Source organism: Bombus pascuorum, unplaced genomic scaffold (assembly GCF_905332965.1).
Source record: "Bombus pascuorum unplaced genomic scaffold, iyBomPasc1.1, whole genome shotgun sequence".
Classification (NCBI taxonomy): Eukaryota; Metazoa; Arthropoda; class Insecta; order Hymenoptera; family Apidae; genus Bombus; species Bombus pascuorum.
The window spans coordinates 615,158-744,235 of NW_026869747.1; the positions used below are offsets into that span (position 1 = coordinate 615,158).

Genomic DNA, 129,078 nt, shown 5'->3' on the forward strand with positions numbered 1-129,078 from the left:
TAGTATTATAATATTTATACGTATCTAATATTTGCGTATTATTTTTCTATATTATATTATATTATATTATATTAATAAATATTTTTACGTTATCCCTTTTATACGTATACACCTGCTAAATACTATAAAAAATACTACACTTTGAATGTTTCAAATATTTGTATATCGTCTTTTCAATTTTTACGTCTTTAAAATTGAACATTATTGATTATGACATTATTTCCTATTATATCCTATTATGGAAATTGTTAATTTTAGAGTCATCATTCTTATGGATCTGAATACATTTCTATGTGTACATTATTTTCGTTATAGTCTCCCTATTATCGTATTACAATAGACAGATCCATTGGTTATAAGTTAGACATATACGTACATTTTGCCTGTTTATTCTCTCCAATTTCAAATCTTAGTGCACAAATTGCAGATTTTTCGTATCTGTAGTCAATGATTGACCGGATTTGAAAGTAGTATATAAAAACTGACTGTTGCAGTTTTTCAGCAATGTCATATGATTCTTACAATATGACGACCAGATGCGTAAGTAGATGTGTAGAAAAAAAGATGAAAATAGTATAATAAATAGGAACAAGTTATATATAGATATATAGATAATATATACACTATATATATATATTGCTCTCAACTGTTACAAAGACTTCGCGATATCAATGCTAGTAATATTTACTTATATTTTTATAATTATCGATAAATGTACTACAGAAATTTCGAACCACGCGAATAAGTGAACGCAAAAAAAAAAGAAAAAAGAAGAAAAAAAGAAAAAAAGAAATTTTTTCAGGAAGTACCGAACCCTCTGATAATTCCTGTAAAATTCTACCGTAATTCAACCCTCACTGTGTTGCTTCCTACGAGCGAATAGAAGCTGGAGGATGCGCAAACGCGGTATGGTTGACGGAAGGGGGAAGTTATCGATCGTCCGCCGCAAACACGGTCGAGGAGGCACGCTTCAAAAGAAACGTCCAAGCTACTGATGTTTAGAATAGTTGCGAAAGAACGTTTATGCAATACCTTAAGGACTAGAGACGACATTCTTTCGCTTTACCGACCATAACAGAGCCGATCCTCGTTGTCGAAGATTATACATTCCGTGAATCGACGAGCTGGCCATCGTTGTAATTTTGTTCTGATTGCCCTAAAGCAGTATCCATCCATAAGCACGTATTGATTTCTAGGGCTTGCCCTTCGTGCGCATGTGATATTTCAGGCAAATACACGTGCTTATCTTCATGATCGCGTTATTAGTGAGGAGTCGTATTATAATTTACCAGCCACGCATTATACATATTCCTTAATTTTGAAAAAAGTTTAAAGACTTCAAGAAGTCTACACGTTTATATCTCGATCGCTACAGCAAATATTTTTCTGTTATCGGTTCATTATCATTTACGCTTTCTAAGAAAATATATTTTCTTAGAAATGTTGTTTAACTTGCGTCATGCGTCCTTCATTCGCACGATCCATTAGGAGCGTTTCAATAAGGATTATTCCTAAATTCCAAACATTCCCTCTTCCTCTAGAATGTGCGCTCTTTTTGCGTGGAACACGCTATCTCTCGTGTGTATCACGATATCATGCGCATCTTCCGCATTTGCCTGAGCGAACTCTCACAATTGATGGATCTGTTTTACGAATGTCAATCTGCCACACTGGGTGAAACTAAAACCTCATAATTCTAACAGGTCAGATTATTGTTAACCTTTCACCTTACCGGTCTTCGTAAATTTATTTTGCAACTTTACTCTCTCTGCTCTTATATTTTACTATTTTACTGAACAGCAAAAAACTCTGACTACGTAATAAAAAACTGAAAAAGGTAATACAAATACTAGGATTATAATATCAATATGAAATATATTTCTCTACTGCTTTTTAAAACATCAATCTGATCTATAATATATGCAGACCTCATAACGTAAACTTTCCTTAATATCGTATTATACCTAATGTACCTGTTGTGTCATTTCAAATTTCTACAGTAGCGATTTGTAATTTCACCTATTTATGTTTGAAAAACAATAACTTTACAAGTTGAGAGAACAATGTATCCGTAATTGTAACGAAGAGCGTTCAAAGTAATGTGCGAAATAATTTCATCATGAAATCAAAGGAAAGTTCTTTGTGCAGCTCAACTCTGTGTTATTTAATTAAATTAAAATAACATACATCGTGGAATAATATCTATAAAAGCTGTAGTATACTTGCTAATATCTTCAAAACAGCATTCAATCAGCTGTTCCTGTTTCGTTTCATATATTTAAGTAAATCTGTATTTCAATTAACACGATAAAAGAACCAAATACTAAAAAAAAAAAAAAAAAAAAAAAAGAAAATATTATACCTCGTATCTTTTATACTATTTTTGCATACGTTGCTAAAGGTGTATTCTTTACATTTTTGTATGTTTAGCTTTTTCATAAACACAAATGGAAACAGCGTTTATCCGTCGCATCTGTGCGAAGTGAAATATAAATTCGCCGAAAGCGACGTTTTCCGACGAATCGTCCGCTGTATCGATCCGCAGTGAGAGAGTGTAAATTTGACTTTACTTAGAACTCGCAACTACGAAGGAACAGTAAGTAATTCCAACATAGAAATTCTCCACGAATTCCAATCTAAAACCTTAAGATCCTTAATAAATGCACCTTTGTACGTAAACCCTCCAATTAGTCAACTACTCGAGTTGTTGGAACAGATCCGCAGGCTAAAAAGACATTATATCTTATATCTAAGCACTAGATTCAAATAGAATCAAATATATTATAAATACTTCTTAATCATGTTATAGTACCACGTCAGATAAATTTATTTAAAATTCTCTAACGAGAATTGATTGTAAAATAAACGCAAATTAAAAAAAAAAAACATATAACTTGACCAAACTACTGACCGCGTTTGACTGACCGCGTCTATACAAAGCATCTGTCGATAACTGCTGCTTAAAACAACTGCAAAACGATTGACAAAGGAAACTAATGTATAAGCATCTTTTGTGTGCTTTATTGATACCGTTCAACGTTCAATATTTTTCATCATATAATTGCAATCCTCTAAAGTTACCTCGAGAATATCGGCATTAAATAACTATTTAATTATTTGGTTATAAGTAAAAGTTCCTAACATAATTACAATGTTTCATCTACTTTGTTACAAATGCGTAGCTGATAAAGTTACCTTATTGCAATTACGACGCAATAACTGCAAAATAAAGACTGTACGTATACTTATATTATAAAAATCGTGCAAATAGAATAACAACGGATTGGTGTCCATTTTTTTCTTTTTCTTTTTTTTTTTTTTTTTTCTTTTTGGATTACCGATAACTGATAAATTAACGTATTACGAACGTTTTACAGATTAAAACCACTAACAAGCTTTAGGATTTTTATCTGATTTTAGTAAGCACGGTTACCTTCGAATAACAGTAATCCTGTTTTCAACTGTGCATTTTTACACCCGGATGAATATATACTGGAGCAATCGCTTGATGTAAGTTTACCGTTTGACAAGGCACATCCTTGATAAGATCCTACTTACTACCAGTATTATATTCCACTAATTATGGATTAACGAGGCAACCATTCTACATGGCAGTATAAGCAGGAAATGTAGAGTAGGATTCGTTTATACGATACTAGGTTAAAATTGACTTGAACTTCCCTTGAAAGCTTAAAATGGAGTTAAAATCTTTGCCAAATATGTCTTGAACTTGTATGATTCTGAATTATTTATTAATTCGGTTTGGTTTCTAAAGTGGGAGTGAACGATCGATAAAAGGTTCTACATCCTGAAATAAGTCAAGAATTTATAGAATGTGTTTTCACACGGCGCTTAAGTGAATACAGGCAAAAATGAATCAATAAGAGAAGTTATTCTGCATTTCAAACTAAATCGAAAATGTAGAATAAAATTTCATAGTACCGTTTCTGGGAAAATAAGATTTGAAAATTTATCGAGTAGACGTGCAGCAAGTCGATTCTTAATTCAACGCATTAAACTCTATTTTCTTAAAGACGAAGCTTTACATAGAAGAAACTTGTTTTACATCTTTATTTTCGCAAGCATTAGCCAAATTCACATACATTAAACGAATTCGATTCTCTTGAAAAATCAGATAAATGGAAGAATGTTATTCTTTACTGCATACTTTTTACTTATTTTTGGAGATGGAATACCTCGTATTCCACATCTATCCTTCAAATTTTATTTTCCGTATAATATCTCGTATAATTTCTCGTACTAAGATGCAAGCAAGATGCTAGCAAGCCGCCCTTGAGAGAAGGTTGCTAGCGGGAAGCGTCGTTCCGAGAAAAGTACATTTCCCGTACCTCCTCTTAGATGGATGGTAGATTTAAGGACTTATTAAAAATAAAGACTATTTGTCCGTTTGAAGGATTTTAATTAACGATATTCTAAGAATTATAGCAGGTGTTCGGTCTAGCTGAACATGTCTCGTGGAAATGCATCGCCATCTGGTAATTATCTTGCCCGAAGAATAGCGTCTGTGTGTGGCGAGCCTCGGGGTAGATATCCATTACAACGTTCACTGTCAAGTATCGCTACGACTATTTCTTTTTAAAGGGAGCTATACAATTATTCTGTACCTTTGTTAAGTAAAACGTTTATTCCGTGGTCGTGGCTGCATCTGACAACCAGTTATCGCCTCGAATCCAAACTCGTTATCGCAAATCTCAGACAATTATAATCGATTTAATTCACAAAGGTTTATAATAATCGGTTTAATTTATAAAGACAGTATTGGGATATTTTTCAACGAATTCCAAGGGGGGAGGCCCGGTGTCCTTTCATCTCCGACATATATATATATATATATATATATATATATATATATATATATATATTCTATACAATATTCTATAGAGTAACATTAGAAAGCGTTTTGCAATAATATCTTCAATCGTAGTAGTGTACATATTCTTCCACTTAATTTCAATTTCGATTATGCTTTGCGAAAAGGCAATAGTTCCTACGTTCGATAAGAACATAAAATTACAAATTTCACGTTTTCAACATTAACTGATAATTTAACGGGTAAAAACAATTTTAACGAGCGTTCGATCTAATCTTCAAATCACGTGTTTTTCTATAAATGCATCGAACCACTTCGAAACAATGATGGAAAGATTTTACGATAAAATACAAATATACATAAATATCTTAATAATTACCGTTAATAATTACCTAAATCGTCTAACAATATAATCACGCGCTATCCATTGCAACACGAACCAAATACGCTTAACTTTCAGATTGTAGAAGTTTGATAAAACGTTTTTTCATATATATATATATATATATATATATATATATATATATATATATATATATATTTCGTTGCATAATTTCGATACGAGATTAAATATTTCTTGTTTGAAGTAAAAATAGCAAATAAAAAGATTAATTACTCCAAGTAACTTTATTTGAAAATAACGCTTGAAAACGAATTATTATTGCTAGAATTGCATTTAATATCGTGCAAATATACATACAATTTTGCCATTACTAGCTTTATTACACATTCTGCAGTAGGTATTCTCAGAAGTAGGTATTTAAACTAAATACTGCGAGATAGAATGCTTGTCTTGTGAACAATTTAAGTTTCCAAGTCTGTGCAAATTATTGCGAAGCTTATAAAATGAGGTATGTGAGATATTCATAAGCTTATTCCACGGAATTTAATACACGGTTATACTGTAAATTTAATGCTTGAAAAGAGGAAGGTTTTTCTTCGAGTCGGGTTGTATACTACCGCATAAAAATTTAATCCTTTACACCACGTTAACGTTTAGATACATTATTTCATTATATATTTCGTCATATACTTTGCAATATATATCGCAAGATATATTTTATTCGCAACATTATTGCAATGATTTTATTCTTTATAACCAATATTGCAATATTCTATTTAGAAGTATTAGGACATTCGTGTGAAATTTGACGATTAACATGCAAAATATAAAAGTCAGAGTATCAACAGAAATCCACTTATATTTTCTCACGTGATCTGTAATTAGAGGTAACTTCAAAATCGTAATTTTATTTTTATACTTCCATGTATAATTCGTTAATTATTATAATAATCTTATAATATAGAATCACTTATTAATCAATCAATAACCGCTGTATACATATCTTGTAGTTTTATCTTTGTATCATCATTTCGTAATATGTTGGATGTAATTTACGATAATGTTATTGTATCTTTATGTTAAATAATGTATTCTACTTATTAACTTGCAGTATGATGTGATTATGTATTATAATTTAGTCGCTGGAACCGTGTCATTTGCTATTGCCAATAATTAAATTCTGGACGTTTGTGCATATTAAATTTACAGAAAACGTATGATATATATACGCATATAAAATATGCGCAGTACGTCAGCAGTACGTCAGTACATCATACAAGCTAATATGTCGAACATTATTATACATATAATATTTAACGATCAATATTTAACAGCACTTCTATAATTATTCTGATATGCGCAGTTTGCGCGATAAATTATCAGGTTTTTGCCCAAATTTGTAAATGTTAACTGATGAAGTTTATGCAGAACAAGGACGTAAAGTTGGATATTCACTATTATACGCGTATAAGATGACAGTTGGATACTGTTAAAAATATTGATGATAGAAAAAAATGTTAAGAAAATCAAAAATATTGCACGGGGAAGAAAATTTAGTGTAATTGAATTTTTTGCACGAGGGCATTTCAAGTTCGCTAAACATAATGATGAATTCAACGACTATACTCATTCAAGGTCATTCAAAATCAATCTAAGTCACAGAAAATTTGGTGGTGTTCGTGGTCGATTTTACGAAGCCCACAAGGATTCTCTGTTGCTCGGTACATATTTCCTTGTTCCTTTGATTTTGTTGGTTATGGTACACGGTCGCTATCCACGAGGTTCCGCGAAAGGAAATCTACGTGGGCCATTCGTTTACCTTCTCGGTACATTATGTCAAAAGTAAAATTTTGTAAATAAGCCCACCACCTGTAAACCCCGTCATTCACTTTATTACTGGTTTCCTTCAACGAATTACAATCAATAACAACAAGAAATTCCCGTCCATGTAGATAGTGACGAAAATGTTTAACGGCGTTTACAACTGCCAACGTCTCTAGTTCATACGAATGATACGTAGAATCCACGGGACTAGTTTTCTTACTATACTATACTATTCTATTAGCCGGTTTTTACCGTCGACCTTATTGGTCAAAATAGCCCCGTATCCACGCGATCTAACGTTAGGATGTAATTCTATCGGATAATTAATTAGGGTCGAACATCATTTACGCCAGTTCATCAGTCAGGACGGAAATTACCTTTTGGCTTATATTTTCATGTTTATCTGTCCAATTTAAGGTAAGCAACAAGATACGAGTAGGCGAGGTCGCCCAAGACCTAGGGAACAGCCAAACGACGTCGTTACGTACTCGTATTGCCCGTTGGGGGTGAAAACTGCTGTATATTCTGTAGAATTAGGATGAATGGGAATTTCATGGAACCCGCTGGCCATGTTCGGGCTAATAAGAGGTAGAAGATATCGATCCGTGACAGTATTTTTATTTAGTTCCCGAAAATCTACGCACAATCTGTCCGAGCCGTCCTTTTTCTTTACGAGTTTTCTTTACATAACCGTGAATTACTAGGGCTTATAATTTTTACTCTAATTAATTCGCTTATTCTATCACGCATTATTCTTCGCTCTTTCTCGCTCAATCTATAAGGGCTTCTTCCTTGCGCGGCAACGTTTGGATCAATAAACCGTATTTCTAGCTGGCTCGTATTTACACGAGTGCGTGGGAAACCCGTAACGAATGAACTTTTGAACTTTTCGAGAACAAAGATCAAACGACTTTAACCATGATCAAGTACCTCGGTATCAACTTCATAAACATCGATCTTCTTCTCAGCGGTTTTGTCACAGACATTAACAACTTTTGTTTTACAAAGAGCAAGACATTTTCTGTAATATTCACGTTAAAAGCTTGTCTTAAAATTTCACGATCAATCATGATATCATATTCCAAGTAAGTAACTATCAGCAAGGACATGAAAAATGATCTCCCATGTAAAACCATTAATACATACTGTGAACAAAATTTGTGATGTACATTTAATACAAGTGTTTTCTATCTATCCCTCGCAGTATTACTAAATCACTCATTCTTTTGCCGGAAAATTTTGGGGCTACGAATTCTTCAATTAGTGAGCATTCAGCTCCCGAAACGAAGTTAAATTGGAATGATGATTTAATGTACCAATTGGATCTTCCTCCACGCGGGAGTCTACTCGACGTTCGTTATTACAATCGTAGTTTTTCCTCCACAATAACGGACAATTAGGCGCGACATATCCCTTCTAGCGGCACTTGAAGCAAGATGCCGTCGATGATGTGGCTGATCGGTTTTCATCAGAGTTTCGTATATTCTTCACCTGCTCCAATTTTATCCTCTTGCGACAACCCGACATTCGATGTCCGTAGTGGCCACAGTGATGGCACTTTATCCGGGGCTTTCTGACGAAGCCGTCGACTTCTCCTCGTCGCAGAGAAATCACATTTCACTCTGAAATTGATCTTCCGTCTCTATGTCATTCGTGAGTGCTAGTCGTTCGGAGAGTCGATCTTGTAGACCGAGGCAAAGAGCGGCGGCATTAATTATTTCGGCCGTCAATAAATTTTGCCATCTTGTCTTCAGAAGGGAACGGAGACGATTACCGTAAGCTCCTGAGGATTCGCTCTTCGACAGTCCTTCCTTGTATATCTCCATTAGCGCCGAGGTCGCCGTCTCTTGGCCACCAAAACGCGTGATGAAAAGTTCATTAATTACCGGCTAGGTAATTTCTTCATCGTTCAGTACTTGCGTAATCCAATGCGCTGCAGAACCCTCTAAAGCACGATTCAAGGCAGAAAATAACTCGCTGCCTCGTAAAGGATTTTCTTTCATCATTAGGTTAACGATTATGCACCATGCAGCCGGGTCGGCGCTCACGATACCGGGGTTAAAACGTGGTAGCGTTAAATTTCCAAGTTCGCCGCTCGATCTTTGCTCTCGCGGCTGAGTCAACTCGTGCACAATAGGTCACGAGCTGTTGCATCGTTATAATCGGCACTGATCCCACTTCTGTGATGTCGGGTTATCATTAAGATTAAAGTTGTCACACAATCGAGGTAACGTTTATTAACACAAGTATGGATGTGACAATAACTATATAATAAGTATGGATGTTCGATAACGAATCCGCGGTCAACGGGATAACAGATGTACTTTGCTTAGTTTTTTTCATTTTCAATAACTATCATCGACGATGGAAATTCTTTTTGACTAAGAATAATCACTAGCGTTATCGGCGATAAAAACATTTTTGGATTATTTCTGACCAAATGGTTGGCAAAGCCGATATACATCTAAGAACAATTTATTTGTTATATATATGCAAAATGGAGAGGATAGTCGTAGTACAATCGGAAACAGGCTGATTCTACATGAAAAAATAAGTCGAAACTGTACAATAAAATTTGTTCATATGACGCTTCGTTTCTGAGAAAATCAAATTTGAAAATTTGTCAAGCATACTTTAATTTTCCTATGTTTTTCCTATATTTTTTTACTTATTTTCAAATGAAATTTAAATCCCTGTCGATTATTTACTCTTATCCGGAATTAAGCAAATTTAGGTATATTTGTCAAATCTTCAAAGTCGATTTTCTTGAAAGCGAAGCCGCAGACGAACGAATACCATACGAAATTGCTTTCATATTTTCCACGTGGAATCACCCCTGCCCGGTCGTACTGCGACTACCGCTCCATCTCGTGTAATAAAATTTTTCGATATGAAATAGCATTTATATTAACTTTTATTCTTACAGTAGATTTCAATTTAATATCTATAATTCGAGAGGGTAACATTTTTGTCCAAATATTGGCTTCGTAAAGACGTCAAAATCCGTAAACGTCAAGCTTTGACAAATAATTTGAAACTTGGTAAACTAGATTGAAGATCTTTCAATTCGTTACGTTTCTACGTTCTCGTGATCCCACGAAAAACAGTTTACAAGCTTCAACGTTCCCTCTCTCATGCTACAACCCCTGGTTAACTCCCCAATCTAATTTTTCTGCGCTGATTTGATTCGCTTGCCGAGCGGATTTCAAATTGTATCTACCGATCGATTTGTTGACCAGACACGTTTCACTTTCGCGACACGACGACTGCGTTTATTCGCAGCAAACGTATTACGTTACATGGAATGTAAAAGCTCCAACACGATACGAGAACGAAGAGGGGCTCTAGTCCCGTTGAAAATGTTTCCGCGGTCGAGTCATACGAGCCGACTCTCCACCTCGCTCGCTTTTTCCCTGCCTCGTCCATGATAAAACCAATAGATCGCCTTGGTCGAACAGGAAAAAATTTGATCTCATCTTGTTAATATGAACGTTCCTCCTCCTTAAGCACCAAATGCCGAAGATTTTATGGAAATGGCACGGCTGTTATATTCCTTCGAGGGGGAGCAATGATCGCATAGGCACTATCGGTTTCCATTATACGTTTCGATTCCATATTGTCGATCGCCTATTTGAGGGGGTTGAACGATAGGCGGAAGTATCAGAGGTCGACGGTTGAAGCTTAGGGAAACGGAGATTGTAACTACAGGTCGGTTAGAGGTATTGCATCGTAATGTTCCGTTGCAGTGTACCGTTGCTCGTAAGTATAGTTCATAAACGTTGGTAATCTGTGACGATATCATTGATAGCTGATAATGTATCTAGGCAATTGAAACGATTTGCGACAACATTATTTAGATTTATTTGAAGTGTAGAAATTAATGGTAAATATGATTATAATTAGAAATCTAGTATAGTAATTAAAAAAACTATTGGCACATACTGTTATTCTCCAATGAAGCAGTCTTCCGTCAGATTTTGTTCGTCAAATTTTTGTAACCATATCAAAGTACTACTGATATGAAAATGATATTGATAATGAAATATAGTATATTTTGACCTAATTAATTAGCATGTAAATGCTGTAATAAATAGAATGGTATGCCGATAGTTTCTGTAGCCACGTGTGCCTTTTTATGCAATCACCAAACTATAATAATAAATTATCTATTAAAAAACAGCAACATTATATTTTCCTATCTAGCGTGTACAATTTGCTATTTAAATATCGCTGATTTTAATATCGGAAGTCAAATTACAACTTACAAAGAGATCTGGAAGATTTCTCTTTATCTAATTTATAATCAAAAAATTAAAAAGTTAAAAAATTTGTAGCTGAAGACTTCGTCAATAGTTTTGTAATATTTTACGATTACAAACACCAGTTTTATTGTTGCGTATTAGCTTCGAAAAATTAATTCAATCCGACCATAATATATTATTATATGAAACTAAAGTAATTACGAATGTAGTTATAATAATTTATTCTTAATTTTGTAAAATATACATAAAAAATAAACAAGTGTCTTAATACTTTTTAAGAGTAATGCACACTTTGGTCGATTTGTATGAACAAGACACAAATGCTACTAAAACACATGGTAGAACAAATAAACATCCAGGACCACTTTATTCTCTGTTACAGTCATCCCTGAATATCATAACAGCCTGTTATGCCCGGAGCTATCAAATATTATGGAAGAGTCATGTTACCGAAAGAATCCATTGTTTTTAGCTCACTCGGTGATAAAGCTATATATACAGTAGATATGATGGAAACGGATTGAATAAATTGATAGATAGAATATTGCGATTAACCGAGGCAATAATATTTAATGTTATTTAACACCTAGATCAATCACGTATTCAATTCAATCAGTACGACACTGATATAGTTTTAAATGAATAATTATTCCACAACAGGATTATGAAAGATGATTAATTCATACGTTTTAGTAACATTCGTGCATTGTCAAAACAAATCAATTAACATATCCAAATACATAGGAGCGAAATCCTACGTAAACATTACAATTTGGTTTAGACACATGTTTAATTTCAGAATATTATAATTTTAATTGATGTTCTACACTTTATACGACGTATGTTATTAATAATAACATGCACAGATTTTGTTATATAGTATACTTTAATGTCACGATCGTTTATCATATATATGTGAATTTTTAACAAATTAAAAACGCATAAAATGTAGAATATAGATAAATAAATATGACAGATGTAAGTGCAATGAAACAAATCAGCCTATTTCTACAACAAACTGAAATTTAACTTTCAGAAAGACTTTTAACAAACTAGGATTTAACCTAGCCGTTTAGAATGTTGTTCATCCTTATAAAAAGTAACCAATTTTTGTTCTCTTTCCATCAATGACGTACGTATTACGCGCAAATTCTGTCAAACATTTTTAAATACAAAGTGTAAGAATTGTCGATATTTCCAGGGAAATTCAAATTACTTTTCACTGAAATTTCATTGAAGCTTTGGAACGAAATATTTAATTTTATGTTTCGACATAAATTGATTTATTTTTAGACATTTACAATTTCTATTTATTTGACAATCATCAAATAACGTGTCACACAAACTGCTGTCGTTTAATATTTTGCGACAGTGCTTAAAGAATTCATAGCTAGAAGATAAAGTACGCATTATAGGACTGTGTAAAATAGTACGTAGCAATTGAAATGCTGCACAAAGGAAATTATTTGATCGTTGACCCAATAGAAGTGAAATAGAAATAATTATGTCGTGTCTTATTATCGAGAAGTAACCCTTTATCCTTGTTGAAAAATGTATAATAAAATTGGCCAAAATGTACGCCATGCTGTTGTGAGAAATTTATACGTTTCTAACGGATATTCTCGTTTTAAAATTTCATTAGTTACCGCTAAGGACATTTCATTAAATCTTCCGACGAGAAGAGTAAACAGATAAACAAATTTAAAACCAGAATAATTATTTGCAGAAAGAGAGGAATGTGTTTTTCGATCAAATATGGGAGCATACACATCAGAAAATTTAGTCCAACGTAAAACCAGAGAAAATTAATACCGCTGCAAAACCAATACACGTAATCCTCTCAGATATTAAACCGCCAATGTAATTTATTTTTGCTCCTCGCTATTTTTAATTTAGTTTTTATCTTTCCGCTAAATTTCATAAGATTTTTCATAAATTTTCATAAATTTTCACAAGTCTAATTTCCATATGTGCATAGTATTATAATATTTATACGTATCTAATATTTGCGTATTATTTTTCTATATTATATTATATTATATTAATAAATATTTTTACGTTATCCCTTTTATACGTATACACCTGCTAAATACTATAAAAAATACTACACTTTGAATGTTTCAAATATTTGTATATCGTCTTTTCAATTTTTACGTCTTTAAAATTGAACATTATTGATTATGACATTATTTCCTATTATATCCTATTATGGAAATTGTTAATTTTAGAGTCATCATTCTTATGGATCTGAATACATTTCTATGTGTACATTATTTTCGTTATAGTCTCCCTATTATCGTATTACAATAGACAGATCCATTGGTTATAAGTTAGACATATACGTACATTTTGCCTGTTTATTCTCTCCAATTTCAAATCTTAGTGCACAAATTGCAGATTTTTCGTATCTGTAGTCAATGATTGACCGGATTTGAAAGTAGTATATAAAAACTGACTGTTGCAGTTTTTCAGCAATGTCATATGATTCTTACAATATGACGACCAGATGCGTAAGTAGATGTGTAGAAAAAAAGATGAAAATAGTATAATAAATAGGAACAAGTTATATACATAAATAGATAATATATACACTATATATATATATATATATATATATATATATATATATATATATATATATATATATTGCTCTCAACTGTTACAAAGACTTCGCGATATCAATGCTAGTAATATTTACTTATATTTTTATAATTATCGATAAATGTACTACAGAAATTGCGAACCACGCGAATAAGTGATCGCAAAAAAAAAAAGAAAAAAAGAAATTTTTTCAGGAAGTACCGAACCCTCTGATAATTCCTGTAAAATTCTACCGTAATTCAACACTCACTTGTAAAATTCTACCGTAATTCAACCCTCACTGTGTTGCTTCCTACGCGCGAATAGAAGCTGGAGGATGCGCCAACGCGGTATGGATGACGGAAGGGGGAAGTTATCGATCGTCCGCCGCAAACACGGTCGAGGAGGCACGCTTCAAAAGAAACGTCCAAGCTACTGATGTTTAGAATAGTTGCGAAAGAACGTTTATGCAATACCTTAAGGACTAGAGACGATATTCTTTCGCTTTACCGACCATAACAGAGCCGATCCTCGCTGTCGAAGATTATACATTCCGTGAATCGACGAGCTGGCCATCGTTGACGTAATTTAACACCGTATCAAAGACCTTAAAAGTATTATAGTTCATGTCAAACGAGCATCTAGTATCGAGATAACGAACCATTATTTTCCTATAGTACGTCATCATACGCCGTTTTATAATAGGTTCGATGGCGCGATGTAACACGAGTTTGGTACCGTTTATCGTCTCACATGCGAAATGAATTTTACTTTTACTATGCATGACTTTCTGTATCAAGACTCTGATGAATTTTAACCTATTAACTAGGGTCATCCTTTGATCAAAAACTTCTATAACCGATCAAAGTCAACGACAAAACCAGCACAGCATAGACGCAATAACTTATATTATATTATTATATTATAATAATATAATAATTTTTGTAACCTCTATATAGATTTTCAGACTCGTTACAAATTTGAGCAGCGTAGTCACGATATTTGTGTTTTATTACAATATTGGCGAAACTTCAAAATGTTACGTATAGCAAATAGAATATATGTGAGTCGCAACATGTGGACCATTTTGTCGATTTACATCAACAATTCACGAATGTTACTAAAATATATAGATAAATGACAAATTAATAATCAAAGCCATATTTATTATCTTCTTGTGGAATCATTAGATTTTTTAAATTACGCATAACGGTTGTTACGTCGAATGACACCCTCATCGACCGGATCGTCTACCGCGGGCAGACTGGCAACCAGATGTTCGCACATTGTCACGGCTCCCCTTCAATGTCGTGTTTCTAACCGTCGCTAGCGGTCCGCCGGCGTCGTATATCAATACAATGTATCGACGAGTGTATGGTTGCCACCTGGCCGCGAGTTCCAGAGACTTTTATCTCTTGTGACGCTCATATTAGTGTATGACTAATCGTTGAATATAGACGATATTTTAACCTATTAACACAGTGATAAATTCATTAAACCGCTCCGGTTATCCTAATCGAAACACGAGGAACCACTACTTCGCGGTGTCGATTACACGAATCGTAGCGAGAATTTACCCCTCTCGCTGACGCGTTTTCCCCGCGACCGCGTCTCTCCGCGGCCGCGTCTCTCCGCAAACGGTCGTAACAACGTTCGACGAGATAAATACGTCACATAAATACGTGATAGATACGTTTGCATATGGCCTTATACATAAATATGCAAAACATGCATCATACAAAGAACGTGAAATAAAACAATACATTTTTATAGTCTGCTAATCATTCTAACAAACTTCTATCTTTATATATTTCATTTTATTTATTATTTATTTATTAATTTCGTTCTCCTATTTGCATTCTATAAAAAAGCACATTTGCATAAACGTCAGCAGTGTCATTACATGTACAACGTACATATCTATAAAAATGTTCTATGGTAAATGTCGGAAAACTTTCATGAGCCACTGTGTGTAAGTAGTACTTGACGTAACTGACAAGCAAAACATACATGGTGAACAAAGGAAAGAGAGAAAAAGAAAAAGAAAAGGAAAAAAAGAAAGAAAGAAAAGGAAAGAAAAAGAAAGAAAAAGAAAGAAAGAAAGAAAGAAATATTATAATGCAAACTGTAACAGCAGGTAGAACCGCAGAAAAATTCGACTCGATAATCGCAGGAATATCAATGAGCCGGTCGCATTCTTCGATTACAAATAGTTGTTATTGTGACACACGGCAAGCAGAACGTAATTTGCGTTGCTCGTTCGCGATGTGACTGTTAAAACAAACGAGTAACCGGCCCGTGGCTGTTCACTTCGAGAACATCAGAGCTCGTAATGGATGACAGCTATTAGTGTCTGGTGCACGCCCGAAAATTGCTGGCGTTAACTTTATCATCGTGGTCAGTGAAACTGTTGATTATTGTCGGTTACGGTTTAAACGGTATTGGACCATGCTGCAACAAATCATTGGAACGCATCGATTGCCCGGCTAAGCTTCACGCGATTGCTTTTTTCACGCACCGAGTGTGCCGATGGATACGATTAAAAATCAAATTTCGAATAATTTCATACTGGCCAAGGCAGATAGAAAATTGTTAACCTGTTGATAACTAGGTCATTTCTTAACCAGAAACGTCTACAATTAATGAATTAAAAATTTACAAAAAGAATCAACCTCGGTTAAATTAATTATAGTATTTGCAAATATACGTATATAAGTATTGTATACGTATGTACATATGTATGTACGTATGTACATCATTCGACAAGTAACGTCGAATTTTTAAAATGTAAAAATTTAGTTACATTCATTGACGAGTATATACCATTTGTTTCGTTCCTGGAACATGTACTGCCACTGAGGTAATTTTTAAATCCCTCTTTTATAAATATAAATAATGGAAAATATTCCTCTTAACTGGAAATTTTTCCGTAAGTGAAACCTGTTAACGTAGCGCTTGAAAATAATAGCATTTATTCTTTTAATTACCAATTCTCGGTTTCTGCAGTTACCATTTCATTTTTATATTGAATTTCTATATTGAAAACATTGATACGTATATTAAATCCCAAATTGAAAACGATATTGATACAATATTTAGCTATTAACCGGTGTATACGGCAGTACACAATGTAGAATATACTAAATTTCATTTTTGGAAGAAATAAAAATTATTCTATAACTTTGAATAAAATTTATATTTAATGCACTAAAATATTGTTTTAAACGAAATAGTTTACTTTCGTAATTTTAAATATACACAAATTCATGTTGTTTCGTATAAAGGAAAAATCAAGCTTTGACTAACAAAACTATAATTATTTATGTTTCGGATCAGGAATCGTAAACGAGCAAGTGAGATTTTTATCGGCAAAGCAAAACTTATAATTTGATAGCAAAGGAAGACTATTTTTTAAAGCTGTATAAACCTGCAATATCTTAGTGATTCGATATATGTATCAATATCTTGAATATAAAAATTGTTTTATTTAGGTATAAGATAAAAGTTTGAATATCTAAGCTTAAATGAAAAAAAAAAAAAAAAAAAAAAAAATTTAGTATATCAACTGAGGTTTTATTCCACGTTTTCATCTAATCGGTGACTCTACTTAATGTTTTCATCGAAGGTTGGAAATTTTAACCACTGTCCGATTTTATGATAATATTTTCACCTAATATTAATATTCGGATATTAATCCATCGTAACCAAGTCGTCCATAGTTCATTTACGCGACTAAAGCGCAAATGTCGTCACTATATTCAAAATGCCGCTGATTGGAAAATTAACGGTGTACACGGCAACCGATCAATATGCGTCTTGTACAAACCACTTTCAGATGGATGCAAACGAAATCAGAGTTAAAACTATATTGAAACGGTTCGGTGCAATCAAAACGCATAAACGCTTGTAATTTTAGTAGCTCATCGAAGTGATATAATTTACGGGAGACGTCATTTCGACGTATTTCGAATTTCATGCGGAAAATTACACGAGCCATTTACATTTCTCTGCCATTAACTTTTATCCATTTAGCAATATAAATGTATATCGAAATTCATTTTTTGCAAAGCTTTCCAAAGTTTCCAAGCTTTCTGTGTAGTATACCTATATCTATACGCGTCTATTTGACGCATTCGAAATGTGCGTAAACCTAGTGTTAAAGTTGTTATATTTTAAAATCAAACAAACGATCATCTCCAATCAATTTCCTTAATCCAACAGTTCTCGGGGAAATAAAGAATATCTAAGTTTTTCAAGTTGGAACTAGATGAACAATCGGAGACAGATACGGCAATCCAATTTACACGTTTTGCATCGTTTTGATAAATAGTTACACGAGATATCTCCTCCACAGTGTCACCCGAGGAATATTATCTCGACCATTTATTAAATATTTCAGCCATAGAAACGAAAGAGTTAAGTAAATACCTGAGCTGCTGTAATTAAAAACTGTAACTGAAAAAGAAAATCGTACAATCTGTGTAACCTAACCCCTCCCTATCTCATAGGTACTATATCTTAAAGGAAAAGCTTCTTATCGCTAAAATTTACTCGAAGATGTAATTTAATTTAACAGGAATAAAAAAGTGAAACACAGCGCACAGATTAGTTGATGACACTTTTGTCACGACATTACGACTGTTCAAAATTCTACAGATATTATCAATATATACATAAACAAGTATACACATATACGTAAATATTTCTGTTTTTTATAAAGATAAGGCTCATAACCGCCAGAAATAAAATTTGAATCAAAAATGTTATCCAAATAACATTTTCTAAAGTAAATATCTACAACAAATATTGCAAGAATTATCCGGTTCTAAAATTGTTTGTTCGCTGATATTTCAAGTAGCGCACGCTTTAAATTCTTCCTCCATTTCAGCAGATCTCGAATTTAATTTATTACGAATACAGAGCTTTATCGAAGTGTTGCTTCCTGACCTAAATAATATAATCAACCATAAGGAAACCTTAAAGGAATTTAATAAAACAAAGTCGTAAGAAAAATTAAACAAGTTACCTACCTATTATTGGCATATACATGATACTTGATACTTAAAACAATTCATGGTAATTATTTAGAAAGCTGCCGCCGTCTTGAATTTTTATGCTTTTTTAATATATTGTCGGGCTCATGATTCTAAACAACTTTTTCCAGCACGTATAACCGCTGCTCGGTCTTAATATCCGAAAATTTCATGTTAAATAGAAAGAATATAGTATTACGAACATTAATACGAACGTGACTTCTTCGACGCTTTTAGAATTTCGAGATCACACATCAGACTATATTGGCATTTCTATGCATTGTATGATTTTGTTGGGAAAATCAGAAACATACAACATTTTTCTGTATATTCTGTAAATCTAAGAGACTCTTTTTGTTAAAATGTTCTTCCATTGAAAAAGATTCTTATTTTATAGAATTTAGAAAAGTTTATGTAATTTCAGAAAACGAATAAAAATAAGTTTACATAAATCAATAATTTGAATATTGTTTACTTCCTCTTTTTACATAGAATTAATAGTAAAACTATTGTTAATATTCTCCTGTGTGAATTTTTTTCAATTTAAATTATCCTTTAAATAGAATATTTTTTTGCATTTATGCAACAGTTAAAAAAGATTATGAACTTAAAGACACCTTGTAAAAACTTCAAATTAATTTTCAAACTAAAGGTTTAATATATCTCCATTTACGATTTGAAATTTAAGATAATACCACAACTATCTTTGTTAAAAGCACCACATGAAGCCTTTTATAGAAAGAAACTGAAACTAACAGTTCAACATAAGATCATAATTTATCAACTATTTCCTCTGATTTCATTTGCTTAATTTTCGACATTGAAATAGATGCTTTTCTTTTACTGTTATATAAGTTCTTAAAATATGCAAACGAAAAGTCTTGTAAATATTTCAAAATTTCACGTAATGCAATATACTTTCATTCGAAAATTTCGTTTTCTTAACTTAGAAGTTAAAAACTGTATTTTGTGTCTTATGTCGTAGTTCTAAGTACTTAAGCTCGAGCCCTAGTTTATCGTACTTTAAAATGGCAGATCCCAAGAGCATAGCACAATGAAAAATAGTCTTAAAGTTATATGCTCCTGAGAATCATGTAATTTCAACACGTTCCTTATATTGAATAATAGCTATTAATGGTAATAACTATTGCTAATTGTAATTAGTCCGTTTGTAGCATGTAACCAATTGCATATATATGTAGAAGATGAAAGGACACCGGGCCTTCCCCATGGAATTCTTTGGAAAATTTCCCAACACTATCTTTATAAATTAAACCGATCATCATAAATCTGTAGTCATCAGAAATCTTAATAAATTAAACTGATCTTTATAAATCTTTAGTCCTTATAAATCTTTGTGAATTAAACCGATTATAATCGTCCGAGATTTGCGATAATGAGCTTGGGCTCGAGGCGACCACTAGTCGCCGAACGTAGCCGCGGTCACGGGATGAACATTTTACCTAACAAAGGTATAGAATTGCATAGATCTCCTTAAACAGAAACAGTTGTACCGACATCCAACAGTAAACATTCCAACCGTCTTTGACCTGTGGCTCGCCACACACAGACCCAATTATTCCCGCAACATGATTGCCAGATGTCGATGCATCATTCACAGTATATGTTTAGCTAGCCTGAGGACCCGCTATAAATTTTAGGATTTAATTGACTAAGGTCCTTCAAATTGACAAACAGTCTTTATCCTAACAGTCCGGAAGATACGGCAGATCTGCTTTCCTCACGAACGACGTTTCCCGCTAGCAACTTTCTTTCAATGGCGGCTAGCATCTTTCTCTAACCACCAACATAGAAATTTCTGTTTTAATTAACAGATTATTTGCGACCAACTCTTATATAAAATTTTAAGTAAATACATAGAAATTAACCAATTAACGGCAACGTCCATTTCCCTCACTTTCTGAACGAGGGTTGTCCTCGACGAATCCGATCATCTCGTGCCCTGAGACACACTCCATCATAGTTTTTCTCTGTAGCATCACTGTGATGGAGAGGAACATTCTCGTGCGATCTCATCAGCGAGTAAAACAACGTCCTTACGATTAGTGGATATTTCACGTTTTTAGCAAACAGTCCGACTTAGACTTTGGAAGAAAGTATATTCGTTATCCCGTTAACCGCGGATTCGTTATTGAACCTAAGAACATTGTTGATAGTATCTTGAATATCTAACTATCACGGTTACTTGTTAAATTCTGTGATCTTGTTTTTTATGTTACAAATATTTCAATTTATATTTTGTAGACTTACCATCTTTTCCAGTTGTCAACCAAATCCCTTGATTTATAATGAACGATGGATTTTAAGCCGGTATTATTGCCGAGAACTAGTATTGGTTCGTGTTGACTTCCGTTTGCTGTAAATAAGGAAACAACTGTGCCCAAAATAGATCTTCTACTTCTTGGAATGTCTTAGATCCGAAAAATTCGTGAGTCCAACCTGGACCAAAAAGTGCAACAGAAAGTCCTTCGTGTCGTATTTTTTGTAAAGCCTGTAGATTATAATGGTTTAATGAAATATTAAACGATATTATATTATATGCTACAATAAAATAAGTAATATTGTAATTACATATGATGAATTAAATCCACCACCGCCAGGACAACCTCTACCTCAAACATCAACTCCTACATATATATCATGAATATCTCGACTGTGAGTTTTTGCTAGTGCCAAACTGTTTTTCAATTTTGATTTCATCCAGTTATAATTCAAGTAAATGGCATCGCAGTTTAAAAAGAAATCTCTGAAATATTGTACTTAGAACATTCAATAAAATTTACAAACAGAAACAATTGTAAAAGTATAAGAGTGTAATAAGCTTACATGTTTTTACTGTTAAGCTCATTTTGCCAATTTAATTTTCCTTCATTGGTTACGCTATCGTACCATATAATTTCAGAATTTCTAATTGCTTCATGAATATTTTCTGTTAGATATTTTACAAAATAAATTAAATTATTAACTTGCTCACTTTTAATGGTATTTTCAATATTTAATAACCAGCCATCAAACTTATAAAATTTTGCAACAAGTATTAGTGCATCTGCAAATCTTCTTACTTCTTCATGAGATTCAAGTATAACATCCCAGATACCTTCTCTTTCCGTAATTACAGTACCAAGAACTTTTACACCATGATTATGTGCTGCATTAATCCATCCAAAAGGGGGCACAGTTATGAAATGATGACTAAAATACACAAAAGTGTCAATAACACTCCAGTGATAAAATAGGTAAGAATCATAAGATTCTGATCCATATATAAATCTGAAAAATCACGGGTATATTATGTATAATATATGAATTAATAAATATAGTGATTTCTATTACCTGTCTTCTAGGTAGCCACCTTTCATATCATGACAGAGCAACGTTTTCGGATGTACTTCTCTATCCAATTTTTCTAACCGCGTTCTTCCTGCGCTTATTTCTAAACCACTGTACACATAATCAGTTGAATCTCGTAGTTCTCCAATTTCTGGCCATGGTTTCAAGTTACCCACGTTATCGAATAATTCTTTTAAGTTTTTGAAATGTTGTGACTCTGTAACTTCCGTCCTCATCTCTCTGAATTATACTGTTCCACAGATCACTTTCAAATAGTTTTTAATTCATTAACTCAAACAAAGGTTTCTCTTCTTATTTTGGTTCACCGGAAACTTGTATATACATGCGAAGCAGATAGTGTTCCCATCTAACAGAACTGGCATATCAAATTACGTCTCATGATATAATACCATTATCTACCAACTGCTAATGGGCAAAAAGATGTTCATTTCTCTATCAAACAAAGTATACAAAATAAAATTATGAATTTATAATGCTCCTACATCAATGTTTATATGATTGTTTCGACTTTGAAAGTAATATTCTTATTTACGCAAGTATATATTCTTTAATATTTTGCAAAAATTATACCGAAACAAACAATTTGGAATAAACATAACTAAGTAAATACTTTAACTTTTTTTTATATTTAATTAAATATTTTATTTGATTTGAGTAGAATTTAACACCTAACCTTTACGTTTAAAATATTACTCTTTCTCATTCTCTCTTTCAATGTTATTTCTTCTGCTTCCGTTTTATGATATTTATGACATTTCTTAGTTCAGATATAAGTAACTTTTTCGTAATTTATAAAAAATGACACTCTTTTTAATTATCCTACACTATTAATCCATTACATGTAATTTAACTTTGTAATTTAACTTTTAGCAACTTAAGATATGTGCATGTACAGAGTAATTTTCTTCCTAAGAATAATCATTCGATATTACGATAATTCCAAAAACTTAAATTAATTTGCAAATAACGTAATGCACAGCCATACACAAGCCATACAAGTTATACTTATGTCCTTTAAGTCACCAGAAATAAATTTTAAAATTTATATTATATATTAATATATATTATAGGGAGAAGCACTATACAAAATAATAATGTTAAAGACATACATGCAATTTATTAGTATAGATACTTACTATATGCAAAGCGTTCTCTTCAAAGATAATATGTCGGCTACCAAACGATCGACGGCAACCGAACGCATTTCTGGTATTGATAATAATAGTATAGTTACAAGACAGTTGTGTATCTATGTCCAACTATAAAATATGAAATTCGGTGCTTGGTCTCGCGGCATGTCGCATGTCTCATGAGACATAAAATGTATCGTCTACGGTCTACTATGTGAATATATTAATAAACTTAACAAATTTGTTATTATTTTCTCTAGGTAATTTTTCTCCCTCAAGATTCCGAGGAAAGTACTGAACTGTTGACTCGTTACCAGTGTTGACAACATTTCATCATTTGTCACCTTTCCCACTTCATAGTCAGGTTTTTCAAACTAAGAGCGGCATATGGTACATTTGTATTGTACGTGCGAGAGGGAGGTAACGTATAGCACAACCACACACAAGTATGTATCCCATTCGTAGTATGTATGCGAGCGTTGTACGATGGCCTAGGACTCCGTTGAGAGAAAAGAGAGAAGCGCAGTGTGAAAATCTTATGCCCTAGATCTCTGACGAGTATCACACGTGTAGAGCAATTACGTGAATATTAGAATAAAGTTCCTTATAATACCTCTCCAAGTCCTCTCCATATTTTAATAGCCGTAAATTGGCGCAGCAGCGCCAAAATTTGAAAGAATAAGGAAACACATATGTACGTATCTTTCTTTTGTGAGACAGAAGAGCTTTATTTTTCGGGTCTTCCAACGTTGCCGTCTGAAGCGTGCTTTCCATTTGCGACTAGCCACGCGATTATAAAATCCATTGCCGAATATGGCACAATTTTTATTCGTACTACCGCGATTAAGGATCGCGCGCGACTCTAAAATTGCGACTTACCTCGACAAGTCAGTCGCCTGCAACTACAAAGTATACGGAACATGTACGTGCTATTATATCCATCGTCAGAAGAATCGCGCGGGACCGAACGTCATTTTGCTGCTAGAAGTGTGGGCACTCCTCACTAAGGACGTCTTAATATATAACACTATTAACTTAAAGCACTATATAATATTATGTAGTTGTAAATTATAATATTATATACTATTATAGTATATACTATTATAATTTATAATACCGTCAATATAAATAATTAATATTATAGTGATAAAAATGACAAAAACCTAAAATTCAATTATTTTATTTATATTATTCAGCTTTTCCAAAGGTTTTTCGTTCAGTACTAATGGTTTCTCGACATAAAAGTTTACTATCCTTTTATGAGAAATGCGGATTGATTAACAGATTGATTAACGTGTTAAGAAATGGATGGTTCTATTAAAAAGAATATAGCTGATCTTCATTCGGTGTCGCGCGTGATACTAGCCAGAAATGAAAAGAAGCTGAAAGACGTCCTTATTCCTTATCATTGTACATGCGTCGTGCAGCATCATCAAGTCGAGTTATCGTCACACGTGCATGTTTCCTAAGAATCAATAAGAAGAATATCGGGATCCTTATCGTGAACCGAAACTAAAACATACAGCCAAATTTACACCTTTTCACTTTGGATAATCTGTAAGTAATATACGTTTTACAACGGTTTGTAATATTTCTCAATTATACAATTTGAATTGCATTTGCTCCTAAGATGCTCAGCTGGTCTCTGACTCGATACAAAACGAGAGGAACGACCCTCCTACGAATATTCTGTTTGAAATAAACTGGTATGTATTCTGATTTTATAATATAATCGAATATAATCTGATTGTATTAGAAACAAATTCCTAATAGAAACGTTTTTGTATCATATGACTCGGAACGATTCAGATTAGATCATATTACTATATAATCTGTATAATCTAATCTATAAGACAAGCAACTTTATAACTTTATAGACGTCATATCGATTAAATAAAAAAAACGGGATTTTTTCTTACATTTCCTCTGTATCTTAAAAATTATTTGTCATACGTGAAAAAGTGTCAATAGAAGATTGTTGTTAATTCGTGCATTCGCGGGGATACGTGTCTCGGTTAGGCGCGTCAACGGGAGTCGTAAATTCCCGTTAGGATATAGGAATCGACACAGCGAGCAGGGCGATCCCCTGATTTCTGTTAGGATAATAGGAGTGGTTGTGGTAAAATAACTGTCGTCTACAGTCATCTAATATAAAGAATTTATTGCCCTTTACAACACGTGGAACGTATACAGATAAGATTGGATTTCGTCGGACCTTACACTGTTTAACTCGAGAGTTGATGTTGTTAGCGCGTTGACTGTCGGTACCGTGTTAGAATAGTAGACTTGACTACCCGATGAGTGTTGTAGCACTGACTTGATTCTCCGATGTGTAGAATAAACGTAATTTGACTCTACGTTGCGTCGTAGAGCAATGTTTGACCGAATGAGCGTAATGACTTGACTCTTCCGCGTTGTTGAAGAGTAGTGTACTTGACTGTCTGCGGTGTATAAGAACAGAGACTGACCCATCTCGTACTATTTAGGAGGAAAGCTCGGTGTGGGTGTACCCTTGCTGAACTAAGGACGCGGATTCGTTGTTCACACTTTTCGGTAGAATAATGAGGGTAACGATCCGCGATGCCCATTGGTTATAGCCGAAGTTAATAAACAAATCCGCGGAGAGAGGCTCCTGCAGATATGACTCATGGGTGTCCTTGGTCTTGGGAAAAATCAGCTGTTTAGCAGGGCACACCTGCTTTCCCCGTAATTAGCAAGAGTGTGAAATAAACCTAATGACTGTTCAAATGACCATCCATAAACTGAAAATATTTGTATGAATCGAAGTTAAGCTGAAAAGATTCGGTTTATGCTGGTTCCTTGGGTTTCTTGCAGGTCAGTGTAACGAGGGGTAGGCCTTGGCGGCCAGACCGAAAGGGACGTCGCACGGATCGTCTCGCGCGACGTAACAATTGTAGATAATAAAATTATCTATAAAATGAGACTCGTTACGTAACGGTAAGCTCAATTTTTATGCTATACATTAGTAAATGGTGCAAAGACTTTTTTCTTAAATCGTTTATGACGTTAGTTAAAATTGTCATACAATATTGAGGTTTTATGGTATCAGTCATATCAAAATAGGATACCAAATTTCAAATCGATTCGTTTGTTAGTTTTTGTAAAATTAATTAATTAATTTACGAAACGGGAAATTTTTAATTTGTAAGAAAATTATGTGAGTTTACCTTAGTTTATGCTCCGATCTTCTACGCTATGTAGAAGACTTACTCTTCTATTACTAACATTCAACAGATATAAGTATAGTTCAGTGATTCTTTCAGTCTATTAATGAATGTAACTATAATGAATGTAATCATAACATTGCGTACAAATTTTTCTGGAAACAGAATAAAATTAGTATTAACGTCGAATGTGTTATAAGATACTAAGAGGAATTTATACGACAAACAATTAATTTAATATATTTTTACAAATAATTAATTTATTTATATAGGTTATGTTGTTTTCAAACGTGCAACAAAAAGTGAATCAACTTCAAAACAATAGTTAAAATATACTTTATACTGAAATAAGACACATTTGTATTAACGATATGCTGATGTTACATTTGTCACATAAAAAACATATTATTTATATTTTATAAATGTTAAAAAGTTGATTAATTTGAATATATATAATTTTGAAATTAAATGGAACCGCCTTTATTACAAACCGAAATAGTTCAGTTGGGAGAGCGTTAGACTGAAGATCTAGATGTCCCCGGTTCGACCCCGGGTTTCGGCAGTTTTCCTTTTCTTTCATCTATTTTTTTTGTAAATATTTACGTCTTATGTTCAAGTACATGCTATTCAACTAAGAGATATATTTTGTATGTCTTTGGACGAATCATTTTCACATATTTCCGACGATTAACAAAAATTGTTAATATTATTGATAAAAATTATTTAATTTTCGGTCTGATACACGTTTGAGTATTAAAAATATCCAAAAAATTATTTTTTAAATAAAAAGTCAAGGCGACCTTGAGTTTTTAAATGGCATTTTGGACTCCACAGAGTAGCAGCTAACGTCAAGACGAATTCAACGTCCTACAATACTATGACTTTTAGATGACCTTCAGATTTACAAATCCGATTTACAAATACGATATGGAAAATTATCCCATTTCTATTAAAACATATATTAGATATAAGACTAATACTGCCAAATGAATAAGTTTTTAAATTTATCCAACGATTATAATAATATTGTCTTGTACTACATCATTACACGTTAGAATGAACTAATACTGTTAACTTAAACTTGTTAAACTTAAATTTCTGAGTTCAAGATCATCTCAAAATGATCTCAGAATCATAATCAATCATGACGATCTCAACTTTTTATCGGAAAAAAATTTGTAATTTACAAACATGTAGTTGATCGAAAATTATCTAACTTTTGTGCAAAACATTCCTTCCAGAAATTGTAGGAAATGCCGCTCAGAAATACTTGAGTATCAGAAATATTTGAAAATTGGCGGTTAAACTTACAGGATATACCCTGTATACATTATTTGAAACATACGTTTGAGATTGAAATAATACTGCAGTAAGTAATACTAAATGAATATACATATATAAATAATAATAAAATTATTGAAAGAACTAAAAACATTTATTATATATATTTTATTATGTATTTACATATATATTAAGATCTATGTATTTTTGAATGAAATAAGTATGTATAGTAATAATTACATTAGAGATCCTGTTTACCATTTAATAAATAAGATTTCAATAACTTTCTAGCTATTTTAGGTAGTATAACAATTTTTCAGAAGATTATATGCATTCATCTATTACAGATTATCTATGCTAGCATGAACATGAAAACTTATAGCTTTTTGCAAAATATTTAATATTTGATTACATATTTTTTTTGTTTTTTTTTTGTTTTTATGTGATTAGTTTTTTATTTTATTTTGGTTATTTTACAATTTGTCCTTGTGGACATTTGGTAAAGTGTTATATCTCGTTGGTGAAGAAAAAAAAATAAAATAAAATAAAAAATAAATATAGCATGTAGGTTGCTACCCCCAGCGGGGTGCCAGCTTCGTTTTTTCTAAGTTATATCTTTTATGTTTTGATTACATATGTAGATAAAAATATAAGCAACAATTTTTCAATAGTAACGGTAACAGGAAAAAAATGAAACTATAAACTTAGTATCGTAAAAACATCGTATCTATAATAATATTAATTAATATATATTAATTAATATAATTAAATTAATCATTGGTAGAAATTGGTATCAACAAAAATCTATTATATTTACATTTATTGTTTCTAGCCAATATACTAACAATATAACTTTTATATAATATAACTATAATAATTTATTATAATATAACTTTTGGAATATTTAGAATTGGATTTTATTCCAGTTGTTAGTGAGTAATATCCATTTTCCATGTCGTTATTTCGTATAATGTTCTTTTTTAAGTATTTATGACAGTGAAAAGATTTTTCTATGATAGTATTTACGTTAATACGTGATCATGTTTATGGTTGAAATAATAACGTTCTTTGAAACCGATGGGCTACATATCTGGCTAATGCGTCTGACAGCGACGAATACTCTCATGCGAGTAAACACTAAACGACCCGGTTTTCGGACGAAGAACAATACAGATTGGAATTACTTTGCGTACATAATACACGAAAAAACTGAATCATGGTTGAACGAGAATTTTCAGATAATATATTATCGTTTTCGAATCGGTAAAAAAATTGATGGAAAGCCAATTTGTCTTTTAAACTTATATCGGTATATACACTTACATATGTGGAACGCATAATAATAATATTTTTTAGTGAGTGTTACTGGTGTGCACTTTTCACTCACGAATGAATCCGGCTCGAAGAACCAAATGTTACAACCGTTCGTGGAGAGACGCCGTCGCGAGGAAAACGCGTCCGACGGGAGGCGTAAATTCTCGCTACGATTCGGTTAATCGATGCCGCGAAATAGTCGTTCCCCTTGTTTCGGTTAACGTAACAGGGGTGGTTTAATGAATGAAACCTGTTAACACTGTGTTAACAGGTTGATATATCGTCTATATTCAACAATCACTTATACAATAATATAAGCGTCACAAAGTATTTGGCGATACGTACAATTAATGTGTTACAGAGAAATTCTACCCGACTTTACGATGTCTCTCGATGAATTCGTTGGATTAAGCGACTTTATTCGTCAGTATGCAGCTCTCGATGTATGCGGTTATACCTTAGAAACTGATTGATTTACGGGTAGAGTGGTTGTTCCACTTATTGATTGCTTGGACAATCAGAACGAACTAATAATAATATTGTGGCATTTTTTAAAGATATGTTTATGATTTTTAAAGCTACTTTCTATTAAATTCTAACGTAATGATAGAATAATGAAGTTAATATTGGTAATTGTTTTCATTCCTTTTTTCCTTTATTATTTTGATACCCTTTCTTGTATAGAATTTTGATATTAAATAACTTCTCATAACTTTGTTGAAATATCGTACATATAACATTTTGTATTAATATCTGTATTTTGTATTATAATTGTTTCAATATTGGCTGTATTAAAGATTGATATGACAATTACAATGTTTTGAAATAAATTGGTATATGTATCATCCTTTTTTAACAAAACAAGGATAACGATATCGACATGTGCTGAAACAACATGTCAAAAGTTACCAGTGTCCATATAAAAGATCTAATTTTCCAACGTTAAATAGTTGTAGCGCATAGATCATGGTTTCAGTGTTAGGAACCCTTAATTAAATCCATTACGGAATACAGTTTCTGAAAAATAAATGAAATTTATGTTGCAATGTATATAACGAGGAGAGATTGGAAACCTAATCGCATCAAGCGTATACTTTGTTTAAGTATAATGAATGAAGATTGAACAATTAAACTTTATATTTAAATTTTATTTTTGATATACATATTTTTTATGAAATAAAATAAACATAAGAAAAAATAATGAAATTATGAATAATTCCATCAAGAATAATATTAATATTATTATTAAATTTTATTATTGTTAATATAATGTATAATATATATAATATAAATATTATTATTAAAATTGATATTATTTTAATTTTATTTAATTAGGTAGCAATTGAATTTATTTTATAATTTTCGAAGAAAAAAGCTACATTGTTACATGTTTTTAAATTTAAAAAATTTTTGTTATGTACATTTCATAGTTACATTATTTAATATAGTTTTTCATATTACAAACCTTTTAATTTTTACTCAGTTTTTTTTTTTTTTTTATTAAATGTAAGTTTAGTCATTTACGAGTTTTTAACTTCTTCTTTAAATTAAATAATTATGGAATTAATTATTAAGTTACAATCCACTTTTATAAGAACATATTTTACCTGAAAGAAGGATCGCAATTTCAATTCATAAACTGAAAGACTGAAAAATTTCCCAAACAATTTCTCATATTCTTTCATTAGAACTTTTAATACAAAAATTCTCCAAATAATTTTAAAGCATTTAGTTGTTACTTGAATTTGATCAAAAGAGAATGTTTCATTTCAGTCCTTTAAATTTCTTTTTTTTCAATGTTCATCTTTTCAGAAAAATATTCGTAGATGACTTCTTCCATTTCGAATTTGGGACAGATTTTGCATGCGCATTAAATGATTATAAAACCAACGATTTTTGTACAATCTATATCAATACAATCTTAATTTTGGGTCAGCTTATCAAATTATGTAAAGCATATAAAAGCCTATGGTTCATACCACTTTGTTTTTAATATACATATGTATGATTAATGCATGGAAATATGTCTTCCATTAAGTGAATTATCTTCTTGAACTGAAAAATTAAAATTTTGTATTGAAATTAAAACAAAGTTCGCTGTTATAAAAATTTATTTCCATTTTTAGTAATGTAGAGATTTAATGTTATTATCTATTGTTAACAAACTTTACATTCGAACAGAATGATCTTATGTATTTATTTCGAATAGCAATGAATTGTTATTTATCTGATCTTTAATATATTGGCAAAGCATATTTACCTATATCTGTAGATTTCAATCTATCGTGAACAATTCGAAAATTTAATTAACAATTAATTTTTTTGAAGAAAGGTCAAATTACAGTTATTCAGATTCTTCTCGCCTCTACTTTTTATTCGTGTTTAAAAAATTTCGCTTACATTGTTCTTAAGGTATATCCTTACAAAGTCGGGTAGAATTTCTCTGTAACACATTAATTGTACGTATCGCCAAATACTTTGTGACGTTTATATTATTGTATAAGTGATTGTTGAATATAGACGATATATCAACCTGTTAACACAGTGTTAACAGGTTTCATTCATCAAACCACCCCTGTTATGTTAACCGAAACAAGGGGAACGACTATTTCGCGGCGTCGATTAACCGAATCGTAGAGAGAATTTACGCGTCCCGCCGACGCGTTTTCCTCGCGACGGTGTCTCTCCGCGAATGGTCGTAACACATATTATCATATTATTCTCGTAAGTTACTTACACAACTTATTATATACCTGTGTTTGAGAGTTTCGTATACTAAAAACAATAAACATTTTTTGTTTCTAGAAGTTACAACGATTGTCGCATTCCTACCTTAACCTTTACTCTATTAACGAGCAATCGTCTTTCGAAACACGTCGCAGCTCATAAATATGTAAATGCATAATGTCTATAATCATCATAAATGAGAAAATTACGTTTTTCTATAAATGTGTTTTTCAATCTATAAACTCAGATTTGATGTTCTCGCGTGCCTGTTGCTCTGCAGCGCATATGTATGTGCTCACTCGTTAAAGCATATATACGCACACAAGCACACCCATATGCGCGCACATACTCCCACGTTCGAAGTGGAAATCGCGTATTACACGGGGGTAGACTAGAAAAGGAAAACCACGTCGAATGTCAGATTTGCCTGACAACAGGAGCTTGCAAAGTATGTTTCCATGGTATCCACGGTATCCATGGAACTCATATACGCACACAGGCAAAGGCACTTTTTAAATCTGAGAAAAAATTAGGCGAGGGTTGCGTGGGGTTAATAATGGCCATTCGCGCGATCCTGATTGGTCAATACTCGCTCGTGCGCGTTGCTGCTTTTTCGCAAACGGTGCAAGCAGGCTCCGTGCGCTGTGCTCTGTGTTCAGTCGAGTTCAATCGTCTGCCGGAGAAGGTAGCCAGCTGGCGAATACTCCCTGAGGAAACGTCAAAAGCGAGCTTCTCTTCGTCATAAGTCGTCATAATGGCCACCATTGTAAGTAATGTTTTTTGTCAGTTTGCTAATTTTTTTATTTTCAGCGGTATATATTTCAGAAATCAGTCGATACTTTTTGTGGTAAAGTGTACATAATTTTGTATTTCCTGATTGGGGGTCACTTTATATGTTTGATTTACTCATCCACAGTGAATAACGCGGTCAAATCAAAATAAGTGGAACATTTGAGACATTGAGAGAAGGTAGAAAATTGTTTGAAATTGTATAGATATTTAGTTTCATACACATAATTTATACGTGTATATGTCGCATTGAAATGAAAGAAAAATACATCAAACATCTCTTATAAAAATGAAATAAAATAATTGACTATGATCTTTTTCTTAATATCAATAGTAAATTTTTTTTTTATAAATTTTTATAATTATATACTATAATTTCTGCTTTTACTCCCTTACTTATAACATTCTGTAAATCCACTGGCTGCCTAGATTTACAAATTCTACACGTGTCTCGATACCTCTGAATCTGCCAATTTAAATTGATATTTCATTTTAACGAATGCGTAACTTAAATTACAAACTTTGCTAAATGCAAATTTCCAAATTCTCCTATTAATATTTGTCTAACGCTAAGTAATTTCAATTCCAACATACACATCTGCATTTTCTATAAAAATTCTCAACAGTCCAATCATCATTCATCCTATGGTTCGTTCTGTAAACAATATACTTCCGTTGTTTCTGTCAAAATTTCCTGATTTAGGCTCGCGCAGGTTTAGTTCGTCGCGAATTGAAATTCTTCGTAGGCAGAAGGGTTGTATTACGCCGTTCGAATGGTCGATGACGGTTTATGGGAAACTAAAATCGCGCGTCTGCACGCTCCTGCAAGTTGTAACAGCTAACGAGTAGGATGGAACCGTCCCATCCTCTGAAGTTTCCTCTCTGGCGGTCTTTAAGAAGCGCGTCGCCTCCTAGAACGCTGCACTCGTCCTCGGAAACGTTTGTTTCCATGCTCTCTAGCGGCGAGAGGGCAGGGAAAAGAGCCGAGTAATTTCCAGGGAAATTTTTGAAGTTGAAGTAATGCCGGCACAATTTCAACGATAACCTTTTTTCTCTACTCTCTTTCTCTCTCTCTCTGTTCTTTTTTCTTCAACCTTTCTTCCTTTTTTATATTTCCTTCTTTTTTTCCTATTTTCTCTGTTCGAGTTGGAGATTTTCAATTGTTAAGAGTAACAGGTTTCGAAAAAACGAAGAACATTTCATCGAAATCGGAATTGTGAAAATTTAACGTGTTAAAAGTTAGCTCGTTAATTTGAAAAAGGATTGCATCGTTAATTTGAGAAAAAACATCGACTTTGTATAAAAAGGCACAAATATTCGTCCAAGAACCTAAAGCATTCGGATCTTCCTTGGATCACTAGTATATGCGTTAAAATTAAAATTTCTTGTGCGACAACTTCGTCAAAGGAATTCTTCAAAGACCCGTCTAACGATCCTTCGTTAACAAAGCGTGTTCGAAAATCTATTATTAATCCATGAAACCCGTAACTCTATACTCTATGTATACTCTTTGCTAGTGAACAGCAGTGAACAGTACTCGTAAAAAATACGACCACTTGACCCTTTTATAATTAGCGCTCGTTGCTCTTTCCTTCTCCTCTCATTTTCTCTTCGGTATCATCGACCCGTTTCATAATATCGAAATTTACCTATCAAAAATTTATTGTTAGTAAAAAGTTTCAATGTGTGCCGTAGAAATCGGCTAAAAAGAATATCTCTGTCACTCTCGATCCTGGTGAAAATAGCTATAGAAATGTCCCAGAAGAGCCTAAGATATTTCTAATTCTTGAGAAAATTATTATTAGTTATTAGTGATAAGAAAAATTGTGTTATTACACGACTGTAAAAACTTCCGATTTCGGAAGAATTTAACGCGATAGACGAAGAGATTAATGGAAAATTGCCTTCTTTGAAAAGTAGATTAGAAGAATATGTAGGTGATAGAAATAACAGCGGATGATCATTGAAAGAAATTATAGATACACATAATATAATTATAATATAATGCACATAATCAAGAAATCAAAATGGATAAGCATTCGAGTATTTTATTTTAGATATTGTATATATGTATTTACACAGTCTACCTATGATCTTCCCTAACACGTAAATTAACAGCATTGCATGCGCTTTTATGCGGCAAACGAGCCGCTTATTTCCTAGATTGGTTAACCCCGCGAAGCAAGTTATATATAAGAAATATAGCAAGTTCGCGTCTCGATTTATAAAAAGTCTATGAAATTTACTATTTCCTCATCTTTCGTTGTCTCTTGAGCGTAATCGATTCGTTTCATCTTACGGAATTGCATATATGAAAAACTTATTAGCAAAAATTTCGAGTATATTCCTTAGGAACCGGTTACAAGGAATAGCTCTTCGTTATCTAGGCGAAAATGACCGCGGAAAGTCCCAAAGGAGTCTCAGATAGGATAAAGCGTATCGCAATAGAAAGACAGAGGAATTTCTCTGTCGAGTTTGGCCTAATCGACGGGGTAAATTTTAATATTCCGAAATATATCGTCGTGCAAGCGTGAGTAACTCGTAGCTATTGCACACTGCGTCAGAAGATTCTTGCCAGCCACAAGTCTTGATTAAATTTCTTCATTATCTCGTGATTCGTCGGCTATGCGAATGGATGGCGGTTTCAAAGTCGAGCTTTCGTGGCCTTGAAAGTCTGTCCGGCAAATACATAGCTGGTTACGAACTGCAGTTTTCCTTTTTTCTTCTTTTCTTCTTCCTTCTTTTGTTGTGTTGCCTATGGTGATTGTAGCGTCTTTGACGAAGTCCAAAATGTTTAAAAGATCAGAGAAATTCTTGGTTATAAACTCCGATGAATTTACGAATGTCAGAAAACCTACAAAGATGGTCTTATCACGTTTTTGTGATCTTTATGCGAAGTAGTTGAAGTAAGCGATTCGAAGATATAAAGCCTTTTGAGAGTTGATAAATGTTTTGTGGGAAACGAATAAGATTGGTTTAGTTATCTATATTAATTTGTCTTTGTTAATATTATTAGTTTGCATATAGTTAATGTTAGTAATACTTTTTAAATGTTCAAGAAATCAATAGAAACGTGCATTTAATTCTGATATGAAATGGAAAGGTAGTTTTAATGTAAAGTCGATTGACAAATTATTATTGAATTTTGAAATTACTCTTCCATAAAAAATGTCACTTAATGTTTCAGAACTCATTTGAAACGTGGAGGTAGATATTGTTGATTTAATATTATTTTAAACCACAGATGATGGAAGCACGTAATAAAGGAAGGGTGAAAAGGTTATAATCTTACAAAATGTGATTGAAAAGTAGGAAAACACGATAAAGGAAATTTTCATAATTCTTTTAGCAAAGAGGAAAAATTCTATGAAGCGATTTTGCGTGACGGAAGAGTTGCAATGCAAAGTATAACTTTATTATTAAGTCATTTTGTATGGAAGAAAGTTTTTTCTGTTTCGAACTTTCAAAATAATACACAGTTTTATTGGATATTATGAAATGCTAGTAACGAAGAATAAACGCATATATAGTTACTTATTTTTAATTCGTATTACCATTTATCATTTTCATTTTTAAATTTATATTATTGCTTACTATCTTCATTTTGTATGAAAAAATGTTTATTTCTTTTTAAATAATTCGCAGTTTTACTAAATATTCTAAGATAACAGTTGAGAAATACAAGCGCACGGTTGCTCATTATTGTCTTTTATCTTCAGTTTTAAATTCGGATACTTATATTTCTTGTATCTTGATTAAAACGTTTACATTTGCAAGTTCGTTGATGCTTCATTTAGAAAAACGAAGGCATTTTGTGCAAACATCTGCAGCTTAGCTTCCGTTTCTTTTCCAAAGTACATATTTTACTTGAGTCGCCTCTTTGTAATTAGCAAATTAATTAACACATTAAGACTTTATTTTTTACATTCTCTATACATTTTTGTGTAAATAAAGGAAGCTGTTGATGCAATGAATTTTTGCGAAAAGTATCATAAGATGTAGTAAGAATGTTACTGAAAAATTAACTTAACTAAAGCTCATCGGATTTAACAATACGTTTATTGATCCACCTCGGTATTTTACATATTATCATTTAATTATGTATATATAATATATATATATGTAGTATATAGTATATAGTATATAGTACATATAGTATATATATAGTATATGTATATATATATATATTTTTTTTTCCCGCGAATCTTGAGCTTCATTCGCAATAGCATAACCAGTGTGAAGTTATTTTATTTGATACGAAACGTTCTTTGAAGTTTCAAATGAAGTTGAGGTTCTTTCAATTGTACCTTCAAACTTTATTTTTTATTAACCTTACTCAAATCTTCCTTTTTTGAGAGCCTTACGCAGCTATATAAAATTAACTGAATATGGTATTAGATTACAAAGTTCGTACAAGTACATTCGTTTAAACTTGGATATTACGTTGTCTGGAAACTCGAAACAAATGTTAGACGATTATAAATTACGTATAGCGGGAATTGAAAACAAACTCATAAAAATGGGCATTTTCTACTTTTTCTTGCGTGAAGGAAATTTCAGTATTAGCAATATTTCAGCAAATATGATCTTCGTTATTCATTACTTGAGGTCAGTTTATTCGAACTGAAGTAATTTAACTGCTATGAGCGCAAGCTTCTAAATCGTAACTAGTAGTGGCTGTTTGTTTGATTTTATCCTGCGATCTTCGTATAATTTATATAATCAAATTATGTTATAAAAATTTAACACATATGACTATATTGCGAAGCGAATTTAAATTACCAAGAGTACCATTACATTTAGAGAAAAGTATGTGTCATTCCAGTATTTATTAAATCATTTTATTTTTCAGAAAAGTATAATAAACGTATTCCTATTTTTTCCCACTTCTGCAATTCTTATCTCTTGTGAAAGATGAAATCTGTTTTTAATTTCATTTTTATACGCGACTGTTTAATTTAAACATTTTCTAATCAATGTTGTTCACGATCAACATAAAGGCGTGGAAACTTTTTGGCCAGCTCTAACTTTTCGCACTATTTGATTGACAAATTGACAATATTCTTTTCAACCACACAGCGATATTTACGTTTATTTCAATCTACGATAGTTCCAGTCAGCAATAAAACTAACGTTTAGTATCATTGAGTAGCAACATCGACAGCAACGTATACGATCGACTATCGGTGAACTGTAAAGGCCACGATACAACGATGACATTAACTAGTTAACGCCCTGAATAATCTACGTTACCGCATTACACCACGAATGAAGTACCAATACTACCAACTTTCATTTCTGTTGTATCCTGACGGATTAAATTACGCTATAAGTTTAATCGTAATTTCGTCACATTACAATAAAGTACTTGTCAGTAATTAACTTTCCAACAAAGAGACTTGCGTTTTTACACGAGTTTCAAAGAATTTATGGAATCTGTATTATATGTGTAACCTGTATTTTACTTGTGATACGTGTAATGCGTAGATTATAATGAAGTATAACTAGCTCGTGTTTGCCATAAAATTTATTGGGCTAGCTATTAAATACATAAAATTCCGGAACGATCTTGTAAGAGTTGCACATTGGCTCGTAAAAGTATTTAAACGGTTACCATTTTTTTTTTTTTTTTTTTTTTTCGTGGTGGAAATCCGCACGGACATCCGCCGCCTCTAGGGGAAAGAGCGGCGTGGTAGTGTCGGACTCCAACCGAGTAAAACCTCCACAATGACCGTCCCTATTGCGACCGAGGGGTTCCCGGGAACCGCTGTGGCGACACACCGAGCCCTCCGCCCCCCCTCCCCCCACGACTTAAACGGTTACCATAGAAAATTTTTATGTTCATATTGTAGGCTTTATGCGAACAGTTCTGAAATTTCGTTTAAACAATAACGGGAGACGATTGCTATGACTGATATGATCAATGTGAAAAAATATACAGACGTTGCAAGATATTTATTGTCGGAAAAGGTATGATTATATAGTAAGATCATAGTTTTTATAAACGTTTGAATGTGCTTAACAAACTCTGCAAATATTTTCTTTGGGTATCCTTTCTTGAAATTGAAAAAATCTGTCTCTTTCAAATTTATGTTGGAATTAATGCCTGCGTCGTTCTGACCATTTGCCTTTTATCAAGTTTGACAATATTTATTAACAATTTTTTAAGGAGGTCAAAAACATATGTAGGTCATAGATATACTGATATTGATAGGTTATGGAAACGAATGGAGTTGTCAGATAAGTGAAATGTCAATCGGAAATAGCAATGAAAATTATATTGAAAACTAATTAATCTAGAGTAATAAAGATTAATAAATACGTAGCTTTGCAGAAACTTCTTACTCAAGCTAGCTTTGAAACTTGTAAGATACATACATAAGATACATCTTGTAAGATACATAAAGTTTGCTAATTTCCACGCGTGTAGATAAAAATACTCCATTACGCATAAGTGATAGCTCGTCTAATTGAGAACGATGTTTCCTCGGTAGATAATAAACTTGTTACATCGTGTGGCACAGCAGAGACGAAACCTATTTGCAATATTTTCACGTAAGGCTGTCTAATAATTTTCATCGTGTAAGCGCACGGGACATTCCTATATCCAACGCCATTAACTTTTTCACGCTAAGCTTTAGGATTTTTAGATAGAAAGCGGCCGAAATTGCGCGTTCGCGTGCAGCATGTTGCTAATATTTATGTGTATACGGAGCTCATGCCATGGATCGTAATATCCCTTGGACAAACAGTTTAGCTCCAGGTTCGAAAATGCGCTCTACCGTGCAACACGTTTCCGAATTTTAAAAAATATACGCGATCAACAGGTACGAAAATCTTACGATCAAAGTCAATTGTCGCATTGTAAAAATAAAGTAATAACGTTTGAATGGTGTAACAGGTTCGATGAAAAGGTAGCTTTTTGTACGGAAAAGAAGAAAGAAAAAAGTTTGTGCATACATCACTGTTGACCAGAAAACGTAGCCACCAGCTGATACCTCCAATTTGCTTGATGCAACATATACAAATGCATGTATTTTTGCTATTTTAGAGACATTTACTCGAGTTTTTGCATTAGAATGATTGCAATTTTCATGCAGATCATTTGATTGAAAGCAGCCTGTGCTTTTTGATCACCCTTTAATTCTTTTCAGGTTACATTGCGTAAATATAGCTTACAAGTAGAAATCAAGAACTGCGATACCTCGAACGAGTTGGGTGTACATGTTTTTGGTGGTAAATTATTAGTTATTGACGGTAAAACGGCTAGAAAATGAATTGGGCGTATTTGGTTCTTTGTTTTCGAGAAATTATATTTTTGCTTCAGCAATCTCTTAGGTTTCAAATGTTTTTATTAGAATTTCTTCCCGCAAAATTGTAAAATATGCAGAATTACGACAATAAATAAAAATAATAAAAGATTTATCAAAATAGATTGCAACAATTTAATATTGAAACGAAACGTTATATTAATATCAAAAGAATTTACAAAGTAAGTCCACTTTAATCTCAACGTCATAGCAAATAACTCTAATAGCAAATAACGTGTAAAAAGTGATGATAATATAAGAGACGTTTTAACTTGAAAAACTAATCGAGTGCCGGTAACTCCAAAAATTCACAATTAAAAATCAAAACGCAGTAGCGGCAAGTATTATTGAATCAATGTTTCTGGAAAATGAATACATACTTGAAAAACGGGGGGTGGGGACGAACTTGAATAATTGAAAAGTACTTGAACTGCTTTGGAGATACTTGAAAAACACAAAATTACTCGAACGATTGAAATTATTCGGATTACAAGCAAAATAAATGGACCTATTCCATGATTAAATCACATTCTGTTAACTAATTGCCAGAGTTTTAAAAAAGCTGGTGCTAAAATCGAATGTAAAAAAAAACAGGAAATAAACCGAGCGAATCGAATACCGATGCCAACCAGTGATTATATATATACTTATTGTTATTATTAAATGTACAATAATACACATCACTTTCATTAATTTTAAAAACTTTTGACCCTCCAAGAATTGTATCAAACAAAATTATATTTTAATAATCCAAAATATATGAAGCGCTGATGGTTTATTTTGTTTAAATATGTCAACGTTTCTTTTATAAATGTAAAAATATTACAACATTGCAATGTTAAACTCGAGAATGTTCTTTTTTTATATAGATCAGATCGCTTCAAAATTATTTTTTTCTATATATTGTGAAACATTGATTATGGAATTCGTTAAGATTTTAAGAACTGGATCAATTTGATCGATCAATGATTAACAGAAGAGTGTGCTTTAATCATGTATGTTAGATAACAATCCATTAGAAAGTTTTAGCAAGTGAAAGAAGATATATCTTGAGAATATTTTGCAAAATTCTGAATATTATGGCTATAAATTCATTTATAACCTATCAATAAATTACGCTATAAAGATAATACAATTTTTTATTTTAACTCTGTAAGTTACTTGTTTTTATCAAAATTTTCTTATTTAAAAGCATTTGATGAAATTCAAACAAATAATGACAAAATATTGTAACATTTTAACTTAATTGTTTACATTAAATATATAATTCAATACGATACTCTTATAACATGATCACGTTTAAATTTTAATTTTTGCATTCATCTAACTTGCTTTAATTTTTTAGGGTCTTCAAAGTCTCTGGATCTCCAAAACCTTGTGCATGGATTTCGTGTTATTCAAATAAACCTATTCTCCTGTAAGGTAAATCATTATAAATCTTCTCTTATGTTGGTATGGTGAGTCTCTTTTTATTATCTTTATTACGAAATGTAATCTTCTGAAAATTCAACTGTCACGCGTATGATTACTTCCTTTATTTGTTCGTTTGTTCCGATATTTGTAGTTAGGAAAAATGAATTTAAATATTATTATCGGCGTCGTAGAAAGACAATCAACAGAGGAAATTGGTTATTTCTTATCGTAAAAGATCAACTGAGTTTGTATCGAATTCTCATGTCTCAACTAAGAAGAGATGAAATAAGAGTTTTTAATTATTTCCGGATGTCAATATTTTGATAATCTGTTAAAAAGAGTGGAAAAAGATTTAACAGAAGAGAACACAACTATGAGAACAAGCATCGGTTCCGAAGAGAGATTGATGATATGTTTGAGGTAAGTAAGTTTTATTAAATTTTATACTTAGTTTTATAATTAACTATAATGGCGATGTATTGATGATTTAATCAATGCAGACTGTTATCTTTATAAGGTTTTTATTCATAAAATTCATTTGGTGTTCTGGAAGCCAATCAGCCAATTTCGACTTGTTGGCAACGTCGTTCTAATCGAATCTCCCGAACGAAATTGATTGAACATAAAATATAGTCAAAATTGAACTGACTAAACTTTACTACGTGGCGAAGTTTACTCAACTGAGCAAACTCGGTGATGCGCTTTAACTTCTAATCTCACTAGTGATTTCCATGAAAGGCTCTTACAAACAATCAAAAAACACTTCCTGGAACAAATCCACCGCTCACTCAAATCATACCTAAGCAACTTTACAGTAAAAATAAAAGATGTATATTCTGAATTAAAAAAACATCAAGGCATCAAACACATTGTTACGACCTTTCCCGGCGAGAGCCGGTCGTGGGGGAACGCGTCAGCGAGAGGGGTAACTACGATTCTACTAATCGATGCTGCGAAATGGTCGCTCCCCGTGCGGTTCCGGTAGAACCGGGGTGGCTCAATGAATGCAGCTGTGTTCTACATTCACATGCTTCTACACATATTCTACTCTCAACTGTAGAATACAGTTGCATTCATATATATATATATAACTTATAAGTATATATAAGTATATATGTATATATATAAGTGTTAATCTCATATAAATATAAATATATATATATATATTTTTATATCAGATTAATACTTACAGCTTATACAGAAAGTATTGGTTTTAATCGTATCGGAAGTTACCGATAGAATGTTCGAGTGAGACCTTGTAAAATGTTACTTTTCGGAATGACAGTTCGCTTTAGACTGACTATCTTAGACCGATTCTTTGTTTTTCGGGAAGACAATACCCACCACCCTAGGATTACGACACCGCACGCGCCAATGATCACGTAGGCCGATTTCTTTATAAAAACGAACAAATCGCAATCGATCTTTCTGGAAGTCGCGGCCAAGTGGCAACCAGACGCTCGTCGATACATTGTATGTTCATTGTATACCCGCCGGGAATGTAATACAGGAGACCCCGGGCGATGGTTAAAAATATGATTCGTAATGAATTCGCGGCGCAAAAACATCCTACGTGGCAAAACGACCGTTTCTGCAGTAACCATAAATGTGGGTCGTAGAGATTATTGAAGGTGCAGACACGTGGATGCCCGCTTGGCCCGGGCGCATGGCGCGTGGCGAGGCAAAATCCCACTCGACGTTACGCCCACCACAGAAAATAAATTAAAAGTCTACAATACAATGGTAAAATCAATTTGGACGTACTGAATACCACTATGGGGGACAGCAGCAATAAGCCACATGGATAAACCAGAATTTCTACAATCCCAGATACTGAGAACAATAGTCAACGCCCCATGGTATGTCAGAAACGAGGATATACGCAGAATTAAAAATACCAACGGTGAAGGAGAACATTTTGGCAGGTATGCAGAAAAATACAAAAGACGAACGACAACACCTCGAAACCAGCGGGCTGCTGAAGCGAGCAAAATTCTCACAGAAAGAAGACTAAAAAGAACTGACCTCGCTGAAGAAATAAAATAATCAAACTCGAATATGGTATTCCGCTGGAGGTAGCCACCCACATGTTATTTAGCAGTTAAATTAAGAAAATTTACCAAATGTCCAGCTCGACAAATTGTAAAATACAAATTAAATAATAAAAAGAAGAAACTAATGATTGACTTCCGACCTTAACTCGAAAAAGCTAAAACTGTTCTTCTGCTCTAACCCGAGATCACGTCAACGAAATAATACACACGATGGAAAATAAACAATACTGTACAGCCGTATTCCTGGACATAGAGAAAGCATTCGACAAAATAAACCACGAAAGCCAACTACAAACACTCAAAGAATAATTCCCGGAACAAGTATACCAAATAATAAAATCATACATAAGCTTACAGAACCTTTACAATAGAAGTAAAGAACGCACATTCCGATGTCAGACATCAAAGCAGGGGTTCCGCAATGAAGCGTCCTAGGGATCGTACACGCTACATACACGGCCAACATACCAACAACTACCAATAGCAAAATATTGAGATTCGCGGACGGCACAGCCGTACTAATCAGGCATATTAACCCTGTAACAGCAGCCAAATTGCTACAAAAACAGAAAATTAGATACAAGACAAACGAATTAAAGCTAACCCTAACGAACGCAATCACGTCACATTCATATCAAGCTGAGAAAATAGATAACAGCTTCCCGAACGGCACGCAAATAACGCGAACAAGACAAGTCAGCATATCAAATCAATAGTAGACGAAATGCAGGCAGCAAGAAGACAAATGGGCAAATGTTAACAAGCCGAAAATCCAAATTGAGCACAGAAAACAAACTAAAAATATACAAAATAATCATAAAACCAATCTGGACAAAATCTAAACAAAATCGAAACAATTCAAGCCAAAATCCTTAGAACAATAGTAAACGCCCCGTGGTACGTTAGAAACGAGGACATACGGAAAGACCTTGGAAATACCAACGGTCAAGGAGGAGATTTCAGGTGGCAGCTGAAACGTGCAACACAACGAACATCGCAAGAAGACTAAAAAGGAAACACCCAATAGACCTCATAAAAGATATAACTTATTTATTTTTATTTTATTTTTTTATTACCAATGAGATATAACACTTTACCAAATGTCCTTCAGGACAAATTGTAAAAAGCAAAATAAACTATTAGAAAAAAAAAAAAAAAAAAAAAAAAAGAAAAAAAAAGACCGTGAGGAAGACCGGGAGTGCTCGATATCACTAATTGGCTTGCTCGCCTAAAAAACGAGGATGAATCAGGAATCCCTCCTTTCTGGAACGCGAGCGAAGTGATTCGAGGAGTGGTCGAACGTGGCGGCCTCTCCGGTTACTGTGAAATGATTCCTCCGAGTCTCGATAATTGCCCCTGGTACTTGACACCAGTCGAGATCCCTCGGAATTCTTAATTTATGGCGCGAATACGTGTGGCAAGAAAGAAATCGACCTTTCTATGCGTGAAGTGTCAGCTTATATAATCGCCGAGAGACTTTAACACCGGATTAAACAGCACAGCGAACAGATCGCTAACAAAATTAATTTAGTAATGCAACATGTAATTCATCTTTTAAATATTTTTTGATTACCTGTACGAAACACGTACTTGCATTAAATATTTTGTAGCTTTTACGTAAATTATTGGTTTTCTCTTATATTCATTATTGCATGATAATCCCCATAAAATTCAAAGCATTACGTATTCTATACTTGATATATTGTTAACATCAAGATCTGTATTGATTGTATGTGAAGTTTGACCTACATACCTTGATGGCTGAATATCGTGCATTCTACTTATTAAATAAATAATTATTGAAAGAGTACGTACGTACTCGTATAATCTATACAGAATGCATCACAGCTTGTTTAAAATTATATTCTCGAATAATTAACAAAACAGTGGATGTTAATTGAAGTAAAGAAAGAAAGTGCGGAAGGGATTATCTACTTTCTAGGTAAGCATAATAAGTTAACAATTAACAAACAATTCAGGATGCAGGAAATCCTATTATAATAAAATACATGTCTATTCAGTGAAAACATTATAAATATTTATTATTATATGTTTAAGATGACTATTCATGCTGTATATTAATTATTTTTTAAATATACAGAGTGTCTAGAAATTTCTGTCATTTGAAATAACTACCAAACGCGAGAGTAAATAACACGAAGAGGTGTTTTTTAAGCTTTTTTTTACGTGGATTATAATAAATATAAAAATTCCAGTTAAAAATTTTCACGTCGCGTTTTTTAAATGGAACATCGTATTTTTGTTCTCGTACGATGAAAGGGCCGAGGACGAATTCGATGCCCTGTTTTCAAGTGGTCTTGAATTAACGCAACGTCGCAACAGAGGAAATGTCGAAACACACAAGGGCTGAGTTTTTTGTTTCTCTATTTTTTCACTTTACATTGCACGTTCGAAATTCGCATATCGGTTAAAACGCTGCAGCACTCTGTTTGAAAATGGAGAACAACCATTTGTTTCGATACACCTACGCGTGTGACACCATACGCGAAAAGCATTGTCTACGAAACAGGACCAACAGCTCTTGAAAATAGGAAGAATCGAATTACTGATACACATGCAAGTGTAGTAGAACAAATGGTTGAAAAATTTGTCCGTTTCAACGATACTTTTTCTATAGAGACGTTGCATCAATTCAAAATTATTTGTCAGTAGCGTTTTGAATTTTTCTTTTTTTTTTTACTCTGTTATGACATGCGAATTAAAATGTGATATCCCATCTAAAAGATGCAAAACGACCTTCGACTGGCTTTGAAAATTTTTAACTTTAATATTTTACATTTTTACACTTCTTATTACTATTTTATTTTATTTAATTTTATTTTTAATATTTTTTTTTCCACTTATTACATTTCTCCGTATCATCTATCGTTTGGCAGTTATTTCCAATTGCAGATATTTGTACAGACGCTACATATTTGGTGTAAACATTTGGCAATCTCTGTGTACATTTTCACATTCGTCTCGATCAATATAATCACGATAATTGTGTCTCATTGGAGTATTAATGACATTTCAGTGTTTTATATAGGATACAGAATGTATGCGAAAATGGATTGATAAATAACGCTCACGCGTCACGTAGCTCGAGGACAAAAATAGATGCAATGGTACCGGTAAGCCGGGAGCTTGTAGCTTCATTCCTCCCCTATACCATACCAAAAATCAATAACTGTACATGACGCAATTACAGATACCGTTTATGGGGAAGTTGAATATTGACACGATGTCAACGAGACTCAAGCAACGTGCAATAATCGATTTAATAACGAGAAACGTTATAACCGTTATATTATAATATTATTACCGAATCGATAATGAATAGCCGAGAGCAACAGTTCTGTATCTACGCCTTACCTTCAGCTGCCGAACATATGAATTAATGGATTCAATATAGTTTGTAATAGCAATTACCATAAAAGCTTATTCACACTATGGTGGATCATTCATTCACCGCACAAATTATTTGTTTTGCGTAGTACCGCATGACACACACATTTCATATGCGGGCGCACAGTAAAGTTAAATTATTAAATGAATTTACACAAGCCAAGTTCAATTACAATTGTATGTAGCACCTTTTCCGAGGAATCAATTGCCAGTATCCTTCCTTAACAGAGTTGCCAACATGTTCAAAGCAAATTGGAAATCTCAAATTGCGTTCTGCCATGGTATTAGTTTAGAATATTGCCGTTATTATTTGAACTTAGTTAGTTAATTGGGAAGCGAGAAACTACAGGCAACTATAATCGAACTTCACTTAAGTGAATTCGTTTAATTATCGCGTTGTATTTGGCGCCCCTTTCTCAAGATCGATTGGCGAATGTTTAAGGCATCTAATACCAACGGACAGAATGTGAATTTAATTCTAACAAAAGGGGAAGAATTAAGATTTATTATTATGCTTAAACATATTATAATATAAGGCATTCAATAATATTCAAATTGCGACTTCTAAACGGATTACAGATTTTTCCTGACAAAGTTCCACCGTTCCCTCGAAAGCCCGTCATAATTCCTTCGGGAACATCTCTTAAGCGTTTCAATGAAATTGTCGAGCACAGCACTCTTCTGGTCCCCAACAAACTCAATTTCAATAGAACTACATATATAGTATATATATATATATATATATACATATATATACTAAATAAATACTGCTGCTAGAAACGTTCTTTAATTTATACAAGCAATTTTTTGATGCACAATTTATTAAACAGCTAAAATAATTTCATTCGAAGAATTTGTTAATTCTCATAAATCTGGAATAACGAAACTAGTTATATGTATATGTCGGGTTGACGGTAGGGGCGTATAATGAATCTTCACCAGTGTGGTTCATGGTTGTCGCACAGATATTTATTACACAAGTATGGCTGATACAAGATTGACAATCGGACGCGGTAGCTGGACGCTAATGACAATGGCCCTAGGTTCGATATAGCGAATCCACGGTCAACGGGATAACGAATATACTTTGCTTCAAAGTCTAAGTCGGACTCAACTTACTACTCGTGATACTAGGAACGCTTGATTGACTCTTAGCTAATCAGGTTACCAGAAAAGAATGACTTTCCGTCGCGACGACGCTGCAGAGGAAAACTATGATGGGGTGTGCCTAAGGGCACGAGATCATCGGATTCGTCAAAGAAAGCCTCCACTCGGAGGGTGAGGGAAATAGACGCTGCTGTTAATTGGTCAATTTCTATGTTGGCGGTTAGAAAAGGATGCTAGCCGCCCTAGAGAGAGTTCCTAGCAGGCAACGTCGTACGTGACCAAATCAGGCTTTCCCATAACTTCCCGCAATAGGCGACAGATTTACAGGCTGATAGAATAAAGACTGTTTGTCAATCTGAAGGACTTTAGTTAACTAAGTCCTAAGATTTGTAACGGTTCCTCAGGTTATCTGAACATAAACTGTAAACGATGCATCGGCATCTGGCGATCATCTGGCCCAAAGAATGGGGTCTGTGTGTGGCGAGCTGCGGGGCTGTTGGAATGTCTTATTGTCAAGTGTCTGTACTGCCAATTCTTTAAAGGAAAGCTATGTTACTTTATATCTCTGTTAGGTGGAATGTTCATCCCGTGACCGTGGCTACGCTCGGCGACCGGTTGTCGCCTCGAGCCTAAACTCATTGTCTCAAGTTTCGAATGACTGTGTCTGGGTTATTTCGTAGATGCTACAGTATTGAGGCTTTTCCAAATAATTCCAACGGGGGGGGGGGCGGTGTCCTTTCATCTCCGACATATATATATGTATATGTATGTGTACACACACACACGAAACGAACACGTGTTTGGGCGTTTTTCGAAATTGAACCCCTAGAAACTGTTTAAAAAGAGTTTAAAAAAATAAATATAAATTCAAATACTGTTATATTATAAAGTAAATTTAATAAGATCCAAACTCATGTTCGTGAATCACTGTACATGTCAACTATTGTCAAAGCTAACCCTAACAAATGCAACCACATCACATTCACATTGAGAAAACAGATAACACCAAACATCTTCCTGAACGGCACGCAAATAACACAAACAAGGCAAGTCAAACACCTTGGACTTCACATAGATACACACTTCACATGGGGAGCACGAGGCGGGTATGGGTTCTCAGTGCGTAGCATCATGCCCTGAGAAACCCCGATGTATCTGATGTTCACCTATAGTCGGGTGGCGGCTGGTCGGCGCTGTGGTGCCCGTCAGATCGCTGATCCGGTGCGGAGAACTTCGGAGAAGTTGGTGGGCCCATATCTGTCAAGACCACTCACCTCACCTTCACGTGGGGCTTCCCGTCACCCTGCATCGGTCCCGACCGGGGTAGAGTGCGAAAGAGTGAGTGGCACCAAGACGAGAAGGCACCAACACACGATAAAACAAACCCTTGACGATGAAGATAATTATGATATGTCGGAAAATATAAATAATGAAGTTTACGGTGCAGGGGAGGGATACCCCAGTACCGGCGCAGACGTGGGTGGACAAGTGGGACCCGCTGTGTCGTTAGCTTGTGACGGTAAAATTTATCAAAATAGATTGCAACAATTTAATATTGAAACGAAACGTTATATTAATATCAAAAGAATTTACAAAGTAAGTCCACTTTAATCTCAACGTCATAGCAAATAACTCTAATAGCAAATAACGTGTAAAAAGTGATGATAATATAAGAGACGTTTTAACTTGAAAAACTAATCGAGTGCCGGTAACTCCAAAAATTCACAATTAAAAATCAAAACGCAGTAGCGGCAAGTATTATTGAATCAATGTTTCTGGAAAATGAATACATACTTGAAAAACGGGGGGAGGGGACGAACTTGAATAATTGAAAAGTACTTGAACTGCTTTGGAGATACTTGAAAAACACAAAACTACTCGAACGATTGAAATTATTCGGATTACAAGCAAAATAAATGGACCTATTCCATGATTAAATCACATTCTGTTAACTAATTGCCAGAGTTTTAAAAAAGCTGGTGCTAAAATCGAATGTAAAAAAAAACAGGAAATAAACCGAGCGAATCGAATAACGATGCCAACCAGTGATTATATATATATATATATATATATATACTTATTGTTATTATTAAATGTACAATAATACACATCACTTTCATTAATTTTAAAAACTTTTGACCCTCCAAGAATTGTATCAAACAAAATTATATTTTAATAATCCAAAATATATGAAGCGCTGATGGTTTATTTTGTTTAAATATGTCAACGTTTCTTTTATAAATGTAAAAATATTACAACATTGCAATGTTAAACTCGAGAATGTTCTTTTTTTATATAGATCAGATCGCTTCAAAATTATTTTTTTCTATATATTGTGAAACATTGATTATGGAATTCGTTAAGATTTTAAGAACTGGATCAATTTGATCGATCAATGATTAACAGAAGAGTGTGCTTTAATCATGTATGTTAGATAACAATCCATTAGAAAGTTTTAGCAAGTGAAAGAAGATATATCTTGAGAATATTTTGCAAAATTCTGAATATTATGGCTATAAATTCATTTATAACCTATCAATAAATTACGCTATAAAGATAATACAATTTTTTATTTTAACTCTGTAAGTTACTTGTTTTTATCAAAATTTTCTTATTTAAAAGCATTTGATGAAATTCAAACAAATAATGACAAAATATTGTAACATTTTAACTTAATTGTTTACATTAAATATATAATTCAATACGATACTCTTATAACATGATCACGTTTAAATTTTAATTTTTGCATTCATCTAACTTGCTTTAATTTTTTAGGGTCTTCAAAGTCTCTGGATCTCCAAAACCTTGTGCATGGATTTCGTGTTATTCAAATAAACCTATTCTCCTGTAAGGTAAATCATTATAAATCTTCTCTTATGTTGGTATGGTGAGTCTCTTTTTATTATCTTTATTACGAAATGTATGTAATCATGCGTTCTCCTTTTTATTATGACGGATTTAAATGATGTACTGCATGCCTTTACCAACGAATGCTTACAAATGGCCATGATGCTGCTCTCAATGCGATAAGCTCTGTATTAAAAATATAATTAAAAACATCAGACCAGCAGAGTGAGATCTCTATTTGTAACGTGCCGCCTGCGTATAGAAAGGAGTAAAAATCACCGTGGACTCGTCGCGGTTAGCGGTTGAACTCCAATTTGAAATTGTTTATGTCATGCTGTTAGCGCCAATCTGTTAACGCCCAACTATTAACGCCAATCGTCGCAACCTTGGGTTCGCAGGTTGATTGCGCCATTTCCTTTAGCAGATGTTTTCCTATTTTTCTTCGGGTAACTAATCAGTTACCCGATTTTATTTATTTCTTTTTTGGAATTCTTTGGTATATAGTTTACATAAAAATAACGTAGTTCTAAAAAACGTTCTCTTTGTCCAACAAACTCCCGATTCCTATACAATCTCCCCTGGTTATCTGGTGCACGCGTAACATTCACGTACTGTTGCATGCGTTGCCATTCCTATTCGTATCCTTCTTTTTATACTTGAATACTTTATTTGAATATAGAATTATAGAAAACGTTTAAGAATACATAAATACAGAAATATAAAAGATATAAAGATATAAAAATAAAAAATACTGATAGTAAAATTATGATAGTTTGTTTTTGTTCGTTATCGTAGTCTACCGGCGGATCTTGTCCAAATACCAATTTAATTTGAGGGAATCTAGTCGTTAGAAACCTTAACATGAGTTGAATGTTCATTTTTTCTAGTGTGCTAAAGCTATTGTCATTTATCCCTATATGCAAGTGTCCAGTCTGGTTAATAAAGTGTTTAGTTAATTGATGCAACCAGTGCTGTTGGTTGAAGTCTCCTAATTCGGTCTTTGTAATTTGTTTAAAGTGTGGTCTGTTAGTCTTTTGAGTTATTGGAGCTGGGGTGATGTTTGTTTTCCAGTCGACACATTCGTCGTAATAGTTCGGGTTTTCTAAATCGGATTGAACTTTGTCATTGGTGATAAGATACAGTCGGGACAGAGCATCTGCAGCTGTGTTTTCCCTTCCCTTTTTGTATTCTATTTCATAATCATACTCCTCGAGTCTCAAACGCCATCGCATGAGTCTCGATGAAGGATCCTTAACATTTTTTAGCCATTTCAAAGCTTGACGATCACTTTGAATCTTAAATTTTCTACCAAGTAAATATTGTCTCAGTCTTTTGATCGACCATACTAACACCAATAACTCTTTTTCGGTTGTGGAATAGTTTTTCTCAGGAGGGTTCAAGGTTCGGGATATGTAATAGCATGGATGTCCGTCTTGGGAGAGTATTGCTCCTAATCCTTCGTTACTTGCGTCTGTTATTAATGTGAATGTTTTTTCAAAATCCGGGTATTGCAGTACAGGAGCTTCACAGCTAAATTCAATTATCCTATCGAAAATACTTATAATAAGCGGAGACGATGATGGGAAATGTCTACAATATCTGAAATCTTCTATCGTTTCCAGTTTTTAATCACCCTCTATTCGCCTAATGGATTTCATAAAAATTGACCGTGCGAATCATAAACTACAAGTGATAATTGCTTCCATATGTCCTGCGAGTATTTCCAACAACAATAACTAAAGAGAAACTAAGGAAGAAAAGTATATTGGATCATGATGATGTGCGAGATACTATTCTTGTATATAGAGAATAGTTCATTTTAATCTATAAAGCCAATTATATTCTCGAATTATTTATTGATTCAAGAATATTTCAAACAGGATTTGTTTGGTTGAGAGTAATGTTGGATATTATTGAATAAATTTTCGGACAGTTTAAATAAGAAGCGGAAACGAATTATTTGTTGTTTGAACAAGTCAAAAGACAACGTGTATTAATGTAACGAGATTAATTGTTATTTACAAATACAATTTTATTTTTTGTTTATTACTTTTATTTGCTATTTATCGATCGTAGAGGGAATTTATTTTTACATAAATATAACGTTTCAATCAGAAAGATTTAAACGTTCCTGCTTAGTTACTTTTCAAAGATTCAATGTTTGTCCAGGCAAGCCACTGACGAAACGTTTTAATAAAAGCCCAATAATATGCATATAGTAAATGACAATTAATATTCGGCAATGTATTATGGCAGATATTATATTACTGTATCTACAGATACAATTTTGGTGGGTCAAATTGAGATTATATTACTGTATCTACAGATACTTGTCCTACCAAAGTTGTCCTCTTGGAACATCATTGTAATTCCGAATAATAAAGGAAATTATTACTTGCGGAAGTTGTAAGGTATAACGAATGAAGAATGTACCATTCGTTTTATATAACAAACGAAATTGTAACATATACTAGGCAGTACCGCTACTCACCGATGAATCAAGAGAAGATACATCATTAATTTGAAGCTCTGTTATTCCAAGAAATAATTAAAAAGCCAAACCAAGTCCATGGAAACTCCATGCGGTAGAAAATTTTCTTACTCCAGAGTCAGAATCCAACAATCCCCTCTACATAAGGATGGAACTGGCCATCGACAGGGGGGACACCAACAGCCCTCGAAGAGGAACGAACCACCCCGGCCCAACGCCACCCAGGTGGCGCCTGAAGGAGAGGAACAAACAGATGCTACAGGCGGCAGCCATCGTCTCGGCTTAGAGCTGGGACGCCCAATGCACGAGCGCAACCAGTAGTATCGACGAGGAAGCGGAAGACCTCCGTAAATACATGAACGCGGCGTGCAATGCCTCGATGCCGCGCTCCAACCCGAGCAGTGGACATTTGAACAAAGGAGTCTACTGGTGGACACCAGAGATCGCGGAGTTGCGAGAGAGCTGCAACAGAGCCCGCAGAAGATTCGCACAGGCACAGCGTCGCAGACAAACTCGCGACGAGGAAGAGATCTCCCACACATACGAGAAATACAGGGAGGCAAGACGTACCCTTCAACGGGAGATTAAGATGGCCAAAGCGCGGTCCTGGACGGAACTCGTGGACGCGGTCGAGTCTGACCCATGGGGGCGGCCGTATAAAGTAGTGACGCACAAACTGCGTACCTCGGCTCCCCCGATAACAACAAACATGGATCCGATGCTACTGGACAAGGTCGTTGGGACCTTGTTCCCCAGACAGGGCGACAGTGCAGGGCAACCAGAAACGTCCCTCCCCTCCACCACACCCAACGATAACGACGAAGTGGCAACGACGACAACGGAGTGGAGTGAGGAGCTGCATGTCACCGAGGAAGAGCTATTAGAAGCGACGAAGAGGACAGCAGCCCGCGACGTGGCACCAGGCCCGGACGGAATCCCAGGCCGAGTATGGGCAGAGACGGTAAATATAATGGCTCCCCGCCTGCGACACTATTTGATAGATGCCTGAAGGACGGCATGTACCCACGGGCATGGCGAACAGCGAGACTGGTCCTGCTACGAAAGGAGGGTCGTCCGCTAGATTCGCCGTCCGCATACAGGCCGATATGCCTGCTGGACGAGGTGGGCAAGCTCCTGGAAAGGATAATTGCAGCGCGTCTAGAGGCTCATATGGAGCGACGAGAGCCTGGGTGGCACGACAGCCAGTATGGGTTCCGCCGAGGACGCTCGACAGTGGACGCGGTGAGACGGGTATGCTCTAAGGTGGAGGATATGGTCTCCCAGGAAGGAGTGGCGATAGCGGTCTCACTAGACATAACTAACGCCTTCAACTCCATCCCATGGGCAAGAATCTTAGAAGCCCTGAACTACTACGAGATACCGGAGTACCTCGTAAGGGTTATTATGGCATACCTCTGCGACAGGTGGATCATATACAACACCAAGGATGGGGAAACGAGGAAAACGGTCGAGTGCGGTGTACCGCAGGGGTCAGTACTAGGCCCAATCCTCTGGAACACCGCTTACGACCGTGTACTTGAACCGTGAACGCTATCAGGAGACTCGGACTGAGCGTGTCACCAACCAAATCGGAAGCCCTGGGGTTCTTCGACCGGCGACGAAGAGAACCACCACCAACCGGACTGTCCATCAATATCAACGGAGAGGAAGTGCCGGTGGGACACCAGATGAGGTACCTGGGTCTCATCATCGACAGCCAGTGGACCTTCGAGCCGCACATTGAACAACTGGTCCCAAGGGCGACTGCCGCGGCCAACGCCCTATGCGGCCTACTGCCGAACGTGGGTGGAGCGGGAGTGGGCGTTCGCCGACTGTACGAGGGAGTCGTAAAATCCCGAGTACTCTACGGAGCCCCAGTGTGGGCCGAAGACATGATGGAGAGCCGGCGCAGCCGGCTACTACTAAGGAGGCTACAAAGGACGACCGCCATCCGCACAGCAAGAAGCTACAGGACGGTGTCATACGCGACGGCGACCGTGCTGGCCGCGTCCCCCCCTTCGAGCTGCAAGCCCTCGCACTTCGAAGGGTATACGACAAAAGGAAGATCTCACGCCTGGACGGGCGCGCAACGACGCCACCACCCGACAACAGACCACCGTCGAGTGCACGGGAAGAAGCCAAACGGGAGACATGGGAGCGATGGCGCTCTCAACTGGTCGAGGAAGACACTACACGGCAACACCGGGCTGTTCGCGCCGTGCTCCCCAACTGGGAAACACGGAGAGAACAAGGCGGGGTACCGCTGACATTCCGTATGACACAGATGCTCACAGGTCACGGAGTGTTCGGTGAGTACCTACTACGGATCCGGCGGGAGGTGACCTCCATATGTCACCAATGCGAGGAAGAGGAGGATACGGTACAACACACGTGGGAGCGATGCCCGGCATGGGCAGACCAGCACGTCTTGCAACTCGACATCGGCGAGAGCGTAGCCCGAGAAGCGATCGTGAAGGCCATGTTGAGAGGGCACCAGGAATACACCGCCGTCCGCTCCTTCTGTGAGCAAGTGATGCTAGCAAAAGAGCGGGCGGAGAGAGAAAGGAAAAGGAAACGCGACCCAGCAAGAGTGGAGCGACAAAGGATACCCAGGCGCAACAGGGGGGGGGGGTGGCACCGCCGCCGCCCCAGCTCGAGCGACAAGACTAGGAAAACGGAACACAAGGGATGTGGTCCCCTCCTAGCGGATCAACACAAATATGGACGCCTCCCTCCTGATAAAAAAGGGGAGAACACGATTACCATTGATTGAAACAAACTTTACACAATACGCCGGTATTAGTTTCTAGTGCGTTTTGATTAAATGTATTGCACCCATAAAAATAGACACAACAATACGACACAAATAATAGTAAATTTCAGATTAAATTTAGAAAGTAGTATTTGTAAGATCGTTACTATTTCGCACTTTTCCATGTATGGAATTGACCGATATGTCTTTTAGGGAATTCGTATCATTGTTTTATATTATTATTATGTACATAACGTGTTACCCTTTTACTATTAGTTTACTATTATCCTATTAGATTGCGTTAGAACAAGAGGACGGTAAGCAGAATCGTGGTAATTTGTCGAATAATCAATAAAGAACTAATTATAATATTATTTTTGAAAATAGATCTGAATTAATGTCAAGTCTCATGGATATTTTTCATCGAGACATGAATATTTGAAACACGTGCATTCTCGTTTCTCACACAGTCTGACAGGACGAAAGAAGGAAATTAGTGTATGAATGCGCGGTTCACTCACGATCGATGCAGGTAGAAAGTACTTACGAGGGAGAGTGTAAGGCGAGCGGAGAATGGTGGATAAGAATGGGAAACGGATCAGCCAAATGACTGGCAGTCAGAATAATAATAGTCCTGGTGTGTAATTGTAAGTGTGCCGCGTTTTCATGTCGTAAACAATGCACGTAGTAAAAGGGTAAATAGAGAAACGACCTTGTAAATGATTCTTTGTCGATTACACGTTTGTCACGTTTGTTTACCAGCTAGACTATAGTAAGTGCTATTTTAGTAGAATGCAAGAAAATTGTGGGTGTCACGTTTAACCGCAGTTTCATACAAAAATCTGAACTTTAGAGCGAGAACGTTGTTGTGGAAGTAATGAGAAGTAGAGTGCAGATGTTTGTATAAATTCATATTTTTATAAATTGAAAAAATGAAATCTGAGTAGACAATTGTTTTGCTATAAATGTTATAATGAGTACTATGCCGTGTATGTTTCATATTTCGTTCGATCTAATACTTCATATATAAAACCTATAGTACTCATTGCTACATATATATCTATTTAATTAATAGTTATTATTAATATTTGTAATAAAACAATTATCTATACAGGAAGCATAAAAGTTTCAGTAACGATATAGTACATGACATTAGCATTATGTTAGGCATTATTTTACATTAGTTTTGGATTCCCGTTTTCTCGCTTGCATGAAGGAAAAGGATTAGACTCTTGCTTCGTTGGAATTGAAACTTAAATAACTCAGTTTAATATTCCTTTGAAATTACTTAACTTGTGACTTAGAGAGTACACATAGATACCCCCCGACCATTACATTAAACAATTGTACGTCCCTGTTTATAAAATATGTACGTTGTCATTTACTATATAACATTTTGTTCAATCTTAATATCCAACTCAGCGATCTCACACCCACAATGATATACCTTTGCCACTCGAGATATACCGATTACTTGAACGTTATCAGTTTGCTACTAATATTCCCTGCTTTCTGTTCGTTAGCCATAAGCGCGCGTCAATTTGTTCACGCGCCTTGGTCTTTCCTGTAACTCCCGGCTATACGTCGCATTGATTCGTTTTCGCTTCTATTTCCTCAGCAGTCAGTGTAATTAACAACATTGGATTTGTCAAGATGGTTACGGTTATTGGCGATTTTAAAGTAAGATTTCCTCAAGTCCCCGATCAAGGGAACTTGGATGAAGGTGGTCTTATTTGCGCCTTTTGACGTTATATGAGATTTTCTTATTTCACAAGATCTTTACTAAGCAAATCCTTAAGACACGACCTTAAGATTAATCTTCAGTCGCAGTTATGAAATCAAAAGACATCTGAAGACTGTTCTTGAGACGATCTCAAGTATAAGACTGGGCTATGAATATCATCCATAGATTTATATGAAGCAGGTCATATGGGATGCAATTTTGAGCGTGAGAAACCTATCGTTGTATAGGACATAGTAGCAAAGTTCCTTTTGTCAAATATAATATGTGGAAGACAAAGATATTGTAAAAACAAAAGTACCTTTTCGTGTCTTTCGCGTAATTGTTATAGTTAAAGTATCTTCAACTAATTACTTTTTGACATAAATAGGTTAGTATCTTTTTGTAGGGGACGTTGGTACGAATCAATTACTTTATTTAAATCTATATGATTCAATAAAAAAAACGTATTTTGTCATCATATGATTTGCACATGGCCATATACAGAGAAAATTATTATACCAGATTATGTTTCCTTTGAAACTATTCATTTCTTGCCTTAAACATTTTTTCATACAGTGGGTAGTGTTTCAGTAATTTGCATATATTTCTTGAAATCAAACACCCTATATATATTTTAATGTTGGAAGTATAGCTAGAAAGAAAAATATCTGTTCCTTATACTTTTTATTTCGTATTTTCCATTTATTTCTTATTTTCTATCAAATATTATTATATATATGTCGGGTTCTTATTATGATTAGCGTTAGGGTCGTGTAACGAATCTTCGCCTGGGTTGTTCATCATTGTTGTACAATCGAGATAGCGTTTATTATCACAGACATAGATAGTACAAGATTGACAAGTGGCTGCGGTAACTAGACGCTAATGACAATGACCTTAGGTTCGATATGACGAATCCACGGTCCACGAGCTAACTCTTTGTTAAACTGAGAATATATTTTGAAGCACAAAGTAACATTCGCTGTGACGCTCGGTATATACTGCACGTAAAGACGATGTGTAATTCTCCAAGGGCATTCTCTAGGGCATAAGATTTTCACACTGCGCTTCTCTCTTTTCTCTCAACGGAGTCCTAGGCCATCGTACAACGCTCGCATACATACTATGAAGGGGATACATACTTGTGTGTGGTTGTGCTATACGTTCCTTCACTCTCGCACGTACAATACAAATGTACCATATGTGGCTCTTAGTTTGAAAAACCTGTCTACGAAGTAGGAAAGGTGATAAATGATGAAATTTTGTCAACACTGGTAACGAGTCAACAGTTCAGTACTTTCCTCGGAATCTTGAGGGAGAAAAATTACCTAGAGAAAATAATAACAAATTTGTTAAGTTTATTAATATATTCACATAGTAGACCGTAGACGATACATTTTATGTCTCATGAGACATGCGACATGCCGCGAGACCAAGCATAGATTTTCAAATTTTATAGTTGGACATAGATACACAACTGTCTTGTAACTATACTATTATTATCAGTACCAGAAATGCGTTCGGTTGCCGTCGATCGTTTGGTAGCCGACATATTATCTTTGAAGAGAACGCTTTGCATATAGTAAGTATCTATACTAATAAATTGCATGTATGTCTTTAACATTATTATTTTGTATAGTGCTTCTCCCTATAATATATATTAATATATAATATAAAATTTAAAATTTATTTCTGGTGACTTAAAGGACATAAGTATAACTTGTATGGCTTGTGTATGGCTGTGCATTACGTTATTTGCAAATTAATTTAAGTTTTTGGAATTATCGTAATATCAAATGATTATTCTTAGGAAGAAAATTACTCTGTACATGCACATATCTTAAGTTGCTAAAAGTTAAATTACAAAGTTAAATTACATATAATGGATTAATAGTGTAGGATAATTAAAAAGAGTGTCATTTTTTATAAATTACGAAAAAGTTACTTATATCTGAACTAAGAAATGTCATAAATATCATAAAACGGAAGCAGAAGAAATAACATTGAAAGAGAGAATGAGAAAGAGTAATATTTTAAACGTAAAGGTTAGGTGTTAAATTCTACTTAAATCAAATAAAATATTTAATTAAATATAAAAAAAAGTTAAAGTATTTACTTAGTTATGTTTATTCCAAATTGTTTGTTTCGGTATAATTTTTGCAAAATATTAAAGAATATATACTTGCGTAAATAAGAATATTACTTTCAAAGTCGAAACAATCATATAAACATTGATGTAGGAGCATTATAAATTCATAATTTTATTTTGTATACTTTGTTTGATAGAGAAATGAACATCTTTTTGCCCATTAGCAGTTGGTAGATAATGGTATTATATCATGAGACGTAATTTGATTTGCCAGTTCTGTTAGATGGGAACACTATCTGCTTCGCATGTATATACAAGTTTCCGGTGAACCAAAATAAGAAGAGAAACCTTTGTTTGAGTTAATGAATTAAAAACTATTTGAAAGTGATCTGTGGAACAGTATAATTCAGAGAGATGAGGACGGAAGTTACAGAGTCACAACATTTCAAAAACTTAAAAGAATTATTCGATAACGTGGGTAACTTGAAACCATGGCCAGAAATTGGAGAACTACGAGATTCAACTGATTATGTGTACAGTGGTTTAGAAATAAGCGCAGGAAGAACGCGGTTAGAAAAATTGGATAGAGAAGTACATCCGAAAACGTTGCTCTGTCATGATATGAAAGGTGGCTACCTAGAAGACAGGTAATAGAAATCACTATATTTATTAATTCATATATTATACATAATATACCCTTGATTTTTCAGATTTATATATGGATCAGAATCTTATGATTCTTACCTATTTTATCACTGGAGTGTTATTGACACTTTTGTGTATTTTAGTCATCATTTCATAACTGTGCCCCCTTTTGGATGGATTAATGCAGCACATAATCATGGTGTAAAAGTTCTTGGTACTGTAATTACGGAAAGAGAAGGTATCTGGGATGTTATACTTGAATCTCATGAAGAAGTAAGAAGATTTGCAGATGCACTAATACTTGTTGCAAAATTTTATAAGTTTGATGGCTGGTTATTAAATATTGAAAATACCATTAAAAGTGAGCAAGTTAATAATTTAATTTATTTTGTAAAATATCTAACAGAAAATATTCATGAAGCAATTAGAAATTCTGAAATTATATGGTACGATAGCGTAACCAATGAAGGAAAATTAAATTGGCAAAATGAGCTTAACAGTAAAAACATGTAAGCTTATTACACTCTTATACTTTTACAATTGTTTCTGTTTGTAAATTTTATTGAATGTTCTAAGTACAATATTTCAGAGATTTCTTTTTAAACTGCGATGCCATTTACTTGAATTATAACTGGACGAAATCAAAATTGAAAAACAGTTTGGCACTAGCAAAAACTCACAGTCGAGATATTCATGATATATATGTAGGAGTTGATGTTTGAGGTAGAGGTTGTTCTGGCGGTGGTGGATTTAATTCATCATATGTAATTACAATATTACTTATTTTATTGTAGCATATAATATAATATCGGTTAATATTTCATTAAACCATTATAATCTACAGGCTTTACAAAGAATACGACACGAAGGACTTTCTGTTGCACTTTTTGGTCCAGGTTGGACTCACGAATTTTTCGGATCTAAGACATTCCAAGAAGTAGAAGATCTATTTTGGGCACAGTTGTTTCCTTATTTATATGTTCATGTACCTATCTACGAAGAAGAAGTATTTAAAACATCATTTTGCCGTGGCAGTGGTAGCATGTATTATCGCTGTGGTCAGGTATGTCAAATTTTGACAAACACATTATTTTTAACAAACTGAATTTATCGTAAAAGATATAACTTAAAAAACACGAAATTGGCACCCTGCTGAGGGTAGCCACCCACATGCTATATTTATTTTTATTTTATTTTTTTTATTACCAATGAGATATAACACTTTACCAAATGTCCTTCATGACAAATTGTAAAAACCAAAATAAACCATATATAAAAAAAAAAAAAAAAAAAAAACTGAATTTATCACATGAATATATTATAACTGAGATGCACATAGTTTATGCAGGCACTATATGAAAGGGATGGAAAAAGATTTAAACACAAACCATTTTACAATTTATCCCTGCAAAATCCACAAATTTCAGTACCTATACCGCACATGAAATTTACATCATCGCCTCAACTTCCAGAACCGAAAAGTGAAAACGATCGAAGTGAGTGTTCAAAAGAACCGATACAATATGTTTATGAAACGAGGAAGAATGTTATTCGAGTATTAAAAAATGTTGTAAATATTGAAAATAAAATGCCAATGCATCGAACTGTCAGAATTTGATATCTTTGTCCACGGGGATAAGACCACTGAGACAACAGTAACAACATAGAGATCGTCCTCCAGACCATAAATAATAATAATCTTTAAAATTGCTACAAGACAAACACCGAATCTTCCGCACCTTAAATCGGCTGAAGAAGCTCTTCGGTACTCTATGTTACTCTATCCCATCGGTCATCGAACACGGCAAGGGATATAGAGCCATAAAAATGCTTATCAGTAAGGCCTCTGATAGATCCCGAGTTCTCTGCACTCAGAGAATTAAAGATTCCAAAACCACGTTTCCGCAAGTAAGACGAATGCTATACCTCTTGATCGGCGCCCTCAAATTTTCTTCGGACGATTCTCACCGTCTTCCATAGTTGAATAACCTCCTCGTATGACAGAACAGAAGATACATCGTTACTGGTACCAAGTCGACAAATAAGTCCACTTCGTGACGTCTCCGGTACCGCCGGCTTCCCAGAATTTACTAGTAACGCGATGACATGCCAAGAATAAGAATAAACGTCTACGCAACACGTGCTTCTGTTATTCACGATCTTGTGTCGTTTCTTCCTTTCAAGTTATAAACTGTTCTTTGTACAGGTCTTTAATTAGTATTGTGCTTGCGTGCTATTTCATCACTTCAAACTTGTTAAACTTTTATCACTCGTTCCAACAGCATTTGTTATTTGTATGTAGCGAAGCATTCTTTATCCGGTCTCCTTTCTACCGCGCGAAAAGTTTCGTGAATCCCACAAGACTACTGGGGACAAATTTTGGAAGTGTGCGCCGAAATGTGTATGATGATCTTCTCAGATTCCCAAATTTCATAATCTTGAAAATGCAGATTTTCGTTGAGCCGCTGGAACAGGGTCTGTACCTTCACCTGAGGAAACAGGGCTAGTAACCGCTCCGGCTCCGATGTCTCAGAGAATTATTTCACATCGGTAGATTCGTTAACGATTCAATTTAAGTTGCTGAATGGGATAGGTTATCAGGCTTCGATATCTTCAACGCAGTACCAATATAGCTATAGCTCCCGCAAAGATGCACATTCTTCTTCTCCTTGATGCTCAATGATCTCTGATACCAGCATACTTTTCTAAGATATGGAAGATGGGGAAAGTAGTTCCCTTGCTGGGGAAGAATAAGAACAAACCAACAAACCAAATCCAGCCAGGTACAGATCAACGAGTTAGCTGTTTGCAGAGTATCCATTAGTAAGGTCTTTGAGAGTGTGATACAGGTAGTCTCCTTGTATCTTTAACGGGTACCCTTACCTCGAGTAGAAACTCATACAGGGCCCGGGTCCCCGGACAGGACCAATCGGGGTCGGGATCACGCTCGACCGACGCACAAGGCACCCAGTGCACTTGCTTCCTTTATTAGCTAGGCCTGGCAGGGGCTTTCGCTCGTCTAAGGTAAAACGGGGCCACCTTCCCTTAGGCCCTACCGTCTCCCGGGACGGTTCCGAAGCAGTTGGTACGCTGCTCACCCGCCGGCGTAACCGTTTCCGGAGTACGAGCGGGGAGGCTCGCACCCGGGGGACCGGCCGCCTAACCAGCATTCGGCTATGAACCACGCCACCACGAGTCCATACCCAGTTTCGGACGAGCAGAGGGGTCGCTACTCCCTCCGGGCTAATACTCATCCTGCCCGTGGTACCAGTTTATGTCACTGGTGGGACCACCGTGTGGATGTACGGCCACGTCACTGCTAGCACCTGCGACCTGCTAACAGGGCTCTCAACAGATCAAGAAGGGACGCTCGCAAGCGGGGACCTGCGACACTTTTGTGCCCAGGGATATATCCCGGCGGTCCCCTCATTCGTGTCAGGATCGTGGGTGCGCTACTACCCATGACCGCGTAGAGAGAGCATGGCCGCACTTAAGCGCACGCATACTCCCGGCGATCATCCTTGTGGAGTACATAGGGACTCACGTAAGCGGAACGCTTGTTCCGACGGTCCCCCTGGCTGCGGGAACGTGGGTTTGCCAGCCCCCATAGGCTCACGCCCTCCCTGCGTGTAGAATGTGATACAGAGACTCATACCGTTTCATTGTAAAGAGGCTGCCATTCCTCCCGATCAGCAATTTGGCTTCCGGGTCAAATACAGTAAGGTCCACGCCATAATAAAATTCGTGACAGGCGTCTGCTGGTAGCAAAACTCTACTCATAGTCCTGGAAAGGGATTTTGACATGTTTCGATCGAGCGGTTTGCTATAAAAGCTGATACGATACGGTTTCTTTAAACATGCAGTTCAGGTGATTTGGTCCACAATCTTCGAAATGTGTCTCATTGGATGTCAAGCTCGAATATCGTCTTCGGAGTGAATAACGGTCTGCAACAGGGAACGTTCAACACCTCCATCCTGTTCAATTTGTATTTTAGTCGTGCTTCGAGCCTCTTCCATCTGAATAGCGACTTTAACCTATGCGCGTTAGTATTTGCCAATGGCCTCCTCATTTACGCGACGGGAATGTATTCATCCAAAATTAATTCCAAGCTACAGGAAATTTTCGATCGAATTATGGTTTGCTGTGGTAACTGAAAGTTCCGTACATTCTCGCTGATTTCTTATCACCGGCAATAGCCCCTATCCGTTCCGCATAAGAAAATGGTCAAATATCCCGGTATATATTTGTATTGCAAATTACAGATTACACAGCACGTTAAGACGCAAATGTAAAATAAATCAGAAAAGACTATTATAGCAAATAAAGGTTCGGTCCTCTCAAAGCATCTCTGCGTGAAATGTAGCAAATTGGGGCAAATCGGAATGAGATATGAGAAATGCACTGTTTACACAAATATTAAACGTTGCTATTTTATCGTTTGTTTGCAAAGGTGTATCTGAAATGACTGGCATTTCCTTGAGTCCAATTCGCGTTAGCTTTTCCTTCTGACATGCATCGCAATTTTTGATACAAGTCTCTACCCTTTCCATTAATCCTGGTATTTTCTATTTTTCTTCAATTCTTTGATAAGTTTTTTGTACTCCCAGGTGTCCTATAGTTTCGTTATGGTTTTCACATAGAATTGTATCTACTTCTTCTTCTGTCGACTCTTTTATTGGTTCCCATGCAAAACTTAATCTTTTGTATGTATCATTGAAATAAAGAATTATGAGTTTCAACTGAATTTTTACAATTTACCGACCAAGCCGTACAAATATACTGTGATATAGCTTGTGAAACTGTGTGACCATATGTTCCGAAATCTCTGCGATACAATGTATTTGATTCGTTACACGGGCTTTCCCATCCAGGGATACGCACCACGCAAAATTTGGTGACGACGCGTTTCGTTTGGCCGTCGATAAACAAGCATTGTCGAAACAGGGCACGGCAATGTATCCCCTGCCAGCGATGTAAGGTCACCAGGCACATATCCACGCCCGTTGTAACATTCAAAAAACATATTAACCAATCAACAATATACACAGAGACATTATCGTGATGCAATACCACGTTTTGGCGTACCCTCGAAAATAAGAACCGATCAAGGACGTCAATGTGAATCAAAACTATTCGACGAATTATGCAAGCTGTTCGGCATCAAATACCATTGTAATGGTTTTCTACTGCTTTCCTTTTCAATAATGAATATCATCTGTTCCTTTTGAAAAGGTTAAACTGTTAATATGACTTCAAACATGGTATACCTTGCTCCATATCACATTGATATATAGAAATATATAGCAATATAAAAAAATTGAGATTTTAGATAATTTTGTTCTTATAACACTTGGTATAGTATTAACATCATGCACAATACTGAACACAATAGAATCTAGTTAATTAATATAAATACTGAAGTATTTATATATAAAATTAAACAAGCATGAAATTTGTCTTTTGCATTTGAAATTTGTAAATAATAATTAGGAAAGGTAATGAATAAATGGAATTCATCACCTTTTTTAAATGGAATAGCGCATTCTACAATTAAGAGTGGATAAAAGAAACGGACTTACCGTGGCAGCATGGCGAAGAATTTATAAAGTCTTGACTTGCTCAGAAATCAATTTCAATCAGTAGACTCTTCAAATAATTTCCTAAAATATTATAGTCAATTAGAAGAATGAAGTAACTGTCGAAGTAAGAGCTTGAAGAAAACTAATATTAAAAGAAACAGAAATAAGGGAAGATTTGCATGCGAAAGGATGCGTAAGTGTTCATTGACAAAAATCAAATTAACTGATAATATAATTAAAAAGTGAGAAAAAAATATCGTCCCGTTCATGTCAGGGGCATAAATGCGGGATTTTTCATCTAATTGTTTCTGTATGAACTGAAGTATCCATTGAATGTCTCCCTTTCCTCTTAATTTTATGTGACGATGACATATATAAAGTCGATTACAAAGATGTTGGGTCACCAGCATAATTTTGTCTTTTAAGCTCTATATTTTGAGTAAGTGTGCAATTATATAGAAAAATGTATTGAAGTATGTTAGAGTATAATATAGAAAATCTATGAATACCAAAACGACTGATTTATTACATATGTTTCAAGAAACATCAGAAAAATGCAAAATTTTATATCACAAAAATTTGAGGCATTTTATTACTTTGTTACAAAGTAAAAGTTATGCCTCCGGTATAATTCTTTAGTATTTCGTTAGATATTCTTTATTTTTAATTATTTCTCTTAAACGATTGATATGTATAAGTTACTTTTGTGTGTGTGTGTGTGTGTGTGTGTGTGTGTGTGTGTGTGCGCGCGCGCGTGTAATTGTGTGTGTAGAAATATACTATAAACAAAAGATAAGAGTTAGATTTCATTTGAATCATTGTACCTGTCGCTATAAGGCTGCCGGCAACTAATTCCGACGCGTACGTTGTCACAGACGCACAATTATAGGCAGAATTCACTGAAGCGGTCTCGACAACTTTTTGCGCATATTGGGGAAACTATGGCCAAACGGCAATTATATATATAGACAAAAGTTATACAAAAAGTTAATTTCTATAACATATTCAGAAATCATCGAAATCAGTAAAGTGGAAATCTTTGAAGGTATTTTCCGAGATATTATTAAAAATACTTTCGATAGTGTACATTGAACTTTGCCAATATAAACGTTACTAATATAACCGTCTTAAAGCAATATTACGATACGTTAAACACTGTATGTAATTAAATAAACAAAACAGTGTACCGCCTAAATCTTTCTCACGTTAAACTAAACTTTAGTAACTACTAACTAGTAACTAAACTTTATGCAAGTTATGTCAGACTTCAAAAATACACAACCAATGCATGCTTTTGAACCAATGGATTCCTAAACATAAAATCGTTATATTTCGTCTTTATCCATCGAGTACTACCAAAAAACATAAAAAATGTTTGCAAGAAGGCGATGATCTGAAAGCGATATTGCACTGCACGCTACCAAGTGTAAATCTGTATAATACGGAAGTAGAATCTAAAACATTCCTTAAGTGAGCAAAGTTTCAATAACCGCTTTTACGTAGGATATCCTGTAGTAACGAAACCAATATCGCTATTGTGTTATATTCGTCGTTAAGTATAAATAGTACGAATATAACCCCTTTCTGTTTCTGGTTCTTTTTAATATGTGGACTTTTCAAAATGGCTTTTAACACTGTTAAGCTCGAATTATAGTTTTACTCAACGAATACTTAAATCTTTAATGGAAAATACGAAGAGGATAATCTTGCAACTCTTGAATACAGTTCTACAGAAGAAGAGATACTTTTAAGCTATTAACCAAGTATAGTGGTATAACATTCTAGCAGTGTATAACAATATACTGCCAGAGGATCAAGCATGATTCGAAACTAACAAATTCTGCGACTACAATATTTCTAGTGCTGGAGATTAAGATAACAGGAATAATGGTGAAACGAAAGCACACTATTATTGGACTCAATACTTTATAGATGTGTATTTTGCAGACAATGTAATGAGAAGGTCAGGAAACTTAATACATTTACATGGTAAAGGCGGCATATTTTAAAGTTATTGTATGCAAAACCTCCTTGAAAAGATAGATAAGCTAAAAATATTAATATAGAGCAAAAAGGAAGAAAATAGAGAAATAAGAATGAAATAAATGAAATTCAATGAAGGAGGTAGCGCCTATTAGCAGACCACCACTGGGATCTCGGTTGTTGTTGTTCCATCGAACTATTATGTTCACAACAGGTGTCCACAAGTTTCGAATGCTTTCTGCACAAAGGATTGGGATTATATATAATATATGTGTGGCAGTTTTTTTTTTTTTTTTTTTTTTTTTTTAATATAACATTAGATTGATATAAATTATTTCATAACGCTGATTAGTATTTTTGCATTAAATTTCAAAATTTCAAAATTTCAAAATTTCAAAGTCGTTACGTCATTTTATTGTTTTTCTTAAATTAAGTAACTTTAAATTGTAACTTTTTTCATTGATTCTTTACAGTCGCATCTACCACTATAACAACTTATTAGCCACTTAGTTGAGATCATGGAGTTTTATCATTTTTGGGAAAGATTGATCCGTTGTAAAAATTTCAGCAATTACGTTTGATTAAAAGTTTGCAAGCGTTAGAATATTTTTTGTATTAATTCAAAGGGAAAAGACAAATTCTTTATTCGACAACTTTTGTATTTCCGATTTTAATGTTTTAAGAAGTAAGCAAATGTTGCATGATAAAACATGTATCTTAGTATTATTGTTATCTTAACAAATAGATAAATTTTCCACGATGAAATATACATTCCAATATATTATTATTATACTTATATAACTCTATATACGATTTACTTTTATATATTAAAACTTAATTGAATCATATTTTAATTGTTATCATGCTAAAACACATTATAATATAAATCGATTTTAATGTTTCTCAGGTTTGATTACCTTGGTCTTCACAGTTCTACTGACGCCCTATAAGTCTCTCGGCCAGAGTTTGCAGATGTGCGCAGACGGAGTTGCCAGTTTGACAGGACTTGCTGGTATTGTTGATGCGTTGATGACGCCGCGCAACAGATTTTCCGGCTTTTCCATGGCTTTCCTTGTATTCGACCTCGCTGCCTTTGGCCTTTCGTTTACATCTCTATCTGTGATCGTCGTTCGTATTTCCACAAACGTAGGGATGCCACTGGATGGTGACAAGTCTAATTCGGTACGTATTGTCCTCTCCAACATTTATTTGATCGTTACTTCAATACTTGTTATTTACTATATAAATAATTGTATAGATTATTAAATAATGAAGAATTTAACTGAAGGAAAAGAAAACAAAAGTAACGTAGAAAAATAGTAATTAACATTTCAGTAGTGCAACATAGTGTTCAGCAGAGAAAAAGAAATAGGAAAGGACAGTACCGGTGAAAGTACAGACAATACGTACCGAATTAGACTTGTCACCATCCAGTGGCATCCCTACGTTTGTGGAAATACGAACGACGATCACAGATAGAGATGTAAACGAAAGGCCAAAGGCAGCGAGGTCGAATACAAGGAAAGCCATGGTAAAGCCGGAAAATCTGTTGCGCGGCGTCATCAACGCATCAACAATACCAGCAAGTCCTGTCAAACTGGCAACTCCGTCTGCGCACATCTGCAAACTCTGGCCGAGAGACTTATAGGGCGTCAGTAGAACTGTGAAGACCAAGGTAATCAAACCTGAGAAACATTAAAATCGATTTATATTATAATGTGTTTTAGCATGATAACAATTAAAATATGATTCAATTAAGTTTTAATATATAAAAGTAAATCGTATATAGAGTTATATAAGTATAATAATAATATATTGGAATGTATATTTCATCGTGGAAAATTTATCTATTTGTTAAGATAACAATAATACTAAGATACATGTTTTATCATGCAACATTTGCTTACTTCTTAAAACATTAAAATCGGAAATACAAAAGTTGTCGAATAAAGAATTTGTCTTTTCCCTTTGAATTAATACAAAAAATGTTCTAACGCTTGCAAACTTTTAATCAAACGTAATTGCTGAAATTTTTACAACGGATCAATCTTTCCCAAAAATGATAAAACTCTATGATCTCAACTAAGTGGCTAATAAGTTGTTATAGTGATAGATGCGACTGTAAAGAATCAATGAAAAAAGTTACAATTTAAAGTTACTTAATTTAAGAAAAACAATAAAATGACGTAACGATTTTGAAATTTTGAAATTTTGAAATTTTGAAATTTAATGCAAAAATACTAATCAGCGTTATGAAATAATTTATATCAATCTAATGTTATACTAAAAAAAAAAAAAAAAAAAAAAAAAAAAAACTGCCACACATATATTATATATAATCCCAATCCTTTGTGCAGAAAGCATTCGAAACTTGTGTACACCTGTTGTGAACATAATAGTTCGATGGAACAACAACAACCAAGATCCCAGTGGTGGTCTGCTAATAGGCGCTAATAGGCGAAGCTATAGCTGGTTCGTGTTAATCCTTAGCATCAGTGAGGTATTGGCAGACTTCATCCTGGTACTGTTTAGCTGCCACTTTTATGTAACTTTGCATCGGAGGGTGCACAGCTGTTTCCAAATGGAGACAATCGACGACGTAGTAAACAATGACGAAATCGAGATGCATGACGTGGTCCAGCACAGCGAGATGCCGGGTATTCAACCGCCTTGCTTGGTGCAGCCGCTTATGCAGGTGAGGCCGAATCCTCTCCCACGACCCTTCTCGGCTACTTACGGCTCGACCTTACTTAAATCGACGCTCATCGCTGAACCGACGCCCAGCGATGATCTGACGCCCAGCGATGAACTGACGTCCAGCGATGAACCGATGCCCATGGCTCGACCATCTCGTAGAACTTCCGCTATTATATCACGAAGCTGGCAATACCCTCATCCATTGCACGAAGTAGGTATTTCATTCGTCATCCTTCACGCTAGAAGATAAGTATCGCCGTGTAAAAATAGCCATCAGTATCTTTGACATCGATTTCTGCCGTTTCCCTTTCCATATATAATTATATGCGTAACCACGGAAAAAATTCTTGAACCGTTCTTGTCGCTCCTAATTGCTCTTTCGAAATCTTTTTTGGCAGATTTCAATATTTGTGAAAACGAAACGTAGCGAATTCTATTTCTTAAGATTCCTTTTGTACTTGATTTGATACGTAAGTGTTCTTAAGATTGTTGAAATTCCATGGAAAATGGTTAATCCCCTACTTACTGTGGCTATTTCATACGACTCGTATGTCATTTAAACGTTTCATTTAAAAATGAGAGTATGTGTCAATACTTGTCATGGCCATTGTATTTATTTGAATTCATTGAGAAAATAATTGTCATATAATTAAACCATCAGATTTAATAGAGGTGAAATTCATTTAAGAGATATGTCACTTCAAAATTTTTCTTGTATCTTCTTCGAAACTACAATGCTCTCTGATCCAGCTATCGCGAAATTTCTAGAACTATACATCAAATTTTCATCAAATTTTATTCTGCATAATTTACTATTATTTTTGCAATTTAAAGCTTTATATCTTCGGAAGAAATTCAAAACCAATAATGTAATGGCACAAACTCTCCTATCCTACCATACTACCATTATATTTATTATTTCTTAAAAACAGACCAATGAAAATAACATACAAAATTGTTGTATTTTCATTACTGCAAGGAATAAGAATAGGCACATAGAATTGTCATTTACAAATCAATTCAGTTAATCAGTTAACTATTTAGTATTTTTTGATCTTTTAAATAATTAAATATAAAAACAAAAATATATGTGGAATGAATATAAGTTTTGGAAATATACTTATTATACACATATATTTACAGAAAAAATTTCTTTAAAAGAAAATTAATTTAGATAGAATATCATTTCATATATTATCATTTATATTCTTTAACGATAGTTAAAGGAATAATGAATAATGGTATTTAATTTTACATTCGACCCAAACAGAGATTTCAACAACGTACCAGACGGCCGATAATGAGAATGCCGACTATCGGCGAAGAAGAGGAGCACCATATACACTTGTATAATGGTATCGACGGTACAGCGGCAGAAGACTTTGTGCTGATATTGATTGCACCCGGCCGACAGTGGGACAATTAATTTCCGATAATGAAATGTATTTAAAACATTGTTAAACACTGTATCAATTTCTATCATGTTGCAATTGTTCTCTATTGTATCTATTGTTATGTATCATATCCCTTAATTGATTTTCAAAATTCTTCTTTCATTAACGTATCTAAATTTGGTTGATCTAGTATTAAAAGTAGAAAGTTTTTATCATTTCAATTATCAACGCTTTGAAAATTTGTTAGACAATTGTTGTTGTTACACATAGATACATAGAATAGATATATAGATACATGTCGTGTTACTCGATGTATAGATATGATTATATTTAATAAGTAAGATTTAAAAGTTAGTAAATTTATATATTTTTTCTGTTGTTTATCATGTAGCTCTGTGTATTTGTTGTGAAATAAATTCCAAATATAAACTATAATTGTGATATTTCTCGCCAGTCACTATAGGTTCTTACCAGTAATAGCATTTCTTTGTTTAATTAATGAATATATTATGATTTATTTCTTTGCAATATCATAAACAGCATAAGTTAACTTAAGGAAATTGTATTTTCGTCCAGTCGCGGGGAGACGCGTTCGCTTTGAGACGCGTCAACAGGAGTCGTAAATTCCCGTTACGATGTACGTGTCACGTAATTTTTAAGTAATTACACGACTGTTGATTTTTTAGTATAGTCTTTATTCTTTAGACTCAGAGTTTTATTACAAAGGTCAATATTGTGACTGAATTGGAATTAGAAATAGAACCGGATTGAAATTAGAAATAGAACTGTCTAAACGGACTCGTACCATCAAAGAAGAAAGCTCGGTGTGGGTGTTCCCTTTGGAACTCAGAACGCGGATTCGTTGTCCACACTTTTTGGTGGAAAAGTGAGGGTAACGATCCGCGATGCCCATTGGTAAATGAATTAGATAGTAAAGATAAGGAGAGCTAGATATGGCTCGTGGGCATCCTTGTTCGTGGAAAAACTCTTATCTTGCCAGACACCCGCTTTCTCCGTATTAGGTAAGAGTCGAGTGCAACAAACATAAACCGAAAATATTTACGTGAAGGAAACTGAAACTGAACAGATTCGGTTTATGTTTGTCTTCCTAGGCCTGTTGCGAGTTAATAGAACAATAGATAGGTCTTGGCGTCCGGACTACGTGGAATTTTACAAGGACCGTCACATCTGGCGTACCACATGGCAAAAGGAAAGTTGGTACGTGACATTCCCCCCTCCTTAGATTGAACTTGGTCCCTCAAGTTTTCTTCAGGAGGCCCTTTGTGAAATCGCACTCGATGTGATTTGAAATTGCAGCTGATTCCTCTTCTCTTTGGGGGTGGCATGTATTGGTTGAGGTACAGGTGTTGGGTGTTGGTGGAACTGTTAACTAAGATTTCATTTCGGCGAAAAGAAAAGGTTAGATTGATACATAAATGATTATTCTGGCAAAGAGAAGTGTCGACCTGGAAAGTAGGGTTTTAAACGATTCCCATGTATTTTTTTTTCTTGAATTAAATAGTATGGAGTACATACTTTATCAATCGTGTACGGTCCCAACCATTCCACATCGAGTTTGTGTCTTTTATGGTCGTTATGTATTAATACGGAGTCTCCTTCTTTGAATACTGATTGCGGCTTTATGATTTTTCGTTTCTGATCGCGCTGATATCGCTGTTTGCTTTTAATTAATGTTTTACGCGCGCGTTGGAGTCTGGAGTCCCATTCCTTTTTACGGAACGTGACTTCGTCTGCGTATGTGCGTTGGGGATTCTTGGATATTGTGGAAGGGAGATTGGCTTGGTGTCCGAATGTGAGTTCGAATGGCGTGTAACCAGTGGAATCATGTATCATGGTATTGTATGCGAGGCATACAAAATTAAGCTGATCGTCCCATTCTTCATCTGAATTTCGCTGTATAGATTTCAACATGTCCGTTACTACTGCGTGTGTTCGTTCTAAAGATCCGTTACTCTGTGGGTGGAAGGATGTCGTTTTGATGTGTTTAATTTTAAACGCGTCTTCGTACTGTTGCATTAAACTAGATATAAAATTCTGTCCGCGGTCGGTTAGTATTTTCTTTGGAGCGGAAAAGATATAAATGTAGTGGTTCAAGAGTGCGTTCCAAATTGTCTCCGTTTGTTGAGTCTTTAGTGGCACGAGTATTAAATATTTTGTCAGTTCGTCATGTATGGACAAAATGTACTGATTGCCTTTCTTTGTCTTTTTCAATGGCCCTAGTAAATCCATAGCAATTTTATCGTTCGGTTCGAGGGGTGTGTCAGTGATACAGGGTTCTTCGCGCGGTCTGATGCGCGTGGTTTTAGATATTTGGCAGGTGTCGCATGATTCTACGTGTTGTTGTACGCGTTTCATCAAATCTGGTACTCGGTGCCGTTCACGAATGCGGTCGTATGTTTTTTGTATGCCGGGGTGTCCTACTAAGTCGTGATTTTCCTTCAATAGTTCCTCTATTTCCTCGTCGCGGTATGTCTTAATTGGTTCCCACGCGAAATTTAATTCTCTCACGGTGTCGTTCAGGAATAATAAAATTTGTTTGATCGCGTTCTTTTCTGTTTCTGTGAAACTGTCGTCGCCTATACCTATCTTTTCGTTTGCATGGATAATCTCGTTTAACTTGTTCAACCATTTAGTTTCGTCGTAATTCCCTAGCTCTGTCTTGTATAATTGATAGAAAGATTTATGGTTCGGAGGCATTTTGAGAATTTTGGGTAACGCGTCGGTAGATTTTTTCCAATCGTGATATTTTTTTTCGAGTTCTATGTTCAAATTTCTGTTTCGTCTAGTTAAAACATGTATCCTAGATAGTGCGTCGGCTGCGGTATTATCTTTTCCTTTAGTGTACTCTATATCGTATTCGTATTCCTCTAGTTTTAGTCTCCACCTCATCAGGCGTGACGAGGGGTCTTTGCAATTTTGTAGCCATTTTAGCGCTTGGTGATCGGTTCGAATAAGGAATTTCCGGCCTAACAGATATTGTCGGAGGCGTTTCACGGCCCATACGATTGCCAAGAGTTCTTTTTCGGTTGTGGAATAATTCTGTTCGGGTGGGTTCAAAGTTCGTGAGATGTAACAACAGGGGTGTCCGTCTTGTGATAAGATAGCACCTAAACCTTCGTTACTAGCGTCAGTCGTTACTATGAATTGTTTTGTAAAATCTGGGAATTTTAACACGGGTGATGAGCAGAGTTTGTCTTTTAGTGTTTGGAATGCTTCTTGGGTTTTATCTGTCCAATGAAATGGTGCGTCCTTTTTCGTAAGTTCGGTCAATGGTTTCGTGATTTTGGAAAAATTTTTGATGAACTTGCGGTAATAACCCGCTAGTCCTAAGAAACTTTTGATGTCTGTGGGATTGCGTGGCTGTCTGAAATTACTAACGGCTTCTAATTTCTTGGGATTTGGTTTTACACCTTCGGCGGTTACCAAATGCCCGAGATATTCCAGTTCGGGTTTAAGGAATTCGCATTTATCAGGCTGTATCTTGAGTCCGACTTCGCGTAAACGTTGCAATACTATCGCGAGATTGTTATTGTGTTCCTCGATTGACTGTCCGAATATTATGATATCATCCAAGTAAACAAAGCAATGTTTATTTACGAGTCCTCTTAAAGCGGTGTCCATCATCCGTTGGAATGTGGCAGGTGCGTTTTTTAAACCAAATGGCATTCTATTGTAATGGTAATGTCCTTGTGGCGTTGAGAATGCTGTGTATTTTTTAGAGTCTGTGTCCATTGGGATTTGGTGGAATCCAGAGGATAGATCGAGGGCCGAGAAGAATTTTGCGTTGCCTAGTTGGGATAGTATGTCGTCTATGTCGGGTAATGGGTATGCGTCTTGGTCAGTTAGTTCGTTTATTTTCCTAAAGTCTATTACAATTCGCCATTTCTGTTTCCCTGAGGCGTCTGCCTTTTTTGGTACTACCCAGACTGGTGAATTGTAAGGGGAGTCAGATGGTTCTATTATGTTCTTTCGTAGCATTTCGTCCGTTTGTCGTTTGATTTCCTCTTTGTGGCATTCGGGTGGTCGGTAAGATTTTGTGTTAATGACTTTGTTTTCTTTTAGCGTTATTCTGTGTTTAGCAAGGTTAGTGCACGGTAAAAGTTCGGTTTCTAGGTTAAATACGTCGAGGTAAAACAGCAATATCTTTTCGATTGGTTCACGGAGAGTTTTCTCTATATGCGAGAGTCTGACTAGATCTTTAAATGTGGAGACTTGACCGTATGTATTTGAATTTTCAATGAGATTAGTTATTCTGGTTGGGTACTTACCACCATTGATAAAGCATATCCTCGTCGGTTTTCCTTCCAGATAGACCATTTTTGACAATGCTTGTTTAGGGGGTACGTTGTTTTCCTGTTGCAACAGGAGAATGTTATCGTCCAGTTTGAGCTGTTGGTTTGAAAGTTCGAATTTAAATTTAGATAGCGCCGGCACACCGAGTATGCCGTCCTCTATAATCGGAAAGTTATCGTCTACCACGAAGAATTCTATGACCTTACCGAATAGTTTTATTAACGCGTGTTCATTAGTCCTAAACTTAGAATGTCCCATCGAGAATTTTTGTTCTTTCACTATTGTTGGTCGTAATACACATCGTCTTTTGAGCACATTAATTCCTGCTCCGCTGTCAACGAGGAGTTCATGTCGTCGTCCGTCGGATCGTAGAACCACTGTGGGTAGTCTTCCTGTTGTGGCGTTAATTCGAAGGTCTGGTCTATTGGTTCCTTTGTTTCCTCCTTGTGTGTCTCGAGATTGTGGACTGCCGGTGGTCTCGGGTGTTGGCTGGGTGTTCGAAAATTTTTTACACTGATTGGAGACATGTCCGATTTGGCTGCATTTGAAGCACTTCAGTTGAGTTCTTTGGGTAAGTGGCGTTCGCTCAGCTTGCTGGAAGTTTCTTGGCATTGGTTTAGGTGTTCCTTGGAATCGGGTTTTAGCTCTCTCAATTGGTTGATACATTGTTCTTCCTAATCTTTTGTTGCGTTCGATCTCCCCTATGACTAATTCCGCCTCGAAAGCTGCATCTTGCGCTTCTTGAAGATTCTTCGGCCTTGTAGCTGATGTGCGTATCTCTATTTCGGGTTTTAAATTCAGCACGAAAACTTTGGTTGCTCGTTCAGTTTCAAGATCTATGGCGACTGCTCGGCGTACTGGATCGCGAATTTCATGTTGAAGCGCGTATATCAGTTCGTTGAGGTTGTGTCGGAATCTCTTCACATAATTGTGTACCGATTCGGTTTGTCGCGTACGTTGCAACTTATCACGAGCTCCATTGGAAGTAATACTTACGGATACAAATTTTCTGAGGCTTTCAAATAGGTCCTCGTAGTTCTCGATTTCAGAGTGGCGGATACTACGTTCCGCTTCTCCAATGATTCTTTGTGTTAAAATTAGTCGTAGTAATATGCGTTTTTCTCTACATTCGGCTCGAGCTTCCCTTACCCGTTTAATAAACCCTTCTACTCCTATATCATCTTGTCCGTTGAGTATGGGGATAAAGTCTAAGCAGGTTTTTGCGCTGTACATGGGGTTGTCAACACTTATTACTTCTTCTTCACTGTCCATATCGTCCGTTTTGTCAGATTTTACAGGTGGTCGCTTTATCTGAGTACTGCTGGTATTAATTTCATCTATCGTAACATAGGAGTCTAATTCGGTAGTAGCGTCACGTCCTGAATTTATTTTAGACATATGTTTTCCCAACAGTTCTATCTCCGCTGCAAGTTTTTTGTTTTCACTATCGGTTATTCGTTGCGCCTCTTCCACTCGTACCGCAAGAAGTTCGAATCGTTGAATAAGGTTCTCGCTTTGCTTTTTCATCGTGTCGAATATGTTACGAATCGAATTATCCATAATTCCGGTTGCGGAAACGGTCTCGGTTTCGTCTTTTCGCGATGTAGACATGATTCTGATTAAATTCACTGAGTCTGAACTATTTATTTGAGCTCGAAACGCTCGAAACGCTTGAGAAACTTGATTTTCTCGTACGGTAATGTACAAATGAATCTAGATTTCCAGCTTACCGTAGTAGCTATGGCCGTTGAGGAGTCTCTGGGATGTTTCCTCTCTGGTTGGTTCTAGATTCCGAATCTTATTCGTAGGCTTGCTCTGCGCTGACCGTAGTCCTCTCGTCTAGTTTCACCGTAGTGGAACGTTGAAAGTTGCTGCAGGGCTTCGTAGTAGCAAAGATTCGCAGTGGTCCGCTGATCCTTCAATCTTCAATGATGCGCGTACGCCGAAATCGTAATTTCGTTTTCACTGAAGCGAATGGATCCTGGCAGGATCGCCAAAATGTCACGTAATTTTTAAGTAATTACACGACTGTTGATTTTTTAGTATAGTCTTTATTCTTTAGACTCAGAGTTTTATTACAAAGGTCAATATTGTGACTGAATTGGAATTAGAAATAGAACCGGATTGAAATTAGAAATAGAACTGTCTAAACGGACTCGTACCATCAAAGAAGAAAGCTCGGTGTGGGTGTTCCCTTTGGAACTCAGAACGCGGATTCGTTGTCCACACTTTTTGGTGGAAAAGTGAGGGTAACGATCCGCGATGCCCATTGGTAAATGAATTAGATAGTAAAGACAAGGAGAGCTAGATATGGCTCGTGGGCATCCTTGTTCGTGGAAAAACTCTTATCTTGCCAGACACCCGCTTTCTCCGTATTAGGTAAGAGTCGAGTGCAACAAACATAAACCGAAAATATTTACGTGAAGGAAACTGAAACTGAACAGATTCGGTTTATGTTTGTCTTCCTAGGCCTGTTGCGAGTTAATAGAACAATAGATAGGTCTTGGCGTCCGGACTACGTGGAATTTTACAAGGACCGTCACATCTGGCGTACCACATGGCAAAAGGAAAGTTGGTACGTGACATACGAATCGACACCGCGAGCAGGGCGATCCCCTGATTTCAGTTACGATAATAGGGGTGATTGTGTTGGAATAACTGTAGTCTACAGTTATCTAGTATATATTTATTTATCACCATTAACAACACGTGAGACTTACAGAAATTATTTTTACATCTTACCCGATCTAACCCAGCAAAAGAAGAAAAATTACAACAAACGCAAATACTAGGAGGGCTGCAGAAACAGAAAGTAAGCAGTGGCTCCAAGAAATCCCACTACAAAACCCCTTCAGCATACTACCACAAGAGAAGGAACCAGAAACAATTGAAACAACTGAAAAATCAAAACATAACGCCAAACCACCACCAATATACATCGATGCGCAAGTAATAGACCCCCTCCTCGAACTGCTAAACAATACGGCAGGCAAAGAAAACTACTCAATAAAACAATTAAAACTGGACCAGGTAAAAGTGCAAACCAACGCCCCAGAAACCTACAGAAAAGTGGTAAAAGTGCTAAAAGAAAAAAACGCCGGGTACCACACCTACCAGCTCAAAACTGACAAAAGCTATAAAGCAGTTATCAGAGGGCTACACCCAAGAACAAACACAAGCAACATATGCGACGAACTAGCCAAAATCGGACACCAGGTAAGGGCAATAAACAACATAACAAGATTTGATACCAAACAACCACTACCGCTGTTCCTAATAGAAATAGAACCGAACAAAAACAACAAGGAAATCTTTGACATTAAACAAATCTTAAACACAATAATCACGGTTGAACCACCCAGACAAAAAAAAGACATACCTCAATGCATGCGGTGCCAACAATATGGGCACACAAAAAATTACAGCAACAGAAACCCGGTGTGCGTCAAATGTGCAGAAAAGCACCTGACAACTTACTGCCCATATACGGGAAAAATAAACGAGGTAAAGTGCTACAACTGCAACGGAAACCACCCAGCCAGCTACAAAAGCTGCCCAGCCAGAAAAATACTCCAACGTAAATTGTTTCCGCCGCTTAGAAGCAGGACATATAACTACCACCACACACAACAAGACAGGGCAGAAGCTGAGACACCAATAAAAGTACAGTACGTAATGAACAACAACCACAACAATATCAACACCACTGGCAGTCGAAGCTACGCGCAAGCAACCAAGGAAGTAACACCCGTAGCCAACCAAAACCACAACAATAACACCAACGACGCTACAGAAATAAAAGAACTATTAAAACAATCCATCAAAAGCACCGACATGTTAACAAGAACGATAAGCGAACTAAACGAAGCATTCAAACAGCAATCATTACAAATCACAGCTATGATACAACTGATAACAACCATGCTAAGCAAAAAGTAAAAACGGACATACTAAAAATAGCTGCCTGGAACTCTAACGGCCTACAACAAAGGGCCATTGAAACCAAAGCATTCCTATACCACAACAACATAGACAAACTACTCGTATCAGAGACGCATTTCACAACAAAAAGCTACACAAAAATACCGCACTATACCATATACGATACCAAGCACCCCTCAGGAAAAGCACACGGAGGAACCGCAGTGATAATAAGAAACGACATTAAACACCACCTACACAGCCAAGTTAGTAAAGAACACATACAAGCAACTACCGTTACCGTACAAACTAGCAGCAACCGTCTACAGCTGTCAGCAGTATATGCACCACCGCGACACAAAATTACAGCACAAATGTGGGAAGAATACTTCCAACAACTAGGCGACAAGTTTATCGCAGCAGGAGACTACAACTCAAAGCACACAACATGGGGATCAAGAATCACTACACCTCGAGGCAGAACCCTGGAAAAACACATCAGGAAAAACAATCTCAATATATTATCCACAGGAAGACCGACATACTGGCCGACAGACCTGAGCAAAATCCCTGACCTACTCGACTTTGCAGTCACAAAGGGATTAAACGGAAATAAAATAAATATAGCATCCAGCCTCGAGCTTAGCTCCGACCATACACCCATAATAATAACATACAGAAACAAGCCAATACTCTACAACAACTCAGAGACGCTATGCAACAAATCCACTAATTGGCAAACCTTCAAAGAAATAATTGAAAGCAAAATCAACTGCAACATCCCACTGAAAACGCCCCAACACATCGAACAAGCTGTAACAACACTTACAAAAACTATACAAGAGGCAGCACGGGCAACCACAAAACCAGCAACTACCACTAGACCAACAAAACAAATCCCATCAGACATCCTCGAAAAAATTAGAGATAAAAGAAAAGCGAAAGCAAAATGGCAAAAACATAGAACAAAAGAAAACAAAAAACACCTAAACAAACTCGCAAAGGAAATAAAAAACGAAATAAAAGAGCACAACAACGACGAATTCACAAAGTTCATAGAGTCACTATTTGCACACGAGAACTACAACTACTCACTATGGAAAGCCACAAAAAAAAAATAAAGAAGGCGATAAAACCAGTCCCAGCAATCAGAAAAGCAGACAACACATGGGCAAGAAGCAACGAAGAGCAAGCCGAAGAATTTTCCATCCACCTATGCAACACATTTACACCACACAACATCAATAACAGCAACCAGAACAGCCATACGGACGACGACGCGATAGCCACTAGCACTGCAATCGACAAGCAATACACCATACCCAAAACAACAGCACAAGAAATAAGAAACATAATAGAAAAAACAAAAAACAACAAAGCACCAGGAATCGATCTAATCAATGGCAAAATATTGAAAAACCTCCCTCCAAAAGCGATACGGCTAATTACAATAATATTCAATGCAATACTAAGAATACAATATCATCCTACATTATGGAGGCACAAATCATAATGTTACCCAAACCAGGCAAAGACCCACATGAAGCAACATCCTACAGACCAATATCACTACTCCCCGTGCTCTCCAAAATACTAGAAAAAGCAATATACGCCCGACTAAAACCAATAATAGAGAAGGAAAAATTAATACCAGACCATCAATTTGGATTCAGAAATAAACACTCCACCATAGAACAAATGCACAGGCTTGTCAACGAAATAATACACACAATAGAAAACAAACAATATTGTACAGCCCTATTCATGGACATAGAGAAAGCATTCGACAAAATAAACCACGAAAGCCTAATACAAACAATCAAGAAACAATTCCCGGAAGAAATATACCAAATAATAAAATCATACATAAGCAACAGAACCTTCACAGTAAAAATCAAGGACGCACACTCCGAAGCAAAAGACATCAAAGCAGGTGTTCCACAAGGAAGCGTCCTAGGACCCATACTATACACACTATACACGGCCAACATTCCAACAACTACCAATAGCAAAATACTGACATTCGCGGACGACACAGCCGTGCTAGTCAGGCACACTAACCCTGTAACGGCAGCCACAATACTACAAGAGCACATCACAAAAATAGAAAAGTGGCTACAGGACAAACAAATCAAAGCTAACCCTAACAAATGCAACCACATTACATTCACATTGAGAAAACAGGTAACACCAAACATCTTCCTGAACGGCACGCAAATAACACAAACAAGGCAAGTCAAATACCTTGGACTTCACATGGATACACACTTCACATGGAAACAGCACATCAAATCAATAATAGACAAGATACAGATAGCAAGGAGACAAATGCACTGGCTAACAAGCCGAAAATCCAAACTAAGCACAGAAAACAAACTGAAAATATACAAAATAATCATAAAGCCAATCTGGACTTACGGAATTCCACTATGGGGAACAGCAGCAATGAGCCATATAAACAAAATAGAAACAATCCAAGCCAAAATCCTTAGAACAATGGTAAACGCCCCGTGGTACGTTAGAAACGAGGACATAAGGAAAGACCTCGGAATACCAACGGTCAAGGAGGAGATTACCAGATTCGCAACAAGATACAGAACAAGAATAGAAACACACCCGAACCAGCTGGCAGTTGAAACGTGCAACACAACAAACATCGCAAGAAGACTAAAAAGGAAACACCCAATAGACCTCATAAAAGATATAACTTAGAAAAAAACGAAGCTGGCACCCCGCTGGGGGTAGCCGCCCACATGCTATATTATTTTTTATTTATATTTTTTTTTTCTTCACCAATAAGATATAACACTTTACCAAATGTCCGCAAGGACAAATTGTAAAATAACCAAAATAAAATAAAAAAAAAAAAAAAGAAAAAAGACTGACTCGAGATGCTACAACGGACTGTTTTAGCGCTGGTTAGGAAGGTACTTCTACCGAGGGTCTAGTCCCTTTGGAAGGGCCTTTTTAGTTATTGTTTCAACAGACGTGGCATGCAGGGTGTTCGGTCTATCTGGTTACTGAGCGAATGGTTTCCTTGAGTGTGTGACACATGCAACGTGCATGGAATGCTGTGTTCTCCTTCGCTGTTCTAAAAAAGAGATATATTTTAAATAGAGATCGCTTTATACATGTAACGCATACATGTAACACCGTTTGACTTGTATAGATCATGCGCGGTAAATATTTTTAAGAGTTTTGACTGAAACTTATTTGGATTAGATTTAAATTTATTTTTTGTTACGATACCGGAGAACGTAAGAACACTTTCTCGTAGAAACAAGGAAATATTGAGTAACATTAATTGAAAGATCTGAGAGAAAGATCTTCTAGGTATATAGGTATTATCTTTTCACCGACTTTCCCTTTTTTCATTTTTTAAGCAGATTCAGATTTGTATGCAATTTAATATTATCACGTATAAGTATCAATCACCTACTAATCTATGTATCACAACTCACTAATCAATTCACTTACGATACCTCCATACTAATAATAATTTTCTAATTATAAAACCTGCTTATTCCGCGTTTTTATAACGTTATGTCTTCTTTTTAATTATTTAATTTTTTGCGTTTGTTCCAACATTTTTTCTAATATATATAAAGCACTTTGATAACAATCTAATTTTTTTAATTTCCTGTTTTGTTTGATTGTTCAATTTATTTGATTTCCTGGAAAAAAAAGTTACACTTTTGCATTAGAAATCACTTCCTGTTACATCTGCTACAGACTGTTTAGAACCGAAAGTTAGGAAAATAAATTAAAAGGCTAAAATTAAAGTTTTAAGTTATAGTTTTGCTTATCCAAAACTTATTATCTGCGTATATAATGCTTATAGAAATTCTATAAGTTATTAGCTCTGGAAAACGTAATAGGAAATTTTATTAACGATATTTTATTTTATCTATTAATTTCTAATTATCTGTTTATCATACAATTTTATCAGTTTTACGGATTCAGCACCTTAACGCACCCGTTTATTTTAATAAAAGTATGAGAGATCGTCCGCGAAAAAATGTTTGATACATATTTTTTTTATTAATAACATGCAAAACATCTTAAAAACCAGAAGATACAAGAATAAATTTCCTTTAAATCTCATATTGTCGAATAAGGATCCAAAAATTTTAAAAACAAAATTCTCCAAGCAATCATTTATATATGTAATTATATATGTAATATGAATTATTCAGATAATTTTTCTAAATGTTAATCCACTTTCGCGTAAATTTTTGTATGTGGACGTGTATTTTTCGAATGTGCCATATTGTAGATTTTTACTGCTGTAGATAGATACTGCTCACCTGTAAAATACTTTAGTCGCAACCTGTATACAAATAAATCAGGAACAAAATAAAAATACAAGTAAAATATTTAGCAGATAATATAAATATAAATTTATATTCATAAAGTTCGAGAAAGATTTCAGAACAAATTTTCTTATTTTTATTACATTACATTTTATCTGATTCACACTAAATTCAGCAATCGTCTTCAAAAATAAGTGACATACGTGTGTAAGGACCCTAATTTCAACGCTATTTAATATACTATACAAATTAATTCAAATGATTATTAATATTAAGAATATTGTATATAATTATAAATAAATAAAAATAATTATATTATTTCATAAATACCCAATTATACTAACACATAAATAAATGAGCACATAAACATGTAAATAAATATATATTAAACAAATTCAAAGAAGCGGACACTAAACTATCGCTGCAACGATGCATCGTTAGAAACGCGATTTCTAATATCGCAGAATGACTCGAGAAATTTCTCCGGCTGGATACTTTTTTATGTAAACGAGAAATTGTCGCCATTTCGAAGACTATTACAAGGGACAAAGCGTGGAAAGCATGTAATTGGAGTTGGTGGTGGCTATGAACTCGGCGACGACTTGACCATCTGGTCACACCTGAAATGTTTTCCAGGTCGGAAGATGTAGTCCTTACCTAGCAGCGGATTATTGCAGATGATTTTATCCGTTCAAATGCAATTGCCGCGACAGGATAGCAATTTGAGACGCCAGTGAAAGCCTAGATCGATGCGAACTGCATTATACTAGATTGTTTCTGAAGTATCCTCTTCAGTAATGTAATATAACACATTTTGTTATCTTAATATCAGGGTATTCTTCTTCCGTCTTTGATCGATGGAAGCTTGTGAGTAGAATCGAGTTTATCGATAGAAATAAAGAGGGTTATTTTCTGTATATTCGTTCTTGTCGATTCTAGTCTTTTATTTGTTGTATCGTGCATTACTACAATGTAGTTGTTTCAAAACTTGAAATTTCATGAGATCATTTTCTTCCACATTTAGATAAAGGCAAATTTGTCTCGTCGGTGGAAATAATTGTTCTTCGTATTATGGAAGTTTCAATTTGAGGGCATTAGACTCTATCTAACGATTTTGCCAATTTATGATTTTAAATCACTGTAATAAAAAACTGTGTTTTAATGGAATACTAATATAGGAATACTAATATTTACAAGAAAAGGAAATCGGGCGTTTTATTTAAATTGAATTAAAATACTGATAGGATACTAATATATTAATATATAGCTATCGTCATATTTTTTGCTTCTCAAATCACTTTCTCTTTCGTTAGTAATTACAATATTCGTATTTAATTACGATTACCACACTCACAGATATTAAATTTAGGTACTTTTAATTAGCAATAATCGAGCATACAAATAAATTAATAATTTAACATTATTACCCAAGTGACTGAAAAAATACATCAATTTCTATAACAATGTTAAAAAAATTACTTAAATAACAATAAAAGTAATACATAAAATAAGTCTAAAAGTATGCAAAGTGCATTAATAAAAAAGTTCCGCTAATCTACATTTTCGAAAAAGCTGATATTTCAATGAAAAACTTGATCTTTTATATATGTCGGGTTGTAGGTAGGGGCGTATAATGAATCTTCACCAGGGTTGTTCATGGTTGTCGCACAGATATTTATTACACAAGTATGGCTGATACAAGATTGACGAGCGGACGCGGTAACTGGACGCTAATGACAATGGCCCTAGGTTCGATATAGCGAATCCACGGTCAACGGGATAACGAATATACTTTGCTTCAAAGTCTAAGTCGGACTCAACTTACTACTCGCGATACTAGGAACGCTTGGTTGACTCTTAGCTAATCAGATTGCCAGAAAAGAATGACTTTCCGTCGCGACGACGCTGCAGAGGAAAACTATGATGGGGTGTGCCTAAGGGCACGAGATCATCGGATTCGTCAAAGAAAGCCTCCACTCGGAGGGTGAGGGAAATAGGCGCTGCTGTTAATTGGTCAATTTCTATGTTGGCGGTTAGAAAAGGATGCTAGCCGCCCTAGAGAGAGAGTTCCTAGCAGGCAACGTCGTACGTGACCAAATCAGGCTTTCCCGTAACTTCCCGCAATAGGTGACAGATTTACAGGCTGATGGAACAAAGACTGTTTGTCAATCTGAAGGACTTTAGTTAACTAAGTCCTAAGATTTGTAACGGTTCCTCAGGTTATCTGAACATAAACTGTAAACGATGCATCGGCATCTGGCGATCATCTGGCCCAAAGAATGGGGTCTGTGTGTGGCGAGCTGCGGGGCTGTTGGAATGTCTTATTGTCAAGTGTCTGTACTGCCAATTCTTTAAAGGAAAGCTATGTTACTTTATATCTCTGTTAGGTGAAACGTTCATCCCGTGACCGTGGCTACGCTCGGCGACCGGTTGTCGCCTCGAGCCTAAACTCATTGTCTCAAGTTTCGAATGACTGTGTCTGGGTTATTTCGTAAATGCTACAGTATTGAGGCTTTTTCCAAATAATTCCAACGGGGGGGCCCGGTGTCCTTTCATCTCCGACATATATATACTTGATTTTATACACGTATGTATGCATTAAATCAAATATCAATAACTCACTGAAGATATTATTATACACAAATAACGGTGCTTTTAAATTGTCGAGAAATACAATTTCTGAATCACTTTCTATCACTCGAAAGATATCAAGTTCAAATTTTTCACACGTTCTCTGATTGCAGGTGATGGTATACCCGGAACAATTGTTGTTCGTGTGGGAAACAATCGGCCGGACTTGGGAACGAATCCAATTTGCAATCGTTTCACCGATCCCCTCGAAGAAGGGCAACCTCTTTTTTTACCCTGTAATCCGCCTATGCCTGGAACTTTCGTTTCCGTACACTTGGAAGCAAATACACCGGCACTAGTTCCAGTGCAACTTTCATTGTGCGAGTCCTTCGTGTACACTGATCAGGTACGATCAATTTGCTCTACCTGTTTCAAACAAATAAAATTATCCAAGTATCATAAATAGCTTTGTTGTAAGTTATATAATCTATACAATATATACAATATGCAAAAGATATACAAAAACTACGTATAATGCTTGTTATAATATTTAGCAGGTGCAACAAATCTCCACGTAAGTTCAATTTTTTAAATTGTGTTTATAAAAATATAAACTTTCACGAAACTTCCCCTTAGTTACCTTCATAAATTTTGAATCCATGAATGTGAATTATGTTTACTACAGAAGGGACTAATTAATGTGAATTTCAATTGTTAAAAATGGATAATCAAGTTTTAAAAAATATCACATTTCAAAAGACTCTTTATATATACCTTATTTATCATTTCTTATATATATTTTGATAATGTAATTCATTTTGTAGATATAATCAGTATTTTAACACTTTCTACTAATTAAAATGTACCAGGGTTATTAGAAAAACTTGAGTTTTAGGGTTTTTATACTGACTTTTACACCGATTATTCTTTTCTTATGTGTATATTCTTCTTTATGTAAGGTTTTTCCTTTTTATAATTTAAAGAAACGTGATTACTTTTTTATATAGGCTCTTCCCATCGAGAGGTGTCCACAATTTAGAGATCAGCCACCAGGTTCGACAGCAACCTACAATGGAAAATGTTACATATTCTACAATCGCCAACCGATGATATTCCGAGAAGCATTGGCATTCTGTCGTGCACAAGGTGGTACTTTAGTGGATGAAAGTAATCCTGCGTTACAAGGGTTTATTTCGTGGGAACTATGGAGGAGGCACAGGTACCGAATTCATTAATTGTCCACCTCTACGCTTCGCTATCTACTTTCAACTCTTTTCTGTAACATATAACTAGTTCAATTTAATCAAAATCAGACTGATCTATCTAGTTCGTTACAATAGACAATTTATTATATCTAATACTAATAGCAACTTTCATCAAACTGTTATTTTCATATTTAATAGTTAATAAAAATGCTACAGGAAAGGTACAGATATTATTCTATACGGTAGTAATAAAATTTTAAAATAAACACTTTAGCTTCAAAACAAGTCAATTTTCCTATTGTACCATTTGTACCTTGTAATTTGAAATTACTTCTATTACTACCATGAAATAAACTAAACCTACCTTCTGACGTAAATTGTTTACAGTGGCGAGTATAAAAATAGGATAACTTGTACTCATAAATACAAATAATATTAGAGTGAAAACTTTCGTTTCTATTCTTCTTCTTTTATACAGAATTCAAAAATACATCTCTTGTAAAATATTAAATAAATTTTAATCAATATGTAGCAGTTAAATACGAGCAATAACAAATACAAATAATTAGATTAGAATCTTAGATTCTGATACATAGATAATTTAATAAATTATTATAGAAATAGTTTAAGCGAAAGGTAAATTACCATAAAGAGAGTTATTATCATAAACGAAAAAATGTTCAATGTTCATTGTGTAATAAGTGTGTTTTCAACAAGCATTTCTAAAAAGATATACCTTATCTTTATTAAGGAGTGATACTTCGAGTCAATATTGGATGGGTGCAGTAAGAGATCAAAAGGATCGTACGGTTTGGAGGTGGACAGGAAGCGGCGACGAAGTTTCTGTTTCTTTCTGGAGTCTACCTCAAGGCAGCGAAGAAGACTGCGCCCGATATGATGGTAGTAGAGGATGGCTTTGGTCTGATACTCCTTGCACAGCTCGATTAAATTTCATCTGTCAACACCGTGAGTAACAAGTATTTTCTCATTAATATCGAATTACTATCGAATGTCATCTATATAAATGTCATCTTCATTACTATAGAAATATATATATATATACTTAATTCTTCATAGATATCTTAATACGTACATGATGACACATTGCACAAAACAATTAGAGGACCTTTTCTCATATCACTTTGTCTTTTATATTCGCTTCTTGTGTTTGTACATTGTTTTTTAATTACCATTCAAGATCAATTTTTAGAATACATCATGATATCGTACGAATAGCATGTTGATATATTAGGTTTATAGAACTTCTCCGCTTTTATTTACTTGATTGGTGCGATAATATAGTCAATCCGTTTACTTTTTTTTAGCAACGCGTAAAGAATAGAAAGATATTAAATAAAGGGTGAAAAATATTATGCGAGCCTCTCAAAAGCTAAACTGAACAACTTGGCTTATTGTTCATTTCGTAATTTCATTACACAAGTACACGATTAACGTTCAACTCTCAAGACACGAATGATTTCCTTCCATCAGTTCATTTATCGCAAAATGATGACACTAATGATAGTAAATTCTGTGATAGTAGATTTAAAAAATAATGTTTATATCATCATCAACTTGTTGTATTTTAGAATTTATGGAATTGATCAATATGGTTGCTGAAAAGCTTATGTATAAAAAATGAAGTTCTTATCTCTCTCTTCTGAAAAAGATAGATAGAAAAAGATAGAGAAAAGTAAGCAAATGTATGGAATATCATCTTGTTTTTTAAACGTTACTCATATAAAATCAGTCACATAAAATACAAGATTTTTGTAGGTATTCAATCATACATTTACACTCAATTTAAGAGCAGTCCCATATTCCTAACGTTACGAGCAATCTTCAGTATTGAACTAACATTTAAAAACGCATAAATTATATCTAATAAGAAACAGGTACTCAACTACTGGAAGCTTAACATCAGGTACAATATTTTCATGGAAAACAAACAAAGAGTATTCTTTTTATTAATTATTCTCCTTATTAATTAAGAAGCTACTTTGCTTATAAAATTTTTAAAAAATTACATACCCAAGTATCAAACTCTCGACCAATACGTTCGTCATGTGCACAATGTCCGCGCTATTTTTCTCCGTCAGAGTATCGCGAGAGAAGTTATTGGAAAAATAAACGGTGCCAAGTGAGGCAGTGAGAGAGCCTCATGACGTTTCACAGATAAGTCACCTGTCAGATTCGATTCGTACAATTTATTTATCGGATTTTTACAAATGTCTCTATTCTATATTAGATAGATACTATTCCATACTTGGTCAAACAATGTGAGACAACAAGTAAAACCAAGGAATTCTTTGTTTGCTCTTAGAACCACGAGCGTGTGGTCGACCAGAACAGCCTCCGAATTCCACGATGACGGTGACCACAACAACAGATCGGAATTCCGGAAATGCATATGAAGTTGGCGCGACGGTGGATTACACTTGTAACGCCGGCAGCCTTCTTATAGGACCGTCGACTCGTACATGCCTCGATACTGGCTTCTACAACGAGTTTCCACCGGTGTGCAAAAGTAAGAGAGCAAGAATTAGACACAGAGGCCACTCGGTGAACCATACACGATCGTCCTATCGATGTTAAATTCAACATTCTGCTCGTTTCAGGCATCGAGTGCGGTTATCCAGCGAACATAAAACACGGAGGTTACACACTTATCAACAATACCGTTAGTTATCTCAGTCAGGTGCTTTATTCCTGCGATGAAGGATACGAGATGACTGATGTAATATCGTTTGATACCTGTGTTGAAACGCTTCGCCAACGAGCATTTTGAAGGAAATTGGTAAGAATATTAGTTGGTGTTGGATCCTGATGACATCATCTTTCTGATTGTTTATTGATCCTCTCGTTGTGGCTTGATTTTGTTCCTGATTCTAGAATCGTTTAAATTGGTTTATCATTTTTAGAGATTTATGGTAGAGATTGAAATTAATCTGATTGAAGATAAGCTTTGAATGCGTGCATGATTTTAATATGAGAATTTTTATGTTGCACAACTGACAAATTCCTGTGTCAGTTGCACTGTGTAGTGTTTATTCATGAAAATGAATAAATAGTGTAATAACGTAATGCAATGAATCTTTTCCTTTTTTTCTCCCCATGTTGCGAATCATCTACACAAGCGTTTCATGCGACCGTAAGCGATAAAAGTAAAAAGAAAATCATGGAGTACATTCAGTTTAAGCAGATATAAATATAAATATGTACGCATGTACATTTTCCAAGATACTCATCGATACATTATAATAATATATTATGATCAGATTTTTATACTTTCTCTCTAAGATTTCTAATTTGAGATTAAAACAAAATATTTTCGATTTTTATGAGACATTAAATGCTACAATATTTATTAATGAAACTCCGATATAGTAGTAATAAAGCCAAAATGTTGTATAAAACAATTTTATAAAACGGTTTTATAAAAAATAATATAGAAGGATATGTATAACTTATATAAATAGACTTTTCATTTTTAGTTTAACGCTACATAGACATTGTTTACAGCTTATTAATAAATTATAATGGATTAGTAATTTGCAGAAGAAACAATTTGTTCCGATTACAGGTCGTGCAAGACTGACATGCGATATCGATGAGCGCTGGAACGGACCGCCACCACGTTGCGAGCCAATTCTGTGCGATCCTCCTGCTCCTGTTCCACATAGTTATATTCAAATCGATGAAGTCGACGAGACCGAGACAGTACCATCGAAAACGAACTTCAGTCGAAGTCTTCTCGTAGGCAGTATCGTTACATACACTTGCGAGAAGGGTTATAGACTTTCTGGCTTCCGACAAATATTATGCTTGCCTACTGGCTTATATGATCATGTCGCACCCACTTGTACGGGTATGTGATTTAATTATTTTTATGGAATAAATACAAATTTAATTATTTCTTTAGAAAGAGAAGCAAGTCATTTTTCGTGATAGTGTTTGCAATCTTCAAATACGAGGATAATTTAATTTCATAATTAATTATTGAATCTTTATTAATGTAAATGATATAATATGAGAATATTCAAAGGTTGTTTTTCAATCCAATTCATGAGATATTTATTTTATACTTGGAACTTAAATTCATTTATGCATATAACTGTTATGCGCGTAGCAACTCAAAGAATTAATAAGTAATTCATAATTGTTTTAATATATACATATATAAATTTCAAAATGAATTCTGATTTACAACAGTATTGTTTTCAACCAAATTCTACTTAACTATTGTGTACCTTCTGTACCTGACTGTTATATGTGTGTGTCCGTGCGTGTGTGTGTATAAAAATAGTATAATACATATACTATTAATATAATATAAATGCTTATATATTAAAATATTATTTTAAACTAAATCACATATAATACGTATGAAATCTGTATTATAATATATCTGCAATAACTGTAGTTGCAATAATTGCAATAATTAATTTCAGTAATTTCAATAACGATATATGTAGATTATCATTTACATTTAATTTTTTGTTGAAATCGCAAACAATAATCTTTTGTCGTATTGACCTCTTAAGGACTCTTGACCTCTTACTCTACAAAATTCAATCAAAAATGTACTCAATTTTTTCGTTATCAATTTAAAACTATATTAATACGCTAATATATCATAATTAGAATTACAAAAAGGCTCTTTTCACTTAAACCAATACAGGAGGTCTAAGATAACTTGGGATAAAAGAAATTTTACATATGATTGGAAACTGGGAATCTATATATTCCTAAGGGATTATGTGAATACATAATAATAATAATCATTAAATTTTCTTTAACAGAACCTATGTGAATGATTAGAATTACAAGAGAATCAACGTCTCCAAAATTCCTTTATTACAGAAGAACCACGTACCACCGTGACTGTGTCTTCCCGAACAACCGTGCGACCAACGAAGAACCAGCAGAACCCGACACACATTCCTACCACCTCGAGTTCGAACCACAACAATCTCGACGACCACAACCACAACCACCTCTGTGCCACCACGAAGAGTGGCTAGCACCGCCGAATTACCCGCGACGGTTCGGGAAACCATAGCAAGGAAACCAAATATTGGTCTTCAGAGACCAGCACCGCCTCCGTCGCCACCTTTGAACGACGACACCAACGATCATCCTCAGGACAATGAAATTTCTGGCAGTGGAGTGGACAATGCTCAGGCTGGCATTGGAACTGGTGTTCCTGAACCTTCTGGACCTTTCAGGGTGGACAACGCCGACCAGTCGAGTAACACTCATCAAGCAAAATTAAATCTAGGCGCGGTGATCGCCTTGGGTGTCTTCGGTGGTTTCGTATTCCTTGCTGCTGTAATCACCACCGTTGTAATACTCATACGCAGGTAAAAGCAAATCACTCACCTAAATCCGCGAATCGCGTGTAGAATGATGGCATTATCGAGTTGTTGTCGGTTCTTTTGATTTCTGTGATTTGGTTGCACCAAAAGTAACGCCTGTTTTGTGATGTCAGATTATATTCATCTTTGTTTTTATTTGTTTGTTACGTTTTGCTCGTTTTCTAGCGCGTTGTTTATTCGTTTCTCATTCGTTGCTGGGAGCAATTTGAGGATTATTTTATTACGAGTAAGGATAATTAATTAAATTAATTAAATAATATTTTTCATATATTTCATAGGTAATTTCAATTCTATATTTTGAAACGAAATAATTTGCGTGTGTTTAAATGGAAATATGAATGTTTGATAGAGATTAACATTCAATTTCTAATCGTTGAATTTCAAAATTAGGAAAGAAATTTAAATATTTTTCATTGCATTAATTGGAAAATTAAATGGAAAAAAAAAGAACTTGATTTGAAACTTTTACTGATACTGATACTGAAAAAGTTTATTTCGTGGCAAAATACATTTGTTTTAATCTTTGGGATTTGTTTAATTTCGTTCAATTTCTAATATCTCTACTTTAAATTAAACTTCCTAAAATTAGAAATATCCTGATATTTTCACATACTATCAGTTATGGGAATTAAACAAATTTCGTATCACTTCAAATGAATAGAAATCTTAAGATATAAATGGTGGAAGCCAATAAAATTACTCTTATACATATACTACTTCCTTTTATCGTATTACTCTATTAGAAGGAGGAAATTTCTTACTAATTCTCTAATGGCTCGATGGCAACCTACTTATTTAAAAGAGTGGTTTTCTCGTCCTTACCATTGACTGACTATCAATTACCGTAAATATTCAAATATACGTAGCGTAGATGCATGTTACATTGTTCCCATTTTGACTTTTAGATTCTTGTGTCATGAAACATGTTATATTGGTAATCATCTGATTCTCTTGTTATCTGCAATTTAAAAATTGTATTGCCTTCGACTTCTCTAACAGGCATTATTTCTTGGACAGACTATGCATAACTATAGCTTCTATATACATACAATACATTCGCTCTTTGACCCTACGTGTATATATTGTATCGCTTACTCTACATTTGTTTAAACTTTCTTTATTCTTTCATCTGTCTTCTTGCCTATTTTCTTCTTATCTAAACTCGCGTTTCGTAGCTCCCTCGAAATATTGTAATTTGTAATTCATTCCGGGTGTTGTAATTAGTGTAACAAAGAGTTGTTACGTAAACAGTCTTTGCAGAAGAAAACGTGTAAGAATCAATAACCTCCGAGCCCTCTTAATTTCGATTATATTTTTGTTTTTAATATTGTCGACTGGTAATATTATAAATTTCTATGCAGCATGCTGTAAAACATTACATTTTAAGTGAAAAAATACAACGTTACTAGACCAAGATATCTTCTGGAAAATTTCCATCTATATCTAAAATACGCTTTTACGATGTGCATTGTGAATTATTTTGGATGCAGATTAAAAGTTTACAACGAACTACGCTCCAGGTTTTGGTTGATAAAAGAAATATTGTAGAATCTTTGTTATTCGAAAGATTGGACATTTTTGAATTCATGGAAACGCAATATATTTGTTCTCTTAGTTTCATACATTTTAGAAACATAGGAATCGCAATTTCTTTTTGAATGCAGTTTTAATCCAAACGTTAGTTTTTATAGACATTGAAATCATTGAAATTTCGAATCTGCATAACATTATAATATAGAACATTATATTACCATTGAATTCGTGTAAAGTAATCTGGTTTTGAAAAAAAAAAAGGAAAGAAAAAGAGCAAAAAATGCGTTATAAAAAAATTACGTACCTTATAGAATGATTTAACACGAATTCTTAACAGAAATTCAAATGAGAGGTTCTATAGCATCTTTTATCAAAACATGAATTATTTTGTTTGATTAAAAAATTGACATAAGACGTACATATGATTTTTGCGTTAGATTTTTGTAAATTTTTGTTATAAGAGAATACAATTATAAGAAACGGCAAAATGATCGACCCTTTCGAAGGTGATTAACACTTTCTAAATTGAAAGTCCATGTTTGTTAATCAAACCATACATGTTCCTAATTATATTCATTACAATTCTTTAAAATTGATATTACTAACATGATCTATTCTTTTCAAAAAGCATAATAATTTAAAAAGTTCTCTGCATCTTTCATTACATCGAAGATAATTTATTAATGAGATTGCGTACGATATTCTTTTTTTCTCAAGAGAACAAATTATTGTAGATTATTTTCCGTGACGAAAGGGTTAGAAATTTAAAATTAGACAAACTTGTCTACATGGGACATTCAAACTAATCCTTTCATTGCTGTTAATTACCTATTTACCTACACGATATACATATAAAAAAATTATAATTAACTATAACATCGAAAATTACAAATTTTAAAGTATAATATAACATTTACCTCAATATTTACATTGTATAATTTAAAAAGTTAACAAATCCATTTATACACTGCGTTTCATAATTATAAAACCATCCAAAAACTTTCAATTTTTATGTGTCATATTATAATTTTTATATTTCGTCATAATGTCATATTTCAATAAGCTTAATTGTTCGATTTTGAACTTTCGAATATAATTCTAATTTATTTGTATAAGAATTGAAGAGTTTAGAATGGTTTTATAGTTATGGGACGCAGTGTATATAGTGTCTAAAATACTCACTTTTCTTTAACAATATATTTGCCATGAAGATTCAATTATTACATACATTAACAGATGAAGATTTACATTTAAAAATTATCTCAGCAACGAAAGGGTTAATCCAAACAATCATAATAAAACAATCATTCAAGGGAAGAGAAAAAATATCAGCATTAACCCTTTGTGGTCGTATGTTTATTCTCAGCTACCAAAAAGAAAAAGAACCGTTCTAATTGTATAATAATATTAACTTTTCATATTGACAACATATTTCATTTCGAAGATACACCCTAATAGGATTCTGCAAATTAATACAATTAAATATTTTCTTATCTTGAATTATTTGACAAAGGATGCTCCAAAATGCTCCAAATGCAAAAAGAAAACTGAATGATATAATACATATATATATATACAGTAAACTGCGAATTTTTATGCAAATGCATATTTTGCATATATTTTTTACATATATCAATATAATTAAAAAGAAATAAAATCAAGACAGATATTTGTTTCATCTATGAAGTGTTATAATGAGCACAGTATTTGGATTATTTTTTATATATTTTCGCACATTATTTCGCACATTCTATAAATTTTTACGCCCTCGAATTTGCAATTTAATTACCAGTATCTGTTCAATGAAAATTAATTCCAACTAGCAAAAAAAAAGAAATAGTAACGTCCGCAAAAAAAGAAATAATTTTAAAAAGTGGAAAAAATAAAAGGAAAAAAAAAAGAAAAAAAAGGAAAAGATTGATCGGAGGAAACTAGGTAACGATCAAGAAATAACAATTAACACTGAGCCCATTTGCGTTGCGGTGGCTAGCGGCAGTGGCAGCGTCAGAAGAAGGCGTCGCAGGGAGCTTGGCGGGATTGGTGCGTTGAGGGGTGGCGGTAGTGGTGGCCTTGGAAGGGGTGACACCGGGATGCCCTCGCGTTGGTATACGCTACTGGCGCTGCCCTTCCCCGACCAGCACCTGGGGCGCCGCGACTTGACGGCTCGCCGCGGCACCGATCATCCTTATTCCTTCGGCCTCTCGGCGGCCCATCGCGCTGGATACCTTTCCAACCCTGTCCTTTAAGATTATCAAACAATTACTTCCTATATAGTCTATATATATACATATATAGTCCACCATTATCGCCTTCACCCTCCACGCAACCACCGCCCACCACTACATCAACCATCACCACGTACCACTACAACCGCCATGCGCCACCCTCGCGAGTGATTACTAGTCAAGGTAAACGAGCAACGTTTATAATGAGCACCCATATATAGCGATAGCTCGTTCACCACCGCTCACCACGATTACCACGTATTTTTAAAGCTTCTCCTCTTCTTCCGGACGCACACAGGTCAATGCAGCGTTCACGCACTTTCTTCCCCCCAAGTAGCTTCATCTATGTGTACTGTTCTCTTAGCACATCGTTTAAATAGGATTGGGCACTATCCTTAATGGAAGAGATTCGATTTAAGGGAAGAATATACGTATAGTGAGAAGTTTAGAGTTTGATGGGATGAAGTGTTCTATGAAAAAATTTGCTCAGTTTCTGAAAATTATTTGTCTCTGAATTAAGATAACTTGCCCATCGATTAATAATGGTTCGTGATTTAAATAAATAAAGGAAAAGTAATTGCTAGATAGCTTAATAAGACGAAGTAATCGCAAATAAACGAGTAATTAGCGGAAGAAATATAATAATATTTTGTTGACTGTTAAACATAACTCAATTCGCATGAAAAGTTGTTCTAAACTGATATTCGCACTGATTTTTTATTAACTCTTTAACGTTCAAATCTTGTTGTCGAGGGACGTTATACACCATCGCTCAAAAGTCATAAAACAGTTATTATATTAGCTCAAAATTGGAAAAAATTAAATATATAATAAAGACATCAAGAAATAGTATTTGTACAGTGAAGAAATTATACACTACTAATATACATAATGATTTTATTAAAACAGGCTTGTAATTGAAAATTCATGATCTATAACAAATACCAACATTTTATTAAAAATACGAGATGTCCTAACACTTTTGAACAAGGGCGTTCAAGAGATAGTTTCGATTCGATAATATCAATGTTTAAATCAAATAAACCGGCACGTGATCAACCTATTGACTCCATTCGTCAATTATACGGACTTGAGCAAACTGGATGTTTCTACTTGTTTGCTGGTTTATGTTATAGGTTTGCACAAACTAGATATTTCCACTATATGTCAATTTATGCAATATAGAAATATATATCTTTTGTTTCCTTTTTTGTTTTTAATTTAATTTTAAATAGAATTTGTCGTTACATTTAAGTTAGATTATATATTTTGTTAGTGTATTAATACCTAATTCTAAGGTTTTAACTTTTCAACTTGAAATGTCGCTGTAATTCCATATTTTATTTCCCACTATGTTCCCTCTGTTCAATACATGTGAATTGTTTCAACAATTTAGTACTAATGCACATATTCAACTGTTTTCGAACTTTCATTTAATTATTTGTATTTCGATATTTCATTGGTCGTAAAAATACTTCCTGTTGTTATATTTGTTATAACTCTTCTATTACTTCGGGTTAAAAACGTGGAGCATCATTAAATTGTCAGATAACTTTAATTAACTGATATTTATAGGCTTAAATAATAAGAAATAATAGCATGATATAATTATGACTGAATACGATAAAACTGAATGTATAAAATTCCAGCGACATTCAAAATTACCATACCCATTGAGACTGAATAACCTTTTTAAAATTGGACCAAATGATTTGGATTTTTTTTAGAAATTAGGAAGATTATTTTACTAGATCAAGTATAAAAAAATTTTTTGAAAAAACTACAACTGGTCGGAATCGCCAAGAAAGAAAGTAAACATTATATTTTCCGCAACTTCTTTGTCTGAGCTTGTAATGAAAATTGAAACGATACATTTTAGACATTTATATCAGTTACATACATGCTGAAAATTTCATCGAAATCGGTTAACGTTGCTATGAGCTGCAAACGTTTAAAGATGGTGGAAAATGGCCTGAAATTTACGTCTTTCGGTGCCTGTCGCTTGTTTTCGCGTCAACCAATTTTAATAAAATTTTCGGCATATATGTACATGTATAACTGATAGAAATGTTCGAAATGTTGTTTAAAGTTTCATTACAATTCCAAGAAAAAATTTTGGGAAATGTGATCCTTACTTTTTTTCTTGACGATTCCAACCAATTGCAATTTTTTTAGAACTTTTTTTATACGTCATCTAGTAAACCAATCCTCCTAACTTATCAAAAATATTCAAACCGTGCGGTCCTATTTTTAAGCAGTTATTCAGTTTTAAAAAGTGTTACAACAATTTTGGAAGTTACTGTAAATATAGAACTTTAAATTGACAACTAAACATATTTGTATAATCTCAACAAATTAAAATTTACTATCTCTGTATTCACAATTATATCTGTGAATATTAAAATTTATTTAATAGCATAGTTTGATAATGTTTCATAAAGTTTCTGGTTGTACAATAAGCTATGCTGAAGGAAAAATGCGATGATTACTAGAAAATGGCTCACTATATATAGTAAAATAATTTTAATAAAAATCACAAGAGATTTAAATTATAATAAACTCCTAATATATCTATATCTAACTATTTGGTGCTCCTTCCATCTTCAAATTGGTGATGGTATTGCTAATGATTTCACTACAAATTGCTTCAATTACACTTCGCTAAATTATGTTTCCCAAACAAACATACGTAATACAAAATGAAACAATCGATTTGGCTTAAGTTTCTCAACTTAAGTGTTATAATAAAAACCAGAAATATTTGAATAAGAATTTTCTATAAGGAACAATCTAAATATCTGAAAGCCAAATCGATAATACAACAAACCGCATATATATCTTGCTTACTGTATATATATGTTCCTAAGAAGAAAGAAGGAAGATCATAAATTAATAATTAGAAATACACTATGGGTCTAAAGCGAATGAAATCAGCGAGATTCTAAATTCAAAATAAAAATAATGTTAATTCGTCCTTTCGCGGGGAGACGCGTCTCCGTTAGGCGCGTCAACGGGAGTCGTAAATTCCCGTTACGATCTACGAATCGACACCGCGAGCAGGGCAATCCCCTGATTTCAGTTACGATAATAGGGGTGGTTATATTGAAATAACTGTAGTCTCCAGTTATATATTTTTATTTATTTCGCACTTTTCACAACACTTGGAACGTATATAGAAATATGTTGAAATTGATACCGGTTAACGCGATGAATCCCGATATCGTGTGAAACTATTAGACTAGCTTGCCGAATGAGTGCAAGAACCGTCCGAAGTATGTTGACGCCAAGAATCGACTGTCTCGTTGGCGTGAATTGAAGTTACTGCCTCGGTGGCTAGAATTGTACTTGACTGACTCATCTCATGCCATTTAGGGGGAAAGATCGGTTTGGGTGTGCCCTTACCGAACCAAGGACCCGGATTCGTTGTTCACACGATCCGCGATGCCCATTGGTTATAGCCGAAGTTAATAAACATAATGCGAGGAGAAAGTCTCCTGCATATTTGGCTCATGGGTGGCCTTGGTCTTGGGGAAAACCCGCCATTTAGCGGGACACATCTGCTTTCCCCGTAATTAGCAAGAGAGTGCAATAAACCTAATGACTGTTCAAATGACCATCCATAAACCGAATAATATTTGTATGAATCGAAATTAAGTTGAAAAGATTCGGTTTATGGTGGTTCCTTAGGTTACTGCAGGTCAGTTTGACGAGAGATAGGCGTCGGCGGTCAGACCGAAAGGTACGTCGCACTGACCGTCTAGCCCGCCGTAACAAATAACAAAATTACATCGAAGCATTTATTTTCGAAAAAATGTATATGTGTTACTTTTCAAGTACATATATATTTGCTTCATTCCCAGCTATACAGGAATAAATAATCGACAAGAGACTATTTTACGTATAAAAATGTAAAATAGAAATTTTTCGTTTGAAGCTTCCTTTTGAAGAAAATAAAGTTTGATCCTATTCGGTCAAGAAATCGCATATTCAACAAACTTTCAAATTTTATTTTCTTGAAAATTAAACTCTAAGCGAATAAATCTTATTCTATATTTTCGGGTCGAAAAAATTTAATTTATTTTCGTATGTAGAATAACATCCTGTCAATTCCTTACTCCTACCCAGTCGAAAATCAATCAAATACATGAATACCTATGTGATAAGTTTCCAAACACGATTTTCTATAAAATGAAATCTTCGACGCAATTTTATCTTTTTATTTTCGTGTTATTTTGAACTAGAGAATCTCTCCTGACTTCATTTATGCTATAAATTTAGATCCAAGGTGTATAAATTAAACACAACAATAATATTGTATTGTTTTCAAGTTAGAAAAATAAAACAGTAATATAAAATATTACTTGGCCCCTCTTGCACAATACAACTAATGTTATTAGTGAAATTTTACATATTACAAATTATAAGTTACCTTCTATACATTAGTTTTCTAGAAAACTACTTCTGTACATCAATTTAACAAATTACCATTCAATAGTCTTATTCGACTAATGTTCTATATAAAATAGAAAAATTGTACAACTTATCATTTTGTCAACCTACAGATATTACCAGTAAATCATTATGCATAAAGGTCTCGAAGTTGAAATAATAATAAATATTTGTTAAACTATTCACACAGAAATCGCGGTAGAAGCAGCAAGCATTACCGACACCGTGCATCTCCAGATTGCAATACCGTGGCCAGCTTTGGAAGCAGTTCCTCTGAGAGTCGAGGAGGACTGAATCGATATTACCGTCAAGCTTGGGAAAATCTGCATGAGACGGCCGGTCATAAGACCAATCATCCTCCTCTTCGTCGCAAGGAGACCCTGGATGAACCAGGATACCGAGAAAATTACCGTGGCAACAACACCGAGAGAGATGGTTCAGAATTAGTTGTGAGCGATGTAGCCACGTACCCGTCTAACAAGCACGCCAGCATTTCTGACAAGAAACGCCATCATCATCATCATCATCATCACCACGGTAACTCTACGCCCGAGTGGAGGCAGTCTCAGTCTCATCACAGATACTAAACATAAAATCGGTTACCTAGAACCGCTTATTTTTTTGAGATTTTCGGTGAATCGATTATTGTGACGAGTCGCGATTAGATCACGAGCAAGTTATATTTTTTATGCTGTATGCATATTTTATAAATGGTGACGCACTGGAAGATGGTGACTTTATGTTAGGAAATACGTACAAAATGTAAGGTAAATTTCTTTCAATATAGAGTTTTAATTTCAGCAAATGTATTTTTGATTATTTGTTGAATGTGAAAGATATAATTAATTGAATGTTTATTTGGTAATATTTGGATTTAAAAATATTTGTACAGACAAATTTGTTTACATAAGTGAAATACTTCTTGTGTATGTGTATTTTTATATATAAGAACATCTCTTTTTTATTTCTTCAATACAGTAGTATGTGAATTTTATATATTGATCTGATTCTTTAAGAAAAAAATTGATGAATTCATACATTGCTTTAATTTCAATTTTAATTTCTAAATAACTTTATTTTTTATAGAAAAGCACATCTATCTCAAAATCTTTTGAGGTGGATCGTTGACATTTTCTATAATATTCTAGATCTAAATTACACATATACATTTTGAAACATGTATAAAATCTTGTGTTTAAAATTCAACTAACTGTTTCTAGTAATTCAGCTAATTCTAAGTTAGAATATCAAAAATGTATATTGTTTTCCATTTACAATTCAAAGTTTACTTAGAAGAATGTATATTTAACATGAATTATAAATCTTTGTCCCAAATTTTTTCAAGAAATATGTATATGTATATCTAATATTCTTAGAACAATATTTTGTAGTCATTTGACGAAGAAATTAGTAAAATAAAATATTACCAAATGCATATATATCATAACAAACGTTTGACAAATATTTAAAATCATTTTTTTTAGAAATAAAGTTTCATGTGGATAAATTTTCTTATATTTCATCTTCTTTTTAGCATTAAATCACCATCCATCCATGTATTCTGCTATATCATTTATGAAATAATTTGTAACTCCATTTAAAATGGAAACTTAAAAGAACATGGTGAACAATTCAAACGTTGCGTAGGATAATTTTTAAGCGTGATTCATAGATAGAAAAACTAATTCATCCTACATTTATTGTTCTGTTATACAGTAAATTATTTACTACTACCTTGTTACGTAATGTAAATACCGTATACTGCAGTAGCGTAAGTCAAAGACGAAAGTTGTGAATGTAGGAGGATCACGAGTTGATCGAAGGATATGCCAAAAAAATGAGAAAGTAATATATGTATATGTATAATTACTGATCAAACGAATTCTAATAATTTTTAAACGAATTCGATACAAACTATTATAAGAATGTTCGATTATAATAGGATTGATAATATTTTATGAAAATCATACGCATACTCGGTTGATCAATATCTGTAATGGGCACCTTGGCCTCGCCTTAAAGGAATCGAACAAACTCATAACGAAACGATATTCGAAGATGGTACCGTTAAGGAAAGGCCGACGCTATACATATCAGAATCAAAATTCATTTAGTTATGGTGCTCATTTTAAGACACTTTGCACTTATTCAAATTCATGTCGGATCTGTTTTTGCAGATTTTAAAACACCTTAATAAATTATTTGTGTTTAGTATTATTTTAACCAGTTGAACATCTTTTCTCATGCTTGTCAAGAATAAAACATATATAATTAATAGATATGTATTTATTCATTGACTGACGTAAGATATTCGTAGTAAGTTTGTACATGTATTTATTTAATACTTCAGTAATCTACAAAAAATTGTAATAGTGCCATTATGGGCAAACTTGTTTAATTGTATCTATACATGCATTCTAGTTGTTTAAACATAAACACAGAATGGTGAACACTCGTGTATCTTCAGTAACTTGTTATGTACGTACATAGTTAGTTTTAGTCTTAGTTATGCACGAATTGTTTCAACTAAAAATATTTATGTATCATAATTGTTTCACAGAAGTTCATAAAGGAAAATACAAATTGTTCAAAAAGTTAATAAGATAAATTTAATTCTTTTAATACATCATTTTTGTTTAAAAAAATAAAAAACTACTTATCATAAAGTAGTTAAATGTAGCACACACAGCGTTAAAAATATCATATTTAATTATGCAGCCATTCATCTATTAAATGTCCAACCTCAACTCTGGCAGCTTTCAACTGAAGTGGATCATTTTTGGAAGGAGGATACATGTTGGCACAATGAGCAGTACCTATGGTCATAATAATAAATAAATTTTTTGTATTACACGAAAAATGAAAAATTTCAATTAATATGTACACACTATCAATATAAATGACAGGTATTTGCGGATTTGCTGATTTTGTAATTCCCAAAACATGCCAAGGATCAATTGATCCATGTACAAATACTACATTTGTAGTCTTTAAATCTAATCCTCCATACAGAATATTTGTTCTATTCACTGCCGAATTCAGCAAATGAATATTGTACCTGTTAGAATACGGAAATGTTATAATTTTATAGCTAATGATTTATCATAATTGAGAAATGTATTTATCGTAATTTTAAATAAACCTTGGGCCAAATATATCAATGCATTGTTGCACAAAGAAATCTACTGGGAAAGTTTCACTAAATAATTTTGGGCGTGCTGTCGAAGTTTGAAAGAATCCAAATTCTGTACACGTTTGGTACGTCCATTGACGTCCTACAAGAAATATATTTTAAAATACAATAAATAAAAATTAAAACAGCAATAGTATAAGTAAAAAAATACATTACCCCCTTCTGCTTCTTCGCTAGCCCATGTTATGTTCCGAAGTTTATGAATCATTTTATTATACATATAATCCAAACACTTTTTTTCTGATGCTTGTAATATTTTAGTGCTCAAAATTGCAAGTCTGTCAATAGCAATACCCAATGTTTCGTTCGTTAATATGTCGCAGGCACTATCGATAGTTAAATTAGCCATTGCGGAATTATTACGATTGTCTTTATTGTACTGTACAATACCAGCAAAGATGCTTGCTATTGTTTCATACAAATTCGAAATATCATTACGTTTGGTATGTTCGTTGATTGGATCACATAAACTATAAGTAAAAATAATTTTTCAATAATGATATAGTTGATTTGTAAATGAAGAATTTTACTTTTACTTACATAAATTTTTTAGCTATTCCTTGTTGACCGATAGGACGATGTAACATTATATGAAATTGTTTGTTTGCTTCTAGTATTGCATTTACACATGCTTCAGAATATTCTTTGAGGGCATTTTCAACAACAACAAAGTATTCTATAAAGTATAATTATTAATATAAAACACTTCTGTTTTAAATAAAATATTTTTTATATTTAAGTGTATCTTATATTTACCCTGAAAATCAATTTCTGCTAATAAAGGACCACTAGCAGAAACAGCCCCGTGTACTAAATGAGGATATTTATTACGCAACCAAGCAGCTAATGATCCAGCATATGATCCTCCAAATGCAATCCATTTAGTACCAGCTGGTAACTTGTAATTAATATTCATGAATTCTATAAAGTAAGCCAAATCTGCAAGTGCCTGTTGCGATGAAAGATACATTAAATTTTTCACGCCGAGATCCCTGCAGATAACAAAAACGTAACATTATAACTTAAAATGTATCAATTATATATTTTATAAACAATGTTACATACGAAGTAGGATGACTTTGTCCATAAAAGCGGTGTTCCACTTGAAAACATAGCGCCCCAAATTGCTTAGCATATTCGATCCATTGACCTTCTGCCATCCATTTAGCATTTGCTGCAGCTTCACCACTTATCATCAAAAATACTGGACCACCTTTCTTATAGTGCTCTCCAACCTAACCCCAACCTAACGTTTACGAAATATCTCTGAAAAAATAATAAAAAGATTTATATTATAAAATAAAAATTAAGAAATATTTAATATATTCTTATTACCTGTTGCCAAACACGCGCATCAGTTGGATCAAAGTGATCTAGAAACTGTGTAAACCATTCAGCACTTGGAAGTTCATGATCTTCAGATAAAATTGGAGCACCTAGATTACCATATTTGCTTCGACCCCTCATAAAAGTCTCCCATGATATACTATTATTTATAAAATTAACGAAGAATAATAATAGTAGTAAACGGTTCATAGTATCCTAGGTTTGGATAAACTATAAAATATGCATTCTGAAAAAATAAAAACTAAATTTATTATTTATATTACACATAAAAAATTAATATATTACGAATATTATTTTATCAATTTTATTCTCTAATAAATTAAAACATAACGATAACATAGTTAATACTACCTTTTTAAAATACAAGTTGTCTTACATTTATTATTTACAGAAATGATATTTTTAAAATTAGTTCTTATAATATAGGCACTAATATTATTCTTGTACAAATTTACACGTGTTTCTTATATATGAGTACTACAATTTATTAACTTGAAACCATGCTTGGAACAAAATTCCAATCTCTCCAACATGATAAAACTAAAAGAATATAAATATAAAAAGCAGAGGAATGTACTTACAAATTTTATAGTAATGATAAGTTGTTCTTTCCTGTTTAGAGCTTCTTTTTCTTTATAGTACTTATTGAATAATTTACTTAGTTCGTTTTAATATATACAATATTTAGAGAAAACATTATAATTTATAACCTTGATGTAATGAACAATTTTGCTGCTTTGAAAAGGCACTATATGTGTATCGTTAACTTGTTGACTTGTAGCAGCTTGTAGTACGTGCAGTCTAATATATGTCGGGTTGACGGTAGGGGCGTATAATGAATCTTCACCAGTGTGGTTCATGGTTGTCGCACAGATATTTATTACACAAGTATGGCTGATACAAGATTGACAATCGGACGCGGTAGCTGGACGCTAATGACAATGGCCCTAGGTTCGATATAGCGAATCCACGGTCAACGGGATAACGAATATACTTTGCTTCAAAGTCTAAGTCGGACTCAACTTACTACTCGTGATACTAGGAACGCTTGATTGACTCTTAGCTAATCAGGTTACCAGAAAAGAATGACTTTCCGTCGCGACGACGCTGCAGAGGAAAACTATGATGGGGTGTGCCTAAGGGCACGAGATCATCGGATTCGTCAAAGAAAGCCTCCACTCGGAGGGTGAGGGAAATAGACGCTGCTGTTAATTGGTCAATTTCTATGTTGGCGGTTAGAAAAGGATGCTAGCCGCCCTAGAGAGAGAGTTCCTAGCAGGCAACGTCGTACGTGACCAAATCAGGCTTTCCCATAACTTCCCGCAATAGGCGACAGATTTACAGGCTGATAGAATAAAGACTGTTTGTCAATCTGAAGGACTTTAGTTAACTAAGTCCTAAGATTTGTAACGGTTCCTCAGGTTATCTGAACATAAACTGTAAACGATGCATCGGCATCTGGCGATCATCTGGCCCAAAGAATGGGGTCTGTGTGTGGCGAGCTGCGGGGCTGTTGGAATGTCTTATTGTCAAGTGTCTGTACTGCCAATTCTTTAAAGGAAAGCTATGTTACTTTATATCTCTGTTAGGTGGAAGGTTCATCCCGTGACCGTGGCTACGCTCGGCGACCGGTTGTCGCCTCGAGCCTAAACTCATTGTCTCAAGTTTCGAATGACTGTGTCTGGGTTATTTCGTAGATGCTACAGTATTGAGGCTTTTCCAAATAATTCCAACGGGGGGGACCCGGTGTCCTTTCATCTCCGACATATATATATATATATATTATATGTATAGCTGATATAGTATGTGCATTTTTTGTATAGCGCCCCCTATAAAACGGTTTATTACAATAAATATATATATATGTATATCATATACACGAGTATAAGTTAGCAAATAAAAGCGCATAAATTATTTTACGAAAATAGTTCGTGAAAAAAAGACAGATACAAAAGTTCCAGATAACATTACCAAAAATGGCTCTAAATATATGAAAACATTTTAGATTTTAAATAAATGATACATGTAGTTAAAATATTATCAATGTAAACTTTGTAGTGTTAATTGTTAACGTAACTCGTAAGTACACTTATTTGTCTTGTATTACTTTTTGTTGTACTGGATATTAATTAGATTAAATATGTTATAATGAATAAAATCCAATTTTTTTTTTCATTTGAAAAGAGTTACATTAAGAATCTTCTTCTATTATTGATTATACATACACATAATTACTTCTTAAAAGATAATTATCATACAATCTACTAAAACTATATTTTTAATGTTTTATACATTTTTCTACGCATTATACTATTTATCTTATGATATTATAATATTTTATTTTTTATATATTTAATAGTTCCGTTTATATATATTTAAGTATATATTTGTGCATGTTGCAATCTTTTACAAAGTAGAAGATTGAATTCACATATATATTATTAAAAATTTTATTATTGTTATAACATTTAAAAATGCTTGACAAGATCGAAAAAATGTTTTATTTATATCAAAAATTAAATTCAAAGTAAATGTTAATTGAGAGAATATTCTGAGGGTAATAATATAATAAAAGATTGTCTCAATATCTGATAAAAAATACAAAAATCCACATAGCCAACTTCAAATAAAAATGTTCGTAATTATTTGTGTGCTATAGTTCTACTTTCTTATATATAATCAACTATTTGATGGATATAATTCGGTTAAAAAAAATAAAAATAAAACGTTTGTACAAAAACAATATACATAAATATATATATATATATGAGGATATATTTTTTACATTCAATATGCATGTATACATATGTACGTAAACATATAAACAAAATCTTTTTTTGTAAAGTAAGAATCGAAATATAAATGCTTAACATTATAAACTGCATATAACTATTATAGATTATATACATATCACATATAAGCATTTTATCTAACTGAAATAAATCTTCCAGCGATGACATTATCAAAGGTATTTAATCGGAAAATTAATTATCTGTTCTATTTGGTTCCAAATAGTATATACAATAATCACTACAATTAAGGGTTGTCCTATTTGGTTGAAGCTTAGTATATACAAGAACCTACGAAATTAGGGTTTCGTTCTATTTTGAAACTTAGCATTTACAAGAAACTATATAATTATGGAACTGTTCTATTTGGTTTCATTTAGTATATTCAAGAATCACTACAATTAAGGATTGTCCTATTTGGTTGAAACTTAACATATAGGAAAATCTATAAGATTATGGATCTGTTCTATTTGGTTGCATTTAGTATATACAACAATCACTACAATTAAGGATTGTCCTATTTGGTTGAAGCTTAGCATATACGAAAACCTATGAAATTAGTTTTGTGTTCTATTTTGAAACTTAGCATGTACAAGAACCTATAAAATTGTGGATCTGGCCTATTGGGTGGAAACTCATTCTATACACGAACCAATAAAATTAAGAATTCTCCTATTTGGTTGAACCTTAACATATAGAAAAATCTATAAAATTATGGATCTGTTCTATTTGGTTGCATTTAGTATATACAAGAATCACTACAATTAAGGATTGTCCTATTTGGTTGAAACTTAGCATGTTCAAGAACTAACGAAATTAGGGTTTTGTTCTATTTTGAAACTTAGCATGTACAAGAATCTACGAAATTAGGGTTCTGTTCTATCTTGAAACTCAGCATGTACAGGAACCTAAAAATTAAGGATCTGTTCTATTTTTTTCCATATAGTATGTACAAGAATCACTTCAATTAAGTATTATCCTATTTGGTTGAAGCTTAGCATATACAAGAACCTACGAAATTAGGGTTTCGTTCTATTTTGAAACTTAGCATGTACTAGAACCTATACAATTATGGACCTGTTCTATTTGGTTGCATTTAGTATATACAAGAATCATTACAATTAAGGATTGTCCTATTTGGATGAAGCTTAGCATATGCATGAACCTACGAAATTTATGTTCTGTTCTATTTTGAAACATAGCATGTACAAGAACCTATAAAATTGTGGATCTGTCCTTTTTGGTGGAATCTCATTATATACAAGCACCAGTAAAATTAAGAATTCTCCTATTTGGTTGAAACTTAGCATATAGAAAAATCAATAAAATTGTGGATCTGTTCTAATTGGTTGAATTTAGTATACACAAGAACCACTAAAGTTAAGGATTGTAGTATTTGGTTGAAGCTTATCATGTACAAGAACCTACGAAATTAGTTTTGTGTTCTATTTTGAAATATAGCCTGTACAAGATCCTATAAAATTGTGGATCCGATCTATTTGCTTGCATTTAGTATATACAAGAAAAACTACAATTAAGGATTGTCCTATTTGGTTGAAACTTAACATATAGGAAAATCTATAAAATTATGGATCTGTTCTATTTGGTTGCATTTAGTATATACAAGAATCACTAAAATTAAGGATTGTCCTATTTGGTTGAAGCTTAGCATGTACAAGAACCTATAAAATTGTGGATCTGGCCTATTTGGTGGAAACTCATTCTATGCACGAACCAATAAAATTATGAACTCTCCTATTTGGTTGAAACTTAGCATATAGGAAAATCTATAAAATTATGGATCTGTTCTAATTGTTTGAATTTAGTATACACAAGAACCACTAAAATTAAGGATTGTAGTATTTGGTTGAAGCTTAGCATATACAAGAACATACGAAATTAGGGTTTTGTTCTATTTTGAAACTTAGCATGTACAAGAACCAACGAAATTATGGTTCTGTTCTATTTTGAAACTTAGCTGTACAAGAACCTAAAAATTATGGATCTGTTCTATTTTGTTGGATTTAGTATGTATAAGAATCACTACAATTAAGGATTGTCCTATTTGGTTGAAGCTTAGCATATGCATGAACCTACGAAATTAGGGTTTTCTTCTATTTTGAAACTTAGCATGTACAAGAACCAACGAAATTATGGTTCTGTTCTATTTTGAAACTTAGCATGTACAAGAACGTATAAAATTGTGGATCTGGCCTATTTGGTGGAAACTCATTCTATGCACGAACCAATAAAATTAAGAATTCTCCTATTTGGTTGAAACTTAGCATATAGGAAAATCTATAAAATTATGGATCTGTTCTAATTGTTTGAATTTAGTATACACAAGAACCACTAAAATTAAGGATTGTAGTATTTGGTTGAAGCTTAGCATATACAAGAACGTACGAAATTAGGGTTCTGTTCCTTTTTGAAACTTAGCATGTACAAGAACCTACGAAATTAGGGTTCTGTTCTATTTTGAAACTTAGCATGTACAAGAACCTACGAAAATAGGGTTCTGTTCTATTAGAAAACTTAGCATGTACAAGAACCTACGAAAATAGGGTTCTGTTCTATTATAAAACTTAGCATGTACAAGAACCTATGTAATTATGGGTCTGTTCTAATTGTTTGAATTTAGTATACACAAGAACCACTAAAATTAAGGATTGTAGTATTTGGTTGAAGCTTAGCATATACAAGAACATACGAAATTAGGGTTTTGTTCTATTTTGAAACTTAGCATGTACAAGAACCAACGAAATTATGGTTCTGTTCTATTTTGAAACTTAGCATGTACAAGAACCTACGAAATTAGGGTTCTGTTCTATTTTGAAACTTAGCATGTACAAGAACCTACGCAAATAGGGTTCTGTTCTATTATAAAACTTAGCATGTACGAGAACCTATGTAATTATGGATCTGTTCTAATTGTTTAAATTTAGTATACACAAGAACCACTAAAATTAATTATTGTAGTATTTGGTTGAAGCTTAGCATATACAAGAACATACGAAATTAGGGTTTTGTTCTATTTTGAAACTTAGCATGTACAAGAACCAACGAAATTATGGTTCTGTTCTATTTGGAAACTTAGCATGTACAAGAACGTATAAAATTGTGGATCTGGCCTATTTGGTGGAAACTCATTCTATGCACGAAAGAAAATAAAATTAAGAATTCTCCTATTTGGTTGAAACTTAGCATATAGGAAAATCTATAAAATTATGGATCTGTTCTAATTGTTTGAATTTAGTATACATAAGAACCACTAAAATTAAGGATTGTAGTATTTGGTTGAAGCTTAGCTTATACAAGAACATACGAAATTAGGGTTTTGTTCTATTTTGAAACTTAGCATGTACAAGAACCAACGAAATTATGGTTCTGTTCTATTTTGAAACTTAGCATGTACAAGAACGTATAAAATTGTGGATTTGGCCTATTTGGTGGAAACTCATTCTATGCACGAACCAATAAAATTAAGAATTCTCCTATGTGGTTGAAACTTAGCATATAGGAAATCTATAAAATTATGGATCTGTTCTAATTTGTTGAATTTAGTATATACAAGAATCACTAAAGTTAAGGATTGCAGTATTTGGTTGAAGCGTAGCGTGTACAAGAACCTACGAAATTAGTTTTCTGTTATATTTCGTAACTTAGCATGTACAAGAACCTAAAAATTATGGATCTGTTCTATCTGGTTCCATTTAGTATATTCAAGAATCACTACAATTAAGCATTGTCCTATTTGGTTGAATCTTAGCATATACAAGAACCTACGAATTTAGGGTTATGCTCTACTTTGAAACTTAGCATGTACAAGTACCTACGAAATTAGGGTCCTATTCTATTTTGAAACATATCGTGTACAAGAACACACAAAATTAGTGTTCTGTTCTTTTCTGAAACTTAGCATGTACAAGAACCTACGAAAATAGGGTTCTGTTCTATTATAAAACTTAGCATGTACAAGAACCTATGTAATTATAGATCTGTTCTAATTGTTTGAATTTAGTATACACAAGAACCACTAAAATTAAGGATTGTAGTATTTGGTTGAAGCTTAGCATATACAAGAACATACGAAATTAGGGTTTTGTTCTATTTTGAAACTTAGCATGTACAAGAACCAACGAAATTATGGTTCTGTTCTATTTGGAAACTTAGCTGTACAAGAACCTAAAAATTATGGATCTGTTCTATATTGTTGCATTTAGTATGTACAAGAATCACTACAATTAAGGATTGTCCTATTTGGTTGAAGCTTAGCATACGCATGAACCTACGAAATTAGGGTTTTGTTCTATTGTGAAACTTAGCATGTACAAGAACGTATAAATTTGTGGCTCTGGCCTATTTGGTGGAAACTCATTCTATGCACGAACCAATAAAATGAAGAATTCTCCTATTTGGTTGAAACTTAGCATATAGGAAATATATAAAATTATGGATCTGTTCTAATTGGTTGAATTTAGTATACACAAGAACCACTAAAGTTAAGGATTGTAGTATTTGGTTGAAGCTTAGTGTGTACAAGAACATACGAAATTAGGGTTTTGTTCTATTTTGAAACATAGCATGTACAAGAACCTACGAAATTATGGTTCTGTTCTATTTTGTTGCATTTAGTATATACAAGAATCACTACAATTAAGGATTGTCCTATTTGGTTGAAGCTTAGCATATGCATGAACGTACGAAATTAGGGTTTTGTTCTATTTTGAAACTTAGCATGTACAAGAACGTATAAAATTGTGGATCTGGCCTATTTGGTGGAAACTCATTCTATGCACGAACCAATAAAATTAAGAATTCTCCTATTTGGTTGAAACTTAGCATATAGGAAAATCTATAAAATTATGGATCTGTTCTAATTGTTTGAATTTAGTATACACAAGAATCACTAAAATTAAGGATTGTAGTATTTGGTTGAAGCTTAGCATATACAAGAACATACGAAATTAGGGTTTTGTTCTATTTTGAAACTTAGCATGTACAGGAACCAACGAAATTATGGTTCTGTTCTATTTTGAAACTTAGCATGTACAAGAACGTATAAAATTGTGGATCTGGCCTATTTGGTGGAAACTCATTCTATGCACGAACCAATAAAATTAAGAATTCTCCTATTTGGTTGAAACTTAGCGTATAGGAAAATCTATAAAATTATGGATCTGTTCTAATTGTTTGAATTTAGTATACACAAGAACCACTAAAATTAAGGATTGTAGTATTTGGTTGAAGCTTAGCATATACAAGAACATACGAAATTAGGGTTTTGTTCTATTTTGAAACTTATCATGTACAAGAACCAACGAAATTATGGTTCTGTTCTATTTTGAAACTTAGCTGTACAAGAACCTTAAAATTATGGTTCTGTTCTATTTTGTTGCATTTAGTATATACAAGAATCACTACAATTAAGGATTGTCCTATTTGGTTGAAGCTTAGCATATGCATGAACCTACGAAATTAGGGTTTTGTCCTATTTTGAAACTTAGCATGTACAAGAACGTATAAAATTGTGGATCTGGCCTATTTGGTGGAAACTCATTCTATGCACGAACCAATAAAATCAAGAATTCTCCTATTTGGTTGAAACTTAGCATATAGGAAAATCTATAAAATTATGGATCTGTTCTAATTGTTTGAATTTAGTATACACAAGAACCACTAAAATTAAGGATTGTAGTATTTGGTTGAAGCTTAGCATATACAAGAACATACGAAATTAGGGTTTTGTTCTATTTTGAAACTTAGCATGTACAAGAACCAACGAAATTATGGTTCTGTTCTATTTTGAAACTTAGCATGTACAAGAACGTATAAAATTGTGGATCTGGCCTATTTGGTGGAAACTCATTCTATACACGAACCAATAATATTAAGAATTCTCCTATTTGGTTGAAACTTAGCATATAGGAAATATATAAAATTATGGATCTGGTCTAATTGGTTGAATTTAGTATACACAAGAACCACTAAAGTTAAGGATTGTAGAATTTGGTTGAAGCTTAGCGTGTACAAGAACAGACGAAATTAGGGTTCTGTTCCTTTTTGAAACTTAGCATGTACAATAACCTACGAAATTAGGGTTCTGTTCTATTTTGAAACTTAGCATGTACAAGAATCTACGAAAATAGGGTTCTGTTCTATTATAAAACTTAGCATGTACAAGAACCTACGAAAATAGTGTTCTGTTCTATTATAAAACTTAGCATGTACAAGAACCTATGTAATTATGGGTCTGTTCTAATTGTTTGAATTTAGTATACACAAGAACCACTAAAATTAAGGATTGTAGTATTTGGTTGAAGCTTAGCATATACAAGAACATACGAAATTAGGGTTTTGTTCTTTTTTGAAACTTAGCATGTACAAGAACCAACGAAATTATGGTTCTGTTCTATTTTGAAACTTAGCATGTACAAGAACCTACGAAATTAGGGTTCTGTTCTATTTTGAAACTTAGCATGTACAAGAACCTACGCAAATAGGGTTCTGTTCTATTATAAAACTTAGCATGTACAAGAACCTATGTAATAATGGATCTGTTCTAATTGTTTGAATTTAGTATACACAAGAACCACTAAAATTAAGGATTGTAGTATTTGGTTGAAGCTTAGCATATACAAGAACATACGAAATTAGGGTTTTGTTCTATTTTGAAACTTAGCATGTACAAGAACCAACGAAATTATGGTTCTGTTCTATTTGGAAACATAGCATGTACAAGAACGTATAAAATTGTGGATCTGGCCTATTTGGTGGAAACTCATTCTATGCACGAAAGAAAATAAAATTAAGAATTCTCCTATTTGGTTGAAACTTAGCATATAGGAAAATCTATAAAATTATGGATCTGTTCTAATTGTTTGAATTTAGTATACACAAGAACCACTAAAATTAAGGATTGTAGTATTTGGTTGAAGCTTAGCTTATACAAGAACATACGAAATTAGGGTTTTGTTCTATTTTGAAACTTAGCATGTACAAGAACCAACGAAATTATGGTTCTGTTCTATTTTGAAACTTAGCATGTACAAGAACGTATAAAATTGTGGATTTGGCCTATTTGGTGGAAACTCATTCTATGCACGAACCAATAAAATTAAGAATTCTCCTATGTGGTTGAAACTTAGCATATAGGAAATCTATAAAATTATGGATCTGTTCTAATTTGTTGAATTTAGTATATACAAGAACCACTAAAGTTAAGGATTGCAGTATTTGGTTGAAGCGTAGCGTGTACAAGAACCTACGAAATTAGTTTACTGTTATATTTCGTAACTTAGCATGTACAAGAACTTAAAAATTATGGATCTGTTCTATCTGGTTCCATTTAGTATATTCAAGAATCACTACAATTAAGCATTGTCCTATTTGGTTGAATCTTAGCATATACAAGAACCTACGAATTTAGGGTTATGCTCTACTTTGAAACTTAGCATGTACAAGTACCTACGAAAATAGGGTTCTGTTCTATTATAAAACTTAGCATGTACAAGAACCTATGTAATTATAGATCTGTTCTAATTGTTTGAATTTAGTATACACAAGAACCACTAAAATTAAGGATTGTAGTATTTGGTTGAAGCTTAGCATATACAAGAACATACGAAATTAGGGTTTTGTTCTATTTTGAAACTTAGCATGTACAAGAACCAACGAAATTATGGTTCTGTTCTATTTTGAAACTTAGCTGTACAAGAACCTAAAAATTATGGTTCTGTTCTATTTTGTTGCATTTAGTATATACAAGAATCACTACAATTAAGGATTGTCCTATTTGGTTGAAGCTTAGCATATGCATGAACCTACGAAATTAGGGTTTTGTCCTATTTTGAAACTTAGCATGTACAAGAACGTATAAAATTGTGGATCTGGCCTATTTGGTGGAAACTCATTCTATGCACGAACCAATAAAATCAAGAATTCTCCTATTTGGTTGAAACTTAGCATATAGGAAAATCTATAAAATTATGGATCTGTTCTAATTGTTTGAATTTAGTATACACAAGAACCACTAAAATTAAGGATTGTAGTATTTGGTTGAAGCTTAGCATATACAAGAACATACGAAATTAGGGTTTTGTTCTATTTTGAAACTTAGCATGTACAAGAACCAACGAAATTATGGTTCTGTTCTATTTTGAAACTTAGCATGTACAAGACCGTATAAAATTGTGGATCTGGCCTATTTGGTGGAAACTCATTCTATGCACGAACCAATAAAATTAAGAATTCTCCTATTTGGTTGAAACTTAGCATATAGGAAAATCTATAAAATTATGGATCTGGTCTATTTGGTTGCATTTAGTATATACAAGAATCATTACAATTAAGGATTGTCCTATTTGGATGAAGCTTAGCATATGCATGAACCTACGAAATTTATGTTCTGTTCTATTTTGAAACATAGCATGTACAAGAACCTATAAAATTGTGGATCTGGCCTATTTGGTGGAAACTCATTCTATGCACGAACCAATAAAATTAAGAATTCTCCTATTTGGTTGAAACTTAGCATATAGGAAAATCTATAAAATTATGGATCTGTTCTAATTGGTTGAATTTAGTATACACAAGAATCACTAAAGTTAAGGATTGTAGTAATTGGTTGAAGCTTAGCGTGTACAAGAACATACGAAATTAGGGTTCTGTTCCTTTTTGAAACTTAGCATGTACAAGAACTTACGAAATTAGGGTTCTGTTCTATTTTGAAACTTAGCATGTACAAGAACCTACGAAAATAGGGTTCTGTTCTATAATAAAACTTAGCATGTACAAGAACCTACGAAAATAGGGTTCTGTTCTATTATAAAACTTTGCATGTACAAGAACCTATGTAATTATGGATCTGTTCTAATTGTTTGAATTTAGTATACACAAGAAACACTAAAATTAAGGATTGTAGTATTTGGTTGAAGCTTAGCATATACAAGAACATACGAAATTAGGGTTTTGTTCTATTTTAAAACTTAGCATGTACAAGAACCAACGAAATTATGGTTCTGTTCTATTTTGAAACTTAGCTGTACAAGAACCTAAAAATTATGGTTCTGTTCTATTTTGTTGCATTTAGTATATACAAGAATCACTACAATTAAGGATTGTCCTATTTGGTTGAAGCTTAGCATATGCATGAACCTACGAAATTAGGATTTTGTTCTATTTTGAAACTTAGCATGTACAAGAACGTATAAAATTGTGGATCTGGCCTATTTGGTGGAAACTCATTCTATGCACGAACCAATAAAATCAAGAATTCTCCTATTTGGTTGAAACTTAGCATACAGGAAAATCTATAAAATTATGGATCTGTTCTAATTGTTTGAATTTAGTATACACAAGAACCACTAAAATTAAGGATTGTAGTATTTGGTTGAAGCTTAGCATATACAAGAACATACGAAATTAGGGTTTTGTTCTATTTTGAAACTTAGCATGTACAAGAACCGACGAAATTATGGTTCTGTTTTATTTGGAAACTTAGCATGTACAAGAACGTATAAAATTGTGGATCTGGCCTATTTGGTGGAAACTCATTCTATGCACGAAAGAAAATAAAATTAAGAATTCTCCTATTTGGTTGAAACTTAGCATATAGGAAAATCGCTGATCCGGTGCGGAGAACTTCGGAGAAGTTGGTGGGCCCATATCTGTCAAGACCACTCACCTCACCTTCACGTGGGGCTCCCCGTCACCCTGCATCGGTCCCGACCGGGATAGGGTGCGAAAGAGTGAGTGGCACCAAGACGAGAAGACGATAAAACAATTTTAGTAGTTAACGCAAGTGATTATGATCAAATTCTAACAATTAAAGTAAGCCCGATCTCTAATAAACTTAATTATATTATTAATATAACATATATAATACGAGAGACATCGTAAAGTCGGGTAGAATTTCTCTGTAACACATTAATTCAGTGGTGGATTCAGTGGTGAGTAAAAAGCAGTGGTGAGAAAACTGACAAAAAACATTACTTACAATGGTATCGACTGCCGATGTGAGTTTCGAGCCAGTATACAAGGATGATCGTGAGCGTGGCCATAATGACGATTTCTGACGAAGAGAGGTCACTTCACGTTTCTTCAGCTTCCGCCAGCTGGCTACTTTCTTCGGCAGACGATTGAACTCGACTGAACACAGAGCACAGCGCACGGAGCCTGCTTGCACCGTTTGCGAAAAAGCAGCAACGCGCACGAGCGAGTATTGACCAATCAGGATCGCGCGAATGGCCATTATTAACCCCACGCAACCCTGGCCTAATTTTTTCTCAGATTTAAAAAGTGCCTTTGCCTGTGTGCGTATATGAGATCCATGGATACCGTGGATACCATGGAAACCAAGGCAACCATGAATACCAAGGCAAGTCAAATACCTTGGACTTTACATAGATACACACTTCACATGGGGAGCACGAGGCGGGTATGGGTTCTCAGTGCGTAGCATCATGCCTTGAGAAACCCCGATGTATCTGATGTTCACCTATAGTCGGGTGGCGGCTGGTCGGCGCTGTGGCGCCCGTCAGATCGCTGATCCGGTGCGGAGAACTTCGGAGAAGTTGGTGGGCCCATATCTGTCAAGACCACTCACCTCACCTTCACGTGGGGCTCCCCGTCACCCTGCATCGGTCCCGACCGGGGTAGGGTGCGAAAGAGTGAGTGGCACCAAGACGAGAAGGCAAGGCACCAACACGATAAAACAAACCCTTGATGATGAAGATAATGATGATATGTCGGAAAATATAAATAATGAAGTTTGCGGTGCAGGGGAGGGATACCCCAGTACCGGCGCAGACGTGGGTGGTGAAGCGGGCCCCGCTGTGTCGTTAGCTTGTGACCGTGGCCGGATGGGGGTGGACCACCAGGCCCCCATTCATGTTATCACGACTGGTGAGGAGGAAGAAGGAGACATTGAAATGGAAGAGGCTCCGATAGTGTAAGCTACATCAAAATTGATAAATGACAAATTGATAAATGACAAATTGATAAATGATAAATTGATAAATGACTACGAATTATTGTCTTTTTACAGAATACAGCGAGGTGCCGGGTATTCAACCGCCTTGCTTGGAACGTATATATAATCAACAAATAAAGGACACGAAATACAGCACACTCTTCTCTTAATACTGAACATTTTACTAATGAATTATAAATAGCCTATATGCAAGTATTATTTACATATTTAATTCGCCACAAACTGCATACAATTATATGTAATCACATATAATTATATATAATCACATATAAAATAAATACAATTGTTTGATGAGATAAGCTACAAATACCACTTCCCAGTGACAATTAATCTAGAACTTATATTTGTCACCAAAAATTATGAACATTATAATGTAATGTGCGCTTTCCCTTTAATTAAAATTATAATACTATAATAACAGATAGACTGCACTGTTGCTCGTTGCAAAATGAACATCTTAAAATATCAACCCTGTTTCTACATACAACTCACTAATATCTATGTACAACTATTATGATACACTTTATACATTTCTCAAGTATGAATTACCACTACGTTCACGAGTGCTTAGAGGAAAACAAGATAAATATAATTAAAGTAAGTACAGGCGAAAATACTGCGGATATTTTTACGAAGGCACTGTGTAGAGAGAAATTTGAAAGGTTTAGGTCATGGATGAATGTAAACTAAGAGGAATGTAAATAAAGTAATAAGGTTTAAAGGTTCTATTAAGTAATTCGACAAATCATGTAAATCCGATAAGCAGACGTTAAGAAGCATCTGGAAGAGTCGGTTGACAACAAGCGAGCGTGCGAGTAGGTTTACGAGGTCTTCAGAGTATAACATATGTGTATAACTGTTGTGTGTTGAATAAAGTGAACTATTTGAATTTCCGAATATATATATGTATATATATATGTATATTGTTTTTGTACAAACGTTTTATTTTTATTTTTTTTAACCGAACTATATCCATCAAATAGTTGATTATATATAAGAAAGTAGAACTATAGCACACAAATAATTACGAACATTTTTATTTGAAGTTGGCTATGTGGATTTTTGTATTTTTTATCAGATATTGAGACAATCTTTTATTATATTATTACCCTCAGAATATTCTCTCAATTAACATTTACTTTGAATTTAATTTTTGATATAAATAAAACATTTTTTCGATCTTGTCAAGCATTTTTAAATGTTATAACAATAATAAAATTTTATTAAATATATATGTGAATTCAATCTTCTACTTTGTAAAAGATTGCAACATGCACAATTTATTTGTTGATAATATATACGTTCGACAAGTTTTATTTTTTAAATTCATTTATTCATGACATTACACATATACATTAGAGACGTTATAGACATTATTACACATATATATTGTAGACGTCACGTTAACGACTATACAATAGAATGGCGGCATTAAATTGGCATCACGTGTAACTTCATAAAAGATATAACTTAGAAAAAACGAAGCTGGCACCCCGCTGGGGGTAGCCTCTCACATGCCATATTTATTTTTATTTTATTTTATTTTCTTTTCTTTCTTTTTTTTTTCTCACCAATAAGATATAACACTTTACCAAATGTCCTTCAGGACAAATTGGAAAAATACCAAAATAAAAAGAAAAAGAGAAAAAATATATATATATCTACGTATATTTTTTTAGTTTTTTAGTTCTTTTATTAGTTTAGTTTACTACATGCAAAGCACATCCCAAAGATTGATTTCGTCTATTATTGTATAATCATTATTTTAAATTAAACATAATAAAACATGTTTTACAAGGTAAACGCAATATCTGTACAGCTTGCTACAGTTTTATAATTTCCTTAAGTTAACTTATGCTGTTTATGATATTGCAAAGAAACAAATCATATTATATTCATTAATTAAACAAAGAAATGCTATTACTTGTAAGAACCTATAGTGATTGGCGAGAAATATCACAATTATATTTTATATTTGGAATTTATTTCACAACAAATACACAGAGCTACATGATAAACAACAGAAAAAATATATAAATTTACTAACTTTTAAATCTTACTTATTAAATATAACCATATCTATACATCGAGTAACACGACATGTATCTATATATCTATTCTATGTATCTATGTGTAACAACAACAATTGTCTAACAAATTTTCAAAGCGTTGATAATTGAAATGATAAAAACTTTCTACTTTTAATACTAGATCAACCAAATTTAGATACGTTAATGAAAGAAGAATTTTGAAAATCAATTAAGGGATATGATACATAACAATAGATACAATTGAGAACAATTGCAACACGATAGAAATTGATACAGTGTTTAATAGTGTTCTAAATACATTTCATTATTGGACATTAGTTGTCCCACTGTCGGCCGGGTGCAATCAATATCAGCACAAAGTCTTCTGCCGCTGTACCTTCGATACCATTATACAAATGTATATAGTACTCCTCTTCTTCGCCGATAGTGGGCATTCTGTCCACCGAACTCGGAGTTCTTTGTGTTAAATATTTCTCTTTGGGTCGAATGTAAAATTAAATACCATTATTCATTATTCCTTTGACTATCGTTAAAGAATATAAATGATAATATATGAAATGATATTCTATCTAAATTAATTTTCTTTTAAAGAAATTTTTTCTGTAAATATATGTGTATAATAAGTATATTTCCAAAACTTATATTCATTCCACATATATTTTTGCTTTTATATTTGATTATTTAAAAGACCCAAAAATAGTAAATAGTTAATTTATTAATTGAATTGATTTGTAAATTACCATTCTATGTACCTATTCTTATTCCTTGCAGTAATGAAAATACAACAATTTTGTATGTTATTTTCATTAGTCTGTTTTTAAGAAATAATAAATATAAAAGTCGTTCCATTGTAGGATTATTTCGTTTTTATCATTTCAATTATCAACGCTTTGAAAATTTGTTAGACGCAAAATTCTTCTTACATTAACGCATCTAAGATTTAAAAGTTAGTAAATTTATTTATTTTGTCATGAATAAATGAATTTAAAAAATAAAACTTGCCGAACGTATATATTATCAACAAATAAAGGACGCGAAATACAGCACACTCTTCTCTTAATACTGAACATTTTACTAATGAATTATAAATAGCCTATATGCAAGTATTATTTACATATTTAATTCGCTACAAACTGCATACAATTATATGTAATCACATATAATTATATATAATCACATATAAAATAAATACAATTGTTTGATGAGATAAGCTACAAATATCACTTCCCAGTGACAATTAATCTAGAACTTATATTTGTCACCAAAAATTATGAACATTATAATGTAATGTGCGCTTTCCCTTTAATTAAAATTATAATACTATAATAACAGATAGACTGCACTGTTGCTCGTTGCAAAATGAACATCTTAAAATATCAACCCTGTTTCTACATACAACTCATTAATATCTATGTACAACTATTATGATACACTTTATACATTTCTCAAGTATGAATTACCACTACGTTCACGAGTGCTTAGAGGAAAACAAGATAAATATAATTTGTGTTTAATTAATTTGTTGTTGTTGGTGTTAAACGAGTCTGAAATGTAACGTTGTTGGGTCAAAGTAAATAGACTTTGACGAATATAAATTTGCTATAGTAGTTTCGTTCAACCGCCTGACAAGAGAACAAGAGTTCTTCCGAAGTAGGTACCCTGTACCTGTATATTTATCTTTACTTTTCAGTCGAACAAGTACCAGCTTACCATTCTTCTACAGTAACGTACCTCGTTAATTATTCCGAATATTTCATACGTCTTTATGCCTCATTTGTCTTTCATCGAGATAATATTAAACTTTATGACCCACCTTTTTTTACCAAAAGATTTTTTAAAAATCAATCAAACCTCACACTTTTATCAAACGAAGAAAATTGAAACTTGCTGTTTATATTACTATATAACAATAGTTATATAGTTCAAGTTAGTACATTAAATTACATCATATTTTCGTGTCACACTCAATGCAGTGAGGTTGCAGAAACAATAGGAGAGGAAACAAATTCAGCTCGGCTGAATATCGATTGACAAAAGTTTCAAGATAGACATTTTTTTTTTTTTTTTTTTTTTCTTTAATGTTGTTTTTTTTTACAATTTGTCCTGAAGGACATTTGGTAAAGTGTTATATCTCATTGGTAAATAAAAAAAAAATAATAATAATAAAATAAATATAGTGTTTTCCAAGTTATATCTTTTATGAAGATAGACATTTATACTAATGTGTTTTTAAATACTAATACATTAGTTAAATTACATAATCCATAAACAAATGTAATCGTACGTGTAATAAAACTATTTATTATTTATCTGTTGAAAAATATATAATAAACGTAAACATATTGAGTAATAAATATATAATTTTATTATACCATATAATAAAAATTATTCTATATTAATTATTACAATAAATTATTCCATATTTTATATTCTAGTGATAATAAAGATTATATATCTATAAATCGTAAATATATATTTTACAATATAATATGCACTAAAATTCCTTGTTGAAGATAATTACCATATTTAAAGTCGAAAAAGGTTCATAATATGCCAAAATTTATAGAAAGTCTAAGGTGATTAATAACCCAGATTAATGTAAATAATCAAATGTAATTGTCGCTAATGACCTCGTAATTAAAGTAACATCAATCATTAATAAAATGAAAGTACCGTATGCCATTACAAATTGCAAAGACCATCATTTATAATATACTTCTAGTATGTTATAATTTTTTGTTTTTGTTTATGATTGTCCAATGAATCTTCTTTTTCTCCTTTTTCTCCTTTTTCAATCTATTTAAGAATAATCGTGATATATCTTTGTTCTCTAACACTAATATCTTCTTTCTAATTCTTCCGAGAATTTTACGCAGTTTACATGTCTTTTACATCTCTTGTTATTTATCAAAATTGATAAATGACAAATTGATAAATGACTACGAACTATCGTCTTTTTACAGAATACAGACTCTGTAAGCTATAACTGGATCGTGTTACTCCTTAACATCAGTGAGGTATTGGCAGACTTCATCCTGGTACTGCTTAACTGCCACTTTTATTCAACTTTGTATCCGAGGGTGCACAGCTGTTTCCACATAGAGACAATCGACGACGTAGGAAACAATGATGAAATCGAGATGCGTGACATGGTCCAGCAGTGGGTCGCCCGACACAGCGAGATGCCGGGTATTCAACCGCCTTGCTTGGAACGTATATATTATCAACAAATAAAGGACGCGAAATATAGCACACTCTTCAACAACAAAACAAGATAAATATAATTAAAGTAAGTACAGGCGAAAATACTGCGGATATTTTTACGAAGGCACTGTGTAGAGAGAAATTTGAAAGGTTTAGGTCATGGATGAATGTAAACTAAGAGGAATGTAAATAAAGTAATAAGGTTTAAAGGTTCTATTAAGTAATTCGACAAATCATGTAAATCCGATAAGCAGACGTTAAGAAGCATCTGGAAGAGTCGGTTGACAACAAGCGAGCGTGCGAGTAGGTTTACGAGGTCTTCAGAGTATAACATATGTGTATAACTGTTGTGTGTTGAATAAAGTGAACTATTTGAATTTCCGAATCCCTTCTATATCTTTACACTAAGTTATTAAATTCATAGTTTAATAAACAGGATATACACAAGGCACTTGTTCAGTTCAGCCTCACAATCTTCAATTTTGATGCACAAAGGAAATATTAATTGTTCATAAAGTACGACCTGCACTCTTTCTGGCAAACTATTGCCTATATAAAAATTACATTAAATTTGGAATAATATTGCTTTGCGTAGGTTCTGATAATAAAACAATTGAACTATTTTTAACTGGCATTTGATATATCTATATCAACTGTTTCTTCTTTCAGCAATGCCCGTTTGTCTTCTTTACTAGTAGCTTGTCGTTTACCACCAACTTTACGTTTACCTCTATTGAGTACACCATTTTCTTCTTCACCCATCATACGCAAAATTTGCGTTTGATCAGAACTTTCTATCGGTGCGATCGAAATATCAAGAACAACACTTTCAGCTGACGGTGCTTCTTCTACAGCAGTATAGAGCATTGCCTTCATTTCCTATTAACCCAAAGAGGTCATTTTAATTAATAGTGCTCTGATCTTTCATTGTACAGAGTGTCTCAGAATAAGTAGGAAATATTTTGGGAGTGGCTTCTGTATACCTAAACCATAAAAAGTTCATATGAGGATATGTCCTATTTGACTTTCTTTTCAAATTATAACGGTTTTTCTTTTGCAATTTATATTTCTTTCCGTAGACAAGTATTGTGTTTCTCAAGTTTCCAGCAAATACAGACTACATCTGGATATTTAAACATGGTAAGACAGTCATTGGTAAGATATCTGCAAGCTTGCATTGGAATATAAAAATACCATCTCAAATACCTTTTATGAAAAGCAGTATATAATGTAGTATACAAAATAAAAGAATAAAAATTAAATCCACTATAACTCGAAAACAAACTCAAGTAAGATATATTTATATAAAGTCTTTCTATTGTTTATATATGCAGAAGCTACTCCTAAAATATTTCCTACTTATTCTGAAACACCCTGTGTATCTCCATTAGCATAGAAATAAATTTTTAACAAAGACAATTAAAATATAAATATTTTAATTTCCAAGGCTATTTTATTTTACCTCATAGCTTATGTATTGCTTACGCCATTCAGGCGTAATGTGAACAGACAGATGTTCTGCAAACTTCATCTTGCTTCAATTGATGCAATAATCTGCAATAAACAAATTCGTTTAAATTATTGCTAAAGCGATATAAATATATAATATTAAAAATTTCCATAAAATAATTATGTATATAATAAAGCATACATAAAAGAATGAGATATATAAGTGAAGTACAAAGTGAGAAAATCATATATTATAATTGAAGAAACTTTTTTATTTCTATAGTCTATATATCTTCATAAACAACATTTACTCGATGTATTAATTTATTATTACGAACAGCGTATACCAAAAAAATAACAATATAATAAAATGAGCAAAGTGAAATATTATGATAATATAATTGCAAAGTAGAAAATGAAAAGATGAACAATTTAATCAAATGTTTCGTTTCACGCTCGTCTTTAAGGAATTAAACCACGAAAGAGGTCACATACACATATAATGCACTTAAAACCTTTGTCGGCAGTACTAAATCAATATTTTCTGAATTCGTTTACTTCATGATAAATTATTATTACTTACATATTGTAAAGATATAGGAGGGATTCGGAAATTCAAATAATTCACTTTATTTCACACACAACAGTTATACACATATATTATACTCCGAAGACCTCGTAAATCCACTCGCACGCACCCTTCTTGTCAACCGACTCTTCCAGATGCTTCTAAACGACTGCCAATCGTCCTTTGCCTCAACTCAGGCCTGGACATGCCCTGACGCTTGAAAACACACACATTCGCATGTACAGTGTAACTGTATCATCTTCCTGACGCATATATATGGATGTCTTTATTCTTACTTCTTATGTTTAACTGTCAAGCTTTACACGACACATAGCACCATTGTTTCTTCATACGTACAGGCGATATTCATTAGACGGCTACAAGTCTTTTTATTACTTAATTTAGAACGTTTTTCGCAAATATAGATAGCTTCTAGTGTCCATCTGTTTAGTAAGGATTGACGAGAATTTTCCGATTAAATACCTTTGATAATGTCATCGCTCGAAGATTTATTTCAGTTAGATAAAATGCTTATATGTGATATGTATATAATCTATAATAGTTATATGCAGTTTATAATGTTAAGCATTCATATTTCGATTCTTACTTTACAAAAAAAGATTTTGTTTATATGTTTACGTACATATGTATACATGCATATTGAATGTAAAAAATATATCCTCATATATATATATATATTTATGTATATTGTTTTTGTACAAACGTTTTATTTTTATTTTTTTTAACCGAATTATATCCATCAAATAGTTGATTATATATAAGAAAGTAGAACTATAGCACACAAATAATTACGAACATTTTTATTTGAAGTTGGCTATGTGGATTTTTGTATTTTTTATCAGATATTGAGACAATCTTTTATTATATTATTACCCTCAGAATATTCTCTCAATTAACATTTACTTTGAATTTAATTTTTGATATAAATAAAACATTTTTTCGATCTTGTCAAGCATTTTTAAATGTTATAACAATAATAAAATTTTATTAAATATATATGTGAATTCAATCTTCTACTTTGTAAAAGATTGCAACATGCACAAATATATACTTAAATATATATAAACGGAACTATTAAATATATAAAAAATAAAATATTATAATATCATAAGATAAATAGTATAATGCGTAGAAAAATGTATAAAACATTAAAAATATAGTTTTAGTAGATTGTATGATAATTATCTTTTAAGAAGTAATTATGTGTATGTATAATCAATAATAGAAGAAGATTCTTAATGTAACTCTTTTCAAATGAAAAAAAAAAATTGGATTTTATTCATTATAACATATTTAATCTAATTAATATCCAGTACAACAAAAAGTAATACAAGACAAATAAGTGTACTTACGAGTTACGTTAACAATTAACACTACAAAGTTTACATTG

At 33.8% G+C, this 129,078-nt stretch overlaps 6 protein-coding genes, 1 non-coding gene and 2 pseudogenes across 9 annotated transcripts; 5 read left to right on the forward strand and 4 right to left on the reverse strand.

Moving 5' to 3' along the window:
- Window positions 1–21,150: 21,150 nt before the first annotated feature.
- LOC132915857 (cytosolic endo-beta-N-acetylglucosaminidase-like) lies at window positions 21,151–23,699 on the reverse strand. Of its 2 annotated transcripts, none has more exons than XM_060975626.1 (5): window positions 23,382–23,699; window positions 22,228–22,677; window positions 21,721–22,086; window positions 21,466–21,640; window positions 21,151–21,385 (listed from the first exon to the last, which is right to left on the reverse strand). In XM_060975626.1, exons 2-4 carry the CDS (start codon window positions 22,458–22,460, stop codon window positions 21,508–21,510), a joined length of 732 nt encoding a protein of 243 aa, XP_060831609.1. In that variant the 5' UTR covers window positions 22,461–22,677; window positions 23,382–23,699; the 3' UTR covers window positions 21,151–21,385; window positions 21,466–21,507. The 2 variants fall into 2 exon arrangements, with proteins under 2 accessions (XP_060831609.1, XP_060831608.1); XM_060975625.1 differs by having other exon boundaries at window positions 21,721–22,164; window positions 23,382–23,697.
- A 3,350-nt stretch (window positions 23,700–27,049) lies between these two features.
- On the forward strand, window positions 27,050–27,122 carry Trnaf-gaa (transfer RNA phenylalanine (anticodon GAA)). Its single transcript has one exon. It is a non-coding gene; the product is annotated as a tRNA-Phe (tRNA).
- Window positions 27,123–57,685: 30,563 nt separating this feature from the next.
- On the forward strand, window positions 57,686–61,665 carry LOC132915855 (cytosolic endo-beta-N-acetylglucosaminidase-like). 2 transcript variants are annotated; one of them, XM_060975624.1, is made up of 5 exons: window positions 57,686–59,358; window positions 60,140–60,512; window positions 60,654–61,019; window positions 61,100–61,274; window positions 61,355–61,665. In XM_060975624.1, the coding sequence occupies exons 2-4, from the start codon at window positions 60,280–60,282 to the stop codon at window positions 61,230–61,232; spliced, it is 732 nt and encodes a 243-aa protein (XP_060831607.1). In that variant the 5' UTR covers window positions 57,686–59,358; window positions 60,140–60,279; the 3' UTR covers window positions 61,233–61,274; window positions 61,355–61,665. The 2 variants fall into 2 exon arrangements, with proteins under 2 accessions (XP_060831607.1, XP_060831605.1); XM_060975622.1 differs by having other exon boundaries at window positions 60,576–61,019; window positions 61,355–61,661.
- A 7,701-nt stretch (window positions 61,666–69,366) lies between these two features.
- Window positions 69,367–119,660, reverse strand: LOC132915854 (uncharacterized). Its single transcript, XM_060975621.1, has 2 exons — window positions 119,400–119,660; window positions 69,367–69,758 (listed from the first exon to the last, which is right to left on the reverse strand). The coding sequence occupies exons 1-2, from the start codon at window positions 119,461–119,463 to the stop codon at window positions 69,397–69,399; spliced, it is 426 nt and encodes a 141-aa protein (XP_060831604.1). The 5' UTR covers window positions 119,464–119,660; the 3' UTR covers window positions 69,367–69,396.
- LOC132915859 (cell surface glycoprotein 1-like) lies at window positions 70,485–72,599 on the forward strand. Its single transcript, XM_060975627.1, has 2 exons — window positions 70,485–70,981; window positions 72,041–72,599. Exons 1-2 carry the CDS (start codon window positions 70,655–70,657, stop codon window positions 72,194–72,196), a joined length of 483 nt encoding a protein of 160 aa, XP_060831610.1. The 5' UTR covers window positions 70,485–70,654; the 3' UTR covers window positions 72,197–72,599.
- LOC132915856 (uncharacterized) lies at window positions 85,570–103,737 on the forward strand (annotated as a pseudogene).
- Window positions 104,342–106,983, reverse strand: LOC132915870 (putative serine protease K12H4.7; annotated as a pseudogene).
- A 178-nt stretch (window positions 119,661–119,838) lies between the features above and the next one.
- On the forward strand, window positions 119,839–121,475 carry LOC132915860 (uncharacterized). The gene is made up of 2 exons (XM_060975628.1): window positions 119,839–120,353; window positions 120,450–121,475. Exons 1-2 carry the CDS (start codon window positions 119,884–119,886, stop codon window positions 120,499–120,501), a joined length of 522 nt encoding a protein of 173 aa, XP_060831611.1. The 5' UTR covers window positions 119,839–119,883; the 3' UTR covers window positions 120,502–121,475.
- A 3,252-nt stretch (window positions 121,476–124,727) lies between these two features.
- LOC132915853 (solute carrier family 53 member 1-like) lies at window positions 124,728–127,829 on the reverse strand. Its single transcript, XM_060975620.1, has 3 exons — window positions 127,683–127,829; window positions 127,113–127,204; window positions 124,728–126,529 (listed from the first exon to the last, which is right to left on the reverse strand). The coding sequence occupies exons 2-3, from the start codon at window positions 127,179–127,181 to the stop codon at window positions 126,275–126,277; spliced, it is 324 nt and encodes a 107-aa protein (XP_060831603.1). The 5' UTR covers window positions 127,182–127,204; window positions 127,683–127,829; the 3' UTR covers window positions 124,728–126,274.
- Between the last annotated feature and the right edge of the window lie 1,249 nt (window positions 127,830–129,078).

Bases quoted from the DNA above. Each gene is read 5' to 3' on its own strand.
- LOC132915857 (XM_060975625.1), bottom strand. From the start codon at position 22,460: ATGAGGACGGAAGTTACAGAGTCACAACATTTCAAAAACTTAAAAGAA. The intron at 22,165-22,227 runs GTAATAGAAATC...GTGATTTTTCAG, and splicing joins GGTGGCTACCTAGAAGACAG to ATTTATATATGGATCAGAAT. The intron at 21,641-21,720 runs GTAAGCTTATTA...ACAATATTTCAG, and splicing joins GAGCTTAACAGTAAAAACAT to AGATTTCTTTTTAAACTGCG.
- LOC132915855 (XM_060975622.1), top strand. From the start codon at position 60,280: ATGAGGACGGAAGTTACAGAGTCACAACATTTCAAAAACTTAAAAGAA. The intron at 60,513-60,575 runs GTAATAGAAATC...TTGATTTTTCAG, and splicing joins GGTGGCTACCTAGAAGACAG to ATTTATATATGGATCAGAAT. The intron at 61,020-61,099 runs GTAAGCTTATTA...ACAATATTTCAG, and splicing joins GAGCTTAACAGTAAAAACAT to AGATTTCTTTTTAAACTGCG.
- LOC132915859 (XM_060975627.1), top strand. From the start codon at position 70,655: ATGGAGACAATCGACGACGTAGTAAACAATGACGAAATCGAGATGCAT. The intron at 70,982-72,040 runs GTAGGTATTTCA...CGACCCAAACAG, and splicing joins ACCCTCATCCATTGCACGAA to AGATTTCAACAACGTACCAG.
- LOC132915854 (XM_060975621.1), bottom strand. From the start codon at position 119,463: ATGGCCACGCTCACGATCATCCTTGTATACTGGCTCGAAACTCACATC. The intron at 69,759-119,399 runs GTAAGTAATGTT...AATGTTTCTCAG, and splicing joins CATCGGCAGTCGATACCATT to GTTTGATTACCTTGGTCTTC.
- LOC132915860 (XM_060975628.1), top strand. From the start codon at position 119,884: ATGTATCTGATGTTCACCTATAGTCGGGTGGCGGCTGGTCGGCGCTGT. The intron at 120,354-120,449 runs GTAAGCTACATC...GTCTTTTTACAG, and splicing joins ATGGAAGAGGCTCCGATAGT to AATACAGCGAGGTGCCGGGT.
- LOC132915853 (XM_060975620.1), bottom strand. From the start codon at position 127,181: ATGAAGTTTGCAGAACATCTGTCTGTTCACATTACGCCTGAATGGCGT. The intron at 126,530-127,112 runs GTAAAATAAAAT...TTGGGTTAATAG, and splicing joins AGCAATACATAAGCTATGAG to GAAATGAAGGCAATGCTCTA.